Source organism: Hetaerina americana, unplaced genomic scaffold (genome assembly GCF_022747635.1).
Source record: "Hetaerina americana unplaced genomic scaffold, ioHetAmer1.1.p SCAF_7, whole genome shotgun sequence".
In the NCBI taxonomy this organism is placed as follows: Eukaryota; Metazoa; Arthropoda; class Insecta; order Odonata; family Calopterygidae; genus Hetaerina; species Hetaerina americana.
In genome coordinates this window covers 81,153,228-81,272,497 of record NW_027287316.1, presented here as the reverse complement: position 1 = coordinate 81,272,497, position 119,270 = coordinate 81,153,228, and the positions used below count along the sequence as shown (strand labels likewise).

General features: G+C 40.2%; 4 protein-coding genes and 1 non-coding gene across 5 annotated transcripts; 1 reads left to right on the top strand and 4 right to left on the bottom strand.

Moving 5' to 3' along the window:
• Positions 1 to 33,168: 33,168 nt before the first annotated feature.
• EMC8-9 (ER membrane protein complex subunit 8/9) lies at positions 33,169 to 36,662 on the bottom strand. The gene is made up of 5 exons (XM_071595054.1): positions 36,032 to 36,662; positions 35,835 to 35,911; positions 35,387 to 35,456; positions 35,215 to 35,309; positions 33,169 to 35,061 (listed from the first exon to the last, which is right to left on the bottom strand). The coding sequence occupies exons 1-5, from the start codon at positions 36,242 to 36,244 to the stop codon at positions 34,881 to 34,883; spliced, it is 636 nt and encodes a 211-aa protein (XP_071451155.1). The 5' UTR covers positions 36,245 to 36,662; the 3' UTR covers positions 33,169 to 34,880.
• A 48-nt stretch (positions 36,663 to 36,710) lies between these two features.
• Positions 36,711 to 44,709, top strand: Pop5 (POP5 ribonuclease P/MRP subunit). The gene is made up of 4 exons (XM_071595055.1): positions 36,711 to 36,833; positions 36,909 to 37,057; positions 37,187 to 37,356; positions 43,953 to 44,709. Exons 1-4 carry the CDS (start codon positions 36,814 to 36,816, stop codon positions 44,079 to 44,081), a joined length of 468 nt encoding a protein of 155 aa, XP_071451156.1. The 5' UTR covers positions 36,711 to 36,813; the 3' UTR covers positions 44,082 to 44,709.
• A 1,185-nt stretch (positions 44,710 to 45,894) lies between these two features.
• Positions 45,895 to 70,056, bottom strand: LOC139696894 (uncharacterized). The gene is made up of 7 exons (XM_071595775.1): positions 69,863 to 70,056; positions 63,904 to 64,051; positions 61,247 to 61,380; positions 58,286 to 58,463; positions 56,896 to 57,046; positions 52,346 to 52,509; positions 45,895 to 46,310 (listed from the first exon to the last, which is right to left on the bottom strand). Exons 1-7 carry the CDS (start codon positions 70,054 to 70,056, stop codon positions 46,029 to 46,031), a joined length of 1,251 nt encoding a protein of 416 aa, XP_071451876.1. The 3' UTR covers positions 45,895 to 46,028.
• On the bottom strand, positions 66,732 to 66,803 carry TRNAG-UCC (transfer RNA glycine (anticodon UCC)). Its single transcript has one exon. It is a non-coding gene; the product is annotated as a tRNA-Gly (tRNA).
• An 8,576-nt stretch (positions 70,057 to 78,632) lies between the features above and the next one.
• Burs (Cuticle-tanning hormone bursicon) lies at positions 78,633 to 103,702 on the bottom strand. Its single transcript, XM_071595774.1, has 3 exons — positions 103,424 to 103,702; positions 80,974 to 81,099; positions 78,633 to 78,767 (listed from the first exon to the last, which is right to left on the bottom strand). Exons 1-3 carry the CDS (start codon positions 103,700 to 103,702, stop codon positions 78,633 to 78,635), a joined length of 540 nt encoding a protein of 179 aa, XP_071451875.1.
• Between the last annotated feature and the right edge of the window lie 15,568 nt (positions 103,703 to 119,270).

Sequence of the window (119,270 nt, the reverse complement as noted above, 5' to 3'; positions counted from 1 at the left end):
GCAAAATTTAGTCTGCATCGATTTTGTCCCCTTCTTCAAAGTACTCTCCATTCGTAGGCTATGCACTTCTTATTCCATCTTCTTTTCCACTGTTTAGAGCACCCTTGGAAAGTCCTCGGCAATTAGGCTTTTTAATTATCTCTTCATTTCTTGCTTTATTGTGTCCACATCTTCCCTCTGATGTCCCAACATCATATTTTTGTATTTTGGGAATAGGAAAAAGTCTCAGGGGGCGAGATCTGGCGAATTAGGAGGATGTTCTACTGCATTTACTGTTTGCTAACAGCATTTAATGTTTGCCCTTCAGGAATAAATACATGATGAACAAAACCAGCGTCAAAGAAAACCAGGGCTAGGACTTTGATTTTCGATCGGCTTTTTCTTGATTTTTTTTGGTTTGATTTAATCCACTTAAAAATAGATGTTTTCTTCAGTGCAATATCACCATAAATAGCCGTCAACATTTCAGTAATTTCTTCGTAACTTTTACCGCACTTCATAACAAACTTAATGTTGATTCGTTGCTCCGTGATTTCGTCAATTTCCATTTTCCACAAACGGTGAAAACAAGAGCAACATAAATTAACACAACTGGCACCATACGCACACTCGACCATCCACCAAGTACAGACGGCTCATTGGATCTCGGGTAACTAGCACCGCTAGTGGGCGCTAGTTGCCCGTCAGTCCACATCATGGCCACCAGATTGCACCACTTCTCGTATTTATTGAATAGACCTCTTATTCCTTACTGTTAAAGTTCTATACAGAACGAAAGTAAGTTGCATCGCTTAAATGGCAGTGAAGGGGATGATGCAATAGTTGATATGAACCAAGCTCCTAGCCACCATTTGTTGGGAGTCGATTGCTTGGCCGCTGAGGGGACACAGATCCTTTGCAGGGGAGAGCGGAAGCAGGGTCTCATCAAGGAGGAAAAGACCAGATGGAGGGGTCACACAGAGGGAGATCTCGATGGAACTCTCATCCCCGGAAGAGGATGGACACTCATCTGAGGGCTCTAAATCCACTGATGATGAGGGACCCATGCACTTTTCCGCGAGGTTGATGGCCAAGGACATTTCTCAACGGGAAATTGGGAGTATGTCAAGGCATTCAAGGATGAAGGGGAAGGTTTTGTCTGCATCGTCAGAATATGCCAGGACAATAGCTAGTCTCAAGAACCGTCAGTCATTGCTGACTTTGGTAAGTTCCTCAGCAACCATTGCTGCCAAGTTCTTTTTATTCATAATTAATATTGTTTTTATCAGATCAGTCATTGCTTACACTGTTGTCACTGTTGTTAGCTTTGGCATAAAAGGGAGCCATGAAATTAAACTAGAGAACTATAATGTTCCTGTTTGAGGGCAATAAAATTCAGAATACAGTGTGATTACATACCAAGAAACTTAATGGCAAAGGAAATAATGTCCTCTCCATATTTCGAGGTCGTAAGTTTAATTTTTATTACTGAATATAAATGTTAAGGAGACAGTTTCAAAATCCTTCAACAAATAGAATATTGATTAAGGATATGAAATCAACAATTCCTGATTCCATATATTGAAACTCCAAAATGGGACATTTGTCCTTTCCAGCTTTCTTGCATTAAAACTTTGTTTTTGAATAATTTCCTTTTGCATTCATTCCAATACATTTTTATGTATTTTTTTGAGTTCTAAGCCATTATTAAGCTATATTGTATTGGTTTTTAGAAGAAAAACCTTGATTTTGCTGCAGATATCGTCCAGACTATTGATTTTACCTTCTTTTTATCTGGCATGAACTTTATTTTGCAAGCAATTTTTTAACTTTAAATGTAATTTCTAACTAAAAAATCGAATTTTTGAACTACTTTGGGCCACTTGGGAGTTCTTCCCCCTGTGCCATTGTTTCTTGATTCCATAAGGTGCACACGTTGTGATCCTCCCTTGTGGTGCTCTCTCTTGCAGAGCAAGGATGCGAAGGGGGGAGGAGGTCAGGCCGGCCCATCTTTGGCCACTGACAAAGCTCCCCACCTTGCAGAGGATGAAGTTCACGTGGATGACTGGTTGGAGGATGATTTGGGCACGTCCCGGCCACCCCTGAAGCGTGCAAAGAGATTGGTGAACCCTTTGGTGGTGCACACTCTGAGGAACACACCAGGGGGGCAAAGGGCGTCCTCCGAGAGCCCCCTTCGCGACACGCCCTCACCCCCCAGTGAGTCGTTTGAGGTGCAGCTGAATGGTGCTGGGAATCGGTTGGAGGGGTGGCAGGATAATCCATCGAACCAGGCACTCGCCCTGGAAACTGCGCAGCAAGCAAATGCCATCGGCTCTCCTGAAGCGTTGCAACAGATGCAGCCACCCTGTGCCGTGAGTACAGATTTTTGACAATGGTGTCTGATGATTGCATCAATTTCAATTTGTTTGTTCATATTTGTTTTTGCGAGTAGCTTATGAATATCTGGTGGTAACTTAGGCATAAACAGTCAGGATCAAGTCTTTCACTTTCATGATGATATTAAAAATAATAATTCAGCATGTTTATTTACAAGAATAACCCTTTTACACAAAGAAAGGCAAAAAACATATATCGGCTCCGCGATTATGAAAAACCATTTGCAAAGGAGCACAAACTACATGAAGTTACGTACTCATTATTGAGAATTAAAATATAATTTAAAATCAAAGTTTAATACAAGACGTCAGTTTTAAAGATTGAAAGTTTAAATGTCGTAAAAATGTTATACTATGGCATGTTTTACTCTGTAACTTCTAATGGAATTGTAATCTGGGTAATGTCATCCTCTTTAAATCAAGTATTTTTAGTTCAGGAAAAAATAGTAAGACCCATTTGTAATCAACCTTATCGTGCTCATGGTCGACCTCTTTTTAAATATTTGGGAATATTACCTGTACTTTGTGTATATATCTATCATGCAGTGACTCATTCTAAGACAAACAAAGAGTGACAATATAATGAATAACAGTTAACACTGTCATAATAACAAAAGATATACGCGTGAAGTCATCAAACTTGTCAATTTTAGCTAAATGACCAACATCAGTGTGCATGAAATTGTTTCACAATCTGCCTAAACATTAAAAAAATGAAGCAAAAATTGAACTATTCAAGAAAAATCAATTTGCATATCTGGTTGATGAGTGCTATTATGGTGTAAATGTACATTAATGTAAAATTTAAGTGTATATTAGGTCCCTGTCATAACTGCATTTGTATTTCTATTTGGGAATAATGTGAACTATATCCCATTGACGTGTCCCATACACCTGTCATGTATTCTCAGTTCTGTTCAATGTGTCTCTTGGACAAGTATTATTAATATTATAAGGCAGAACCACTGCGTAAAAATGACACGTAGGGGGTCAGGCAGCCATTTTAAACTTTGAAATTATTCATTATTGCATGTATACTTTTCTAGCAGCTGCTCCCACCCTATTTATATTAGTGGGCATTGCTACCTTTCATATTTACTGTAAAACAAGTTTCAATTAATTCAAAGCATGACAATTATCAAGATTTATGAAGATTAACTAATTAATTAAGACTAATATTCTAATAAGGTCTCACCTGCTGTGTCCGTGTACAGAAATTAGAATACATATTAATCTAATAAACTAATAATAATCTAACCAAGAGGGAGAGAATCTCATTATGCATTTCAAGTCACTTTATCTTCACGTAATATTTAAATGAAAGAGTTTCTATTTCCTGCAATCGAGAAACGTTAAACATGAATGATTGTTAATTGTATTTATCTGATTTTTTTTATTAACTCCTAGAGAATCTGATTTAATTGTTTGGCCTTTGCTTGTTCTGAAAAAGAAAAGGACAACAAAATTTCATGCTGTCGAAAGGATTTAAATAAATAAAGGAATTGAGGGAGAAATAAAACAAGATTTGCAAAAAGCATTGATTCAAATTTCATGACTTTGAAGAATAGTATCCAGAATACATTCAGCATTCAGCCTTATCTGTACAGATATAAAAAGTGCCCTATCATCATGTGAGACAGCTATTGAATCCTAAAATTAGGCGGGAGTTGCCTAAGGATGGTTATGGAGGATGATTTTCTGGTCACCATGGCTAGCAATATTATTTCAGGTTGGCCATATGTCTGTAAAGTCTGAAAGTGTCCTGGAAACAAAAATATGCTCTGTAATCCTTGTGTGCTTGTCACAGCAGTTTGATGTGGTTAATTTACCAGAAAATCAGCCGTATATTCAGTGCTGAGTCAAAGAGCATGCTTGCCTCCACTTTCTATGTTTGCTTGCAACATTTAAACCCTACTCTTATGTTTTTTACTGTACAAATCTTTCTTATAGTAGAAAGGAACTTCACGATTAAACAGGAGAACCATAATGTTATTTTTTTGATTGAATTGGTTCTCAGAATGTAGACTACATTGTATGAAAGGCAGTGCTTTTGTTCCAATTACATTCTATACTATACGAGAAATTCCAATTGAGGTATCTAATTGTTTGTCCATGATGACACGTATTGTGGCTTTACCATTTATTTATGAATAAGTATAGTTTATTATTACATGCTTATCTGTAAGATGACCAACACAAATAGAGGAGAAACGGGAAAATTGACCACCACTCGAACCTACCTTTAGGTGAAGAACCTATGTTTGACCAACTGATTCCTTACTGCTGACATGTATGTGTACAATGTATGTGTACTGTAAGAAAACAGATTGTTCCAGTTGTGCTCCATCTGGCAGGAAGACACGTTTTCAAGAGATTTAAAGTTTTAACAAAACTTTATTTGCTCATCAGATTGGTTTTAAAAGAATCCCTTTAGAGTTCATAATTGTTAAATGAAATTTTTATAGTTATTTTTAGCTGTAAGAGTTGAATCAAATGTGCATTTTGTCTTGAAAATTTTTCATGTATGAGTTTTCTATTTCTGGACTTAAAGTTTGAAGTTTGTAACTTATATTTACTGGGTCAGTTTTTGATATGATGCAGGAATCGAATGTGGAAAAGGATATTTTCTATCGCCAGTGATTTTGACACTAGATATGCTGTAAAACTCATCCGCTCGTTGATTTTGCCTTCATCAAAAGTTTGTCGGGATAGAAATAAACTTTTCTCAGTTTAGAAGTATTGTGTTTTTATGGAGAAATTGTTTCTCAATAGTGTCCAGACCATATTTTTTAAAAGACATCATTTTTATTATCATTTCATGTGCGCCTCCATCTCATAAGCTTTGGAAAAATAACAAATTTTGGTCTTGGGGAAAGGTGAGAGATGTCCTGCAGAGTCTTGTGGGCTCCATGGTTCCCCTATGTTCAGTTCATTTTCCCAGCAACATCTAGTGTATCCATAAAATCAACACTGCTGGATTACATAGGGATGTCCATTGACATCTCCTGGGATACAACCCAGGAGCCTTTATTTAGCAGTAGAACTCTACCCTCTTGGTCTTGTACACATTTACATACATTGTGGCTTAAACACATCAGCCTAGCAAACAAATAGTATGAAAAGGCAGTTTTTGTGAATTCCATTTCAATATGCATTATTTTATTTATTATTATTGAAATATAATTATTATATTACCTGAGAAAGGCCTCTGCTCTTTATACTTTGAAATCATACAATTCTTGTCAATGCTATCGCAGTTTTTTAACTGACTTCATATGATGAACATCCTTTTGTCTTCATAAAAAAATATTCCTGTGAACCATGTTTATTCTAAGATTGGATAACTTTATTTCCAAGTGTCCCTACTTAATAGTCTGCCATGGGATATGCCATGTAGGAAATTTTATTGCATTCAGTGGCATTGGGATAAAATTGTATGAGATGCTGATGCTCTTGAAAGATTATGTTGGATTACCCCTTTGCTTTTACGAGTCTTGTGTCCCATTTATTCGCAGCCAAGCATCCAGCTGGTGAAGGTGGACGTGGAGGGTACCCTGCTGTTGGTGCCCCTGGACCGGTCCATCACCTTTGAGGACCTCGCCAAGGAAGTTTCCCGGAGATACCAAGAGTGAGTTGTCTCCCCTCGATTTGTGTATTTGTGACTACAGAGGACTTGAAAATTAATAATTCAGTGATTATTTTTGCAGGCCTGGCTTGGCTTTACTATCAAATTGGCAATTCCTCTCATCTGTATCTATATGTGAGGAAATCACATCCGACATTTTGTAGTCACTTCCCATCACTACCTAGGGTGCCGTGTGGGGAGATCACTTCATGCAGAGAACGATGTGTGCCAGATAATAATAATAATAATACATTTATTTGTCCGGAGATTCGTTGCATATTCATACATACACAAATATAGGACACGTCAAATATAATTTTCACTATTTCACAATAGAAGAGATACAAAATATATATATATATATATATATATATATATATATATATATATATATATATATATATATACACACACACACACATACATACCAATACACTAGTATAATTACATATCAATTGTTTAAGCCGGAATTGACGCATAGCGACAATTCAAGGTATTCATTTTCAGAATAGAACATATTATTTTTTAAAAGGTTAAACAGCTTTTTCTTGAAAACAGGTACTTTTGTTTCATATTTGATTTCATGGGGAAGTTTATTGAATAACCTTAAGCCCATTGCTTTGGGCCCATGAGCAGTATTGTGTGTCCTGACAAATGGTTGGTGCAGGTCATTGCAGGTCCTTGTGTAGTGACTATGGTAATTGTGGTTGGACTTGTACTGGGAAATATTACCCTTTGCATGTAAGATGACATTAAATATATATATGCAAGGCACTGGTAATAAACCAAGTCTTTTGAAGAGAGGTTTCTGCAGTGCATCGCAAGGAGCATTGCTCATAATACGTATAATCCTCTTTTGGATTTTAAAGATTATGCCCACATGGGGAGAGGAACCCCAGAAGAGGATACTAAAAGTAACACTAGAATAAAATTCACCATAGTTAATCGATAGAAGGACCTCTAAATTTACAGAATACCTAATATTTCTAATAAGGAAGCATAGGGAGCTTAACTTGCTGCGTAATTTGAAAATATGTTCCTCCCAAGACATGTTTTTCTGCAGGATTACTCCCAGGAATTGGGTACTGGAATTTTGGGGAATGCTCACACCTTCTACATCTACTGAGATTGCAGATGAAACTTTCTTTTTATTAGTAAAATAAATCAGGCTGGACTTATTTATATTGGGTTTTAGAAAGTTATGAAGACACCATGCATTGAAAAACTGAGCTACTTCGGCTGCTCTTTCTGTCAAGCTGTCTACTGAGGAGGCTGACGCAATGATATTTGTATCATCAGCATACAGATGGCACGATAAATTGCGGACCGTCGGGCAACCGTCTTTAATTCATCAATAATAGACCATTCTCACTCAAAATCTTATCGCCTGCCTTGTGGTACTCCTTCCCCGTCTCATCCCCTTAAGTTAAGCATTATATTTCATGAGTTCTAAATTGTGGTCTTAATCTGTATCCACAAGTACTCCTGGGAAACTATATCAGTTGATCGCACTCTTCTTATGTTATGACTGCACAATATTGACATGCACTTGAGAAGTCAATTAACAGATGGATCATGATAAAATTTTGGTTCGACTCGGATCAAACGCTGGTGCAAGCAATGAACAGTTGTGGAAGTAGAACTTCTTCAAAGGACCTTGTACGTACATTTATTGGGAAAGAGATTATTTTCTATCCTTGTTTTAATAATTGGATTCTAGTTTTTTACTTCAGAGAAAGTTACAGTTTCTTCATTCATTCAATTGTATTTGGAACCACGTCTGTGAGTGTAACATTGTAGTAAGTAGTAGGTGGAGCGAGACATTGCTATCATTTGTCCACTCAACCTCTTGCCAATTTGTGTAACCGACTTCATTGTGTTTGTTGATGCCTGTCTTCAGGTTCAAGGGGGTGAGTGTGGAGCTGACCCTTCACACCCGTGAGGGCGCCATGCTGTCCAGGAATGACCCGGTGACCCTCCTCTTGTCCCTCAGTGGGGGAGGTGACCCCCAAGCGATGAGTCTCGTGGGCCACGTGACCTCCCTCACCCTCCCACCCATAACGGAGAGCTATGAGAAGGCGTGCCTGGCCAACCACATCGGTGAGTGCTCAAAAGCATATCCTTACTTGGCCAAGAGCCAGGATTGCATTTGCAAGGTTTCTTCCTTCACTGCCAGAGAGAATTTTCTACTTGTGTATGTACTGTGCAAAAAAAACACCTCGCCATGAAGACTTTAGTGGCAATGTTCATATTTGGCCATCATTTTGAAAAAATCATCATTGAAAAATAGTGTCAAAATTCTACAACCAATATATTTGATTTTGAAATATAACCAAACCTAAAACCACAGTTATCAATCCAAAGGTCGGTTTGATAGGTCAAAATACTGGCATGGTTCAATTCAGAAGATCCATTCCTAGGGTAGTAGATTAAAGGGAAAAGTGAAAACTAATGTAGCTTTATTAACGTATTAGTACGTTCCTAAAGATGCTACAGTGTAGCGAAACTAGTTGAAAATAAATCAATTATTTTATGTGGAAACTGCAAAGTTATTTAGTGAAACCCCTGTTCGCAATGGATTTCCACAAAGTCTCGGCCTCAACCATCAATCACAACTAATGTAGCTTTATTAACTGTTGATGAAGCTGTAATTTAGGAGTAATGTAAATGAATGGAACTTGGTCATCACACATGGCATCATCGAAAGCTGAAAAATGAACCGTTTCAGAGTAACCGGCAAGGTCTTTCATGGGGCTCAAGTATGCATTTCTTTTAACCTGCATTTAAGCCCATGGTCGACTCATGGCTCCCATCCTAATTCTTCCAATAGTGTCGTGACACTGCTGCCTTGTTCGTAAAAACTTTCCACAAACGTAGCTGCTCTACATTGCACTCAATCTAGTTCCAAAATCAAGCCTACGGCATGAGAATCCCATACACTTGCGGCATGCTCTAGGTGGGGCCTAACTAACGTGAAATAACAAAGCTCCTTGACCATCTCACTACAATTGCCAAGTATTAGTTTTATGAATCTAAACTTTTTATTTGCTATTCTGCAAATTTCACAAAGGTGTTTTACCCAGGTCATATCTGCAGTTATCATTAAACCCAAATATTTTACAGATTATTCGTTTTTTATGTTGGTTCCCTGTTTTTTCGGTTGAAATATTCTTCCTCCAAAAATTTATCAAAACACATTTATTCAAATTCAACGCTAGCTCACACATCTCACACCACTTTTGGATTGCATTTGGTCGTTGGCTAATGATCTTCATTAGTTTATATTTACCTATATATCACTGCATTGTCAGCAAATATATGAAGTATACTAGAAACCGGAGACCTGATGTCATTATTTGCCAACGTAATTTATTTGGAAGATCTTGCAGAAGAAGTGCAACTGACTTTGAAATCTGAAAAATATGCATAAAATTCACATTCAATTCATATGGTAGTTCCGCAGGACTCAGTATTGGGACCTCTTTTATTTTTGTTATTTATTAATGACCTATCAGTAATGCATACAAGTGACCCTAGTATTAATTCCGTGATATTTGCCACTCGATCAAACTTATTGATTTCTGATAAAAGTAATCAAAGGTTCTACATGAAATGTAACGTCACTGGACAATAAAGATATCAATATTATTAATCTCCTGCATGCCATTCCCTCTTGGCATCCCTTGCCTACCAGCTCGAGCTTTTCTTCATTTGTTATTCCTACTGTTCTCATTTATTCCTTCAAATCTTCTCCACATCTGCATTTTACGATATCATTTCTAGCTCTGGCAGAAAACTTTCTGCCTCCTTTCATTCCATCCAAAATGCCAATTCTTTTCCTCCCTTCACCTCACCCACCCACATTCTCCCCTCATTACAATGCTCGGCATCCCAGTGGCTCCCAATATCCCCTGCTTCCTCTTGTCCCGCCTTCTTTGGATCTCTCCTAATAATATTCTTTCCACTCCCACCATGCCAAGTTTCTGCCGGAGTCAAACCAAAGCCACACCAGCTCACAATGTACCAGTGTACTATTTTATTGAAACAGTACTTTGAGTGCTGTCAGTGACAGAAAAACATCAAAATAATTGCCATGAATGTTCTAAGGAGCCATAATTTGGTCATGGTGGTGATTCATTGCAAAAACCATGTATACAGTATTCAAACCAAAGGTCAGTTTGGTAGGTGGCGGTAGAGTTCACCCAGTACTAAGCCCGATGGTGTGTGAAATTCACACATCAGGGTAAGGGGGCCAGTTCCTTTCCCTGTGCTGGTTATGGTTACCCAGGAAGACCTGGTACCCGAAAAATCACATAGCTTGGGTGGAGCTGCAGGTGCCCAGTGCCTTTCCCAGGAATTAAACCCGGACCCCTCCGGTCAGCAGTCCAACGCTCTACCCCCTGGACTACAGTGACCCACAGTGATTCATTGTTTTAGTGGAAGTGAAACAGAAAAGTATTTCCACTCTTGGCAATAGCAGCGCTTGATATTCTAGCTATCCAAGCCACAAACTGTTCATCAGAGAGAGTAAACACTGTTGGGGTTATATACTAACTGACACATATTTTAATATTTCCAGACAAAATGCCAAAACCGTTATTCAGGCTCTTAAGTTGTACTGTGTACTGTATTAACAAATGAGTACCTAATTAGTTGACATTGTTGACTTAGGTAAAATGTGTAACTTCATTCCTTAAAATTCTTGTCATTGATTAAATTTATTTAGTATTAGTATGTTGTTTTAATAAAGATATCCACGGAGATCAAACAAAGGGTAATGGGAGGTAACAAGGCATATTTTGCAAATGTAACACTCGTCAAAACAAGGTTACTATCAAGGAATACAAAACTGAAGATCTATAAAAAGCTTATTAGACCCGTTGTACCTTATGGAGCTGAGACACATTAACAAGTCAGGATGAAGAAGCCCTTGGAAAATTCGAAAGAAAAATCATAAGGAGATTCTATGGCCCAATTAGAGAAGGAGAGAGATGGAGAATTAGAATGAACATGGAGATAAATGAACTACTAGAAGGGAAGGACATAGTTAAATTTGCCAAGTCACCGTGGCTGGCATGGTTGGGCCATGCAGAAAGGATGGAAAATGACAGAATGCCCAAACTGATGCCTAATAGCAGGATGGAAGGGGTCAGAAGAAGCGGTAGACCAAGGAAGAGATGGCTACAGGATGTGGAGGATGATTTGAAGGCATTGGGAGTTACAAGATGGAAGGAAAAAATAAGAACAAGAAGTGAATGGAGGCATATCATAGAGGAAGCCAAGGCCCACCTGCAAGGCTGTCAAGCTGCAGATAATGATGATGTTGTTTTAAAATTTAATTTTCAATTTGTTTCAAGTAGGAACCATAGTCTATGGATAGCTTTACTGAGGGTCAGTCGAGATAACTGAAGATATTTTTCCAATGAATGACAGTGATTAATGGTTTGTTTCAATCCTTATTGTAGATCCGAACGCGGAGGTGTGTCAGTCACTGGAGGTGTGCCAGGCCATCCACACCCTCTCCCTGGATGACATGGACCTCGGGCCGAGGGAGTTTGGTGCCGTGGCGCAGGTGGTGGGCCAGCACCGGAACCTCTCCATCCGAAGCCTATTACTAGCCTCCAACGATATAGGGGACACAGGGCTCAAGGTGAGCACTCCCCCTCTGCTCCTTCCCTTTCTGCAGGCCTGAGTGAGTGGCGCTGGCCAAGGAAACCCTTTCTGGTGACCACCTAGGTGCTGGCGACTCTCTTTCACGACATGGGCTCCGCTCTTTGTGTTTGTGCAACCTGGATTAAGGTGTGCACTTAGACGATGAATTAATTATCCCTGATTTTACCCAACATTTTTAAATTTTGTTCTGATTAATGAGTATCTTCGAAAAGACAACAGTAATGGGCACTCTATTGAAATATCTCATTTATGGAATCTGTTTTCATTATTAAGATATGTGAACTATTGATCAAGTTTTTTATCAAACCATAACTGTTGATCTAGTTATTATTTAAATAAAAGAGAGAGCCTAACTTTGGGAAAATTGTGCTGGTTTTCACAGAGTACCACAGTTCTCCATTACTCATAAATTTTTACCACTGACCATCAAAAATATTCACTCTCATTATTGGTTGTTTTTGCTAAAATATTTAAGAATATTAATGCTGATGTTGTTTGGCATTGCATTATGGTTAGGTCAACCAGCACCTGAATTCCATTTGATATTAATGAAGCTTCTATGAATGAATGTTGTAGACTACTGTAAAGCATATTCAGCAGCCAGTGCTTGCAAAAGTTCTGAAAATGGTTCAATGGCATAACTCAGCACTTGTGGTATACCTTTATTTGTAAATAGTATGCCACCTAGAATGCCGTAACCAACTGCTGCTGGCATCATTTAAGTTCTTACGCAAGTATGTATTTCGGCAAGTTTTTCATGATTTTCTTGTGTGTGTCAAGGCCTGTACATTCCTGCTCCCATGTAATCGTTCATGCACATGGCACCTGTCGTCAGCGTCTTGTATGTCTTTCATGCCCCAAGCAGAAACGTCCACGTTTAATTTCTCAAGAAACTTCACCTTGTTTAATGCTTCACCTTCTTTGGTGCTATTGTCAGCAGTTACATTGGTTTTTCTGCCACAAGATGCCATAATCATTAAATATGTGGGTGTATGGAGAGTTGCAAAACTGCATGGACGGAAGTGGCCACCTATTTCAAATGCATGCGTTGCCTCTGCAAAATGCGTGGTGTTTAGTTGTAGTACATCTTAATTTTGTTTTATGTAGTGATAGTTTTTGTTCATTTTTTCACTTTAGCCTCTTTTTCTCTCTCTCGAGGGTAGTAAGGAGTGGGAGGAGAGAGGGGGGGGATGGACCTGCAGTGGCTTTTCGTTGAAGTTTGAAGCCTGCCCCTCTTGTGTCACTCTGGCAATAAATAATAAATATTCATGCGTGTTCCCTCACCTGGAGAACTTCTTGGGGAAGCACATTTGAGAAAGAAAACTAAATGATACTGGGCATAATTTAAATATCTCATGCTCATTGCAGATCACTGTCTTGATGAAAGATGACTTTCTTCTTTGCCAAACCTGGCCTTTTTTCATGTATCTTTTGCTGTAGTTGGTCCAGCAGGTTAGTGTAATATTGTCCAATAATTGTTTGACCTGTGGGAAGATAATCTATCGGCAGAATCCCTTTAGTATCCCATAAAACTGAAGCCATCACCCTCCTGGCCGTCCATATTGCCTTTGCTTTCTTTGGTGGTGGTGAATCAATGTGTTCCCACTGCTTGGACTGCTGCTTTGGGGCTTTCTCTTGGGTGGAATAGTGGATCCAAGTTTCAACTGTGCAGAAAATCTTGTCAGTTGCTCTTAAAAAGGGATCAAACATTGTTTGGAAATTTCCATTCTTTATAATTATTATTAAAACTAACATGTGCAGATGGACAATTTAAGGTGGCAACCAAGTCCCAAGTATTAGAATCAAACTTGCCTCGGAAAAATAACATGGCATCTCAAATCCAATCGATATCACAAAAGATGATAAATGAAATCATTCAGAAAAAAATACACTCAAAGGAAACTTCCAAGCACCAATTTCTAACACAAAAAAGAAATACCATCTCATTAAAATCAGTTTCCCAAATCAATCAGATAAAATCAAAACTAAGCTGTTACATACAATTTCACACAGCACATCAATCAAATTGTTATATAAATTGTTTACATCTTTTCTTTAAATAGCTTACCCTGTTAGGTAAGGACTTAAATAGGTTTGCAGGTGAACTGTTTCAATCAACAATTGTTGTATTGAGAAATGAATTTTTTGTTATTTGTGCCCGGTATTTTACCTTGAATTTATGACCATTCCTCCTTATAAAATTTGGATTTCCCTCTTCTTTCCTAAGATCTGCCCAAGCTTTCTCTCCCTTTGGAATGCGGAACATTCCACAAAGTCTGCTTATTTTTCTTCTACTTCGTTAAGGTTCCCAGGCCAGCGTTTTTAACATTTCAGTCACACTCTCCATCCTACTATGCTTCCCCAGCACACATCTGGCAAGCCCTTCTTTATGCGTTGATTGTGTTATGTTAATACGTTTGTGATCCTACAAGAGTCCAATCAAGAGTCGAGGCACCCATCTAGCTGATAATTTTCTCATATCCAATTCCACAATTTGATATGCCCATTCACATGACATCTTCACAGCTTCAGCAATTCCTCATACTTTCAGTTGGCGATCCTTCGTGACCACTTAATGCACTTATGCAATAAAATCTGGGGTAGTGGCACATTCTGGCCAACCACAAAGCGGGTCATCATGTAGGCTGTCCCAACCAAACTTAATCTCAGATGTCCACTTGGCAACAGTTGAGTATAAAAGAGCAGTCTTCTGAAAGTCTGGTTGAATGATCTTTGCTTTCATACCTTTCTTTACGAAGTATTTCATCACTGCTCGAATCTCAATTTTGTCCATCTTCACAAATCACTACACGGGAAAGAACAACAGAGAGGCATTCGCACCTCAGATCTCTTCCCAGAGCACTGATGAGTTACGTGATTACTCATGAAGGATTACCTATTACTAGGTGGGAAAGCCATTGGGCTAGCACTGACATCTGGTGTTGATTCGAGAACCTTTCAAACTGCCCTCGTATGGAAGCACGATTTCAAAGCTGACTCGCTGTATGGTTCCCTTCCGTTGGTGATAATGAATGAGAATTATGTTTGAGCTAAAGAAGCAGAATCACCCAGTAATTTCACTTCAATGGAAGGGAACATGGCAGAGGGAATTGGCTGCTGACGTAAGACAACCTTTCAATATGTGCTCCAAAACCATTAGATTGCTTATTTTGTGAGGCTTTTGTTGGGCTAGTGGATGGAAGTGCACAGTTAGCTGATGCAGCCCTTTTCTGTTTTTGTATTTATTTCCCAAATACTCACAGCAGCGTTTCTTTCCTTAAAGAGTGTAAACATTACTTAATTATAATCTTACCTTGGCAATTTGCCTATTTTCTCTGTGTGATGAATGAGCTGGCAGTGTATCCACCAATTTTCCTATGATTTAAAATAGCACAAAAAACATCGCGATTTGACTCACCAAATATGCAACTGATAGACGTTTGTTTTGTTGGTTAGTTAATTTTGAACCCAGATATTTCGAAGTACAATTTGTTTGATCCCTTGAATTTCAAAATAATCAAGTTTATTTCGTAAACGAAAAGTAAATGAAATTTAAACTGACTGCTGATTCCTCTGACAAAAAAACTTTGAAATGGCAATGGTTTACTTTTTAAATGCTTAGATAACTATGAATTTGAAATTAATTTATCAAGTGGGGTCACCCTGTTGGTGTAGGTATCCTATCACGCTTTTTTCTTAATTTCACTCAACTGCATACCCTTAACCATCCAATCCTTCAAGATAGAGTATCAGAGGTATTTAATTAAATCTCTGAAATTTGCAAATAAATTTGTGTCAATTTCTACTTTTAAGCTAAATCCAGATTGGGCATTGCTAAATTAATTGAATGATACATATTTAAGCATTTTTCTATTATTGAATCTTTTGTCGCTTATTTTACTCCTGAGCATTGTGTCATATTTAAAGACAAGGATTAATTAGACACTCTTTGGGTTTCACGTACTTGGTTTGAGGCTTTCTTTGATAGTTTGACATATCAAAATATGATGACTGTAGTTGGCGATGAGAAAAATTAAAGAATAATAATGCCACGGTAGATATTTATCCATCCATGGGAATAATATTTGAAATGTGGTCGTTATCAGTTGCTTTGTCAGGGGCTGTCTGCGATGCAGGGCTTGGTGATGCTTGACCTATCATGCAATGGCATCACAGCTGTAGGTCTCTCGGACTTGGCCTCCGTGATCTCTCCAAAGACTTTGTACAACCATCCCCTCCAGGTAAGTGGTTCAAACTAATACTCATGCAACAGCCATCATCATTGGTTGAAAGCCCTTACGATTGAGAGGTGGAGTGGAGCAAGTACAGTTTGTTTAATTATTAGATTTATTACATTCTATAAATATACTATATGTTGTACTACCTTTTGAGGTAGCACAGTCAAAATAGCCTAATTTTTGGTCACACTTTGGGAATATTATTGTTTGACTACTCTTTCCAGACTGCCCTGTTTGCGCACATCCTTATAAGCTCTTTTTCATCATAGTGAAGTCTCTAATGCTAGTGATCCTACTAGTACTCGATACTACCTTTAGTGGATATTTATAGAAAAGAAATATATTTATGCATGGAAATTTAAATCTCAGACTATGGTATACTCCACCATGAGAATAGTTTTTATCAATGGTGCTTTAAAGCTTTCTATGATAATCCTGTATTTGTTTTGTTTATTGATGCAAATATAAGCTATAATCAAATAAGGCCATGGGGGTAGACACATTTCCTGCGCAACTACCCACTTAAAGGTTGTTTAGGAAAAGGTAGCAGCAAGAGTCTTAATGGACTAATTGGTAGCATTTATGAGAAAGGAATCTGGCCAGAAGACTTTGTGAGATCAGTGTTGTTAGTTCCTATTCTGGAAAATGTAAAGGCTACGCCATGTGAGGACTACAAAACCATAAGTTTGATTTTGCAACCAAGGGTATAGGTATGCATGATGCCATTGCAGTAATGAAATGACTAATAGAGTGGAGTATAGTAGAATACAATCAGGATGTATTTGCCTGTTTCGTAGATTTCAAAAAAGCGTTTGATAGAGTGAATTGGGAAAAACTAATGAGTATATTGCAGAAAATAGGAATAGATTGGAGGGATAGGAGGCTCATCTGCAACCTCTAATCGTCTCAGACTGCTTAGGTACGAGTGGGGAACGGGGAGTCCGGATGGTCAGTGTTAGGAAGAGGTGTAAGGCAGGGTTGCCCATTATCACTGTTGCTGTTCAATGTATATGTGGAGGAAATGATTAAAGAGGCCTGGGAAGAGCTGGTGGTGCGATTGAAGGTCAGTGGACAATTCGTAAAATCAGTTAGGTTTGCTGATGATCAAGCTCTAGTTTGTCAGTCGACCGAGAGGTTGCAAGCATTGCTGAGTGAATTGGAAAATCAGTGCAACAGGTATGGGATGAGAATAAATTTAAATAAAACAAAACCTATGCATTTTTCCAGGAAGAAAAAGTTAAATTTAAAGGTTAAAATTGAAGGGCAAAAACTAGAGCAGATGGAATAGTTGACAAATCTTGGAGGTGTTTTGGTTTAATCATGTACGGCATGGAAATAGGGTCATATAAGCAGGATGATAGATGTAGATTGTAGACTTTTTTAATGAAATGTGGGTTTGGAGTAGGATGAAGACGGTAAAGTGGACAGAAAGGAAACAAACGAGGAAGTATTGAAAAAGAAAACTTGGTTTTTCCACATAAAATATTTATTCACGACCTAGGTTTCGACGCTCAGCGTCATCTTCAGGTGAGCTGACGCTGAGCGTCGAAACCTAGGTCGTGAATAAATATTTTATGTGGAAAAACCAAGTTTTCTTTTTCAATATGTATCGTTTCCACAAAGTGACGCCTGAAGTTATCTCCTTTAAACGAGGAAGTGCTGGGTATGGTGGGGGAGGAGAGGGGATTGTTTGGAGAAATCATAAGGAGGCAAAAAATGGATGCAAAGTGGGATGGTAGTGGGATGTTAAAGACTGAGATGGAGGGGAGAATGTTAGGCAAACGAGGAAACGGCAGGATTAGGATAGGGATGTTGGATGGAATGAAGGGAGGAAGGAAGTATGTGGGGATGAATAGGGGCTTGTTGCTAGAGTGGGATTTTGGGTTGTTAGGAGAGACAAGATGTTTACTTGGTAGTTGTGTCCATCTAAAGCCTACTTACAGGGTCGCACCCAAAAGTGGTAGGACTGATTTTCTCTGGCGCGAACGAAGCGATGGAGGGTGGTCTGCCTGGCAGGGTAAGGTGGAGGGGGCTCTTAGCAACAGACCGACACCAACCTCAGTCGCCTGCGGGCTGTCGTTGAGTGAGGACACCGTTTTTAGTGAAGCAGGTTTATTGTCCGCGTCGAAAAACAAAATGAATCTGAGTTTAGAGCAACGTTATTCCGTGAAGTTTTGTGCGAAACTCGGGAAGACGGCAACTGAGAGCCTCGATATGATCAAGCAGGCTTATGGGGACACTGCCTTAAGCCGTTTCACAGTATTTGAGTGGCACAAGTTGTTTAAAGAGGGTAGGGAGCTCGATGAAGACGACCATCGCTCCGGACGGCCGTCGACGGCAAGAACCGACACGAATGTGGACAGAGTGAGGACACTGCTGAACACAGACTGATGCTTAACCAGTGAATAAATTGCAGACCAGTTGGGTCTGTCTGCATCCAACGTCCAACACATTATTTCACAGGATTTGGCCATGCGCAAGGCGTGCGCCAAGATGGTGCCGAAAATTCTGAGTGTCGACCAACAGGCAACGCGTGTGCGCATTTCCGAAGAAGTGTTAGCCAATTTGCACCGAGATGAAAATTGTTTGGACAGTGTGATAACTGGTGATGAAACATGGGTTTTTCAATATGACCCCGAAAAGAAAAGACATTCCGCGGAATGGCACACTTCCGCATCCCCACGTCCAAAAAAGGCTCGCATGAGCAAATCAAAAATCAAAACGATGTTGATTGTGTTTTTCGACCGTCATGGAGTGGGTCACAAGGAGTTTGTCCCACCAGGGGAGACTGTGAATGCAAACTTTTACGTGCAGGTGCTCACCCGCCTCCGAGAACGCGTGAAAAGAGTCCGACCGGCCATCGCAAACTGTTGGGTGCTTCATCATGACAACGCGCCGTGCCATGGCACGCTCGTCGTCGGACAGTTCCTGGCCAAATACGGCATTGCCACATTGCCGCACCCGCCCTATTCTTCCGATCTGGCACCACCGGACATCTTCTTCTTCCCCCTGATGAAAAGACAGCTCAAGGGACGACGTTTTGACTCGATAAAGGCCGTTCAAGAGGCTTCGACGAGGGTCATCAACGGCATCCCCAAAGAAAATTTCCAGCCGGCGTACGGGGGATGGGAGCAACGTTATACTAAGTGTGTAGCAGCTCAAGGAGCATACTTTGAAGATTATTAAGTCGATGTAAGTATATCGTCAATAAAATTCTTGTAAAAAAATCATTCCTACCACTTTTGGGTGCAACCCTGTACTTACTAACCACCTATGATAATAATATAAGCTGAGTACATCTGTGATAAACAAAATAAAATAATGATTATAATCATATAATAAAATAATGATTATAATAATGGTAATAATTTATCTTGATTAAGTTCCTTGTCATAAATTTTTCTTAATAGTTACCCATTGAAAATAAATTGGTGATAATACTGTCAACTATGAATTTTTATTTAAGAGTGGAGTGAAAGGAATAGACGAGTTTATTAGGGCTCCATTTTCCAAATATGTAAGTCTACGGATACCAAGTGAAATAAATTTTATTCTTAACTACTCGTTTACTAGATATTCCGTTTGAAAGTTACCCATTACAACTCAATGGGAACATCCATGAATGGCATCATCCAAATGATGGGTGGAGGAAGCTGCGCTCATCCCTTTGATCTCCCACAGAAAATGCATAAGGAGTGCTTTTTTAGTTTATTTCTTCGTAATTGTATTTATTTAGCTTGATGCCATATTCCCTGGCCTATAAGAAGTAAGATGTACTGTGGTTTTCCAGGTTATAATTTATGAAAAATACTTGGATGGAAAAGATCAAAGTATTTTGATGCCAACACTTAATCTGAGGAAAATTGAATTGTTGCTTAAAAAAATTAGGTGCTACACATTTAAGTAAAATTTATTCATCATAGGATCCCCGAAGTTCATCATCACTGGCTCAAAATACCTTTCAGCTGCTTTGTTTTGAAGTTCTGAAGTGTAATTCATGAATTCTAGTTTAAATTCAATGCAGTGCGACCATAGTTTTTGGGGCTTCTAGTGGACAATCCCACTTGTGCCCTTCCAATGGTCATCCTCTTCCAGGGCGAAGTCATTGCGCGTCCATCCTCTGCTAATGCCCATCCCACCCCACTACTCTCCTTAGATCCAGTGCCCTGCCTTCCTTCCCGCTCCTTCTAATTCTCCTGCAAATATTCCTCCCTCTCCTGCCAATGCTTCCTATGCATTGAAGATGCATCTTTCAAAATGTTGCCGTGAGGTGCCTTACTAGGAAGAAACTTGTCACAAATGTTTCAATATTTATTCCTCTATTTAAAAAACTGAGAATATTAACCTTACCATCCCTATACATGTACGAATTATTGCGGTATGTCAATAGTAATCTGGATATGTTCTACAGCAACCAAACCCATCATCACCACAACACGAGGAAAAAACACCTGCTAGACATCCATCCACTCATAGACTAAAAATTTTAGAAAACTCACCATATTATATGGGCATTAAGATTAATAATGAGTTCAGGGTAAGATTAAAACACTTTGATGGTATAATTACAAACAGTATTATGGAAAAAACAAAGAACATTTTAATTGAAAAGTGTTACTATTCAATACAGGAATTTTTTGAAGATAATTGATGTTAAAATACTGTATAATATGTATTTGTATGTATGTTTTTGTAATTTGTTGTTCTATTTTTAAACGTGTTGGACAAGGCACCTATTTGCGGGTAGCTGCCAGCTACCGAAACTTTGTAAATGTAATGTGCTAATAAATAAATGATTTGGTTGAATAAATAGTTTGGGAAAGGACCATGTTTGTCATTTCTTTTGAGTACACCATACACATGGGGTTTGGTTAGCATTTTTATCCTGGTATACTAGAATTTTGTTGTGATTTATGTAATATGTTGATGGTTATATGTGTGATAGAATTGCAATCATTGAATACAAATGCAAGTAATTAACTTAGGCACTGGGGGAGCTGAATCTGTCCCACAACCCAATCAAGGACACTGGATTCCCGTATCTGGTGGCCATTCTGAGTAGCCTGCTCTCGTTGACCTCCTTGTCTCTGAGAGACTGCAGCCTGTCTGCCTGTGACTTCGCGTGCAGCAACACTTCAACCCCCACCATGAGCCGTGAGTAAAAGTCCATGAATTTGGGGGATGAGCAAATTTCACCATTGCTCATTGGAGAAATTTTGTGATGCCGAGGGTATGTCTGGTATCTGCATTTAAAAAAAAAAACAGGCAATATCATGCAATGCTGGATGTGTATTTGTAGTTTTACAATGCAATTTGAAATTTTTCATTCTTCCAGTTGAGGTAAAAGTAATGCTTTTGAGTTCTTCTTGTGATCTGAACTTTTCTCATAATCAGTTGCTGCCATTAGCATTGATTAATCAATCATACTGTTTTAGAGTGTTGCATGATTCTTCCTTTGAGCTGGGTGGCCTAAGGTTAGGGAGGAGGGGTCTAGCAGGGTAGTATGAGGCTAATCATTGTCTGAAATATAATTATGGGACAACAGTTACATAAATTGCTTCAAATGCACCAGTCAAAATGAGGATTGCTAATGATATTCTACCAATGTATGTTTTTATCCTTGTATTTTTCTTGAAGACTCCATTCCCATTTTGGTATGTTCCATTGTCCAGGTTGCTTTGCTGAGAACTTACTTACATACTTTCATCGCCAACAAAGCAACCACCTTGATGGTAATTTCTTGAAAGCAGACAATGAAGCCTTCAGCAACTAGACACAGTGGAAACCTTCAAAATAAGTTTTTGTGGTTGTACATCCTTTTCTAAATGGACTAGAAGTGGTTCTCTGGGCCTCATTCATTTGAAGGGTGCTTCTTTATGGGAGCCCTAATCCCTGAAGCTGTGACTATCATTAATATAGCTCTAATCAGGAGGAAGTTCACAAGATCCATCGAGAACAAATGCTTAACGAAGCATCTTCAGTATGCCCTTCATAATCACAGCACTAATGGTACATTAGAACCCTGATTTGGCATCTGATTTTACGCAAAAGTGAGACTCCCCGGCTGACATCCAATTATTTCACAAATGTGAGACATTCAAGTCCAAAACTCATTTAGGTAAACTGAAATTTGAACCTGTATCTCTGGATATCTGACCGGTTGCTTTGGTCACGGAGAGGTGTGTTTCTTTTGTGTATTTCTAAGGGCTGCTTCTAAGAAAATAGGTGTTCTGGTGAAATATCATTCATATAATATATCAAAGTTATTACAGTTTTGAGCGTTACTCCAAAAGCAATAAGGTTAAAGCCAGTATTCGAACATCCATTGATATTTGCCTTTGACACGCACGTATTCAAAGATGCTGAGGGGAATGCCACAACAGTAGTTTCAGTGCATTCACCCACTTGTGTATGTGCGCACAGTAAAGCGATTGATTTCACAGTGTAAAAATATTTCTTGCAGTACAAGTCTCGTTTCATACAGTATGAGTTACTCGTATTAGTCATTACTTAGAGGCCACTCTTCTCTGCGGTTCATTTATGTGGCAATGTTGGTCATAGTTGAGATTTGCAGGACAACTATACGTTTCCAAAATATGCAATGGTTCTGTATTGAAGAACCTCGTCTTCCGTAATTAATGCCACAGTCAGTAAGTCAGTGTTTCCTCATCTGGAAGATACTGCCGAGACCATTAAGATCTCTGGGTTCATATCACCGCAGAAGCCTTCTGAAGTGATGAATGGTTCTTCATTGATGAGTATATATGGATCATATCAGATGATTTTTTTCTGTCAAAATTATTCTCAATTGGCTATTGATTGCCTTATCATAACTACTGCAAATGCAGTGAATAACGTCTAGGATGGTTTTTATTAATTTAATAGCTTGAGCTATAAAATTAGACAAAGCTATATTTATGTATTAAAACCATATATTGTCACAGCATAAAAATTTTAATTTCATACTTCGTAAGGGGTTCATCATTGGTGGCAATCAGACTACAGTTCACTTTCCATGTTTGTTTCAAGCTTGATGTAAAGTTCATGCTCATCTATTATGTCTGCTATTCTTCCCATTAACTACTGATCTATAGAAGGATTGTGCATGATAATAACTGATAAAGGAAGAATGAATGCATTGAGAGTGAAAACCACGGGGCCCATAGATATCCACGCAGTTTCGATGATTTTGAATTATCCTAGTGTGTGTGCCAGGATATTCACTCGATAGGAGTCTGGTGCCGGAAAATTGATGATTGCCCGTCATGGGCGTGACAGTATTTCTCATCAAGGGAACTATCTCTTTGTATGTTTCTGTTTACATGATCAACTTTTTAAAAGTCTTAAACCATAGGTGGTACAGGGAACGAACTCCCCCCCCTCTACCCTGGTGTGTGTGAATTTCAAATACTGCAGGGTTCCTTAGTATTGGTTGAGCTCTGCAATCACTTATCAAACTGACCTCTGGGTTGATGAATTTGGCTCTAAGTAATTCATTTTTCTTACTTCAGTGTTTCACTCGAGTTGGAGAGAAGGTAAAGCCCACAGCATTGTTTTTTTTACGCTCTATCATAATATTTCTTGCCTAATTATGTCAATTCTTTCATCTTGTGTGCAAATCTTAAATTGTGCAATCAATGATTAGCACTGTGTGTTGCACACTGTTCAGATATTTCTTGGACTAGGCCATACATCCAGTTAAAGGTGAAAGAAAATACTATAAGAAAAAAATATGGGATTCATTCAGTGGCCAATATTTTTTAGTGGAAAGTTCATTTACAAAATCAGCTGACATTATTTACAAAACATCAGTTCATTAACAAAAATGCAATGTAACAATGTAAGTAAGTATGCAATGTTGAATCTATTCTTATAATCTTCTCTTCCTTATTCTAAAAAGTTAAAGTTCTTACCATTCCATTTAAGGATATAAATAGCCATGTTTGTCTTCATCAAAAAATTACATCCATCTCTGTCACGAAAATAGTGATATTCACTCTTATTCAACTAGAAATCATCACAACATTCACATGAGTTACCATGAATGAACCATTTCATTTAAAAGCCCAATGGCATTGGTTGTAAGAATTTGCAACAGATTACCACACTCATTGAAAGTGAATGATGAGTTATGAAATTTCAAATTGAATCTCCATCTAATGAAGTGCTATTATTCATTGACTGACTTTTTAAATGACAAGCAGTCATAATGCATTGAATTTTTATTTCACAATTTACTGGAGTATATGCTCTCTGTTAAGCTAGTTCATAGTGTCAAAATGTACCTGTATTTTGTACTATTCTTTGTATTTGACGGCTCCTATACCTACATAATATCGGACGATTAGGGGACGATAAAATATCATTATTATTTTTGCTAATAGTCTACCAGATATGTTTTTGATGGGCCTACTTTACGTGGTATTTAACCACTTCTATGCTTTGCTTATCATGGTACTCATACCAAATGATGTGATACTACAAAAACCATTGTTCAACTCCGCATACTTTCTCCCTACATTCATTCTGTCTAACCTACCAATTCTCCATTCCTGCCCCATCTCACTCATCCAACATTCTCCTACACACCATGCCACTCTATATACCCCGTATCGTCTTTAGTTATCTTTTTCAAATTTCTTCCAAAAACATTGCCCCAATATGCCTACCACTTATTGAAATGTATTGTAAGCCTTTCAAAATTATGGACCAATATTAAATGTTGTCACCAAGTTATCTTCATGGGAAAGGTCTCCATGATCATTTTATATGGGCTTTTAAATTGGCTCACTGCTTTGATGAATGAACCATGATAACACATTATAATACTTTTCCAAGGAATATGAGGTCCATCCAGGAGGTATCCGGCCAAGCAACATTTTGAGAAAAATAGTTTTCCTAGAACAATTAGACCTTGTTCCCCTTCAAAGGTCTCCCCTTAGAAGCCAATCCACTCACTTATTCCAGCATCTCCTCCACTTTTCAAAACAATCGGCCAAGTCATTTTTTGGAATGGTCATCAGCTGCTTCCTTGCAATCTCTTTCATCTCACCACTGTTGAAAATTCAGTGCTGCAGTTGCAGGGTGACTTGCTCCAAGCTGCAAGCAACGACCCAGGTGTTCTAAAAAAGGTCAAGGCATGGGTCTAGGGCTATTAACATGAAACAAAAGCCCCGTCTTCTCAATAGTCGGTTGACAAGATAAAAGAGAACGGGACGAGGCAGCTGATGACTGTTCCAAAAAAGGATTTGCCAAACTTGGCGGATTGTATTGAAAAGTGGAAGAGAGACACTAGGGTAAGTGTGTGATGTCCCCAGGGGAGTACTAAGGCCTCATTGCTCCAGGTAGGCTATTTTTCTCAAAATATTACAGGACTGGACACTTTCTGTCCAGACTTCTTGTTTGCTAGAAAAGTTTATGGCCACTGCACATTTGATTTGGAAGGGGTTGTCATTTTCAAATTTTTAACTCGATTTCAAGTTGTCTTCATTTGTTTTGTTTTCTAACTTCTTTGACCCTCCCCTCCCCTTTTTCTCTGCTGCCGCGTGTGCATTGAAGTGAACTCCCTGGAGCAGTTGGACGTGGGTCTGAATGCATTGGGGGCGGAAGGTGTGGCTGGCTTCCTGGCTGCCCTGCAGCCAGCCAACCTCAAGGTCCTCAACGTGTCTCGCACGCTGGGGCGAGGCCCGAGCACCAGGAAGATTGCACGCGAGGTGGCGCTCCTGTTCACGCAAGGGGACGGCAACTTGCCCACGAATCTAGTTGAGCTGGACCTCTCTCATACTCAAGTCAACGATTCAGATCTCTATGAAGTGCTGAGGTAAGGTTATTGCGTGATCACAAACTGTATTCTTCAGACCACCCAGTAATATCATGATAATAACACTCTTCTCTCTAATTATTCCCTACTTGGGTAAGTGAGAATGATGTTTAGTTTCAGAAGCATGCATTATCGCAATGAAATGTTTCAAAATGAGAAATGTACTTATCCAGTTTGATGAAATTAGTTTTAGCAATCGTGGTCTCACTATGAAACAAATTTTCTCTAGCAATACGACTGAATTTTGGTTTGACGGCAGGTGCAACTTTAATAAAGTAAAACCCCCACTTGCTCTTATTTCTACGTATATTATCATGAATGTCTACAAAATAGTAGCCTACTCCCTGTGTTTTTGTAATTTTTGGAAATTCCTTTTAGGAAATGCCGTAAGACATTGTAGTTAAATGTTGAAATGCATATCGTAATAAATTTTGTACTCTCCCTTCGAAACAAATTTATGTTTGTAATAAATTTTTGCCAGGCTTCATTTGTAAATTTTAGTGGTGCTGATGCAGTTCCCAGTCAAATCTACTCATTTGCACACTGTAAGTATGCCATCCTCAAAGGAAACGCATTTACATGATTAACTTATCTTTCTGAAATATTTAGCAATATAATGGCTAATTGTTTTATATGTGACAGCATGATATGGTTAATGGCAATTGAATACCTCTACATTTTATTGAAGGGATTCTATGAACAAATGAAGTTTGAAAAATTAACTGCTGTTGACCAATGGCTAATGCTGTGAGAGCATTTGATTTTATTCTTGTGATGATTATGGAGGAAATTATAAGTGATTTCATGACCAAATGATATAAAATAATACATGCTGTAGCACTGAAATATCAGTAAGGTTATCCTAGATGTATTTTTAGTGCCCTGTGACTATGAAAATTAATAAGTTAGATACAGGAATTGATTCTACCTAGTCCGGAGTATGTTAAAAATTACAAAGATAATTAGATTCTATCTGTCCATGGATAGAGGGTAGAATGCTGGGCAAAAGAGGAAAGGGAAGGAACAGGATAGGGATGTTGGACGGGATGAAGGGAGGAAGAAAGTACTCAGAGCTGAAGAGGGACCTGATATAGAGTAGGATGATGGATTTTGTGTTTTGTTAGGAGTAATAAAATATTTGTTTGGTAGTTGTGTCCATCCAAAAACCTACCTTTACCGGTAGATTACCTTTAAAAAAAAAATTAGATTCTATGAAATTATCTAAAGAAATGGTGTAAAGGAAAATGAACAACCACCGCCAGATAAATGTAATAAATTTTTTCACCACACTTGAAAAAGATTCAATTAATGTAATATACATTCATAGAAATGTGCTGTGAGCATACCATCATTGGGATATGGCGTGCTATGCTGCTGAAATGTATAGGAAGCAGAGGGAAATGTTTTGGAAAAGCACATTTTATTAAGCTTGCTTTTTTGGAGTTGCTTATGAATTCCAACCTCCCATAGAATGCTGCATAAAAAAATGGGTTTCAACCATACAAATTAATTAAATTATATCGATAAAATAAAGTAGTGCTTTTTAGTCCTGAGATATCTTTGAAGAACCAATATTACCACTTTCACTTCTGTTTTTACTCAACAGTGATACTCAAGTAATGAGCAGTTCGTAATAGCCCCCATATGTCAGGATATGTATTCAGGACCCATTGAAACAAATATTTCATAATTTCTCCTCTAATTTATCTACATCCACATAATACCCTGCAAGCTGCCACCAGGGTGTATGGCAGGGGGTGTTAGGTCACCACCCGTAAAAGAGATCAAAATCACATGCAAAATCAACACATCCATGCAAACCTATACTCACAGTGGCATATACATTCATACAAAAACCCTTTAAACTTACACCCATGCAAATACATATACTATCAATTAACAAACAATTGCACCTTAGTGTATAGTAAAAATGTATCCAAAAAGTGCAAGCTAGAATTTGATAAGTAAGAAGGCGAAACCATGTTGACCGTACAACGGTCTCCTCCCCAAGGACACTCGTAGGGAATGTGACCCAACGCTGCAGGTTGCAGGAGGGTCCCCTACAGAGAGAGACGAGGGATAGAAGGGGAAACTTAAAAACAGAAAAGGCAGAGCAAACCATACTGTAAAGAGTACTGCATTATTTAATGGCATTCTAATGAGGTCATGCAGAAATAAAGGGTTTTGACAACAAAACACGCGAGATTAGTGAAAGTGCAAGCAATTGAGTTGAACTAATTATTATATCTAGACGCTGAGGGTGGCAAGTGGAATTTTTGGTATCTATAACCTTACAGTTGCTATCCCGTGTTGTACGTGGGAAGAAGGAGTCCTTGAGTCGGCTAGTTCTGGCATCTATTTCACGAATTTTATATGCATGATCCAAGCGACCAATGTATGTTGGAGTGCGAATAATTTTCGAGACCTCGGTGCTGAAACATGCGGATCTGAATTTATTCAGTTATTTCAATCTTGCATTGAATCGTCTTTCTTCTAATGATTCCCACCCCAACTTCAGAAGCATTTCAGTGATGCTTTTCATTTTATTGAGAGTTTTTAACTAAACAGGCTGCCTGGTGTTGAACCTTATCAATTTCCCGAGTGAGGCTTTTTTCACTCAGATCCCATGCACTCTGTGCATATTCTAAATGAGATCTTTCAAGAGCGTGTTAACAATGTTCCTTGACCTTGGAATCTCTCCTGCCAGCAATGCATCTAATAAATTCCAATTTTTTATATGCTTGCCGGCAGACGTTACGTATATTGGCTCCCCAAGTTAATTCTTTAGTGATTGTAACAGCTAGGTATTTTGCAGTATCAATTACTTCTATGTCAGCTCCAGCTAATTTGTAAACAAATCCTGTTGATCTGTTATAAAAATTTACCACCGAACATTAATTAAGGTTCAATGGCAATCCCCATTTTGAACACCATTTGGTAATGCAATTTAGATCCTGCACTAGGATTAAATGATCTTCATCCCTGGATATCTCCCGATTAAACACCATGTCATCCACAAATATCCTTATCTTACTTTTCACTTTGCGGTTCAAATCATTAACAAAAATCAAGGAATGCAATTGCCCGATTACACTTCCCTGACGTACCCCTGAGATCACTTGTATGATAACCGAATCGAGAATCATAATGGTTAGCGATGAAGTGACATTCCACAAAAACTTAGGTTGTGGGCATTACATTTCCTTAAACTTGAAGGAATGAAACGAATATTTAAAATGTAAATTTCTTTTTCTCACTGAGGGTAAGTTTGAGTGGTTCAATGGCAAGCCTTTCTTGTGGACGTTTTCCCTCAAGTTGGACTCTCTCCCTTCTCCTCCACCAGGGGTCTCGAGCACAGCAACCTTCTCGAGAAGATTGGCCTTGAGTGCAACGCGGACCTAACGACGCTTTCCCTGCGCCGCCTCCTGCAGAGGTCGTCATGGCCCAACCTTTGCATCTCGCTGAGCGGCTGCCCAAAGATCCTAGACTACATGCTGGGGGATGACATTGTTGGGGCAGTTGGTTGGATGCAGAGGCCGGCTAATTTGTCTCTACCGAGTGGGATCAATCTTTCTGTGGGTGGGGCGGTGGACGAGAGTGCCATGGCACGTCTGGTTGCCATGTGGGAAAGTGCAGTGGGGCCAGGCAATGCAGTCGTGGAGCGGGGCCTTTTTGGCCACCTCAAGTTAGGGACGAGAGGGAGCTCTCCGGCCCTCGTCTCTGTCCCATGACGGCGGAACTCTTGGGGGGGGAGTGGCAGAGGAGTGCCAGGTTTCATCCTCGTTCATTGAGAATTCTGGGCGTTTACTAACCAGGAACGCCTGGATTTATCTCACCGTCAAGTAAAACTTAGGGAAATGATAGAGTGTGTACACATTTTATACAAGGGATGACTTTCAATGTCATTTACAATGCATGAGAATTGACAGAGTATTTCTAGGATGATTTAGAAGGATTATGATGACTGGTATGTTTCACTTATGATTCACGTTCTCGCAGTTTTATATTTTACTCACTTTAATACGTATCTAAGCAATAGGTTTATTTCATTAAACATACCATAAACACAATAATCAACCCCAAGGTCGGTTTGGTAGGTGATGATATGAGTCCACCCAGTACTAAGCCCTATACGGCGTGTAAGATTCACTCATCAGGATAGGTGGGCCAGTTCCTTTCCCTATGGCGGTGGTTATGGTTTCCTTGGAAGATCTGGTACCCGAAAAATCACATAGCTTGGTGCAACTGCAGGTGCCACAGTTCCTTTCCCGGGAATCAAACCCGTGCCCAGTCCAACGCTCTACCCCCTGGACTACCACAACCCACTTTATTTCATTATTTAGAGGAAATACCAGATTTGTTGATTAGTATTCCCTAAAAATTAGCTTGTTATCTCTTCATGTTTTCCCTGGATTGATGATGGTGCTAAATTGTTAACGGCATTCTAATGGTGTGTCTCTCACCAATGTTGGCATTCTTGTTCTGGTTTGATTTCTGATGGCTGGATAATGGACACCTTTAATATCCACCATTGTGAGTCATTTGGCAGTTATGAATGAAAGAGCATGTCATGTTACATGTCGTCCGGGGTTTCAGCTGTAAATAAAAATTCATCAAGACCATAAGTGTGCTACTAGTCAGAGTACAGTACTTGCGCCATTTATATGTTTAAATGGGAGACACGCTGGAGTAAACAGAAAATATAATGCTCTTCATATAAACAAGCTGAATCAGGTGCTAAAGAATACGTGGAAGTTAATTAATATGTGCAAATGCGTGATCCCAGAGGTGGGTGTTAATCAAAATATTGAAAAGAACTTCTTCTGTATGCTTCCGAGTAAAAAAGACAATTATTCAACTTCAATAAAGGCTCTGTCAAAATGTGTTTGATTTCTAATCAATGTATTTTACAACATAGGACACAACCCTTATTTCTGCATTGTTTTTCATTATTGAACCTACCACCTACCTATAAATCTACTTGTAGCTAGTGAAAAGATGATTTTTGCTTAAGAGAACTTTCCAAATATGTATGGTTTGTAGAACTTCAAAAATAGATCGTTTTTTTCTTGGAAGAGCAAAATCAATGTAGCTATGTTGAAAAAGGATCATTTCATTTCAGATTAAACCAAAGTTAATTATTTCGGTGGTTCTGTTTTCTTTTAGCTATTTGTAGTTCTTGTCTTACTTGTGACCTTCTTGAACTTATCCTCATTTCAATTATTTATTATTATTATTAAAAATACACATGTGCTAATAGACATTGTCAGGTGGCACACAAGACCCAAATAATTGCAAAAGATAGTACATAAAACCAGACTTCAAAACAAAAATCTCTTTAACAAAACAAGTGAATCCCCATCCCATTTACAGCCATTAATCAGCAAGAAAAAAAAAAGATAAATTAAAAATAAAATTAAGCAATTACATATAATACATTACACCACACATCAATCAAATTATTTCATATATGCCTTACATCTATTCTTAAAAGTATACACTGTTAGGAAAGGGCTCGAATATTTTTGCAGGTAACGTGTTCCACTCAACAATTGTTCTATTTAGAAAAGAAAATTTTTTTTTATTTGTTCTCTGTGCCCGGCATTTTATCTTAAATTTGTGATCATTTCTGCCTATAAAATTTGGGTTCCCCGCCTCTTTCCTAAGATCTGCCAAAGCTTTCTCCCCCTTCAGAATTCGGAACATTCCACAAAGTCTGCTTACTTTCCTTCTAGTTTCTAGAGGTTCCCAGCCCAGCGTTTCTAGCATGTCAGACACACTCTCCATCCTCCTATGCTTCCCCAGAACATATCGGGCAGCCTTTCTTTGCACCTTTTCCAGTTTTTTAATATGACCTTCTTCATGAGGGTCCCATACAAGAGAAGCGCACTCTAAAATTGGTCTTACTAGGGTCTGATAAGCCTTCTCCTTGGTTGCTCTAACGCTCCCTTTGAGGTTTCTCATTACCCAATGAAGAGTTTTGAAAGCTTTCTTATAGATGTACTCCACATTTAGCCCCCACCCTAAGTCCTTAGTTAAATATACACCCAAGTATTTGACAGTATCACTTCTGGGAATGACATTTTCTGAGAATTTATATTCCCTATTGTTTCCATTTACCTTATTGCTAAAAGTGATGGATTTGCATTTGGTAACATTAATATCCATCCCATTTTTTGTCACCCAATCTGCCATTTTATTAATGTCCCTTTGAAGTTTGTCACGGTCTCTGTCATTTTCGACTTTCCTGTAGATAATACAGTCGTCTGCAAAAAGTCTAATCTGAGAATTAATATTTATTGGGAGATCATTTATATATATTAAAAACAAGAGCGGGCCAAGTACGCTTCCTTGTGGGACTCCCGATGTTACCCTTGCTTTTTCAGAATACACTTCTCCTAATTTGACCCTTTGTGTTCGACCTTCCATGAAATTTCTGACCCAAGAGATTACTCTTCCATCTGTGTGTAGTGGCAATTGGCCCATCTTAAGCATTAAGCGATCGTGGTCAACTTTGTCAAAGGCTTTTGACAGGTCGACTATTATAGCATCCACCTCTATTCCCGCATCCATAGAGTCGAATATTTCTTGGCAGAACCCTAATAGCTGAGTTTCGCAAGAGTGCCCTTTTCTAAAACCGTATTGGCGACTAAACAACCAATTCTCTCTCTCCCATATTATTGGCAAACAGGTTAGTTCATTCAATTAAAATTTAATCCTTGCTTCCATGTAAAGGCAGGGGACTTTGAAACTCTCTGGAGTAAATATTAAATCAATGTACTTTTAGGATGGCTGAAAATCTATTACCTTACGTGCCACAGGGATGTTTTGACAGAACCGTAGAGAGAAATTTTACCGTGGACCATGAAAGTGGGAGCCAATGGGAGGTAATTTTAGAGAAATTGTTTATCATCATTTTCTGTCATGTAGATATGCTCAGCATGGAAAGAAAGGACTCCTTATATCAAAGGTCATAATGCAATGTTAGGTAGCAAGTATGTTCTATTTAGCATTATCTGAGCTGCTGACTCCCTGTCTTGGTTTCCTGATGACTATGTTCTTGAATAGCATTTTTTTAATGACTAGTGGTTTCTCAGCCTACCTTATGTGGATAAATGGGGTTTCCCTCGAGAGCTGAGCAATTTTGTCTCTCTCACTCACCGGCCCAGTTGTTTGTCCCTCGTCTCTTCATGAACACAATTTCACCGGTGGGAATCTCCCATTGTTATAATCTACGATCATTTATGCCGTGTACAAGACATGCACAGCACTACAAAAACTTCTTGGCTAGCTTTATCCTCCAGCTTCCCCTGAGATACCATCGCTCAAAGGAGCTAATTGAGGAAGTGTCAGTCAGTGCTAGTTTGGGAGTTATAGTCAGTGATAACAAAAACATGGGTCAGGAACTCAATGAAAATGAGACTTTCATATCCATACACGTAAAATAACACATTCATCTTTTTTATTCTTCCACAAATATTCAATAACATACAGCTCAATGATAAATTTTTGGAATAGTAGTCAAAGTTTTTACAAAAATCTTCAGTAGACTCATAATTTGGAGTGAAATTGCACCAAGTTTTGGCCAAACATAATTTCTTGCAGTACAATGCTTTCTTAAAGATATGCAACCAATGTGGTGGGCCGCATGGGAACCCTCTTTATATGGCAGTTTAATCCAATGAACATGGATAACAAGAACCAAAGCGAGGCACACACAAAGAAGATTACCTATTACATAGTTGTGACAATCCGATATACCTTTATTTGAATTTGACATACACATCCTTCTTCCAAGGTTATCCGTACATTCAGTATTTATATATATTTAGTGGCTGACTTGTGGTTTTTCTGTCATTTTCCACCTTTTAAACTGGCCTCACAAATGTATTAACTTGGCCTGGGCGTTCATTTCAATGAGTTATTCATATGCCTGCGCCTGAAAGAGACATTTATTGCGCAGAGCAAGAGTTTAGAAGGGTGTCAAGGAGAGATGGCTGGATCAAACCATGGCAACTTGGAACTTGTGAGAAGGGCTGTGACCAGAATCAGGAACTTACCTCTCAGCGACAAGTGATCCTGTCACTAAGGAATATGACTCGGAAGGTTGTTTGGAGACTGACTCTCATTTAATAAATGCACAGTTGATGGACCTTGCCTCAGTAATTATTACTTCAACCTTCATGTATAGAATAAAGGAAGGCTCTAACCCATTATGCACTTCTTAAAATTCATATCGACATCAGATTTCAATCAGAACTCTGGAGTGAATCCATGCACCACATTTTGGGTTACCTTTTGCATAAATATATACGTATATACATGAGGCAAGTAAAATCCTGAGGGTTACTTTTTCAACCATGCAAGGACTGCTGCAGAATAACACATTGTTAGGATGCCAAGAATCATATGCAAATCCTTTTCCATTAACAACTAGGAATGAAAGATGCCATGACTATTAGATTCAACTTGTACAATGGGCAATTATTGGCGAGTTGAACTCGCTGAAGAACTAGGACACCTTATAGTGAATGCTGTACCATTTTGACAAAGGAATGTAAAAGATGAGCAGGTGATACATCACAAAAGAGTGCCTTCACTTATTCCTCTGCTGACACATTTAGTTTTTTTTAACATAAGTCTCACGAACCTTATGAACTATCTTATCCGTTCATTCTGGCCATTTATTTATTTAAGTATCACCAACGAAAAAAGAAATTGAAACACTATAAAGTTTTAAAACAACGTTTAGTGAGAATATATCTTGAAATAATTATACCATGATTTTGCACTGATGAATGTCTCTGACAGGATCATCCTTAGATGCTTTCCATTACCAGGCATGAATTGGCAATCGACTCACAAATACAAAATGTGTCTATCTTCAATCTTATGTACATAAGGCAAGCTAAATCCTTGTGGAATGCATCTTTTGTGTGGCATTAATAAATTGGGTACACTCACCACCACGCAATGTCCTGTGAAACCAACAATAAATGCCCATATTCAGTTACTAAAATGATAATTCTTAAAGAATGACATTTGACCTATAAATACATAACAAAATTGAGTAAGATCTAGAAACCAGATCCAGAAACCAATGGTAAGAAAAACAGTATTATCCACGGAAAAACTTATAAAACTAATCTTCAGGGATCTAAACACGCTTTAAAAGCTTCATCAATAATATCATTTGCCTCTGGATTCATCCAGTCTAATGATACGTCGTCCAAATGGTTATCAAAATCTACCAGAGTGCGTTGGCGGTTTTGTTGCAGAAGTGCGGCAGCAGCTTCCTGTACAACACCAGCGGGACCCTCTAGCAGCACACTAATCATGGAAAAAAATGACCAGCCTTGGTTACACTCCAGTATGTAAACGCATACGAAAATTGTAGACTAGAGAAATGGTAATTCGGTGTTCCAACAACGGCAAAAGGCTATTATATGTCAGAAGCACAGTACACATTAACAAATTACGTACCTGTTTCTGTCTTTCGTTTTCCATTTCCCATCGCCGTACTGCGAAACAATCAGCGCGGTGTTCTCCATTGTTAGCGACAATCTTCGATTGTCAACCTGTAATGCAAAAGTTGAACATTTTTTTAACAGGTTACTCGAGCGTGAGAAGAGCTCTGTTGGATCCACGGGCTTACCACGACTAAACATGCCGGGGAAAAATTTTCCGCTATTTTGTCAGCTATCCGGTGCCCTGGTTTATCTGTACTGCAACGAGTAATGGAATATTCTTAAGTTCAGATATGAAAAGTCACCCTAGTAACATGAGCTTACTTTAATGCCTAGAAAAGACAGTTTACAAGACCACAAAAGTAATTCATACAGCTAAGATTATATTTATTTGTAGTTCTTTCATAAAACCTACACGATACCAGCACATTGTTTCAAGATCAACATTATTAATTTTTACACCAATTATGATTGTTGTTATATTTATGATTAAAAAAAGATATGGTGGATTTTGGGAACATACTCGTGAGGGGAGTGATACCATTAAAAACACAGAAATTTGATGCAATCTCGACCTCACAATTAATGAAATGTAAACTGCCAAGCGATTAAAACAATGTACAAATGTATGTGTACCTGATGTCATTCAAATTTTCATTGGCTAGATAATATCCTGCTACAACTAGACTGGATGATGCTGCCACATGATCTATCTGCAATTCACAAAATCAATTCAATATTAAAAACAAGACATTATACGATAAAGATACAATGAAAAACTGGTAGCAGTAATAACTTTTAATACAGATATAATTTGAATAACCCACGTTTACCTGAGTGAGGGCAATTTCGGCCATTGGTGAAACATGTAAACACAAGTGAAAAAGGGGAATTGCGTCCACGATATTAAGGTCCTTAGATCTCGTGCCATCCTTGGGTTTTGGTTCCTCAGCAAGTAAAACTCCATTTACAGCAGCATGTGGATACTTAGCAACATGTAGAATTATTTTACAATAGGCACGGGCAGAAAACTTCACTTCTGCCATGATGACTAGCACGATTGAACTAATCAGGGCAACGAATTCTGTACCAATTGATGGCCTCGTTGACAAATGAACTTTACTTTTTTGTATATTTAGAAAACATTAAATCTTTTCAAATGGATAGTTAAATTTAACACATTCGCAAGACTTAAGTTGCCAAAACTCAGCAACTGTACAGGCAAAGAAACATTACTACATTCTCGTTGCACAACATCCCACTGCCGGTGCTCAAGGCTTACATTAACTTCATGACAGAGAAATTTCACGACTTAAAATAGCAATTTCTTCTGTTAATTTCCACCTAAAATGCTTCTAATGACTATGCACACACATGTGGATATATGATTGCTCTAATCATATTAATTGAAAGGCAAATTTTTTGGAAGTTACTGATTAAACGGCAATTACGATTGTCCTCTGTTTATTGGAAATATCCACCGTGGATTCTGGTTTGTTTCAAAACAAAATGAATCGAAATAAATATGTCATTTGTCTTCTGGGTTTGAATCGAAGTAATAGGAAGTACTATTGTTCACTTTGGAATTAATTGGTGAACTCTTAACTATCTAGCAATGGTCAGGTTCAAAAATAGGTTAGTTTCGGAATATTTAATTCCTCAACGTGGCCCTGAAGAGTGGAAACAAAATTTCTAATTACTTTATTATAGGTACATTGCTCTGAGGATTGACCCCAATAAACTACCCTCAAATTCTGTATATAAAATTAGTTCAAGCGCACTTTATCACTCAATACTCAACAAAGTTCAGCAGCTTCATGGTGATTTCGGAACTGCTTCCATTAAGGTTGGATTCAGTGGTAGGTAAATTCAAATATGTGTATTTTCCCGTTGATGAGCATAATAATAACCAAGGTTTACAATATTTGCATGTTGAAAATATGGTATCTACATTGTAACCGTCTTAAAAAAGAAAATCACCTTTTCAGCTAAGTATTGTAATGAACTTACGCGAATGGCCATAATACGAGTACGTCACGGACCGCATAAGTTTATTACAAGTACTTTACCCTTAGTGAAGGAAATCGACCAGGAGAAAGTCGTTATTCACACTCTGTACGTCGGGGCTACGCTACTGCATTGCAACAAGTTTTTACAGGTGAGGATATGTGCATTAAAATGTTGATGCCATTGGAAGATTATCCAGTGGCAATTCAACGTGGAAAAGTCAACTGTCTGTCGGTCGTTTGTTTGTCATTCGGCTCATGCAAAAATCCCTATTTCGTTAACTTCCATCACGCCCAAGTTGTTTATTGAGCATCGGTTACATTTTGCTGCAGTTTGCCGATTCCTTCAATCTTGTTTTAGTAGTGCAGAGCGAGAGACATTTTCAGGTCTCTCAGATTTATTATCATGTGGCACAGGTTTGTGGGTGGTGCCGTATTTAGTTTCCGTAGAGAAACTTAGCAGTTTAGTTATTCCACAGGTGTGGTGGGTTGGATTCAGCATGCAGTCTTTTCTGCAAAATATGTTCCTCGGAAGGAGCGAAAATTATTTATATTATATTTATTATAGTGATCAGACAGTAATAACAAAATATTCAAATTTGATTTGACTTGCTAGGTTCAGTGCTGCTTTTGCTCTGCCAATGGCAAATCCTCCCCACTTCCCATCGCCAAAGCCACCAAGCATCCACTTAAGAGCTGCAAGTTTATCCTTCGCTCACTTCTACTGCTGCCAGGAACTATCAGTCCTTAACCACACTTTGATGTTTATCTCCTTATCCGAAATTCACCAGATTTAGGACAGTACTTCCACTTACATCTTCAGCTCTTTGGGAGTATTGCCCAGGGTCAATGCTGGATGTGAATTAATGGTTTCTGCTGGCAGATATGATCACAGTACCGCAATATTTGGTACCGACTGAAGAAATGAATGCAACAGCATCATTTCCATTTATATTTTTAATGTGTATATTTGTTGGTACTCATAGGATACTTTTTTTTAGACTTACCTTTGTTCATAACATTCTGTTAGTTATTCATAATTAAAAATCTCTTATGAAATGGCTTTGTTCATTCTGATGGAGTAAGCCAGCGTAAAATTGATTTTGCATTAATCTTGGGGTGATTTTTCTTTGCTAAATTCGGAGTTAATTTTCTACGTGTCTTTTCGAAAAATGAATGACAAGTTTGGGTGATTTGTTTGTAACTATAGGCCATGTTGTAATGAGGAATAAACAACTTTCTGGAAAACTGCCTCATGACAACAAATGGTATCTTTATTACGCCTTGTTTTAGTTATGGCAATAATAATGTTGCAGTTTTCCATGTAAGTGTGCAGAAATGAAAAAAATAATATTGATATCATCTGATGAAGAGCTTGGAATTAAGGTTAAAAAAGTACTTTTGGTGGTCTTTAATTTCATGTGACACTTATTTTGCCATGATGCCATTTTACATATTGTGTGACACCACCTTGCCTTTAACAGTGAAGAAAATTTGATCTGACATGCTAGGTGCAGTGCAAATTTTGCCAAACCTGAGCTAAATCTTCTCCTGTCTCCCTTTGTTAAGGTCATTTTGCCCCCATCCATAGTTGAAGATTCATCCGTTGCTCACTTTAAATGCTGCCTGGAATCATTGCTCTTTCCAGCAGGAGGCATATTATCGTTAGGTACTCTACCGGTTAAGGTAGGTTTTGGATGGACATAACTGCCAAATAAATGTTTATTTTCACCTAACATAACAACCCTACATCTTACTCCACAGCAAGCTCCTCTTTATCTCTTTGTACTTCCTCCCTTTATCCCATTCAATATCCCTATCCTACATTCCTTCCCTTTCCTCGTTTCCCTAACATTCTCCCATCAATCACAGTCTTCAACATCCTACTACTGATCAATATGCCCTTCATTCATCTTTCCTGCCTCCTTAGGATTTCTCCCAACAATCCCTTCCCCTTGCCCACCATACCAAGTACTTCTTCGTTTGTTTTCTTCTCTGTCCATTTCACCATCTCCATTCTTCTCCACACCCACATTTCAATAGCCTCCAATCTACTTTTATCATCCTGCTTCAGTGACCATGTTTCCGTGCCGTACATAACTATGCTCCATATCAAAGTTTTGACGAGATGAGAGTTTTGCACATACCTATGCAAATCAGTTGGTTCTGCACTTGATCTCTCTAATCTTCTTTTCATGCTAAAGATAGTTAATTAATGTACGAGAATTAATATTCAATCAATGAATGATTCTCAACCTAGTTACTCTAATAATCTAGGTACGTAGTAAGTTTATTATGAAAACACTTGACAAATCTAGCTCCTCTATGCTGTACGAGATTAAATGCAGCAATCAGTCCAACTTCATGAGAATTTCATGAACTAGCAAATTATAAGAAATTAGGTGTAACTAGGTAATTGCATTTATCCTTCTCATCATATTTCCACAATATTCTTTTAATATATCTTAATATTTTGTTAGCTGGTCCTCAAATTCCCTGTAATGTTTCATCAGGTAGAGGGAGAGTTGGTAATGCCCAAGTATTTAATCAAGTATGCACTTTCTATATTAGTATCTTGATACAGTAGGCATTCAGGAGAGAACTAGACCTTTCCAAAAGTTCACCCCTACACTTTATCAGTTTAATTATGATTACCATTCAATTTACTTTATCTTCAGGACTATAGATGTGTCTAAATCACTGCATCTTTGGCAAATAATTATATTTTTACTATTAACCATGGTGTTAATGTTGTGGAAGTGAGGATGGTCTGATGACACTTCCCTGGGGAGCATCTGAAACAACTTCAACACAGAGCTAACGCTACCTCTCGTATGAAATCATTCAAAATGTTCCCTCCGGCCTAGAATTTCATCCATCTCTAGTTCATAGGCTGAGAGGTTGTGAACTGTTGGCTGTGAATCAGTAAGATGTCAGTCCTATGGCGAGTATCGGTTTTTAAGGACTCTATACCGATATTTCAGTCAGCTAGGCGAACATCAATGGGAGTGAGAGTTTGACAGCGGGGAAGACAGCAGTAGCAAAGTACTGCCCATGGTCAAGTCACAAGATGGGAATCAAGTTTGAAACAGAGTTCTGCCTTCAAAATCTCAATGTATATCGCATGATGGCCATCAATTAATTCACAGTCCTTCTATCCTCGGTGCTCTGCTTCACAAATCTTCCACTAGTGGATAACCATAATTTAAAAATTGACCCTTTTATGGATTCTCCAATTGAAGAATAATTGTTCCAAATTAAAATAAACCTCAACCTTTTTTGCATTCATAGATGCTTGCTTGCAAAGGTAGTTTAGTGTACCTTAAAAGCAATTTCACTCTTGACTAATCTATCTGTCTAATGAATTTAATCCCTTTAATTAAGCGTTGTAGATTCTGCCTCCCAGCATTGCCTGTAAGTGAAGAACTGTTGGCCAATTTTTTGATCGAAAACTTTGACATCAAATTTTGTTACCCAACCATACATTTTCCAGTTACTATGCAGGAGGAAATTTTATGATTCATTCAAGTTTTATGCAACTGATGGGCATAATGTCCCTGTATTAGCATCTAAACTTACATCAACTCATCCATCATTTGTCATTCTTCGATCACCTTATTGACTATGAAACAAACGCTGAGACACTGATTGGCATGCCACAAAAGTAATCATATCTGTTGGTAATAACATCAGAGTGGCAATTTAGGCATTGAATAGGGGGGAGAGGAATAAATTTAATTCTGATGATTAATTTTGTTTTCTTACTTTTGCCACACATTTTTAGGTAACCAGGTACTAAGTGTTAGTTAGATTCTAAAAATGTATGCTAATTGGTGTCTTTTGTATGATTCATTCAACTTGTGAATGAATAACCTGACATATAATAAGTTTCAAAATCCAGAAAAGAAAACCAGAAATACTTTATTAGACTTTGGTAAAAATTCTGACAAATACATTTTAAGCGTGTAAAACTTATGTGTTTTACTATTTTGGATCGATACTCAAATAATTCTTTTTATTCAGATTTTATTTTGCATTATTTTAATGTATCTAATAGCATGGTAAAAATTTTAAGTTTGAAAATGAATTGAGCTTGGGTATTGGACGTGAGACATTAGTGGTGAAATAAGATTTGGTTCTGAGAGAGTTTCTTGACATGACCCATATCTCTGCAATAAGACCTGAAATTGTACTCTGTTTGAGAATGGTAAAGTACATCATATTCCCTTTGGGAAGGGTCTACGCACAAAGTCTGTCCCAAAAGTATTAGGGCTGAGTTAATTAAAAAATATTTGTGGCCAGAATTGATACATTCACTCAAACGTCTTCGAACTAGCACCCTTGTGCATCGGGACACAGCTGCCAGCAGATTTTCAACCCCTTCTGGGGAAGGCGTCGCCCGGAATGCTGCTAAGCTCCCTCGTCACAGTCAGCTGTGACGCTTCCTCTGAGCCGTGGTGGCATCCTTTCAGCACGGCAGGCGAGGGAGGAGGAAGAAGTCTGATGGGGCATCGTCTAAAAAATTTGGATCCTTACTCATTGCCTGACCAAGAAGCTCTTCTTGGCAAATCTGCATCAGAGTTTCCTCTTGTTCGTCTGAGAGCACTCGGGGCACCAACTTCAAGCCCACAACTTTGTCATGCCCATGATTTCAGACACAAATCGATTCAAATCACTTTTAGGGATGCCAAGTTCATCAAAAAACATGCGAACACTTAATCTGTGATCCCTATTCTACAAAGCCTTGCATGATTTTCTTCACTTTTCGAGGTCAAAGGGCATCCTGAAAGTTGGGATCCTCAATATCTTCTCTAACCTCCTGAAACTACTCGTGCCGCCCAGAAACACTCGATCTCTCCATGGCGTTATCACCATAAGCTGCCTTGAGCATGCCATGAGTGTCTTACCAGGTTTTGCCCAGTTTCACATAATATTTGAAGGTGTAGTGTTGTTACAATCACCGGTTGATGATGGAGTGTAACAAGGTCATGCTATAGAGATGCAAACGAACGATCCGTACTCTGCAAAGGCTGGGAGCCAACTGCCACAAGCCTCCAGCCTTTCCTGTGACTCACCTCCCTCGAACCCAGCCAGAGAAACCACCGCCTGTCCGTCCGTCTATCTGGGAAAAAATAAGTCCCACTACTTCTGGGACAGACCTTGTATATTTCAAGACAATCATCCACGGAAGTAATTTTTTGTCTCATGTATAGTGTCTAGTTGTATCATGACTTAATTTGTATAGAGTAAAATCAGCATTCTCATTGAGCAAATAGTCGTTCAATTTCTGCTGTTGAGAGGGTTCACATGAGAAACGATGTTAGGTTATGGAATATTAGAGATTTCTTCTCAAAACTTTTCAAGATCAGTGGAGTGATGGAGAGTAGCCCTAAGGTTACATAAATACAATTTGTTCACACCTTAATCCTCATGTTTGGAACCCATTAATCCAAGACACCTGTGATCATCACATATGTGCATTGTATGGGTTTGTCAAGACATGCAATATCTTGGCTACACATGGTTGCTTTTTCTCAGATAAATGGGAAACGCTGCTCTATTTTTCATCTGGACTGGTTCTCTGTCTTGGTGAAAACCTGAGTCACAGTTGGTGCTGAGGTGCAAGTGTAATGCACCAACAGTTAGTTGTTCTTGCCCATGAGATTTGATTTACTGGTCACAGAGTATTTTTGAGTCTATTCTTCTTTTTTTGACTTCCAGGACTTGTTTTTGGAACTCTTTTCACGGAGGAAATTTATTTCAGGAAGAATCTTTCACACCAGAAAAATATCCGTGGAGGCTCCCATGGTACATAAATACTGTATGTACCAATATGCAATTATTTCACAAGAAGATTTTCAATACTGGTTCCAAAATATTTATATCCATAAAGCTGTTCAGGGAAAAGCTTGGTTTTAGTTGCAATGGGTGAGGTTTTCAGGTGACTTTGTTGACCAATATACCGACATCCTGGAAATAATTTAGAATAGGAGGAAAATTTCCATTGATTTGTGATTATTTTTGCTGAGAATTCTGAGCTCATGCAATGCTTTTGAACTGTGATGTTTTTTTTTGTATTTTAAAGAACCATCATCAGTTAGAACTGCTTTCCTTATGGAAATTGTTTTTTGGCTCTTGCGTACTTCTTAGCTAAGGGAAAGCATTTCTTGAAATATTTACAAAATATCATGGGAAGTAGACATTTTTGGGGATTAGAAGCTCATTACTAGCATATGTAACTACAAAATTATGAATTCTCTTCCAGATACCTATTGTGCTTTAAATGTGTGATGTTTTTTTATACATTACATCAAAGATAACATTGAATTTACTTTTAAATGTTAACGATTAATTTAAATTTATTAAAGCCAAGGTAAATTTTATTTTGAAATGAGAAATGAACAATAACCTACAAAAAAACTTAAAAATGCACACATATGTGCTTCATATAAGTAATTTTAATGGGAAATAGTGGTCCGCTTTTTGTCATTCCCCTCTTCATAACTTTTTGGAGTGTGTATCCTGGTAAAAAAGAGAGGAAATACAAATGGCTTGACATTGTTTTCATATGTATGCCAGTGAAACTCGGGTAAATCTGCAAGTGTCCTGCACTTTGAACTAATATGGGAAATAATGGAATGGGTATTGTCGTTTTCAAGTGGAATTGGAATTTAAAATTTTAGGTCTTACTCAAGCATAGATATTTTTGAATACGGTTGACATTTGTTTCTGATTTGTGCCCTTGCAGAAATACCAGAGGAGAAAATTGGAGGAGCTGTGGCTGCACATGAAGCCGAATGGCCGGGAGGAACTTGAAAAACTAGTCATGGATTTGGATGTGTCAAAACTCACAACCAAAATGCGCAAGAATCATTGAACAATATGCTAACTTGCAAAGGAGTTATGAAAGAGGTTCAAAGAATATGAAGTGATGTCGAAGAAAGTTTAAGTGAAGAAATGAGAATTTCCATCAGAAGTACAGCTTCCGTGAGATTGAAGAGCATTTTCAATGCCAGAAATAGAATCGATTAACGTACAAGAACTGTGTACATTCATCTGTTTCTTTCACCTACATTGTTTAACTCCCATCAAAATCCACTGTTAGTTGTGTGAGACTTGCAGTGGTGGATTGGATGTGAAAAATGTGAATTTGTGGTTTGCAGATGGTCAAACATTGTAATGTGACCAACAAAACCCAAGAAGCATTGTCCACAGGCCATCCGGTTTTCTCCCCTGGTGGGCCAAAGGGGTCCATTCAACAGAAGCATCATTGGTGGCCACGTAATCATGGCATTGATGTTTTTGTGCATCTAGAGGAAGGTTTCCCTGAGAAGTGACCAAAGTTTCAACATTCTGATGCATGTATTTTGTCAGAAAAAATTCAGGAGGCCATAGAACTAGCAGGAATGAATGAACCCTTTTAGGTGTGATATGCTGTGTGACAATGTTTGGAAATTGTCATTTTGGATCCAAAGCAAAAAATAAAATGAGCTCTTTGTTTTTTTCTATTATTTATTATTGAATTATATGAGGGAAGGAAGAACTCATGAAATATGTCTGCAGACAAATTACACCTTTTTTTCAACTCAATCAATCATTCAGGTATGTAATTTGTGACCAAGGATTTTATGATGTAATCAAATTTTTGAAATAGTAGGTTTAATCAAATGAAGTTTCAATTCAATTAGTCTCATGCTGGTATGAAGTTTTTTTGCATCGAGATGTAATTGTGTATGCCTTATTCTCTCTTTTTTAACACATTATGCGTGTAATATGTGCACATACATGTGTTTAGTCCAATCCACTGAAAATTAAACGATTGGCCATAGACAGCTGATGGGCGTGTATAAAAGTTTATTTTTTCTTTTGGGCCCAAGAATTCTATGTACCACTTGCAATGAATGGTAAAGGAATGGCAAATCTGCTTGGTAAATACATAGTTCACTTAAATTATCCAAGAGTTGGATGTTTGCTTTTTCTTGATTGTCAGTGGATGCCATGGGTCCTCTTCCATTCATGCATTCATCCTTCAGTATGTCTCTGCACTGCCACTGAGGAATATTTAGTGGTAGTTTTTAGGGGAGGAGGCTGACAGCTTTGGTCATTTCCACCATAAGGGATGGATGGCAAAGGAGAAAGGGTGGAGAGAAACCTGGTGTCAGCATTAGCCTACTCTTATCAAAAGGCACCAAGGGGTCCACAGTTTATCGTCCCACCCGATGGATGGCGTACTCACACAAAGGGCTCTCCATAAAACCCCTCAAGTAGGGATTGGGATGCCACTGAAACATATCTGTCGTCTCCAGGATTTGAACCCACACCCTCTCAGTGGGAAGCCAGTGTGATAGCCACCACACTATCTTGATCTCCTGAGGAATACATTTGTCATCACACTCGGACTTTGGTGAAAGTGCCATCGTCCGCCAAGGTGTACCTGTACCTCTTGAAGTGGGCCACGTCCATCAGCATGGCCTCTATTGAGTCAGTCACGACCTGCTCAATCACTGGTTGGAGGGGCTTCAAGTGGGCGGTGCTGGCGAGGTCCTTGAAGTAGGCCCACTGGTGGGGCCCAAGGTGGTGGGCCTTCCTCCCTCCTGCTCCCACCCTACTCTTATCAAAAGGCACCAAGGGGTCCACAGTTTATCGTCCCACCCGATGGATGGCGTACTCACACAAAGGGCTCTCCATAAAACCCCTCAAGTAGGGATTGGGATGCCACTGAAACATATCTGTCGTCTCCAGGATTTGAACCCACACCCTCTCAGTGGGAAGCCAGTGTGATAGCCACCACACTATCTTGATCTCCTGAGGAATACATTTGTCATCACACTCGGACTTTGGTGAAAGTGCCATCGTCCGCCAAGGTGTACCTGTACCTCTTGAAGTGGGCCACGTCCATCAGCATGGCCTCTATTGAGTCAGTCACGACCTGCTCAATCACTGGTTGGAGGGGCTTCAAGTGGGCGGTGCTGGCGAGGTCCTTGAAGTAGGCCCACTGGTGGGGCCCAAGGTGGTGGGCCTTCCTCCCTCCTGCTCCCTCTGCCCTCATCTCATCTGTTGATGGCAGGGCCACGCTCCCCTCCAGCACCTTGAGGAAGTACTGCACCTGTGGAGGCCAACTCCCTTTGAGGAGATGATGACGACCAAGGCACATCCCTCTCCCATCATATGTGGATACCATGGGAATTAACTTATCAGTGAAGCTGCGTGAATCCATCATGAATTTTGTTTTCAAAGGGCACTGCTGCAAAATAATTACTTTAGCTAATTTGTAAATTATTCCCATTTTTTGCTGCTAATTCTTATTAATGGTTATCTGGAATGCAATGTTTCAATAATAGGATTCATATTTCGAAAATAATGATGATGATGATTGAGTTTGTGCTTGATTGTGAAGAATTTTGGTTCTGCATGTACCAAGGATAATCGACAGGACAGATTCTGCAATGCAGCGGATGTTTTTTTTTAGCATTCTCAAAAATCATGACCAGTATCCAGCAAGAGTTTATTTTTCACATTGCAAGGACGATTATTTTGAGAAATGCAATACATTTATCGAAGAGCACAAGATACAAGAACTGAAATCAGACCCAACAACCAAGTTTCAACAAGAGTGCAAAAATTCGTTAAAATCATGTTCAATATTATTTAAGTGGCATGATGTAGGAAAAAGCTAACCCAAATGAATCCTTCAGCACCCAGGTTCTTTGGGTTACCCAAGATTCTTAAACATGGATTTCCGATTAGACCCGTGATTTCTAACGAAACAGGTAACGCTTTATTGAGCAACCACCTGTTAGCGAGAAGAGTAAACGATATATTTAGAGAGCATTCAAAATTTGAAGCAAAATACGGTGTCCGTAATTCCATTGACTTAATCAACCGTGTTTCTAAAGTGACTATCCCCAACAAGTGCTTCCTAGTGTCCTTCGATGTATCCAACCTCTTCACCAGTGTGCCGCCCAAAGAAGCTATAGACATTGCAGAAACCAAACTTATCCAGAATTCTGTACCTTACCCAGTTATCTGTGAACTAATCCAACTGCTACAGACATGTGCTTCGCAAAGTTATTTTAAATTTAACGGAAAGTATTTCAAACAGCCCAATGGCCTAGCTATGGGTTGCCCTCTGTCACCGATTCTAGTCGACATTTATATGAACCATTTCGAAAAGAACTTGTTCTCCTCGTGTAACGAACTAACAAATGATGTGTTGTGTTGGTATCGAAATGTGGACGATGTGTTTTGTGTGTGGAGAGGCTCCAAAAGGCAACTTCAGCTATTTCTTACACATTTAAATTCTTTGAACGAAAACCTAAAATTCACCTGTGAAGTAGAAGAAAATAATACACTGAATTTTCTTGATTAAAAAATTTCAAAATTAAACAACCGGCTTGATTTCTCTATCTTTCGGAAAAACTCATACACAGATCAAGTTATCCATTTCAAGTCAAGACATTGCTTCTCGCAAAAACTCTCCGCCTTCCATTCAATGATACACCGGTTGGTGAACGTCCCAATGTCGCAAAACAACGTCAAAAAAGAACTTACCACAATTAAATTGATTGCAAGAAACAACGGCTACGATGAGGAGCTAGTAGAGAAACTATACCGCAAAAAACTGAATAAAATGGCATTGAAAGATATTTACTGTACCGAACCGCCACAGGAACCCGCAGCCAAGTGGTGCAGAATCCTTTATTTAGACAATTTTTCACAAAAAGTATGTAAGAAACTTCCAAAATGTAGAATAAAGATAGCCCATTATAACAAATCAAGGCTCAGGAGCCTGCTCTCCCATACAAAGGACAGAATCCCATATAAGGAAAAGAGTGGAGTATATAAGCTAAAGTGCGATTGCGGAGCAATATACATCGAACAGACAGGGAGGAAATTCCAAGAACGAGTGAAGGAGCATCAAGCATGTGCAAGAAATAAAAAGGTGAACTCTCAATTCGCAAAGCATTTGATTGAAAATAACCATAAAAGTGATTTTGATTTCGAAATTTTACATGTTGAAAGCAAAGGCTATAGATATAGATAGAGGCCTTAGAACAGTTAGAAATTTGAAGTAGTGTTTGTTTAAATGAAAATATTGTTAACGAATTTCTGTATGCCTCCCACTCTCCCCTCCTTAAAGTTCCAATCCTCACGGTGGCCGATGACACACCCCCTCCCCTTCATCCAACCCTCTCTAATCCCCTGACTCACGAGAGCTCTACAATGTAGACTTCTCCCTCCCGCTCCACATTCCTTCAACCTTGCGGAGGTGACGCCAAACTGCCCTCCCCTCCGGCACGCAAACCCATCCTGACTTTACCCCTCCCAAACCTTCCTGATTATCTCCACCCCACCCTTGCCCTGGCTGTATGTATAAGAAGGGCTGCAAATGTAGAGAGCTCACCTGATGATGAAGTTTTACTTCGAAACCCGGGTCGTGTGAATAAATCGTTCCTGTGGAACTACAAAGTTAGTCCTTTCATGTATTTGTAATGAAAGTTCATAATTTAAAAGATAGAGGATTAATGTTTTTGAGGCACACAATTCATACTTGGGCTGAGATCATTTCTGATTGGCTCTTTCTCAGCCTCTCTCTTCTCCTCATAGCCATTTCAATTTTATGGAGTAGATGCTCTCACGATTGCCTGCATAACCCTCTTATGTTGGTTGAAGATTCTTTCTTAAAGATGAATTTATGGGCCTCCTTTGTCAGATCATCCTCCATATGTTTGTTTCTTTCTGACAATATGTTTAGCATCATTGATGAAATGTAATACAGACCATCAGAACTGATTAGAGCCTGTTTGGAGGATATTTAAGATGGCAAAAATGATGACCTGCTATCAATACCTTGAGGAAGATGGAAGGTTTGGAATCGTGGCTGTACTTAGTTTTATACATCTTTAAGGCTCTGATTCATGTGAAAGTCAATATAGAAACTTACCAATTAAGATCTCACATCCATGACTACACTACAAGAGGTAAAGTGAATCTAAATACTACTTATTGTAGATTGTCATCAACTTACAACTCATTTCATAATATGAGCATACTACTCAGTTGAAATCAGACTGTATCCAGAGTTTCAAGAAAAGGGTATACACCTGGTTACTTGCTCACCCACTTTACTCATTGAATGGATTCTTTTGTTAAAATCTTCATCGCATTTAAGAACTTATGTTTGTATATTGAGTAATATTGATATTGATGACCCTTAATATGGTTGTACCATTTTTCAAAATGAATATAGTATTATTATTATTGTCGTCTGCATAAATTCTGATCCAGTGTAAAACAAAACTTCTCCGGCATGATTGGAAAGCATTTGCCAACATCTTTGGCTTTCTCCCCATTCATAAATTCGATCTGTCCCTAAAATATGGTTTATATACCTACATTGTTCTAGCCTAACAGGCACTAAGTATGAATTTTGATTTAATTGGTAAAGTTGCCTCCACACTTAGTTAAGCAATTTCCAAGACAAAGGTTTCCTTCATCTATAGTCAGCAAGGGAAAGGACCATTGCAAGTTTATGGATGAAAAAGGAATAGTCAGTTTTTAATTCCAAAACCATGTGCAATGCAAGATCAATCTACTGATGTAATCAAAGCCATGCCAAATATTTTTATTTAAAGTAATAATTGACTTAGTTATCTTTTGATTGCCTTAAGTTGATGAAAATAAGTGGACTTTATCGGCCAATGTTTTGTGTGATTTCTGTAGAAAGCATTGGTAGAAAACTGACGTACTGAAATGAAATCACCATAAAATTATTATAAGTGAAACATTTGAAATAATCAATGTTTGAACTCTCTCTCTCTCTGTCACCCTCTCTTTGTGTCTGAAAAAATACCGTGATATAAATTGCCGGACTTCATTATACCTCACCTCAGTGATGCCCAAAAGGTTGATTTTGAATGGTGAGTATTGTACTTGCATGTAAAATTTCTACTCATGGCAATTTCTGATCCAGGAAATCACAGCTTGTGTTTAGATGAACCCCGGAAGAGGATCTAGATGTGCGTCCAAAGCAATCTGGTCAATAGCTGAATGAATATATACATATAAACATGGTTTGTATAAAAAGTATCAGAAATATAAGATGAGTTTAGGGCAAATCTTTCACATCACCAAATTTTCAGTGATATTGAAGTGCACTGTCATCTTATCAATGCCAATTCGATCTGTCATCATGCGCACACTTAACTGGTGGTCCGATTCCGGCACTTCACGCAAATGTCAGCATAATTTGTTTCTGATACGTTTTACACAAACCTTGTACACACATGTATGTGTATGTATTTCTTTAATAGCTTAATTGATAGAGCATCAGCCCATCAAGTTGAGGGTTGTGGTCCAACTCCAAGGAGGATTCTGCTCATCCAACATCCCTATCCTATTCCTACCTCATCCTCCCTTGCCCAAAGTTCTCCCACTTTCACAGTCTTCAACATCCCATTTCCAATCAATATGCTTTGCATCGATTTTATCTGTCTCCTTTAGATTTCTCCCAACAATCCCCTCTCCTCACCCACCGTACCTAGCCCCTCTTCATTTGTTTTCCGTTCTGTCCACTTCACCTTCTACATTCTTTTCCACATTTCAAAAGCCTCCAATCTACGCCTATCATCCTGCTTCAATGACCATGTTTCCGTACTCTGCAATACCATGTCCCATCTCAAAGTTTTAACGAGGCTTTTCTTAACATCTTTACTCAATGTCCCTGTCATCAACTCCCTCCTCCTTGTGAAAGGTTCTTTGCCCATTGTAATTTTTCTTATGTCAATACTACTGCAACCATTTTAGTCCAATAATATTCCAAGATAGAAACTTTTCCACATGGTCTAGTTTGTGAACTCCTCTTTTAATATTTAACTTAGATTTTCTCTTCCTTAAATTGCATCAACTTCGCTTTGTTTACATTTATTCTCACCCCATATCTTCTCACTGACTTTGCAATGGACTTTGTAATGTTTGCAACACTTGGCTGTTTGACAACATAGGTATGAGAAAAGGAATAGAGGCATGTGCAAAAGATGGAAGGGTGCGGATTCCAAGCAGAAAAAGGTTTCCCTGGCCGTCTTGTCATGGGTGATCCAAGGGAAGGAATAGTCATGTCTTAGCAGAAGGGTCACTTGCCCTTCTGCTAAGACATGACTATTGGCCACCACGTTGGGGCTCAGGGTGAGGCAATCTCTCCCCTTACTTGCTAAAACCAATCATCTGGTTGAATCTCCTCGCAGGATGGCCACTTTTTCTTGACTCCAATTGCTCTATCTCCTCTGATGAACGCACTTTCTTTCCTCAAGCCTTTGCATTTCCCATTTGAGTTTTTTTGTGAATCTTCTCTCATAGATGTATCTGCTACTGGCATCACCACATCTGGGCCCACTACCATTTGTTTATTGTTGTGCTTGTACTTACGTTTGTCTGTACCAAAAACTATCCAATGTAAGAAACATTAGACTCAACCAGAATCCTTGATCTGCATGTATCCCAGATATTATATTCCTATTCAAGATATTTGAAAAAAATTTGTTCTTTTTCTGAATTTTTAGGAACATGGCTTATATATTGTGAGTGGTGTCATGGCATGATACACTTCTGCAGAATAATAACTTCCCATCCCTCAGTTGCATCCATTAATGTCCATTCCTTGCATACTGTCAGATATTTCATGGATATTTTTGTCAAAAAATGGCTTCCTGCTGCTAATTTTATCTAAATTATTTGACCTGAACACATTGGTAGATAAAATGCTGATTCATTCTTTTGAATGCATAAATATTTTATTTATTCCCTGTGCATTCACTGGGCTACAAATAATTCTAAATTATTCAAAAAAGGCAACCAAAAACCTTAAGCTTCTTGGACTAAATTATATTTTTCCATCATGCCAGAAATTTTAATTTCCTGGAACAGTTATTTTATAGTGAAGATGTGTTTTGGGAAATGCATAAACTTTATGAGGAAAGGCATGAGCTGTCCATGTCTAAAAGTAGCAAATATTTTTCAAGCAAAAGAACTTACAATCAACTAATCATTTTACATGAATGAGCTTCCATTTTAACCCAGCAATTTTAAATATATTTACCCATACTCAAGTACTTATGATGCCAATGGCCACTGGAGTTCTCTCACCTGGAAGTGGAACATGATGAAGGGCACTGTCATTTGAGGAAGACCAACCAGACACATGCTCGGGTACTCTATGTTGATCAGGTGCTTGTAGAGTGGGGTCACGTGGTAATCATTCACCTCTATTTTGCACTCGGGGGATAGGAATGGAAAGCTGTACTCATATCCTGCAGCAAGAAGAGAAATTTATAAGAGAGAGTGCTACTATCAAATCGGAGACAATTTTTGGAGTCCTGCTAATCTAAGCAAAGTTTCAGTGGTGAAAAGGACATGCATATTTGTATATCTTTTACTGTCATTTTCTACCAGTGAATATCAAAGGGATAATATTATTTTAAATACATTTTTGCTATAGTTGGTAATTTGGGGAGAATAAATTGTGTGAGGAAGACCAGTAACAGGGTAGTGAGTGAAAGAAGAGAGTTAGCCAATCTTCAAAGTTTGTCCCCTTCCCATGCTGGGTATATAAGGCCACCGCTGCCCCCAGAGGATCCCTGAAATCCAGAAAAGCTGGGCCATTTAATATTTGAAAATGTTGCTTATTTCTTGCGTATGCGATTGTTTATAATTGGGGATCGGGAGGTTGCGGGGACTAGCGTACAGGCTTCCCACCGTGAGGGCCCGGGTTCGAATCCATGTGGCGGCAGATATTTTTCAGTGGTATCCCAATCCCTACTTGAGGTGATTTATGGAGAGCACTTTGAGTGAGTCCATCAGATGGTGCGTTAAACTGCAAACCCCTTGGTGCCTTCCGACAAGAGTAGGCTAATGCCGATGCCAGATTTCTCTCCACCCTTCCTCTTTTCCCATCCATCCCGAATGTCGAAAATGACCTCAGCTGTCTATCGCCTCCACTGAAAACTATTTACTGTTTACAGCTGGGTAAATAAGTTAAAATGTGGCCATACATCCACAAATGATGAACATTGTTTAAGACATCCAGTGGAAGTGACTTACTCCAAAACAATTGACAAAATCTACGATATGGTTTTGAGCGATGGATGAATCAAAGTTTGTGAAATAGTTGAGGCCACAGGCTTCTCATAGGGTGCAGTGTTTTCAATATTGCATGAAAAATTGGATGTGGAAAAAACCTTGGCAAGATGGGTGCCGCTGGTTTGCTCTCGGTGAAGAAAGAATATCACTGTTGGGTCGATTTGGAGACTGGTTTGGTGCTTTTCCAGTGCAATTACAAGTTTCTGAGCTGATACATAACTGTGGACAAAACATGGATACACCGCTAAGCGCCAAAGACAAAAGAATAGGGGGGAAAAAGGGTTTCTAGAGGCGATCCAGCTCTGAAGATGGTGAAATCGGCCAACAAGATGATGGCATGTGGAATCATCCACATCGATTACTTGCAAAAATGATAAATGGAGAGTATTATGGGTTGTTATTGCACTGGTTGAACAAAGAAATCAAGAAAAAAGTCTTCATTTGCCAAAGAAAAATTCTCTTCCATGAAAGCAATACGTGTATGCTCACTTGCACAGTTTTGATGGCAAAAATTATGGATTAAAATTCGAATCGTCACAACATCCTCCATAAATATTCTCCAGATTTGGCCCCCAGTGACTTTTAAATTTACAAATCTGAGGAAATGGATCAGCAAAAAACAATTCCTGTCGAACGAGGAAGTCATCGCATAACTTGAACTTGAAAATTTCATCTACCATGGAATTATCAAGTTAGCTGTTGTAAACATTAATTCTTTAATGTACTGCACAAACTCCAATTGGGAAATGTATCTAACAGGAATTTTTGCAGTCATTTCATGCAAGGAAAATAAAACTTTCTGCTGAATCTGAATATCCTACAATATTATTTCCTTTTTACCTAATGTAGTTGCAGACCTTGTGTTATTCATGAGGTATACTTGAGCAGGGTAACCAATTTTTCTTTAGATTTCGATGCTTTGACAGCCAAGTCTCTAGTCTTAATGTCTTCTACCCTGCGTATAACAGTAATTTTTCATAAATGTTGCTGCCCTTGGAAACTAATCATCTTTGTGCTTCATATGTAATGCACAAAAATTAAATGCTTTTGATGCTAGTATAAAGTGTAAGAATAAGCATAGAAATCTGATACAAAGAAGTCATTTATGGCTGTCAGGCTGTTTTTTGGGGGACTTGGGAGTATGAGCTCCCAAACAACATTAATACCAAAGCAAGGTTCAAGCATGGTGCATAGAACATTTAGCAGCATACATGAAATATTGAGTGATTAATACTTGAGATTCAGACCAGTGTAGGCATACTCGTACCTATGTATGTTCAATGGTCCATGTACACATTACTTCTCCAAGGAAGAGGATGGCATTTAAAATTAAGTGTCCACCTTCCCTCCAAAAGGATACGCTGAAGGCTGTGATGGGTGGTTTTGTCATCCTGCACCGTGAAAAGTGTGTCAGTGCCCGCTCTTCAGTGGTGAAAGGCAGAATCAAGCTGGAATTCTTTTTTTACTTCATGGTCCTTTTCTCAAAGTCACTTTGAAATCAAGGTCTACAAATAGCCAATAAATTCTAATACATACATTTCCGAAGCGCATACTATGGTGTGTAAGTGAGTGAAAATTATTGCAATCCAATTATTGTCATGAATGAGGCTTGTTTCAGCTAATTCTAGAGATTTGCAAATTGGCTCTGGGCTCCTTATCAAGTCATAAGAGGGCAATTTAATTAAGAGGGTAATTTGAAAAGTTCTCAGAATGGAATAGAAATAACTTACCTTAGTGAAACTTTTTTATTTTTCAATATAGTCTCCCTGTACACTAATGCACTTGATCCAGCAATGTTCAGCCGTTAGTTTTTCATTTGAAGAGAATCTCGGTCCACCAAGGAAAATTTTGAGCATGGAGAAGAAATGGAAATCTGACGGAGTGAAATCAGGTGAATAAGGCTGGTGTGGCAACAATTCATATCTTAGTTCATGTATTTTTGCCATGGCAAGGACACTTGTGTGCGGGAATAAGTTGTCTTGATGAAAGCTGGCTTTCATCCTTGCCAAACCTGGCCTTTTTTCGTGTATCTTTTACTGCAGTCAGTCCAGGAGGTAGCATAGTATTGTCCAGTAATTGTTTGGCCAGTAGGAAGGTAATCAATCAGCAGAATCCCAGAAAATTGAAGTCATCACATTTCTCGCCTCAAGAGCTGTATTACCTTTGCTTTCTTTGGTGGTGGTGAATAAAATGTTTTCACTGCTTTGGCTGCTGTTTTCTCTATGGGGTCTAGTAGTGCACCCAAGTTTCATCTGTGGTCCCAAACCGGTGGAGAAAATCTGGTTGGTTACTCTTCAAACGGGTCAAGCATTGTTTGGAAATTTCCATTCTGATGCCTTCATAATCTTGCCTCAAGAGCAGCAACACCCATCTAGCAGATTATTTCCTCATATCCAATTCCACCGTTAAAATTCAATATGCCCGTTCAAATGACATCTTGACAGCTTCAGCAATTCCTTGCACTTTCAGTCTGCGATCCTCTATGATAATAGTTGCTGGTATGGTGGCATATTTTGGCTGACCACTACACAGATCGTCATCTAAGCTATCCCAACCAAACATAACCTCCTTTTTCCACTTGGCCACAGTTGAATATGAAGGAGCAGAGTCCCCCAGAATTTTCTGAAAGTTTCCATGAATTTCCTTTGCTTTCATACCTTTCTATGCAAAGTATTTCGCTGCTCGAATCTCAATTTTTGCTATATTCACAAATCACTATATGGGAGCAATAACAGAGTGGCAATCGCACCACAGATGTCTTTCCAGAGCACTGATGCATTACATGTTTATTCATATAGGATTAACTATTACTATGTGGGAAACTCGTGCTAGCGCTGACATCTGGTGGTGATTCTGAGAACCTTTCAAACCATCCGCGTATTGTGTATTTAATAGACTACCATTTTAAGGCGGATTTTGGATGGGCTCAGACTGAACACTGCTACATTTCTAAGCATCATCTTCTAACAAGACTCAAACCTGACATCCTACACTACAATAAACTCTTTAAAATTCCGCATACTTCCTTCCTCCAGTCCATCTTACTTCCTTGTCCTATTCCTTCCCCTTCCTCATCTGTCCAACATTCTCCCCTCTACCACAGTCTTCAACATCCCATTGCCAATCAATATGCTTTGCATCCATCTTTCTCCTGCCTCCTTTGGATTTCTCCCAGCAATCCCCTCTCCTCCCTCATCACATGCCCTGAATTTCCTCATTTGTTTTCCTATCTGCCCCTCTTCCATTTACCTTTTCCACACTTCTTCACATCCACATTCAAAGGCTTTGAATTAATGCCTGTCCTCTTGCTAATGGCCACAATTCTGTGCTTTACAGAACTGAACTGGCTTTTGGGAGAAGGGTTAGCTTTGCTGCATCCGTGCATACCTATGACTCCTTCCATTCATTTGCTCCTCTAACTTAGGTTTTTTTTAGCCCACAGATGTTAATTTTCAGATACTATTATTCATTCCATTAGTATCGACTTTCTTTACAAAGGTCGGTTGTGATAAATATAACAATGGATTTGATGTCATTTATGTGTCTATATACTTCACCTGTGCAGTATATCAGTGTGTCTGCTTTGCAAGTTGTCCCATCTTCAAGAGTGAATCCTTCCTTGTAAGCAGATATTATGTTGGCAGAGACTTTGATGGATTGGGGGAAGCCAGATGGCAGCCATGGTGTGGGTCTGTGGCAGATTGTCACCTAGGAAGGGATAAACAATATGCTTATGATACTAATTTATAATAAAAAAAACTTTTGTTGGGCTTGTTATGCCCCTTTGTCCAAATATGGAAAGGTTTAAATCTAAAGAGAGCTACTTCTTCATAATGGTATACATAAAATCATCCATGAAGTAAATGATCGGCAAATTGTATGGGAAACAGTAATACTAGTTGTATTTGGTTTTTTCATTGCCTTTAACACATTTCCTTGTTGTCGATGATGGTGATATTTGAATAGACATGATTTGACCGAAAAGAAAAGCTATTTTCAAAGCCGCCCTTATTCTAGTATTCGTGATATTTTTATCAGCAGTTTGGTAGCTGACAGCAGGCAATATATTAGCAGGTACTAGTCAAAAGAGTTGAAATATGGTGAAGGTTGGGAATTAGGAAAAATTAATAACTGTGTTGGGGTGCATAATTTATCTAAGAACAACAGTGGAACCTGGCCTCATGACAGCATCACATTTGACATGCACCTTCCAAAGCAACCACCAATTATTGCTTTGTAAGATTGAACGTTAATGTAATATCCATTAGATGACCAACAGTCAATGTGAATGTGACCAGATCTAGTGCTCACCTCTTCATGTCAAATGCACCAGACAAAGTTGACCAGGTGAAATTTGAAAAAGCAAATGAAAGAGTAATAAATGTTGGAATTTAAAAAAAATTTAAAAGTTGGAAAATGAAAACAGCCGAGATCATAAACTTGATTGGCACTGGGTTTGTTTAAGGGGGCAGGTAAAAATAAGTTGACACTTCAGAGGAAAATAGAAAACACACACTCGGTCACTTGGGTGTGTTTGTGAAACAGTGACTCTCGTGTACCTCAATCATACACAAACAATGTTCTGGGTGGAATTAAGGGAGGTAATTAGAATGGGAGTCTTTGTTCCAATGTTATAGGGGGTTATGTTAATCAGCGTTCGGTAGTGTTAGGTGGGGCCTGGAAGTTTAGTGAATAGGAGACCAATGACAGTGACTCCAATATTTTTTGTGTGTCCTTCCATCAAAAATCCTCTTACAACTAGTGGGCCTCTGCTAATTATAATCCAATGAGTGACCATTTTTATTTTTTCATAATTCATTAAACATCTAATGATTTTCAATATCATCGACTAGATATTGAGGCAATATGTTTAATAATATTCCTTTTCATAGATACATATCTATCTGTTTTTGAGACATAGCTGCAGGGGGAGTAGGGACTGCTCACGCTGTGGGCAACGGCAGACACTTGGAGGGCGATGTCACAGGCAGAGGAAGAGGCTCCCCAGAGCACGACCCTCTGGCCAGCAAATGCTTCCGGCTCCCTGTACCTGCAGCTGTGCAGCACCTGGCCCACAAACTCCTCCATCCCGATCACCTCTGGCACCCACGGCTCATTGAAGTGCCTGGCGACGGATTGGCATGTAAGTACCTACATTTACTTGTGGTGAGGTATTGAGTGCAATTGTCACTAGGGAATGATGGTGTGAAATGCTGAGTAGTGCCTTCCCTTGGAAGAATATAAAAGATGAGAAACTTCAAGCTCACTGAAAAAAGCATTAGGGACATTTTCAAATGGCAAAAGAGATAGAAAGATTGATAGTCTCTCTCCCATTCTGGGTTTGTCCACTGGGTTGAGCTCTTGAGTTGGCAACTAAATGGCATAATTCCCTTTCCCTTGCATAGCAGAGAAATCTGATAGATAGATAGATAGTTTTATTCGCCATAGAACAATACATAATTGTATGGGCTTCGTCAAAAATTCAATTACATCAATTGTATACAGATTCTTAGGAATAATAATGTACATGACATATATGAGTATTAAGGATTTAAAAAAGTTGAATTTCCTACATTGGCTCTTTCTGTGTACTCTTGGACGCTATAAAAAACATTATTTAAAAAGAAATGTTTTAACATTTTTTTGAATTTATTTTCTTGGGGGAGTATTCGTTTTAACTCTTCAGGAAGCTGATTAAACAGTAGTCTTCCTGAAACTTCTGGGGTTTTTTTTAGTACTGCTACTCTGCAATGGCCATTATGAAGATTTTCCTTGCCCCTGGTGTCGTACTTGTGAACGTCCCTATTTCTGATCAGTGAAGGTGTTTTCGTGCAGGCATACAATATCACATTATACATATATATACTGGAAAACTACACTTGGGATGGACTAAAGTGGAAATAATTAGTTTGATGGGCTTGCGTAATTTATTGTGTAAATTATGAGGGCAAACGGAAATTATGGAGTAGGGATGATTGTGCAGGGTATTCTTCATCTTCTTTACAATCTCCATCTTGTAATTGTTTATGGGTCAACTTGTGATTGTTCTTATGGACATTGCCTAATGCTGTGCTACCTGGCCCTTCTGAGATTTTGTGGTGCTCACTATTTGACCCCATTTGAGGTATGTGCTCCACTCTGAATCCCCAACATTGCAATGCATTGGCTGGCTGCACCCAACTATATATTTTCATGTTATCTTTAAAAGTTTGTGGTAAATTGTAGCAGTTTCCATTTTTCCATCAAAATCAAGGTTGCTTCCTTTTATTTACTAAAAATAGTCTTTGAAATACTCCCAGTAGCACCCTATTCATACTTTGAGGGCTCACAGATGGTATATAAAAGCACAGCCATCATTGTTTGGCACTAGAAAGTAATAAGTGTATTTGTTTGTTTCAATCTGAATTTTCAGTGAGCGTGCTAAATTCATGGATGGTTTCCAACACAAATTATTGGCACAGTCTGGCGGCACTCGTATTTTCTGTATTTCCTCACCACATAGGATGCCTTTTGCCCTTTTTGCCATGTGCCTAGCAGCCATGATGTGCCTGGCTTTCTTTTAATGGCAACAAGTTACCCTTTAAAAGGTTGCATTGAGATATCAGGTGAGTCATTTTGATAAAATTTTCTGTATTTGTTGCCTTAAGTACATTCTATCAAGTGGTTTTAAGTAAATTATTACCTTCTCAGTTCGATTTCGTAGATTTTGACAAGAAAAATTCATGATTTTATATGTACATTTTCATGTGGCAGTGGAGGACTAACATCAGAAGAAATATGGACTAATGGAGAACTAATTGTTCTCTCAGAAAGCTGATATCATGAGTGCAATTATATAAACGTTGTAATAGTTTTAACTTGACAACACCTGACTACGTTATTTTAAATGATGTTTATCAACTTGTGGGAAGAAATAGTCGAAATTGCAGTTTAAAAAGTTGATCCCTCAGAACTAGTTCAATAAGTGCCCGAACAGGTTTTAAAAATTAGTAAGAAACTCTCAAGAGTGCTTAAAAACTATGTAATTGCATCAAACCTCTTGACTATCTATGCATGAATGGGTTTTGCATTACTTTCCATCACTCATAATTAATTAATGCATGAACTAAAGAAATTGAACTGTGCAGTAACGGTTAAACCTGATATTGCATAATACTGTCTTTCATTATGCTTCAGAAGGCATTACAGTCAAGAGGCAGTCATTTGGTGGGCAGAGGGGGTTAGGAAACCTTAGCAGTTTATCATTGAAATATTTCAGTCATGCTTTATGAACAATTAATTTGAATTATCCTTGATCACCAAAGAACATATTGTAGTGAACCCTATCCATGGCAATTTCATAACTTCCTTCAATTACATATAATCACATTGTATTTGAATGGATGATTATTGCATTGTAATTCCTTTAAAATCAAGATACAAGTTTTGTAGAGCAATTGTCATTCAGGACGGTATGTGAAAAGTAACGTCTATGAGAGAAAGACAAAATTTATCTGGGAAAAGTATCATCAAAGATTGCTGTTTTTTAATTCATACTATTGTACGTACAATGTATGTACATGTACGTTGTATGTACATGAGTTTGACGTCTATTGTATGTACACGTACAAGAAGTCAAAATTCTATTTAGTACCTGGTCACTTATAAATAAATAAAATAACCATGTCGACTCATAATTTTTGAACACAGTCACTTTTAGCTCAATGTTGTGCGCAATATTTTGGCTTCTCATATTTGCCTCACTTCATTTGTGTCCCTGGCCAATGGTATGCACATCTACCCGTGTTACTGACCAAGCCTTGTAATGTAAAGAATTCTTCCTACACTTCAATTCTTGCCTCAAGCCCTCCTCAATGGGCCCATCCCCTTGTTGGCCCTGAATGGGAGGCCTGCATGTGTGCCACTCACCCATTGCAGACCATGATGGCATCGAAGGTGACGTCTTCCTCCAGGTCACCAGATGCCATGTCGAGGATGGACACCTTCCACTTGGTGGCACCACCGGTCTCTACTGGAGCGACATTCTGCACTTCCTTGTGGAACTGGCGAGAAGAGAAATATGGCACGAGAGAGTGTGCCTCACCTTTTACGGTTTCGGGATTTTCACAATGGGAGGGTCATCTCTGAGGTGTTATTCCCATAAAATACATGTTCAATTACAATTTTGCAAAATTTGTTCCTGCATGTAACATTCTTTCATCAATTTTCACTTATTTCATTTATTATCCTTAATTTTGTAGGAGAGCATTCTGAAAGATTTATTCTAAGAGAGAAGGAATGGGCTGAAAAGTGAATGGTTGTCAGCATCACAAGGAGTTGTTGGAAACTATTATTTTGTCTACATATTTAAAATATATTTATTTATTTATAGGGAATTTTGAATACATATTTTCTCTATTCAAAATTTATATTAATACTTCCCTTGCTGTGGGTACTATCAACATCTCTTTTTGCCCATTTGCACATTTACATACTGGGTTGGGATATTGAAGAATGGCAATGCAAAACACATTAGAAGAGGAGTAGCACGGAACCACAGAATACAAACCTATCACTTTTTCAGTCAATGCTAATGGCTCAACTTAAAAATGACAAATGTTTGATTCAAAATGTCCTAAGGGCTTTCGAGAAGTAAAAATTGCCACGTACGATGATTTAGGTATCTAGGATTTTAAGTTTTCAATTTGTCTTCTTCATTGGCTGAATTTTAAGGTTGATGTAAGTGATTCATTTTTAGTAGCTATGAGTAAAAATACCTTTGTCCATGAAAAGGTATTTTTATCCGTAGTATGCATGAAATCCATTTTCTGGGAAATTAGAGGTCACAGGAAAATTTGTGAGATTTCCTTTTCTCTGGGAAATAAGAGAACTTTCAGTGATTAAAAATTCATTCATATGCTACCATACAATATGGGGAACAAATGCAAAAAGTGTGTCAATAAAATGGTATGGTGATTGGTGTATTATGGCATGGCAGGTGGAGTAGTTTTTGACCACCAACCAGAGCACCCAGATTCGATTCTTGGTGACACCTCTGCGCACTTTCAGACTCACCTTAGCTATGTGACATCTTCCTGGAAAACATCATGCAATACAGAATGGGAAGTTGGCTCCCCTATTAAATCCATTTATTAATATTTGAATGTCATGCATGCATACATTACTCATGCATGAAAATCCTCTGATGGAAGAAACATACTCTCAACAAGTTTTACGAGGTTGGTCTGAAAAGTTTCTGACCTCAGAAAATATGTTTTATATCTTTGTTAGGTTCAAAACTTTTCAGACCACCCTCGTATAAGAATAGGTAACGTATATAAAGATGAATTCAAGGCTATTGAGGAATGTGGAAGGATGAGTTGGAAGCAAGTTTCCCCAACTAGGAATTGAACTATGGGCTTTTCTTTCCCTGGACAGATGCCCTGACTACTAGAAATGCCCATTTCTTCTATTCTACAAGGTGCGTTGGAGATCTTAGGTCACTCAATTTTTTTATTGAAGACTGGAAATACAAAGATATGGTTGAGTTTGAAATATGTGGGCATTCTTAATAAATGCAGGACATAGATGGCTCAACCAGGCTGCTCAGAGTTAGTATAGCTACTGCTACAGCGAAAGTTTTTTCAATGCCTAACTTAGTGTTGTTTATGCTAGAGTTCAAATTTCTTAGTACTGGGCTTCCCATATTTTTGTGGTGGTCCAAGTACGTATTGCCTTATGGGGAAGAAGGAGTCCTTATGGTAGTGGGCACCTCCAGTAAAGGTCGCTGCATCTACTCCCCAGAGAGAGAGGACAAGGGAGTAAAAGGCATAGAATCTCTTTCCTGTCATGGTTGAGCATAGGAATAAGGTGATGTTGTAGGAGAAGTATGGAGTACAATTAATTTAAACAAAAAGTAAACTTATTACGACTTTTGGAGTTTCCATTTTATTTTATTTAGTACGGAGTATGCAAAAAGGCAGCAAAAGCCTTATACGAAACAGCACACAGGAGCGCCCGAATTGACACGACTGAAGGAAAGTTACATTTTCCGAGGCTATGCTCCTCCCACTCACCTCTCATTTCTCACTCTCCAGTCACATTGCTGCAGAGAGTTTCATCTTCTCTTTTCCAATAAGTCACAATGATTTTAATTGTACTTTACACTAACCCAAGAAGCCTTGGTCATGAGCAAGGTCGTTTTTTCAGTGGGATCACTACAGAAGTGATATCAGCCGCCATGAAATCATGACAATGTTGTTCATAAATATATGTTTATCTTTGTTGAAGTTATGTTTAGAAGAGACAGAAGTTTTAACTTTGTAGTGAAAGTGTTCGCCGGGAAAAATTAGTAGGCCTTTGAACTTTAACACACCTTATATGAAACTATCAACACACACACGTGTGCATGTATTCACATGCATTTTTTTTCTTTAGCCAAAGGTCATGAAGGGTCCTTGCCCTCCAACCCTGTGTCCTGTCTCTGTGTCTGCATGTTGTCTTTGATTTGACTCTGCAAACCATGAGAGTATTTTTGCCGCTAAGTGGATTATGGAAGGGGTGTTTTGAAGGAAATTTCAAGAGACCTCAATGTGTTCCAGAAGGTTATTCTCCTTGGCATATCGCTCCAGGTACGCCTTGACCCTGGAGTGGTGGATGTAGGAAGGCTCGTGTTCCAGAGGGCGCTCCATGGGGAAGTCTGGAAATTCCATGGTCTCACATGGAATATCTGTTCTGAAAAATACATGTGGCTCTCATTTTGATCCAATTAACATGTGACCGGATTTCCAATGTGGACACCCAAAGATGGGACCATTGGTCAGATTGGCTCACCTCCAGTCAGTCACGGATTAAAAGAAGGCTGCTTGTGGGTGGGGGGGGGGGGAGAGAGAGAGGGGGGGATTTCATCACCGTTGGAACGGACAGTATTTGCTCTTGAGACAAAGGTGACCAGGAGACAAATTTAAATTGACCAAATTTCTCAATTGAAATTCAGCTGTATTCAGAAAATGTCACCAGATTCACTTTATGAAGTTTGTTGACGTAAATTCTTCGGAAAACTTTTTAAAAAAAGAGAAGGTAAGAGTTTGGAACAAGCTGTTATCTCATTCAGTTTTTCCTCCAAAAGTGAAGAAAGTGTGGTAAATAAAGTCTTGAAGCCTCTTAATATGAATGAATTTGATATGTATTTCAAAACTGAATTCCAGTTTGGGTTTTAATTTTTCCAAATAATTTTTTTTTAATATTTCCAAAAAATTGGTTTTAATTTTTATAGTTATAAAGGTCTGGTAATTCTTGGTGGTGGGGTTTCTACTTTACTCCCAAGTTGCATTCATAGTAATAATAATAATAATACTTTATTCATTTTGAAAAATGGTACAACCATATTAAATGTCGTCAATATAAATATTATTTAACATATAAAAATAAGTTCTTGAATGCGATGAAGATTGTCACAAAAGAATTCATCCAATGAGTGAACTGGGTGAGCAAGTAACCAGGTATATACCCTATTCTTGAAACTCTGGATACAGTCCAATTTCAACTCAGTTGGCAGATAGTTATACAGTCGTATGTTCATATTATGAAATGTGTTGTAAGTTGATGACAATTTACAATAAGTAGTATTTAGATTTGATTTACCTCTTGTGGAGTAGTTATGGGTGTTAGATCTTAATTGGTAAGTTGCTATATTGACTTTCACATGAATAAGAGCCTTAAAGATAGATAAACTAAATCCAGTCATGATTCCATACCTAATTAGAAAAGGTTTGCAGGAATCATGTGGTGGTATATTATTAAGATAGCGAATAGCTCTCTTTTGCAGTAGCAAAATTTATTTAACATGTTGGGAATGACCCCATAACTCAACACCATAATTCAAATGACATTGAAAGAAGGCATGGTAAAGTGTTAAACGATACTCATTGGAAATGAGAAAGTTGAGCTTTCTCAACATATAAACAGCTTTACTCAGTTAATTACAGGTCTGACTGATGTGAGTCTCCCAGTTTAGTTTTGTATCAATATAAATTCCTAATCTTTTAACTGTTTCAACATCAGTTATTTTTGAGTTAAGACTGCATACAATATGCTGAGTTTTGTTAGCATTTAAATGTAAATGATTCAGTTCAAACCATTCTTTAGCCTGTCTTTGTGTAGCACTAGGGCCTACCTTTGCATCTTGTAGATGTTGACATTTTTGCACAAAAGTAGTGTCATCAGCATATAAAACAGATTTAGGTTTAATGTAACAGGGCAAATCATTAATCGTGATGATGAAAAGTATTGGGCCAAGCACAGAGCCCTGTGGTACACCACCTTTTACTTTCAGAGCTGTAGATCGACAGCCATCAAGTTCAACCAACTGGTGGCGATCATCCAAATATGACTTCATTAGTTTCAGTGCAATTCCACTTAATACCATAATATTCTAGCTTTCTTAGTAATATTGAATGATTAACACATTCGAAAGCCTAACTAAGATCACATAGTGTCACAGAGACTGATTCCTTCTGTTCAAATGCATTAATGACATAATTGACTATGGTATCTACTACCAAAATTGTAGATTTCCCAGACCAAAAGCCATACTGTGATTTGGAAAGAGATTATTTGACTCAAAAAAATTACATATTTGATTTTTCATAATAGCTTCAAAATTTTTACCAAAAATTGGGACTATGGAAATGGGGCAATAGTTAGCTAAATCATCTTTATCACCTTTCTAATAGACAGGTACTGTTTTGGAATATTTTAGAGCTGTTGAAAAATCTTCTTTCATCGAAACATAAGTGGACTAACATAGGTAATGGTTCTGCAATGAACACAATAATGTCCTTTATTAGGGAATTAGAAAGACCATTAATATCCTTACAGTTAAATTTTTCAACAGTTGATATAATATAAAATGGCGTAACAAAATTCCATTTAAATTTTTCGGAGGAAGATTTTGCAGCAAACTACCAATATTGGTAGCATCAGCATGAACTACCCGTGCATGCATAGACAAAGTTTGATGTAATTTGGCAAATTTTTCTAGCACTTTCCCTGTGCAAGGGTTTTGTTTTTTATATGATATTTGCCATATATTTAATCAAAACAGATGAGAATACATGTGTTAGCGCATTGAAATTCTAGTAATTGTCAACCAAATGCAATTAAGAATGTGCATCACAAAGTTTTCTCGGGTCATCCACCGGGTCAGGGGTTCCGTATTGGCCGACGTTTCGATGCTCTAAGGCCCTAAAATCAGCTCCGCTCCGCCCGAAACATTGTTTCCTCTTTGAAGACGACACCTTTTGTGATTTGGCCACATGGGAAGGATGTACTTAATGAATTCCACCAATTAATGCGCAAGACATTTGTATTTCCGAGTAGCACATAATGCGTGACATTTAAAATTAAAAAATTATGCGTCGGCCGGGAATCGAACCCGGATCAACTGCTTGGAAGGCAACTATGCTGACCATTACACCACCGACGCTGGATTACATTGTTCACACATGATAAAAAAAATTAAGATTCTGCGTTTTCGCAGATCAAATTCTTTTATTACAGTTTACAGAGTAGACAAAGATCCCTCTATGCTTGTATTTGGGACAAGTCATTTGGCGAAAAACGTGTTTGCGAACAGTTTCATCCTGGGTCTATTTTTGAAGACTGTTATTATCCGCGAGAGTAAGCTAAAGTCAGTTTCACAGAGCGTCTATTTCCTCCATATTAATCGAATCTCCCATTCGGTGAGGCGTCAAAAGATGACTGCAAGTACTTAGTAATTAATTTGCACACCACGCTTCAAATTCTAGGGATCATACATTTACCGAAAATTGCATACCGTTGTCCCGTGAAACAACATTGATGAAAAATGTCGAATTTAAAAATAGAAAACATTTTTAAACTTCATATCACTATATTGGGGCGACGAAACGCATCGCATTTTACATATTTTTCTGCTGCGTAGACGACACCTTTGTGATTTGGCTACATGGGAAGGATGCACTTAATGAATTCCTGGGGAACATGAATTGCCAGCATCCGAATATATCCTTCACAATGGAATTGGAAATCGACGGCAAACTCCCTTTCCTCGATATTCCAGTTTAACGGAAGAGTAATGGCACACTCGGGCATGGGGTGTATCGGAAGCTGACGCACACTGGGCTGTACCTAAATGGAAACAGCCACCACCACCCATCCCAAAGGCGAGCAGTGCTGAACACACTCTTCCAACGAGCCAGGGTCATCGCCGACGAAAATAGCTTGCCGGAGGAGATAAACCATCGCAGTACTACCTTCCTCCAAAATCGGTATAGTGGACGAGAAATCTCCTTGTCCCTAAAAAGGTCATTCGACCCGCAAGCACGCACGATGAAGGAGGAAAAAAAACAATAGCCAGGGCCTGCTTGCCGTACGTCACCTCGATCTCTGGGAAAATATCCAGGATACTGACAAGGCACAAAATCGAGGCAATCCACAAACCACCGGGAAAAATTAGAAATTTGCTTGTCAGAGCCAAGGACCCAATCGGCCTAAAGACCCCCGGCATATACCAAGTCCCGAGTGCCTGCCGAGACGTCTACATTGGAGAGATAGGGCGGACCAACGAGACCAGGTTGAAGGAACACAAAAGACAATTACGACTAGGGCAGTTGGAGAAATCAGCCATCGCCAAACACAGTATCGGGATGGATCACTCCATTAATTTCAACGGGACGAAGTTACTTGCCCGCGACTGTGGTTACTGGGACCGAATAATCAAGGAATCAATTGAAATTAGAATGGCAGGACGGAATTTCAGCAGGGATTCCGGCTATTCCTTCTGCAATGCATTGGAAAATAATGCTAAAGGTAAGAAAAGGAAGGAACAGGCCACAACAGGCCCGGCGACCAATCAGGAGGCTCCTCCTCTGCGGACTAATCAGAAGTCACCTGACCCGAGGGCACAAGTATATAAGACGCCCAAATACTCCGCAACCTACACTCTTTCGTAGCCTTTACAAAATACTTTTTTCCACCCGGAAGAGGAGTTAATCCTAAAACGGGGTTTCCGTATTGTTTTATTATGTTTCTAATATATTTTAAGTACATCTCTTGTATCGCTATTACTTTACGGAAATAAAAACCTTTAAAACTGAACTGAAACTGAGAGTGGCAATCATCTACCCTGAGGACGATGCACGAGTCGGACATCGAAAGGTCGGCCAATATGGAACCCCTGACGCGGTGGGAGAACCGAGAAAACTTCATGAAGTAAATACGCCAGGAAAGCACCAGATCTTGTACATATTTTTACAACTTGTATTGGGATATTAGATACATTTCTCACACAGTCCTCGATCAGTTATACTACCAAGCATGAAATGCACACTCTCTATACCATTTCAATGATCTAGGTTCCTGTTGATATTTCTTTATCATTCCATACTATTAAACATGGTCTGATATGCATTTAAAGAATATTTGTTTGGGACTTGGATTAATTAGTACACTACCATTTATGGTTACACCAGAAAAAGTTTAATATCTTTTTTAAATATTTTTATCTTCTGAATTCGTTTTATAAATTGTATCACAAGCACTACACATAGTCCCAAAATATTTGGATTTCGCGACTTTCCTCCTCAATTTTGCGAGGCACACTGATTAAATTCATACCATTCTTATTTTACTTGATTTCACCCACCTATATTTCAGCACGATGCATAGAAATAACATCGAATGATGAACCCATGTCAAAAGTTTGACATTCCCATGGATTATTTTTTATGGCTATGATTTATTTTTGTTCTTTTAGCAATTTATCAATTAAATTCGTGTGTTTGAGTCTTTTTTGGTCTCAACATGGAAGTGCATACATACAAAACTGTTTGTCTTACTTTGTCATGGCTTGAATAATTTCAATTTTCACTTCCTCCATAACTGACTTAGCCACAAAAATTCTGCCGATGCTCGTGCTTTGAACTCAACTTCAATAGATGATCTAAACACTAATATCTAGCTGACTCCATGAAAAGTGTGCCACTCAAACTTTTGCCGACCCCGGTGGCGGCGGGGGTAACGTCCTCGTCTGCCATTCCAAGGGTCGCGGGTTCGATTCCCGCCTGGGTGAGTTTTCCTCCATCTTGAGCTTGGGTGTTTGTAAATGTGACCATTGTTATCATTGTTAATAGTTCGATGTAAAGGCCAAAATGTGCTGTTTTCAGACTAATGCTGAATAAATAAATAAAAATAAATAAATAAATAATATGTATCCAGTTCTTATCAATCAATGTAATTCGCAAAACTGGCATCAAGGAATCAAAGAATCTGATAGTTTCCCAAGTAGTCATAACTATATCAGCGCTAGTCCGATAGCAACCGCTCCATCTCGATCCCCCCGCTCGTTATCACCATTTCTGTTTACGTGCAGTAATTTCATCCGTGACACACTCGCTGACCGCCGATCAGCCGCCGCGAGTGTTGTCTACACGCACTCTCCCCTCATGCACCTGTCTCTCTCACGTGACACTGGCCTGAGGTCATACCGAGAGGACACGGCCTTACCTCAAGTCCCGGTACACTGCTGAGGAGGTGGCCACCCTTTGGGCGCCACCCGCTTCCCCCTCGGAGTAGTTCCACGTCCCGCCGGCCAACTCGCTCCTCTCGAACACTCGGAACCGGAAGGGGGAGCGGAGTAGATGCCTGGCGGCGCAGAGGCCGGAGGCGCCGGCGCCAATCACCGCCACGGAGACACCCATGTCGTCCTCTCGGTCGTACGTACACCTCTGCTCTCTACGCCGAGGAGAGGCCTCTTCGCCGCCTGCGGGTGTATTTTCGACAACCCCCGCTTCTCCCGGCCCCCCTCCCTCCCCTCCGCAGAGATTAGACAGTGGAAAAAGGGCTAGGGAAACTGCTGGACCGACCGAAACGGCTTCATAAGAAGGCAGACGGAGATAGAGTAGGCTGCTGGCGTAATCTAATTTTCCGTAAATCGAAAAAAACTTCTTTCTTACTGGCAAGAGTTTGAGACTAACGGATGAGATTAAGGAATTGGCGCCAATGATGGTAACCAAGCAACCTTGGTTATCAGCTGACGGTTGGTTTTTTACACTATGGATCTTGGTAGAGCTTGGCACATACGAAGCTCTTCGTGGAGTGTATTTTGAAAGAGGCATGGGATGAAGTGGAGATAGGAATGAAAGTCGGTGGAGAATTCATGAAACCAGTTTGGTTTGCTGAAGCTTAGTTTGTCAGTCAGCCAAGAGATTATAAGATTTGCTGAGCGCAGGGGAAAATCAGTTTCATGAGATGAGAATATTTCTAAACAAAGCAAAGTTTGTGAGGTTTTCGGAGAATAGAAAGGCTAAGATAAACGTGAAAATAAGAGGACGAACATTAAAGTAATTGGAACGGTTTACTCATCTAGGTAGGGTTTTGGATCAAAATGGTCAAAGTAGTAGGGACATATGAAAAAGCACTGCGTTAGGCAAAGAAGCTTTCTCAAGGAGGAGAGAATTGGTGAAAGGGACTTCGAGTAAGGACGTTAAGAAACGGCGGAAACGGTGCGGAAACTTGGTCATTGTAGCAAGATGATAGGCGATCATTGGAGGCCAGTGAAATGTGGGTGTGGAGAAGAGTGGAGAAGGTGAAAATGACTCATAGGAAAGCAAGAGTGAGTCATACCTATGAGAAATTCGGTCACCGCGGGAACCTGGACCCTCGGGGTGGGAAGCCAGTACGCTAGGCAGCGCACCAATCTGTTCCTCACTTTTCCATTCCAGGCGCTCAACATATGTCAACTCATGTTCTCAACACATGGATGTTACATGGGAGGGCCCATAAGTACCCGGCCTGAACTAAAGATGGCGGGATTTGTTTAAAAAATATCACTGTTTTAGAAATTACAGGGTCGCACCCAAAAGTGGTAGGACTGATTTTTTTACAACAATTTTATTGACGATATACTTACATCGACTTAATAATATTCAAAGTATGCTCCTTGAGCTACTACACACTTAGTATAACGTTGCTCCCATTCCCCGTACGCCCGCTGGAAATTTTCTTTAGGGATGCCGTTGATGACCCTCGTCGAAGCCTCTTGAACGGCCTTTATCGAGTCAAAACGTCGTCCCTTGAGCTGTCTTTTCATCAGGGGGAAGAAGAAGAAGTCCGGTGGTGCAAGATCGGGAGGATAGGGCGGGTGCGGTAACGTGGCAACGCCATATTTGGCCAGGAGCTGTCGGTCGACACTCAGAATTTTCGGCACCATCTTTGCGCACACCTTGCGCATGGCCAAATCCTGTGAAATAATGCGTTGGACGTTGGATGCAGACAGACCCAACTGGTCTGCAATTTCTTCACTGGTTAAGCGTCGGTCTGTGTTCAGCAGTGTCCTCACTCTGTCCACATTCGTGTCGGTTCTTGCCGCCGACGGCCGTCCGGAGCGATGGTCGTCTTCAACGAGCTCCCTACCCTCTTTAAACAACTTGTGCCACTCAAGTACTATGGAACGGCTTAAGGCAGTGTCCCCATAAGCCTGCTTGATCATATCGAGGGTCTCAGTTGCCGTCATCCCGAGTTTCGCAAAAAACTTCACGGAATAACGTTGCTCTAAACTCAGATTCATTTTGTTTTTCGACGCGGACAAAAAACTTGCTTCACTAAAAACGGTGTCCTCACTCAACGACAGCCCACAGGCGACTGAGGTGTCGGTCTGTTGCTAAGAGCCCCCTCCACCTTAACCTGCCAGGCAGACCCCCCTCCACCGCTCCGTTCGCGCCAGAGAAAATCAGTCCTACCACATTTGGGTGCGACCCTGTATGCAATCCACAAAGCATATATTTAAATTGTGAAGACGCCACGCTGTTTAGTATTTGTTTGGAAGCCCTCGATAGTAAACAATTTCAGTGAATGTGTGAAATTGGAGAAAATTGGTCATTGTTATGTGATACCATACTTTTATTTGAAAGGGCTCAGCCCAACCAATATAAAAGCTAAACTGGATTCTACTCTGGGCGAGTCGGCTCCTTCGTTTATAACAGTGAAATATTGGGTAACAGGGTTAAAACGAGGCCGTACGAGCTGTCAAGACGAGCATCGCATTGGTCGACCAAATGAGGTGACGATTCCAGAAACGGCGAAGAAAATCCTCAAAGTGATAATCGATGACCGTCAGCTGAAAGTGCGCGAGCTGGCAGACATGCTAGGAATTTCAAAAAGTGCGGTACATCACATGTTAACTGAAAATTTGGACATGAGAAAGCTGTGTGCAAGATGGGTGCCGCGTTTGCTCACACTCGAGCAAACCAGTTTCGTGAAGACGTTTCAATTGAATGTTTAACAAAGTTTTACAGCAACTATTAAGAATTTAAAAACCATGGATGAAACATGGGTCCATTACTTCACATCCGAGACAAAAGAACAATCAAAACAATGAATTCCGAAGAGAAAACCGTCTCCAAAGAAGGCGAAGACCGTTTCATCTGCAGGCAAGGTCATGGCGTCGGCTTTTTGGGATAATTTTCACTGACTATCTTGAAAAAGGAAGAACTATCAACGGCGAGTATTACACGAACTTATTGCGACGTTTGAGCGAAGAAATCAAGGAAAAGCGGCCGCATTTGGCTAAGAAGAAAGTGCCGTTTCATCAAGACAATGCACCAGCTCACAAATCGGTTATTGCAATGGCCTTAATTCATGAATTAAACTTCGAATTGCTACCTCATGCACCCTATTCGCCAGATTTAGCCCCCTCGGATTGCTATTTTCAGTTTGTTAACTCGACAAAATTGCTGCAAAATTGGTGGCCACAACCGTGAAGAAGTGATGTCGGCAATTAATGGCTATTTTGAGGAGCAAGAGAGCTCTTATTATAAAGAAAGGGTATCGAACTTGTTGAACATCGCTGGGAAAAGTGCTTAGAGCTGAAAGGAGATTATGTTGAAAAATAAATACATTTTTTCCAAAATATTTGTGTCTTCTTTGTTGGGTCGGGGACTTCTGGGATTACCTATGTTTCCTTGAAACATGTAGCATTATCAAAATTTCTTGTCGGAGTTCACGATTCAACATTAATGTAGCTGCCACATGACACGAAAAATCGTGCAACAATATCTTCCTTCGCGATTTAGGGCTGCAAATGACTCCATTTTATCGATAAACCAAACTTGTGCTTAATTAAAGCTGCGCCCAATTTTACTTGGATATTGGAAATCCGACTGTCACTCAGTAAGTCGCTCCTTGAGTCCATCCTCTGTGTCTCCATCACCATTGTGCACCTCTATTCACCGGGCGATGGCGGGGGGAGGGCAATGAGCAATCGTTCGAGGGGATCCATGCAACATGCAGTGTTCGCGCCCCCCCCCCCGGGTCCTCCTCAAAAATTCCTCCCCCATTGCAGCAGCACTCTGGTGAGTCCACCTCTGTTTCGTTAGTTCCCAGCTCGACCACCGCCGCGAGTGGACTTTTCAAGTGGGCTAACCAAGTGAACCGGATGCCGCAATGTTCATGGATTGCCCGAACGGGCAAGTACAAACCGTCCCGGTGAGTGATATCTCACCTTTTCCCGTCATTGTACATAACAAACGCATCGGAAGAAGTAAACATTGCTGAAGTGGAAGTGTGGTTGGCGGGAAGGACAAACTTAAAACAAAGGAATAAAATATGAAATCTAGAAGAAAGGAAAGCCGACAGGGAACGGCTTTTGATAAACTATATAAAATAAAACTAAATTTAAAAAATAAAACTAATTTCAAAAATAAATAAAAATAACAAGTACAATTAAGATCGTCAGTATCAGTACTAAATAGCATAGAATTTGATAAAGGACAGCTAAATTCTTCCCTCTTTCGGCCAGGAGTTTAAACTAGGTTAACCTAAACTATAGCTAAGCAAGAGGTTGAGAAAGAAATGGGAAACAATTGCTCTCCGGCGCACCCTGAGCATAGATCGTACAAAAAGGAAACGAGGGCGAGAAGCGCCCATTTCCCACAGCGGGAAATTACACTTGGGCAAGAGGAAGAGGGTGGTAGCAAGACCGTGAAGCAGATAAAACGATACCAAAATAACTTGAGGACGGAGGAAGAGATCCGTCCGGCCGTTAAGCGGCTTATTGCTATGAAGAACATTTAAAATTAAAAGACATAGAAAAGACTCATAGGCGAGTAATATCTTTAGGCAGTGTATAAGTGTGTTTCATTCCGGGATCATAGTCCCGGATGGTTTGTAGCAGCGGATTTCCAGAAGGTGCGAGGCGGGATTGAAATGACGCGACTTGCGAGCGAATAAACTCCGCGACGGACGGGAGTTTATGCGCTGAACGTACGTCAGCCATCCGGGTGAATCTACTCACTTGGAGTAGCGCCCGAACAGCCTTATTTTGGATGGTCTCAAGGTGACGCCAAAGCGTTTTCCGGATGGCAAACACGGGGCAAGCGCACAGAAACTGCGGGCGAATGATCGACCTGTAAAGTGGTATCCTGTCGGCGCGACCCAGAGGAGAAATCACGGAGGAAAGGACGGCTCCTTGCGACCATTGCCTTCTGACGGCAATAGTCGAGGAGCGGCTGAAAAGTGAGCTGGTTGTCTAGAATGACACCAAGAAATCGGTGCGAAGAAGCCCTCGGTATAATGTGTTGGTGGAAGAAAAGAGGAAGGTGGGGTGTGCGTTTTCGTCTGCGGGAAAAATGAATATGTGTGCTCTTGTCAGGATTGATTCGTATTTTCCAGGTCCGGGTCCACCGGTGCAGTTTTTCAAGGTGTGCAGTAAGTCGTTTTATGTTCGTAGAGCGAGTCTTGAGATGTGGCGGCGATGGCAGTGTCATCGGCATAAATGTAAAGGGAAGTGTTAGGTGTAGAAGGCAGATCGTTGACGTACAAGTTGAATAACAGAGGACTGATAAGAGAGCCCTGCGGCACGCCCGCCTCGGCCCTCGCTAGAATAAAGGGAATCGCCTAACGACGCGCGGAACGTACGATCGGACAGATAATTTCGGACGAGGAGGAGGGGGAAAGTCGAGGATATGCATTCTGTATACGAGACCCTTGTGCCACCCGCGGTCGAAAGCACGGGCGACATCGAGGAAGACGGCGAAGATTGAAGCCATACGAAATACGTTCGCGGAGGCGAAGGACCTGGTGATACGCGAGAACGAAAGCCAAGCTGTTCGGGACGGAAAATACCGCGGTCGCGGGCGTGGTGCTCAAGGAATTTCAGAGGGACCCGCTTGAAAATTTTCGAGATGCTTGAAAAAAAGAGTAATCGGACGACTATTTCCCGGGATGGAGGCGTCTTTCCATGGCTTCGGGAGGAGGATTACTTTCCCTGACTTCCAAGGAAAGGGAAATGGGAGGAGAGGAGATTAATTAAATCTGAAAGGATGAGAGGAAAAGCGATAACAGAAGCGGCGAGCTTGAGCTCGTGATTTGAAACATTATCAAATCCTGGCGCCTCTCCTAGTGCCCAGAAATTAAGGCTATCCTCTCCTAGTTCCCAAACTATAGTTTGGGAACTAGGAGAGGATAGCCTTAATTTCGGCAGCAGACGTAATCAAGGGAAGGGAAAAGAGGATTAGGGGGAATTTTGGCAAGGAATTTACGAATTAAAAGGTCAGCAGGGGAGGGATGGGGATCAGGTGAGCCGCTTGAATCTCAGCTTTGCGGCTGGGATCGAATATTAATACATTATTAAATAGGAATAGGTACGCTCGGGATAGATGCGAAGGGATTTGGAAGTGCGCCGGAGAGAGTTATCCTCGAACGACTGGGAAGCAACGTGGCGCATCCATTCCTGCGATGAAAAAGCCGTAATAGATATCTAACTTCGGTCGCCAAGCGATTGTATCTGGACTTGTCCCGCGGCAAACGGTCTCTTCGGTCGTCAAAATAGTGACAGTGGTGAAAATTCAAGAACTGGATCACCGGCTACGAAACGTCTTTTATCTATTCCTTGCGTCCTAACTCCTGGTATATTAAAAACTAAAAGTAATCATCACAATGATTTCGTGAAAATCATGCCACTGAACTTCGTAAGGATGCACGTGTAATGTAATAGGTATTCATTGATATTTAGTGAAATTGACCTAGGAATTTACGCAATGAATACAAGGTCTATATGGCCACCAACACACACATGGTTGATTGATTTGTTTAATTGACAACGTTCACCTTTCAAAAATATAACTTTCTTGTCGCTTTGTTTGATGTTCCCACATTTCATTTCCTCACATGTGTTCTCTGTGCCCTCTCTTGAATCCAGCGTACTCTTCGTTAGTACTAAATTCTGATTTGAATGAAATGAGACGACGCCCCTGCAATCGCCTCAATGAGGAACAGACGCTGCGCTGACTGACTTGGGCCTGGCTCTAACACTTCGACCTATCTAGCATGGGTGACCCTACCAAGAGTATTGATATTTGCTCCTGGTAGGGGTCATCAGAACGCACATCCCCTTCCACCAAGTCTAAGATTGTACGCAATTGGGAGAGTATCTTTGAATGCACGCACTTTCCACAAAACTGTGTAAAGCCAAAAGGGAGTAATGTTCCAGTGAAGGCGGTTTTTATAGATTTTTAAAAAAGTTTTCAAAAGATAACCTGGTCATTGTATATTACTCACAAAGCTAGAAGCCTGTAGCATAGATAAAAATATTCAGGGCTGGATTAAAGATTTTTTGAATGGTCGCGAATAGAGCGTAATCATAGACGGCGTTAGTTCTAAGTAGGTCACTCCGTGAGTTCCCTAAGAAAATATTATCGGACCAAAGCGTATCCAAATGATTATGAGGAGATAGACTAGGGATCTTTCACGGAGCTAAGGTTCAATTACAGTTTTAAATTCTAGCATAATTTGGAAGGAGGGGGTATCGGGATGGTGCGGTGGCTTACCACAATGAGGGACAGGGTTCGAAACCCGGAGACGGCAGATTTTTTTCAGTGGCATCCCGAGCCTTACTTAAGGTGCTTAGTGGAGAGTACTTTGAGTAGGTACGACGTCCGTCGGATGGGACGTTAAACTGCGGACCCCTTGGCGCCTTTCGTTATTAGAGCAGGCTAATGCCGACGCCGGATTTCTCTCCGCCCTTCCTTTCCCTAATGGCGCAAATAACCTCAGCCGCCGGTCGCCTCCCTTAAAATTTCTACTTGGAAGGAGATCTCTTTATAAAAGATGCTGAACATGTATTATAAGCCCCATCGTACTACGGTAGGAGAGATCATGCCACTAAATTTGGAGAAATTAGCGTAGAACTGATGGATTTAAAGTGCCATTTTTTCCACGAAAGGGATCAGAATAACGTTGTCCGACTGCGGAGGGGTAAAAATATTTGGGTGGAAATTAGTCTGTTGTATATTCATCCCCTGCCACATACCCTAGCGGTGGCTGGCAGGGTGATAGAAAACATTAAAATATAGTTATATATGTGGTGTGAACAACACAAGTGTCTGTCCGTAATGGGTACCCGTAGGTCCAAATTCATCAGTGTGTCTCCCTCGTTGTATTGCCTGCTCAATGCCGGAGCAATACACCTTTCTCCTCCCGTGTTCAACACTAATTCTGCATCACGCTGGCTCTCGTTCCTTTCTCCCTCTATTTATCTGTAACTGGTGCTCTAAATAATCCCTGACATATTTCCCTTTCATCGTGCCCATGTCTATAGTTTCTCTGTCCAAATACTACATGTTTTCTGACTTTCAGATGATTATACATCGTTCCAAAGTTGAAAATCCCTATTCAATTGGCCGACGGTTTTCATCTATCTTTTATTTTGTTTGTCAACTCGGTTGTGCAAGAAATTCTTGAGCTAATTGCGTCTCCAGCGGAATAATCTCTTAAAATGGCTGTCATACCAAGTGCATTTGCCGCCACATCAATTGGGAATGGACCACTGTTCACAACCATTCGCCTGGGTCCTACCAATCAATCAATCTATCTTGGGTGACGTTACTAGGGGAAATTATGATTGTTCCTGTTGGTATACGTAGTAGTTCTAGGGTTCTAGGAAATTACTCCGTGTGCAGGGGTAATAAAGCTGACCCCTTCTGCATATCCCCGCTGGTGCCTATGAGGCAATCGCATGTAAATTTCTCAACCAAAAATAAACATACAAAGACACACACCCAGTTGATTTTGAAAAAGTTTTTAATGAGGATGACACAGTGTCGTTACAAAAAATGTTTCGTCTCAGTTTTATATAAACGGTAATGAACAGGAGGAGACAAGTGCGGCACTTTTATTTCTTTTTTTTTCAAAAATTCCCACGTACACGCTCGGAAAGGATACATTGTTTGTTGGAGAGATCCGCGATGGTTTCCATGCATTTTCGAATGTCCCGCTCACATCACTGCGTCCGCCGGAAGTGGCTGCTGAGTGTTCCCTCGTCCGCGTACGCCGCTATCTCCTGGGGCACGACTGCACTCTCCTCGACCCCGGTGCAGGGCCGGCACATGCATTCCAGGGGCGCCTTGGTCGTCACCTGCACAAGGGAAGACGAGGAGGAAATAGAATAAGAGGAATCAAGGGAGCGGCAGGAAGTGTTCACGGAAGTCAGTGGAATTCATTTGACAGCACACACGTGTGGTTGGGCCAGTGTTTTTATAAAAACTTCGGGTGAATTGCAATGTTAAACAAATTAACGATGATTTAAAAAGATGAGGGTCGCGGTAGTCCAGTTGGTAGAGCGTTGGACTGCTGACCGGAGGGTCCCGGTTTTAAAATGTCTCATTGAGGCTCTGCCTGTATTCAAAGTTACTTGCAGATCCCTGGTTGATTGATTGTTTGTGGGAAATACTAGGTACGCCGGTCAAACCTATCCATTGATGGATAAGGGATACTTGTTATGTGGGGGCGAGTGCCTGTGAGAAGTGAATGGTAACCTGGTGCAGCTAGTTGCGACCCCCTCATATCGGTATCCCTGCATGCCTCACTTGACCTTACCTTCTTCGATTCCCCTCTCGCAGTCCCATTTTCCCGTACCCCCCCCCCCCCCACGTGCATCTCAGCATCACAAGATTTTAATTCATCAGCAACAATGAAACGAAAGAAGCGTCAGAATACAAGAGAATGGAACGACAAAGGTCAAGTCAGAGAAGGGCAGCAATGCACCGCTAAACCGTGCTTCTTCGCGAAAAATCATCTCCATGGCACTCACCAGAGAGGACGTTCCCTTCTGGTCCCTCCAGGGTTGAAAAACTCGAAAATTGGAAGGGCGGAGGAGGTCAAAACTTTCTTCGTGGCCAAAATCTTCTTAGTGCGGAAAATTTGTCTTTGCCGGCCCCGGTGGCGGCGGGGTAACGTCCTCGTCTGCCAAACCAGAGGTTACGAGTTCGATTCTCGCCTGGGTGGTTTTTCCTCCACCTAGGGCTTGGATGTATGTAATTGTCAAAGTGTATCAATGTTCAAAGTCCGATGTAAAGGTCGAAGTGCTGTTTTCGGACAGATGCAAAATAAATAGATAAAAACTTAGGAATATTCTCTACGTCTTCTGATTGGAATGGATTTAGAGTCCTGGGTCGAACCTCTTTGAGAAAACAGACAACTTGAACAGGCTCTCATAAATAGAAATAGAACAATAAATCTTGAATATATGATTTTGACACCAAAAGCAGTTTTTTACGAAGTAATATGTGGCATTAGGTTCCACGCGATAGAATAAATACGGCAAAAGAAATTTACAGGCGATGATGATGCAGATTCATAGGATTTTTCATGAACTGCATAGAAAACAATCAAAATTTGAGATGGAATTTGCAAAAAAATATTTCCCAGCTCTGATTCAACGTGATATTTAGGAGGACATGACATGAAATGTGTAGACTCAATTAAATGCTTTGGCGTTACTCTCTCTCTCTCACGACCTCTGCTGGGTGAAACACATACGGGGAATACATGCGGACAAGATAACAAAAAATTAGGATTTATTAGAAGAGTACTGGGTAAATGTGATGGAAAGGTCAAAGAGAACTGTTATCTGTTATCGCTGGTTAGGTCTCATTTAGGACGTGCTGCAAGTGTATGGGATCTTCACGAAGTTGGATTGATTGCCGAATTGGATCGCGTGCAGAATAGAGGAGCTAGATTTGTAAAACATGATTATGATAAACTTAGTATCTTACCCAAAATATTAGAGCAGCTGGGCTGGGAATTACTCTCGGAGCGAAGGTTAAATTACGAGCATACCTCTAGCATAAATGGGAGGGACGTATCTATAGCAATGATGTTGAAAATGTATTATTACTCCCGTCGTACTACGGTAGGAAAGATCAGGATAATAAAATTAAAGAGATCAAGTTTAGAACAGTTAGATTTAAGATGCCATTTTTTTCACGAGCGATAGGGGATCGTAATAACGTTGTTCGACAGCGGTAGGGTCATGTTCGGGTAACATTATTCTGGTGCGTATTCACCCCCTGCCACACACCTTGGCGGTGACTTGAAGGGTATATATAGATACATAAATAAATAAACGTGGTACGAACGGGCATTGTAACTACCACACCAAATGATATTTGGAAACATACAAGTATTTACTTTACAAGGATCTTTGGACACGATTTAATCGCGCAGGTGGGTTAATTTGCAAAATCTACGAAGCTCTTAAAATCTCGTAACCTTATCCAGGGTATGGAGGGACACATGCGGAGAGGTTTGAAGGTTAGGGGTTTGGGAATGAGTGACCTCACCTTTCTGAATTTCCTCTCGCCGGGCTTTGCTTTGGGGCAGAAGAGGGAAACGCTGGCTTCTCGCTCGCCGCTCTCCTGACAGCACATGCAAGACCGCTCCATCTGCCATATCTTTGATCCGGAAACCTTAGAGATAGAAATAGGTGGGTAGGCATTACATCAAGTCAAGCAGTTATCTCGGATGAAATAAACCGGAGCGGGTGGAGATCCTCACTTGTTTAAACAGTGATTTTAAAAGAAAATGGGTGTAGAAACAAGAGCATTCTTTTAAAGGAATAGTGTTGGCTTAAAGAAACTCTTCCGAGAAAAAAGGAATTAAAAAACGGTGAGCTAAGTAATTGAAATGAAATTATTGACTTTGTAATTCCACACACTTTATTTAAAAAACACCACCCAGGTTTAGACGTTGAACGTCATCATCAGGTTATAATGATGACGTTGTTGTTACGATGATAGTACCAGTTGATGACGTTCAACGTCTAAACCCGGGTCGTTTTTCAAATAAAGTGTGTAGGATTACAAAGTCAATAATTTCATTTCAATGTGTTATGCAAATTCCATAAAGTTATGCCGGAGAAAACAAAAGCCAAGTAATGATGGAAGGAGACGATTCAAAGAACTCCATTACGTGGCGCAGCAGATGTTAGGATCAGAAACGTGGTCTACGAGGCAAGAGGATGAGCGAGGATTGGATACTTTTGTGATTTGGGCGTCGAGAAGAATAGAGAAAATAAGTCGGACGGAGAGGGAGAGGCTAAAGGTAGAATTAAAAAAATGTGGCGCGGAAAGAAACGGTTGCAGCTGCGCTAAATCCGAATAAGGTAGACAAAGTGGGTGGAGGAGAAAAAAAGGAGAAAGAGGTGAAAGGTAGAGAGAGTTTGAATAATTCGTGATGGATGGAAGATTGAATAAACTAGTTAAGGCATAGAGATAAAATGATTAGCTTCTAAGGTATTCCACAGGCCGGTAGAAACGACGGTAAATTTGCAGAATCAAATAATGTAGGTCGAACGAGAATGGTCTCGTGAAATGTATAAAATAATAGTCGCTAGGATATGACTGGAATGCCTTGCATGAATAGGGCGTAAATAAGAAATCCCTTCACCGAAGTAAGAACCTCTTCTCCGGCGGAGAGACATAAGGGAGGGACTAGAAGAAAAATAAAGGAATGATAAATGAGAAAAAGACGTCTTTACAGTCCAAGTGAATAGTGTTTTCGACTGCTGGCCTAAGGGACCGGGTTCAAACCCCGATGGCACCTCTGAGTTCTCGCAGTTCCTCCCATGCTCCGTGTGACTTCGAGTACCAGATCTTCCTGGGAAATGGTTGCCCACACACACGCACAACGTGGCGATGATCGAAGCAGGATCAGGCGAAATATATGCAACATAAGATGTGAACCCTCTTTAAGTGGGAGTTGCACGACTCGAGGTGAGCAAGAAGTGAATTTAGTTTGAGTGACTATGTTAAATAATCTGTCCTGAAGCTTTTTTTACACCACTGTTAAAGTGAAAAGGGAGGTAAAAATTGAGATTGGGGTGGTGATTTCGGGGGATAAATTATTCACTCAACAGTAATCAGATTCACATTCAAAATATTAGAACGATCCCATTTAAACGGGGGGGGGGAGGGTGTTTCCCAAACAGGTTTAAAAGGGAATTCCTAGTTCCATGGACCGTATTCGTGAAATTACAAATACACACACACACAAACAGTCACATAGGTTATCCCAAAGTGGCTTCCGGGGACGAGTTCCTCTCGACAAGGACTGGCCGTGGGCTAGCTTAACCATTTGCATATGTGTTCACTATTTTTATTAAAGGTTAATTAGGTCTTAAGCACCTATCACCCCATGCCACGCGCCCCTTGGATGTATTTCAGGGTATTACGTGCATGTAGACGTGGGAGCAGTAGGCATTACCTCGATTCTCGGGCGTTGATTATTCTTTTTACTAATTATTGGAGTGCGTTTTACTTTTCGCACGTCGCCCAACGGGTTGGCGTGACTCTGTTCCATGCTTATATTATTAGTGTCGCAAATCATTTCGTATTGGAAAGGAAATACTCAGTTCTTCCGCATTTATTCACCCACCTGATGATAACTTTGTAAGTCGAAACCTAGGTCGTGTTCCATAAAATATGTGTGGAATTACTAAGTATTTCCTTTCCGATATGAATCGCTTCCACAAAGTGACGCCTCAAACCATTCCATTAATCATTACGTATTTAGGTTTGCTTCATCACATGCCGTGCTTAATACAATTACCACTTAAATAATATTTAAAAAAAAGCAATGTGGGTCGCGGTAGTCCAGGGATAGAGCGTTGGACTACTGACCACCCAAGCTATGTGATTTTTCGTGTACAAGAACTTCCTGGGAAACCAGGAAGGGAAACCGGCACAGGGAAAGGATCTGGCCCCCTTATTACCCTGCTAATGTGTGAATTTCACACTCCATATTGGGTGGACTCAACTGGACAACTACTAAACTGACTTTTGGGTCGATTACTGTCTATATTGTTCTATGTTTAATAAAAGCAATAACTATTCGGAATTCTATGGAATCGCGTACAACGTTTACCATAGTGTGAATCTCGGTCTATGGCTTTAAAAAGGACGGCGACCTTCTTCCGCTCCTAAAACACATTATCCGAAGCGGGTGGCCATATTCTCTGATGAATCCAGATGACTGTTTTGAAGTCTAATGCAATGTTTCAGATTGATTATAACTCTCCTCGTCTATGGTGTGGTCTTTTTATGAGATGCAAAGGTCCCATAAAGTTATCGAGACGCCCACAAGTTGTAAAGTCTAATTAACACATTCTTTTGGTCATTTTCCTCTCTTTCTCAGTCAAAATCATTCCTTAAATGGCTAAGTGTGGTAATTAGAGTATCAGTCTACAGTAATTATATCCCCAGATCAGTGGAAAAGTGCGAATTTTGTTTTTCTCATAATGACCAACTTCCACTACATCTCGCCTGAATCTGTGGAATAATATTCCTCCACTCCGTAGACTCAAGGGAAACTTTTCTAGAAATTTTAGAATTGGTATCATGACTGTACGGAGAAAGAGGACTCACATTAATAAGTATGGATTCATGTAAAATTAATTATCTTTGAGACTCTGTGTCACCCCAACCTCGGAATTTTTATCTCATTCCTCGTCTTTGGAAAAAGTTACGTCCTTAAGTTGCTGATGGCACCAATTCAAGTCCTCAACCGCGTTTCCAGTGTCATTTGTCGGTCCCTCTCCATGCACGAATATTTCTTAATGCTCAGGCCAGGCACTGGGCCATGGGAAATTTGCAGAAGTGACCCATCCAGATAACAGATGAGAACTATGTTTATATTGAGGTTTATGGTGAAAAAAAAAGAAAAATCGGAGAACATTGGCCGATGCATTTCGGTGGGCATTTCCCCAGACGGAAGTTGTGCCTGGAAGGAAACTTTTTACCCACTGAAGAATTTATTAAGACTCTCACTTCTTCCGTCCTTTAATCTAGCAAAACCAATAGTCAATAGGGAAGGTTAGACTAAGCAAGACTGATAAACCAAACGGAAAGGCAATGTAAATCATTGAGATTCGGAGGGTATCAACCGGAGCTGACAAAACAGTTCGTTTATATATATATATATATATATATATATATATATATATATATATATATATATATATATATATTATATATATATATTTATATATATATATATATATATATATATATATATATATATATATATATATTTACGATAATGGTCAAAATAGTTCGGGCAATAAAAGAATTAATGCGTTAGCCAAAGAAGTTTTCGCAAAGAGGAGAAAGTTGATTACTGCAAGGAACTTAAGAAAAGATATAAAGAAAAGAAGGCTGGAACGTTTGACATTGAGCGTAGTTTTTTGCACATGTCCCGTGATACACCTCTCCGCTGAGTCAAGAGGAGTGACGTAGTTGAATGGAGGCTTTTGCGATTCGGGTAAGGAGAAGGGGGAGGAAACAATTGAGTCGACGCCGGAGGGAAGCAAACAAAGAAACGCTGGTCATGGCAGGTGAAGCGATAAGGGTGTCGGGATGAATTGGAAGAGGGCAGGAAAAGAGTGGTTCTAGAGTGTGCTACGTTAAAGGCGGAATTTAAAAAAAAATGTGGCGCGGAAAGAAACGGTTGCAGCTGCGCTAAATCCGAATAAGGTAGACAAAGTGGGTGGAGGAGAAAAAAAAGAAGGAGAAAGAGGCGAAAGGTAGAGAGAGTTTGATTAATTCGTGATGGATGGAAGATTGAATGAACTAGTTGAGGCATAGAGATAAAAGAATAAGCTTCTAAGGTATTCCACAAGCCGGTAGAAACGACGGGAAATTTGCAGAATCAAATAATGTAGGGCGAACGAGACGAGTCTCGTGAAATGTATAAAATAATAGTCGTTTGGATATGACTGAAATAGGGCGTAAATAAGAAATCCCTTCACCGAAGTAAGAACCTCTTCGCCGGCGGAGAGACATAAGGGAGGGACTAGAAGAAAAGTAAAGGAATTATAAATGAGAAAAAGACGGCTTTACAGTCCAAGTGAATAGTGCTTTAGACTGCTGGCCTAAGGGACCGGGTTCCAGGAAAGTGGGTCAAGGGTGTGGTGCGTTAGTAAGAGACGGGATGTGGGATAAGCGAGACATGTGGAGCAGAAGAGGACAGGCATGACGGATGGGATGAATGGCGGTAGAAGAGTATGCTAAGTAGAAGAATGGTATTTCGTAGTTGGTAGTTTATGGTAGCGTCTTGTTAGCTGGGACTTCAATTTGTGGCAGTACTTAGTTACTGGGGATATCAATATCCTAACTTTATACGGTAGAATTCTGCTAATACATTAATAAACCATAGTTAATATCCTCGGGCGATGGATTCCAGGTCGACGCGATCATTTTCCCCAGAAGTTGTCCAGTGAACAGAGTCCCAAGGGATTTTGGTCCTGGTGGATTCCCTTTCTCTGGAATCAGCAACATGAAGAAGTGAATTGGGTAATGTGGTGATGAACTTCACTTAGAGCTCAATTATTGGTGAAAAATTGTGTCCAGGTGAGGACAGGAATGGCATTTCTACTGGGAACAACAAGAAGTGTCATCAGACTTTTACCTTCTATTTACTTCCTGTACTTGATCTGCATTTGTCGTTTCTCTGTGTTAAAGAAATCTTTAATGCTATATTTTATGCCTCGGTAAGGTTAATGCCATCTTCTAAAGTTTCTTCAAAATGTTCTACATATCCACGTTTTAAAAAATTAATATATTCCAAACTTTTGTTGCTTTAAATCAATTCGCAATTTTATGATCCGCTGTGAGCAATTACTTGCATATTGTGCGAAAAAACTTCCCTCGTTGAAAGTAGAGACAAGTTACATCCAGAGGTCACCACTTATATGATCTAGTGCTTTAATCCTAATGCCGTGGCGATGGATGACTTGAATTTCCTACCTCTGTTCGGGTTATAGCGAATATACCAAATTGTAAAAGTGTGCTGACCAAATTTCAAAGTAACGTACCGAGAGTAAAGTGTGATCTGGGAATTTGACATATTATTTGCAGTCCGTGCCTTTTACATTCTTTCCTAAATGAATCCCTCGGGTATTTCGTGGTGATCTTTTTTTTATTAGCAAGTGAGCCTCCATCTATTCTGCATATATTTTCATTGTCATTGTTTGCTTTGGCAGGAGCCCAGATAGTACCACTTTTGTAATTTTTAACTATGGGATTTTATGTTTATCATTATATTGTATTATATAAAAAACTAGTTTTCCGCCGAGAGGATTATTACTTTCTGTTAGATTACAGATATAACAAGTTTTTATCAGCTTAAACACGAAAGGAATGTGCTGGGTCAACAAATTGCGTCAGATATCAGGTTATCACAATCAGTTGAACCGGGTAATCTTGTACAATTGGCTCAGTTATTTTTTTGTGCGCTCCAATTTGCTTCAATGTTTATTTCTGAATTGAGCTGCATGTATCTGCGACCTCCGCAAGTGTGACGTTTTCCCTGAGCCATACTACCTTGAACAAAAAGTTCCCGGAATAACCACCGTGTGGCGCTCCCATCGTTCCGATTTGAGTTCTGTTTTTTTTGTTAAATTGGTACATCTGTTGTTGATATTCCCTTTAAATCTTAGCGTCATAACTTGACATTTGCAAAAGTTACGTAGCCAAGAGTACATCTATCTCTGTGTGTGTTGGCGAATTTTTTACAATTGCAGAAATGGATTTAAATTTGCAACAACGAACTTGTATTAAATTTTGCGTAAAAAACGGATTTAGTGGCGCACGGACGTTGGAAATGTTGGAAAAGTGTTTCGGCAACGATTCTCTAAAAAAAACGGTCGTTTACCAGTGGCACGAGCGGTTCAGAAGTGGTCGTGAGTCAATCGAAGATGATGAACGCAGTGGCAGACCATCGACATGGAAAGTCGGTGAAAAAATTGATAAAGTAAAAGAAATGTTGGTCAATAACCGCAAATTAACCATCAGAGAAATAGCGGAGGACTTGAACATTGCCTATGGATCCGCCCAAGACATTGTGGTTAATGATTTGGGTTTCCGTCGTGTAGCAGCAAAGTTGGTGCCAAAAGACCTCAATTTCATGCAAAAAAGAGACCGTGTTGACGTCGCAAAAGACATGATTTGCGAGGCTGAATCCGATCCCACATTCATCAAAAGGATCATTACTGGAGACGAGACGTGGGTTTATGAGTACGACACGCAATCCAGACATCAGGCAAGTGAATGGCGTTCACCAAATGAGCCGAGACCAAAAAAACCACGTCGTTTTCAGTCAAAAAAGAAGGCAATGCTGACGGTTTTCATGGATTACAACGGTGTAGTGCATCATGAATTTTTGCCAGAAGGCCAGACAGTAAACAAAGAGTATTATTTGGGCGTTATGAGACGTTTGCGTGAAGCAATTCGCCGAAAGAGACCAGAAATGTGGGCAGAAAACTCGTGGATTTTGCACCATGATAACGCACCGTCGCACAGTGCTATCATTATTCGTAATTTTTTGACGAAAAATGCAACAAATACCATCCAACAGCCACCGAATTCACCTGATTTGGCTCCCTGTGACTTCTTTCTGTTCAATCGAGTTAAAAAACCATTACGGGGAACGCGTTTTAGCAGCCGAGAGGAAGTAATGGAAAAATCGCAGGAAGCACTGATGGACATACCGAAAACCGACCGTAACTTTTGCAAATGTCAAGTTATGACACTAAGATTTAAAGGGAATATCAACAACAGATGTACCAATTTAACAAAAAAAAACAGAACTCAAATCGGAACGATGGGAGCGCCACACGGTGGTTATTCCGGGAACTTTTTGATCAAGGTAGTATTTTGACTCTGCTATGATGTCATATGTCCAGAAAATGTATATAGCATTGCAAACTTAATGCAACCAGAAGTCTCTTACTATAAATCGTTATGCCATGTAAAACGTTTTGCAACGTAAAACGTAATGCAACCAGAAGTCTAACAAAATATTAGGATTAACAAAAAATTAGGATTTATTGGAAGAGTACTGGGTAAATGTGATGAAAAGGTCAAAGAGAAATGTTATCTCTCGCTGGTTAGGCCTAATTTAGAATATGCTGCTAGTATGAGGTATCCTAACGAAGTTGGATCAATTGCCGCATTGGGTCGCGTGCAGTGTAGAAGAGCTAGATTTGTAAAACGTTGTAATTATAAACTGAATATCGCATCCAAAATATCAGAGGAGCTAGGCTGGAAAATCACTCACGGAGCGAAGGTTAAATTACAAATTGAAACTCTTGCATAATTTGGAAGAACGTCTCTTTAGCAGTGATGTTGAAAATGCACTATTACCCCCATCGTACTACGGTAGAAGAGATCATGAATATAAAACTAGAGAGATTAAGGGTAGAACAGATGCATTTAAGATGTCAATTTTTCCACGAACGATAGGGGATCAGAATAACATTGTCCGACCGCAGTAGGAGTAAAAATATTTGGGTCGAAAATAGCTTGTTGTGTATTCACCCCCTGCCACACTCCCTAGCAGTGGCTTGCAGGGTCTAAATATACATTAATATAATAAACTAAAATATCCTTAATGGATGTATCTCTTAATTTTTTCCAATAAATAGTAAATCGCTGACTAAAGATCAAATCAAGCGCTACAAGCTATTAAATGAAAGGTATTCAAGCATTAAGGAATTAGTCCACGGCTCTGTTTGCGAATGCAATGCCTTTGCATAAAGAAGTCTCAGGGTAACCGATAACCATCGCAGCTAAATTAACTAGTTTATGCCATTTCAAGAAGCCTTCTATTATTTTTTTCCTTTTGAGGTATATTCTCAAAGCCAGGCTAGGATATGAAAAAATAGATCATGTACGGCTATACTGGATATTACATTTCCATTTTGGTCGAATAATTTCCTCCTTACCTTTTGCTTTCCCTGTTTCTCACCGTCCAGATGAGCGCGGTCCCTTCTCCCATCGTTTGAAACGCACTTCATTCCATGCGTAGTCACGGACACGGAGAGCGCGCTATTCCCGACGGGTGTCCTCGAGCGCTGCCGTAGCAATGCCCCCCGCGCCTCTTGCCACGCTATACGCGGGGCTCCGTGCGGTCATCATTTCATTCCTTCAAATGCCCGACGAGGCTCGCATTTTGTTTTCCCAGTCACTTTCCACGACTTGGCAGTCTCCACTGCGCCTTATATGCTTTGATCTATGTACATCGGGCGAAACATTTATTTTCTAATGGAACTGCTGGAAGTATTTCATGACATCGACATGGTCTATAGTATAAACTCATTAGGCGTCCATACCAACGTAGCGGGTCTTAATGTATATGACCCCCTCCCCCCTTGCGTCACTTTGACAGCATTGAAATCGAATGAAGGGGGGTCGGAATGGTGCGATGGTTAACGTACAGGCAGGTACACCACGAGGGCCCGGGTTCAAATCCTGGCAAACATTTTTCAGATGACAAATATTTTTCAGTAGCATCCTAATCCCTACTTGAGGTGCTTTGTGGAGGGCACTTTGAGTGAGTACGCCGTCCGTCGGATGGGACGTTAAGCTGCGGACCCCTTGGCGCCTTTCGACAAGAGTAGTCTACTGCCGACGCGGGGTTCCTCTTCATTTCCCATCCATCCCTAACGTCGCAAATGACCTAAGCTGTCGGTCGCCTCCCCTAAATACTGCTACTACTCGAATGGAGGCGTCAGTTGGATTCATTCGGATTCAAGCGCGCGATCTTTATTTCTCAGCGAGCATTTAATATTAGGTCTTCATCTGCAATGAGTGCCTCCAACCCCTGACGATAAAACATATCCTGACAGAATGTAGAACATACCAAAGGACCAGAGACATGTTTAATATAAGGGGAGACTTAAGTTATATTTTAGGGGATGACTCTGGGTTCATAAATCGAGTCTTAAATTTTTTAAGGGCAACTGGTTTAATGAGGCAGCTATAGTTTTGGATCTCATAATTTTAATGCCTCTTGATTTTAACAATTATTTATTTATTTATATATTTAATCGTATTTATTTATTCCTAATTAAAAAGGAATTTTAGTTCTAATTTTAATGAGTGGTGCAAAATGACCTTAGCTGTCGACGCACCCTAAAACTCTCAAAACTCTCTCTCTCGGATTTCTTTTGATTCCGCTACATCTTCTAGTGAAGTAGACTTACATTTTTACGATCCTCCTAACTGTGAGGATTAAGTGCCGGGGGCTGGGTGGGGTGGAGTGGGCGTGGGGTGCCGAGTGTCACAGACTAAGATCCCCCCCATCCGCGACCTCCGCACCACTTTCCTCATTGTACAAGGTTTAAAAAGCATCGTTTACAACTTTTGTCCTGACGTGCATTGCGTGACGTGCGTGACGTGCAGACCGTCGGTTGTTAAGTGCGCGCATGATCGCAGATATCGTACATTGACATTGAAACAAGATGACATTGAACAACGTTATCACTGAAAATTTGGTCATCCGAAAGATCTGCGCTAAACTCTTCCTCCCGAATGTGATTGGACGGATGACCAAGAGAGCAGAGTCAAACCCTCGAGTCGTGAAAAAGCCGCTGGAAAAAGTGTGTCGACAATCAAGGGATGTTCTCGTACGAAGGAAAATGTCGAGGGATTGTATTAATATCTATACTAAAACTATTTTCCCGAAACTTTTTATACAAACCATTTACGAGGCTTTTTCAAATTTAAATGGACACCTGAAGATTTTGCGACATACCGCGGGTCGTAAATAATAAAATTCCGACGTAAAACAAAGTTGACTTGTTCAAACATTAATGAACTCGGCCCTAACATTATTTATGTTACCACCTTACTCTTCTTTTGTTGATGTTTCCTTTGTGTGTTTATATTACGAGTATGCCTTACAACATATTATGGGCGAGGGTAGAACAGAGGTAGCGTCTGCCTGTGGAACCGAAGGTCGATTCCCACAACCGGCGAAAATTTTTTAGCTTAGAAAAAATTTGTAAATGGTTTTTCGGAGCAGACAACCACATATTAACAGAAAAAAAACAGAATAATGGGTTTTCGGAACGAGACAACGAGAAAAATAGACTCCTGCTAAAAAAAAAGGTATCCTGAACCGGCTATCCATGGTGAATGGGAGCAGTATTACCATTAGGCACTGGTGACGAAGAACAAGTGGGTCGCTGTCACTGCTGCGGCCCGAGTGAAGCTCACGGTATCCGCAGTACTGCAATGTGAAATGTACCACATCATATTATCCCTAGAATATGCAGCCTTGCCTTGCATTCTAATAAAAGTAGAATGCAGCAGCCGCAATAAACCAATCCTAGGATTGAAATACCGATAATATATTAACATTTGAAAGTCAATGCGTTATCCAATGATTACTCATTCGATAATATTGAATTCAATATTCATTTACCTCCGTTGACAAGCCCACCTTGAACAGCAATATTGGTGTGATTCTGGTGTAGGCGAGAAAGGAGCGACCAGCGAGGATGCAGCTAGCGATTTCTTCCGGCGCGCCATACCGTGGACACAGACGCTATAATGTGGAAGTGTCCACTGCGTTGCCACGCCGCAGGCAATAGGGGTGCAGCTATGCATGAAGTTCGACCAATGCAAAGCGTATCGCACTATAGAGGATGGTTGGAGGGTTACTCATGGCCAACGTATTTGTCTAAACGAGCAGTCCTTCTTCAACGTTGGGGAAATTTGCTGACCCGCTGCCATGACAACCGTCCGACTTACGTCGTCGCCAAGATGGATGGGCGTGGCTTTTGAGGAGAATCAGTCATCATCGTATTTAATGGTTTCATCCCTGTATTTGAAGGCAGCACCACTGCTTAAACAACGTGCATCCACCACATCCTTAAACAACCCGCCCCAACCAATGGTATTCATTGGATGAACGGATTTCGTATAATATGAATCCAATAAATGTACGAGTATATCCAGTGTCCTCTTGATATCCAAACATAGATATAGTTGCGCATGTAGATGTATTGTGTACATAGAATATTATGCCTCCTGCAATAACCGTATGGTAAACAGTATACAAATACTCCTACGTGCATTTTATGTCCTTTGGGCGAATGAGTAGCTAAGCTTAAAATTAAAACGTGAATATCCTCACCTTAAAGAAGCTACAAATTCTAGACTTAAATCGAGATTTTGAAATATTTAAAAACTAATTAAAAATTGTAAAAATTACGCTCAGAGTAATTTTAAATCGCTAAACTCGAAAGTTGCGTCAAGTGGATTTTATCAACCATCCAACAAATGAGGTCTTTGATTATGTCTCTCAGACACCACATAGCGTTCGATATGTGTGTGTATGGATATCCAAATATTGATACGCATTTATCCCTTCTATGCTAATGGATTGGTGATGTCTTGAATATTGTGGTGATTGTCCATTGTGATTACATGAACTTTATATTTTTCGCTGTATGTTTTATCCCATAAGGATCCCCATTCTTGTAATCATCGTATGTAATCTAATTGAAACATGTTACATTTTCGTCCGTTCGTCTCTTCGCGATCACGCTAAAATATCACCCTTGAGTTAACTAAAAAAATCAATCTTGTGCTTTCAAAAATCTTCACGACCAATTCTGCATTCTTAGATGAAGTGAGTCACAGGGAATTTTGCAATTTTTTAAGGGCTCCCGATGCATGCGTCAGAGTCAACCGGAGTCAACATCTCAATGCTCTCAGTTTATGGGCGCACCGCCGTGATCTGTCCTCCCGCTCTCTCCTGGATGAACATTTTCATACTTACTATCGTCTGCGCTTTGCCTTTTCCCTGTGACTGTGGCATTGGTTCTCCCTTCTTCTAAGAAATATGCCTCCAGGTAATTAGTTTATTTAAATCAACCACAACAATATTTAAGCGGACGCGGTTTTCATAGACTTTAAAAAAGCCTTCGACAAAGTACCTCAAGGTACTTTACTCACAAAACTGGAAGCAATGGCACAGATAAAAATATCCGAGGTTGAATTAAAAACTTTTTGAATGGTCGGGTACAATGAGTAGTGATAGATGGAGTCAGCTCAAGCGCAGTAGAAGTTACTTCAGGTGTTCCCCAGAGAAGTGTCATCGGACTTCTGTCATTCATACTTTACGTTAACGACATTGAAGCCATAGTCACTTGTAAGATACGTTTATTTGCTGACGATGTTGTGGTTTACCGTGATATCTGTGAACCTGAGGACATAGCAGCTTTATCAGATGACCTTACTGCTGTACAACGCTGGGGCGACACTTGGCAATTAGAATTAAACTTTAAAAAGTCCGTAGTGATGAATTTTTGAAAAAAGAGCAATTCCCTCGCGAACGCCTACTGCATCAGGAACACCAAAATAGAATGTGCAGACTCCATTAAATACCTAGGCGTTACGTTGTCCTTTGGCTTGATTGACCTCTCCAGGGGGAAACAAATACGGGAAATATGTGGATAAGCTAACAACAAATTAGGATCTATTAGAAGATTGCTATGATGAAAAGGTCAAAGAGAAATGTTATCTTTCGCTGGTTAGGCCTCATTTAGAATCTGCTGCGAGTACATGGCATTCTCACGAAGTTGGCTTAGTTGTCGAATTGGATCACGGGCAGCGTAGAGGAGCTAGGATTGTAAAACGCTGTTGTGGTAAACTTATTAGCGTATCCAAAATATTAGAGCAGCTAGGCTGGGAATCACTCAAGGAGTGAAGGTTAAACTACAGATTGAAGCTCTTGCATTAATTGGAAGTATGTCTTTTAAGCGATGTAGTTGAAAATGTATTATTAGTCCCATCGCACTACGGTAGATCATGCGAATAAAATTGGAGCGATTAAGTGTACAACTGATAAACTCAAGATATCATTTTTTCCACGGACGATAATGGATCAGAATAACATTTTCCGACCGCGGTAGGAGCCATATTCGGGTAAAAATTAGTCTGCTGAATATTCATCTCCTGCCACACACCCTGGCGGTGTCTTGCACGGTACTAATATATCTACAAATATTTAAATACCGATGTCAAAATAATCGAGCGAGACCACTTAAGACGTCCGTTCAGAAACTGAGCACTTTGCAATCGAATTCCCACATTTTGATGTACCTGGAGAGGTAAAGTCTGAAGCCTCGCTCTTGATGGGTGAAAAACGTGCTATTTCAAAGTTAACTGAAATATTGCAGCGGTGAAAAAACTCGACGGGGGACCGGAAATGCTGGGATAGAAGTCCTTGGCGTCGTAAGGGAATAGCCCGTATGACGACACAAGGACTTCAAACCGCCGAGCTTCAGCCTCTCACTCTGGTAAAGCAATCCAAATATTTCGACGCAAGACTTCTAAGGTAAACTCACCCTTGAAATTTGGTACACCGGCAACAGCTCACAGGAATCTATTCTTAGCAGATTCAACTCATCTTTTTTGTTTAATTAATGTAGTGCCTTTTGGCGAAATAGAGTCTGACCCGAAGCCTGTTATTCCATCCAAAATAAGGTTTACTAACTCTGAGTCTTTCATGATGACATGATGGTGTCTGTGTGTGCCTGTCAATGCTTTCCTCCATTCTTTTATCTGTTACAAAGAGTACGCGTTGATTGTACAAGATTACCAGACCAAGTAGAACCCGTCGTGCCACGTGCAGCCTTCCCAGCTAAAGGTCCCCAATACCGGTCGGTCATGGTACATATTCTCCAGTGTTCAACATGCGATACCAATGTCTCCTGCATTACTGTAGGCCCGCTTTCACCCACCAATATCATCAACAGCACATTTGGCGAGGTAAAAACGCGTGTTGGCGGGTGGGGTAAAAGAAACAAGGTTGGGCGAACACAAGCAATAAGTATACAAGGTTTGCGTAAAAAGTATCGATAACAATTTTTTTCTGACGCGTGCGTGAAGTGCTGAATCCAGACCGTCGTTTAAGTGTGCGCTTGTTCGCAGATATCGTAATGACATTGACAAGATGGCAGTTTACACCGGTATCACTGAAAATTTGGGGATGCGAAAGATCTGCACGAAACTCATCCCGAAGGTGTTCGAAAGGACGACCAAAAGAGCAGTGTCGAGTGTCTCTGCTTGAGAAGACCTTCTGCAACGTCATCGCGACGATTCCCCAACCCCATAACAGTCACAATGTGGAATCAGCAGACTCTTTCCTTTTACCAAAAGTGAAATCCTCCCTAAAAAGGACACCACCATGGGACCCTAAGACAAACCGTCACAGATGCTTGCACGCGTACCCTTAAGGATCTCCTTCCGCAATCCGCCTACCACGGAACCTTCGAGTTATGGAAGAGCCGCTAGGGCAAAAGTGTGTCGACGCTCTCAAGGGATTTACTTTGAAGAATTTTGAGGCATTGTAGCAATATCTGAAAAAAAATATATTTTCTCAATACTATTTATACAAGCCCTATATTTACATGAAAATAATATGCTACTTCCGGGATCCGAACCCGGGATATCCTGTTTTTAACTGAGAAAATGTGTATCGTGGACGCTTTCGTGAAAATTCTTGAAGTGTACGTATTCGGCAGTGCCGTTGTTGATGGCAGACTCGAATATGTCTCTCGGAAAACCTTTCACAAGAGGGTTTGGAAGAGCGCATTATCATAATTGCACGCACGAGGAGCAGGCGGATCTCCATTGGCGGAGAATATTCACCTAATCAAGGGACGAAACTGGCAATTGAAAATCATATTAGGTACAAGGTAAAGGAAAGCAGGTTAGGAAAATATATATCGATGAACAGAAATGATCTGTAATTTTTAAACAAGGACAAATAAATTCGCAAAATAAAATACCAAGGCTCCCGATAAACATTTTTTGTCCGTTCTTTGATTTCTTATGGATTCTAATTGCTTTGATGGCACTTGGAATGACACATTACAAACGAGTTTCTCCTGGGAATTTAAATGGTGTCAACAAGTCAACAAGCCGATTGTCATTCTTGAGGAAGTACTGTTTCACAGACCAAAAGTGTTTATTATTTTCTAGCTGTAGAGCGTTTCGATATCTTCCGTGGAGAAACTCTCTGTGACGCTTCACATAGCACCCGTATACGGTATGTAAACATTTCTTCCAAATGGGCTCCAGAGCTTGAGGAACTGTCTAATTTTCGGTAGCAATGCCATAAAAGAATGCGAAATTTGGTGGCTTACCATTACGGTTGAAAGTTAATTTCATTGAAGTTCCTCAGTTGACAGTACATTTTGACAAAATTAAAATGATAGAGGCAGCATGAACAGGGAATTAAGAGGCGTATTAATAGTTGAATTCAAGGAATAACGCCAAGGTCGGAAAATGGGGTAATACGAGACACACACATAACTTTTTGAAAAAGTATTTCTGGCTAAGGGCCCTGATGCTGATGGGAAAACATCAATTTGATATCCAAAATCTAATAATTAATATTGGATTTATTGCGGTGTTATGCTGTGAAAGGATAGATGAGAATATTCAAATGAAGAAAAACGATATTTTTCCCCAAAATGACCAAAATTTGCACGTTTTTGTTGATTGTCGTGTCTCTTGACGGAGAATAAATTGCTGCGTGGGTGGTCTTATCTGAAAATTTGTTAAAACCACTCTGACGAATGACAGGAGAATAAATTGTTACGCCAATATATTGTGTCGTAATTTAGCAAAGAATACTTATGCTGTCTCTGTATGTAAAGGGTAATTCCATTGCTTGAAATTTCCCGTCCTCTATCAACGAGTTTATGGTTGATTTAATTTCGCCTGGATTTTCCAACAATTACAAATTTCCAAGTGCAAAGTAACAGGGCTAAATGTCAACAGATTTCGTCAATACGAGTATTTTGCGCGAACTACGTTGAATTTAATCGGCAACTTTCCCTCATAGGGCTAATTAGTGACCAAAAAATCGATTTCTCAGCCCATCCTAATGGGTAGGTACGTAGTCTTTAAAGTATTGGAGTAATTTGGTCTTAAAACTCTAAGGATTTCGAAAGGAGATGATTATATCCAGCTGCATTTCCACAAGCTGTTTGCAATCAAAATAAAACAAGGATTTGAAACATCAAATCCGAAATTGGATTTTTAGCAATTTTAAGCCTCGTATCCGGAACACTGGTAAATGACAAGTTGATTGATATTACAAATAATATTGTACCCTTTATAGAGATTTATCACAGGGTCTCATAAACTCTTGATATTTCAGTCAAATCAACCCCATGTTTTTTCCTGATAAATTATGCCCTATATATTTTTTATTGTCATCGCTACATATCCTCCAAGGTAGCTTGGTATTGATTGATGAGCGCGACTACATAAATACGCCATCTGCCAGCAACTGGAAGTAACGGCGCAGAATGCTTCGCAGTCTGTGACATTGCGTTGAATGAAGGGCAGCATGCGATATGCGACGTGGTCCTTGATGCGAGAGCCCTAAGGAGACGATATCGCAGTCATATTTAACATCAGACCACTGTGAGTCATAAACTTCCCCGTCCCATTGTCGCAATTAATGTCCCTCCGCCGAATGAATTGCACCGAATGATTGCGCTTGCTCGCTCGCCCCGGGCGATGCTCACGGCGCTCCTGCCAATCCGAAGATTCCGCATCTATTGCGTCTCTCAACCGACGCTTGGTCATCACATTCCATCCGGCCCACAGTCACGGAATCCACATCGGCTATATTTGATGAGCCCGAATTACGAGGTCTATCCGATAAATACGCGAACTGGTGCAATCTGGCGGCCATGACGCGGACTATAGCCCCGCCCACTAGCGGCGCTAGTTGTCCGAGGCCCAATGAGCCGTCTGTGCTTGGCGGATCGTCGAGCTGTGCGTATGGTGGCAGTTATGTTAGTTTCTGTTTTCCTTACTGTTTGTCGTAAATGGAAATTGACGAAATCACGGAGCAACGAATCAACATCAAGTTATTTGATGAAGTGCGGTAAAAGTTATCAGAAATAACTGAAATGTTGACAGCTATTTACGGTGATAATGCTCTAAAGAAAAAATCCGTTTTCAAGGGGATTAAATCAAACCAAAAAATCAAGAAAAAGCCGATCGAAAGTCAAAGTTATGCTCCTGGTTTTCTTTCTTACTTTCTTCTTTATCGCAGGTGTTGTTCAACATGAATTTATTCCTGAAGGACTAACAGTAAATGCCGAGTGATGAGGGGACATCAGTAGGAAGGAATGGACACAATAAAGGAAGAAACGACGAGAAAACTAAAAAGCCTAACTGCCGAGGACTTCCAAGGGTTCTTTAAACAGCGGAGAAGATGGAATAAGTACATAGCAACAAATGGAGAGTACTTTGAAGGAGAAAAATCGATGCAGACTAAATTTTGCAAAATAAAGTTTTTATGGCTTCAGTTCGCGTATTTATTGGACAGACCTCGTACAATGAACCAGATCGAGGTGTTCGAGTCCCGGTCAAGGAAATATTTTTACTCTTGTGATCCGTTCGACCCCGCCTTCCCCACCTCTATTGTGTTCGTCCTTTATGTGTGTTCCTATTTCTTTTCCTTATATCTGTTTCTATATATATATATATATATATATATATATATATATATATATATATACATATATAGTGTGTGTGTATATATATACATATATATAGTGTGTGTGTATATATATATATATATATATATATATATATATATATATATATATATATATATATATATACACACACACTGAGGAGAAGGTTTCAACAGGAAATTACAGAAGGATGAGGACGCTGGATGGAAGGGAAGGTGAGTAGTAGTAGTATTTAGAGGGGCGACCGGCAGCTGAGGTCATTTGCGCCATTAGGGATGGACAGGAAAGGATGAAGGGTGGAGAGAAACCCGGCGTTGGCATTAGCCTACTCTTTACGAAAGGCGCCAAGGGGTTTGCAGCTTAACGTCCCATCCGACGGACGGCGTACTCGCTCAAAGTGCCCTCCACATAGCACCTCAAGCAGGGATCGAGATATCGCTGAATAATATTCAACACCGCCGAGGTTTGGACCCGGGCCCTCTGGGTGGGAAGCCAGTACGATCCCCGACCGCACCATCTCGATCCCAGGCGAATGCTAGTAAAGGTTTGGAGCCCTAGGATAGATATGAAAGGTGAAGAGAGAATGAAAATATCTAGAGGTTGGTGTGATTAATGCTCGATATTAATTCCTGGCTCATTCTAGGAGTGTAGGAGCCAGATATACGCCTGTTGTATTGTTTTGATTTTCAGTGGAGGGTGGGAGGGACACTAGAATGGAGACACTATAGCAATTATCAAAGGGAGTGTTATGTTGTGAGGCGTGTTTTGGGATTAGGAGCATCCCAGACAGGGAAGAATTCTTGTATGAATCATGGTAGTTAATTATCCTAATATTTGTGGATGTGGTACACTGTCTAATACAGAAGGCTGGGCATATTTGGCGCTTCACGAGATAAATGACATTGCTGGAGGTTCGCGAAGAGTAGGGAATTTGCGGGAGAGAGTTAAAAACTCTTATGGAAAACGGGGGTACTGTTGAAGGGGGGCGAGTGGCGCGAGCACCAGTCAGTCTCGCTGCAGATATCTGGCTGTTACGTACTTTACATAACACCCTGCAAGCCGACACGAGTAATTATTTCTTGGCGATTAATGACATTCGCAAATTAAATTTTTAGTAAGTTATGATTCTTACTGTGTTGCAGTCCCTGATTATGGCAGAGAGAAATCATCCCTTATATCTAACGGTTCTGCTGTCATTTTCAATGAATTCATCACTTGTTTCACTCACCAATAATATTTAGCGCCAGGAGTAATCCAAATCTTGATCTACTCGTATGATCATTGCATACTTATCTACTCGTAATTAGATGAAGTTTTACAAGTAATTTTAGACCTTCCGGTGTCCCTAAGGTAATAATTTGATGCTGAGTGTTTGTTCATAACAATTCTTGACGAAACAGATAGCTTTACTACGTTCCCCACGTTTACTTCCGCAGTCCACAGTCCTTCTGTGGAGAGTTCCCAAACATTCTGCGGTGTACCCAAATCGAGGTTTGATCAACGAAAAATAACACTGCTCTCGATAAGTTTTTCATTCTAATATTTTCCCACTAGTTATTCCTTTGATGCCTTCCCCTTTCGGACCACTAGTGACAAATTCCCGACCCTTTCTTCAGGAATTTCAACTTTTCCGCGGTAGCGAAAAAGTTGGTAAATTAGCGATCACGCCGAGATGACGTCATTTACAAACTAAGGTGAAACGAAGCGTTATGAAAGGGCTGGATAAAACGAGGAGGATAATATTTCTGTGAGCATGAATGGTTGTGGTGAAGCCATTTGTTCACCGAACGTACTTTATCGCCGTCCCAAGGGCGCTTCATTGCAACCTGTAATGCAAAATGGCGGCGAATGAGCGCTATGAACATGAAAAATGAAAATGATGCAAATCACACACAACAATTACACTCATGCAGTCATACCATCTTCACCCACCACTTACATCAATGAATGAATATAATGTCATGATGGGAAAAATGAGGCATTTCATGAGGGAGCGGACGGAGTCTTGGACAAATGAAAGCGTATTTGAATGATTCGATGAAAGAATGAATGAATTAATGAATGAATGGTGAGGCATGAAATGAAGAAACATCGAAAGAATGCGAAATAGGAGGCCAAAAGGCTCCATCGCTAAAACTTGCCTCTCTCGCTCTCTCTCTCTCTCAGCACACAAATCACGGCTGATTTCATCTCTTCAACTGTGTGTGTGGGAATATTTTTAGCATTAATCATATATATGTTAAATTACAGAAACAATCAAAGACACAAAAATCTGTGGGAGAAGTTCGCTCCATTACAGATCCATCAAACATTTGATGCTCTGGAAAAGAAGATATGATTAGTTCAATGTGGTCCAGACAAAATGAAATTCGGAAGACCCCTTTACACTTCTTCATTGAGTCTTGCCCGTTTTATCACTGGCAAAAGGTCAGCGGGGTGAACTCTGCGTGTTGATCTTTTCGCACATCTACATAATATTAGGGATCAGTTTCTACGTAGGTAAATATCAAAGAAAGGAATTTCAGCGAGGGAAATGTCTCTAGAAAGAATGAAACCGACACTTAAATTGCGGTGAATTGACTATTAATGTGCTGTATGATTTAAATTTAAAGGTTCCACGGAAATTAAAATTGACTATCCTGTATAAGTCGACGTTATTCATGAGAGGATTGGAACTGCTCGATTTTGAAGATTTTTGACGGAAGAGCCCTCTCATTTGGCTATCTTTCCATTTTTCGGAATAGAAACATCATCATAAATGCTACGAATCAGTCCATATAGACTCTACCTCCTACGTTTTCCTAAATCTTTAAGTAATTCCGCAGGAATTTTGTCTACCCCTACAGCCTTATTTGATTTAATTTCCCTTAATGCCTCTTCTATCTCATCGTCGAGTATACCTGGACCTAAGATATCCTCATCTACGTCAAATTCTCTTACTATGCCTGCTGGCCTAATGTCTTTACCGTTCAGTTCTTCTATATATTCCCTCAATTTCTTCTGAATTTTCTCTGGTTCAAATAATATTTTTCCTGGCTTATTTTTGCTAGTCACCGCAGATGTTCCATTCTTTCTTTCTGACAGTGTTTTAAACTTCCTGTGTGGTGCGCAAATTAAATCTTTGCTTTGCAAACTGTAAATGGAGTACATGTGAGTATTTTCCTCCATTTCTGAGATAAAGTTCACTTGAATGATTTCCAATTTCTTGACTGCAAAATAAATTTCACCCCTTGTAATGAATATAGAAATTTGCTGGCGTTGAAATCCAAAAAAGACATTAAAAATAGTCGGAGGAAATACTGACACGTAAATTGGAATTCTCAAACGATGGTGGTAGAAGGGAGAAAGTCCAAAAGAGAAAAAGTTCTCCCAATACGATAGATAGAACGTGATACTCGTTAGGGACGGCCCAAAAATCCTAAATGTGCAAAGTATTGAAATGTTTTTCTTTTATTTATTAATGGTTGTTCAGCAGACGAGACAGGGTTCTCATAAACATGGATGCCTAAGCACGTTCCATGCCTCTTGCACTCCACCAAACAAGACATGAGACACACTCCATAATCATTAACGACAACAAATATGATGTATGAAGTGAGGAAGGAAGTGTACGCAGTTGAACAGTATAAACCATTATTCAACTATATTTATATCAACTTCATGCCACATGTTCCTGATCCGATTTCATCCCCCCCTCATCTCGCTTCCAATTAGCATCTTCGACATTCCTCAATTGTTCCTGAATATGTCGCGCATTCACTTTCCTGCTTTCTTCTTCAATTTCTCCCAGAGGACTCCACTGTCCACCTATCAATCCTTCGTTTGAATTCATTTCCGTTCACTTCATTCCTTCAGTTTTCATTCACAATCACGTATTAAGAGCCTCCAATCTACGCTTATTCTCTTTCCTGAACGACCAGGTTTCAGAGTCCCGCAAAGCTATTCTCCCAATAGCGGTTTTCACTGGTCTTCTCCTTACACATCCACTTCAAAAACCTTAACCTCCCTTCTTCATGATCGATTCTCATTCTCATAATAATGTAAATAAAATAGCGAAGTGCTTAGGTTGAGTGTATCTTTTGAAACTTTGTGTTAATAGGTTATGTTCAAATGAAAATCGTAATTATTTTCCCATATGGCATTAATGTTACACGAACTGCTTTTAGCAGAAGATCAAAAGCATCTTGTTCTTTCACGCAACCTGGGTCGTTTTTGATGTTTTGATGATCTTCAGTGAAAATGAATTCGTGAAAAATGAATGAGATGTGGGAGAAATATTACCCAATTATTCAATTGGAAATGTTTTCCATTCACAGCCCCGGATGACGTCATTCCCGAGTTGTGGCGCTCTGCCGCCGTCCTACTCAAAGTGCTCTGGGGAGAGGGGGGTGGCGGGGGAGAGGGGGGGATTGTGGTGCCTCTGAGGTCGCCCTTACCTGGAGGTACGACGTGCACCGCCCCGTGCAGGCGAACGATGGGATGGGCTTGGGCACGCACCCCGGATACTGCAGCACGTGGATGACCGGGGTCACCTGGCACTGGTCACTGAGGGCCCTGACCCCACCGGGCAGCCACAGGGCAGCCAGAAGCAGCAGCAGCAGCAACGGGAAAGGATGGGGCACCGCCCCTTTGCGGCAGGGGGCCCCGGCATGCGGGCCCTCGCGGCCTGAGGGCCCCGACACGCCGACGCGCCCCATTGGTAGACCGCTCTCCATCCCGGTGATGATCCGCCTGTGGTGTGGCAACCGAAGAGGGGAAGAAAGGCGATCCGTCGGTCATTTAAGGCGAATATTATCCCGGAAGGGCACATTTGCATCTAGCGTATGAAGGCGTACGAGGCGTGGAAAACCCGCTGGCAGCGGTGCGTGGACTCAGAGGGGCGCTGCTTTGAAGACTTTTGGGTGAATGAATCAATTCTAGCCCTGCATTTTTTTAGCCTAATCATTCCTCATACCTTTGGGACAGACCTCATAAACGCAGAAAATCAACACATAAATTAGAAAATAATTGGAAGAGAATTAGGGAATTCATGACAGGTGAAATACTTTGGTGTTATACTGAAATTACCTGTCCATGTAGAACTTACTTGTAGAAGAATATGCGGGTCAGCCGTAAAGAAGCTAGGTTTCAATAGACTGGTCGTAGGACAATGTAATGGAGAAGTATGAGAGAGGTGTTATTACGCGCTCTATATTTATTTGCCCAGTTCTTGGATACGCGGCGAGTATTTGGAATCCAAGGTAGAACACGTCAATCAACAACTAGATAAGGTTCAGAGAAAATTCGCTGGTTTTGTTAAATTAATTAATTTATCAATTAAAGAAAGTGCGTAAGCATGTGGTGGGTACAGTGGAGGAATTAGATTTGGTCCTCGAAGTTAGAAGCAAACATTAAAGACTCATAGAAAGGCACAGATCACCTGAGTTTTCTTATGACACAGTGGAAGTTATTATGTCACCATATTTTGCTGATAGATGAAACCACTGGGATGAAATAGGAGAGATCGACACTATCACCGACAGATTCAAAAACTCGTTCTGACCTCGCATGGTACACAAGTATAATAACAATAACAGGAATATATAATATTTGTATTTCCTCCTTTTTCGCACACAAAATGAACTTTAACATTGAGTAAAATTAGCGCTTGTTTGAAAAAAATGCTCTCAGCTTTGACATACACACACACACACATATATATATATATATATATATATATATATATATATATATATATATATATATATATATCTACGTGTCTTTTTTTGGGTTTCCTTATGAATGTTTTTCCCTTTTCCTAACCCTTTAACCACCCTTTCTCTCTCTTATGCCTGACCCAACCTATTTGGAGCTTGCACCAACTGCCACACACCTTTGCGGTAGATCGCGGGGTATTTATCAGGATGTAGAATAAAATCAGAACAAAACGCTTGAACAAATTCAAATAAAGACGACCATTTAATGAGTTAATCAATTATTACATGATGTACACGCGTGTGTATGTTGGTGTGCCCGATTTGTTTTGAAAGTGAGCTAATTTATATTCAAATATATGCATGTGATAATAGTTGTGGGCGAATAATTGGTGCCCTACCAACCCCTGCCACACTCCCTTGCGAGTATTGTGTAAATGGATATGTACATATACAGAAAGACAGAGAAGTGCGGAGTAAAGTAGTATAAGGGAGAAATATTCCAATAAATAACGAAGGACGAGTTTTTCTTACCTTGAACCAACGCCCTTGAACCAACGATAACCATGGATACAAAGAACTGCCCTCTGATGGGTGAATTCTTCTCGGGTCTTCCACCGGGTCAATGTCTCCATAGCTGCCGACGTTTCGATTCCTGAAGGGATTCATTAGAAGCCCTGACGACGATGATCGAGTCGGGAATCGAAACGTCGGCAGCTATGGAGAAATTGACCCGGTGGAAGACCCGAGAAGAATTCACCCAACTCATACGCCGGGAAAGCACCAGATCTTTCACAACTGCCCTCTGAATTTCACTAGTGCGGATCGCCGTCACGCAGTCACTACTGTCGTCATCTCCACCCCTATTGACCACTTATATAAAAATTGAGTATATGTATGAAAAGGCGGGCGTAGCCCTCATAGTTAATTATACTACCCTTAAATGTAAGAAAATACTATCGCATGTTTAAGTTGATGCTTAATGATAGCAGAGCAATAACCACCCCGGAAATTCTTAGCCGTTACTAACCCCACAAACTCTACGGTTTATCTCCTCATCTACGTGGAATATATTTCATCCTCTCTCGCTACCCTCCCAACAAACAATTCTCACCCGACCTAATTATAAGTTAAATCTTTTTGCCATTATCTCGCGCCGTATTATGAATGAATTAGATGCCGTACCTTTTAAATTAATATTAGTTGCATTCAGTGATATCATGCAAGCACGACTATCGCGTTGTTAACTACTGTAACAAGATAAATTATTACTGTTTTACCTCCACATCTACAATATGCCTCGCATACTGCATACCTCAAGGATATGTGGCAGCGGGTGTTAAGTCACCAACTATATATGAAAAATCATTCGTGTACCCAAAAACTTGAATAAATGTTAGGTCATGTAGAAAATCTCTAGCGAGTCAATGCACCACGTAAAATAGCTCCTGCCTTAGACCATAGCAGCGGATACGAGTAATCAAGCAAATTTAATTTTGTCGATCTCATGTGCTCGATTCGATTCGTGCATATGCGTGGGACTATTTGAATGTGTCCTCGGCCTCTCTCCACATCTACATCTACATAATACCCCGCAAGCCGTCGCAAGGGCGTGTGGCGGGGGGTGTTAGGGCGCCACACTCTAATGTGTTCCCAATGGCTGAATCTAACAAAATCTAATTTGGTATATAACAAATCCCAAGACTGCTCAACCAAAATCCTCCATTTATTCCCGTCACACGCTAACTCACGTCTTCTTTGTGTAATTTTTGACTAATTCAGCGCATTTTATTTTTACCTTAATGACCATGGGTTTTCTTTTCACAGTAATTTTAATAATTTAATTTGCGCGATGAAATCTATTATATACTAAACTCATTAATAAGATGGGGATCGGGATGGTGCGATGGCCAACGTACATGCTTCCTACCGAGAGGGCCCGGGTTCAAATCCTGGCGACAAATATTTTCAAGAGTTATCCCGATCCATACTTGAAGTGATTTATGGAGAGCACTAGTGACCACGACGTCCGTCGGATGGGACGCTAAGCTGCGGACCCCTTGGCGCTTTTCGACAAGAGTAGGCTAATGCCGACGCCGGGTTTCGCTCCTTCCCTTCTCATTCATCCCTAATGACGCAAATGACCTCAGCTGTCGGTCGCCTCCCATAAATACTACCACTAGCAATTAACTAAAGGTTACAATGAAAAGAAACACGCATGCAATTAACCACTCGATGTTTTCAATACAATTGGTGTCGATGAGTTTCATAATTTTGCTGATGCAATGCGCCTAAACTATTCCTTAAAAAAAAACCAGTTATTGAGAGCAAAACTGAAAACCTACTTCCCTTCCTCGTGGAGGAGTTCTTTGCGAATCAGGATGACAGCGTAAAATCAAAGATATCATATTGCACTGAAAAGATTAAGATCCAGATTTATAACGCATCATTGAGCGAAGAAGGCAAGAAAAGACGAAACTTTAAGCCCTCCGTTCGGAGCTAAATGTTTGTTTCATAATCACCAGTTCAGTTCAAAGCTGCCATTTAGCCGCACGAAAACTTAAAGATGGAAGGGCCACTCTTATCATTTCTACTAAATTAAAAGAGACGTTTCGGGCCTGAGATATGGTGGAATATCATGATTAATTAAAATTGGCAATTTTCCACAAAATAGTATTTAATGTGACCGGTTTCCATGCAACCACATCATCATTAGGTGTTGTCCTGATGATGATGTAGTTACATTACAACCGGTCGTATTAAATTTTATTTTGTGGAAAATTGCCAATTTTTAATTTATCATTTCTACGTTCACCAAAGAGCGGTCTGAATTAGTTATAAAAATCGGACATGTGATTCACTCTGACCAACTCATTGACTCAACGAGACGTGATGAATGCTGGACCTTAAAAAATAATGCCGAGTGCAAGGAACGTTCGGCCGTACATATCGAAGAGAGAAAAAGAGGGCTTGAGAGCTCCCTTTTTTCGCAGCGATAGACCATCTCCCATTCACCAACCTCCTTGGAAAGATGTCCTCCGGTGGATTCCGCTCCCCTGGGATGATGATGCCCCTCGTGCACTGAGATTGCGGCCGACCCCCGACTGCCGAAGAGAGAACCTTGTTTAGCCGGCTTCGCACCCTGACTGCCTCTCCAAGGAATCGGGCAAGGAGTTATGGACCGCCGTGAAGGCGATTCGGGCACTTATATATCCGGCCACCCCCTTCTCTCCCCCTCCCACCCTCCCGTCCACTCTCCCCCCTACCCCTGCACACACACACACGCGAAACCTGCCAAAACAAAACAAGAACCCCCCGACTATACATTCCCCTTCGACTGCTAACTCTGTCCTCATTCTGTTCTCCTTTCTGCTTGCCTCTTCTCGTGTGTTCGCCTTTTCACGCCCCTTTTCCCGCCCAGACTAGATGTCCCCACTCCCGCAACACACGCGGGGGAAGAACCCTCTTCTTTCCCCATTCCCCCCTGCTGGGAGGCGCCTTGTAGTCCCCGCCTCACAGGGGGCTTCCCCTTTAACCCCTTGATTTTTCGCTAATGGCATTGTTCAGTATGCCGGCGTGACACCTCTGGGGGCGGAGGCCTGAGTCCTCACCCCCACCCCGTTCGCGCCCCCCTTGGGGGATTGGGAAGAGAGGCGATGATAGTGTTAAGTTGGAGTGGGGTAAAACTAGAGCGGTCGGGAGGTGGAGGGCCGGGGGTTTTTTCTCCTTGTTATCATGCGAGAGTTCTGGTTGCGGGGACCGCAGGGCTCACAAAAAGAGCCGTTTGAGAGGAGACGACGGAAGAGGAAAAAATATTTGTGCTGAAACATCGAGCGGCAAAGTGGTCTGTGGCTCAAAAATGGAATATCTGTACGGGTATCTAGGATAAGAAACCAGGCACGGATACCACGACACTATTGCGATTCTGACAATATTCCTTATTATTCCTTAATATGAAGCCCTGGTACCACATTCATACATATATATATATATATATATATACACATTCAAACACGAAATCCTGCCAAACGGCGAATAAATACTCATATATACAGAAACAGATATAAGGAAAAGGGATAGGAACACATATAAAGGACGAACACAATAGAGGTGGTGAAGGCGGAATCGAGCGGATCACAAGAGTAAAAATATTTCCTTGACCGGGACTCGAACCTCGGATCTTTCCACTTGCCGGGCGAGATAAGGCGGGTAAGGTAAGGAGGAAGGAAGGAAGGAAAGTTGACACAGGAAAGATCCAAAAGAGATGGAAGGAGTATAAAGAAGAACTGTATAGTGAAGAACTTCGACCAACAAATTTAGACATTGAAAAAGAATATGACGTAGAGGGAGATAGCTTAGGTCCAGATATACTAGACGATTAGATAGAAAGGGCATTAAGGAAGATGAAACTAAATAAGGCCATGAGGGTGGATAACATTCCCGCGGAACTATTGAAATTTTTTGGAAAATGTGGGAGGAAGAGGCTATATGGGCTGATTCGAAGTATTTATGAGGAAAGAATCTGGCCGGAAGACTTTGTGAGATCAGTTTTAGTTCCTATCCCGAAAAAGGTAAAGACTACATCATGTGAGGAATATCCCACGCAGCTAAAGTTGTTATCAGGATCATCAACAAAAGGGTAGAGAGTAGGGCAAGTGATTACTTAGGGGATGATCAGTTTGGGGTTAGGAAGGGGAAAGGTACGCGTGATGCCATTGCAGTAATGAGATAATTAATCGAGAGGAATATAGAATACAACCAGGAGGCAATTGCTTGTTTCATAGATTTCCAAATAGCGTTTGATAGAGTGCATTGGGAAAAACTAATGAGTATATTGCAGAAAATAGGAATAGATTGGAGGGAAAGGAGGCTAATCCACAACCTTTACATGTCTCAGACAGCTCAGGGGCGGGTGGGGAACGGGGAGTCCGGTGGGGCAGTGTTAGGAAGAGGTGTAAGGCAGGGTTGCCCATTATCACCGTTCAACTGTATGCAGAGGAAATGATCAAAGAGGCATGGGAAGAACTCGAGGTAGGAATGAAAGTGGGCGGGGAATTCGTTAAATCAGTTAGGTTCGCGGATGACCAATCTTTAGTTTGTCAGTCAGTCAAGGGGTTGCAAGCATTTCTTAGTGCATTAGTAATTCAGTGCTACAGGTATGGGATGATAATCAACATTGATAAAACAAAGGTTATGCGATTTTCTAGAAGGAAAAAGGCCAAGGTTAACATTAAAATAGGAGGGCAAAAACCAGAGCAGGTAGAACAGTTTACGTATCTCGGTAGTGTTTTGGACCAACACGGTCAAAGTAGTAAGGACGTAAGGAGAAGAATTGCGCTAGGCAAAGAGGCTTTCACAAGGAGGAGGGAGTTGATGACAGGGACGTTGAGTAAGGATATTAAGAAAAGTCTCGTAAAAACTTTGATATGGAGCGTGGGCCCGGTACGGCCCGGGAACGTAGTCATTAAAGCAGGAGGATAGACGTAGACTGGAGGCTTTTGAAATGTGGGTGTGGAGAAGAATGGAGAAGGTGAAATGGACAGAGAAGAAAACAAATAGGGAAGTACTTGGTATGGTGGGCGAAGAGAGGGGTTTGTTGGGAGAAATCCTATGGAGGCAGGAAAAATGGATGACGGAGGCATTGATCGGCAGTGGGATGTTGAAGACTGTAATTGAGGGGAGGATGTTAGACAAACGAGGAAAGGGACACACATATACATACATGCATAAATATAAATACACATATAAATTAAGGATACACCTGCACATACATCCATACTCAAAGTAAATGACAGTGAAGATGCAGAACAATAAAATAAGGAAAGTCTAAGCAAAGGATGAGGTTTGTGGGAAAAGCTAAGCAGAGCAAGAGATGAGGCGATAAATTAAGGTACTGGTATCTAATGGAAAAACCCTGAGTGATTCTCGGTGCCTATAAGCCAGCAACAACCAATTCCAAAAATATATAAATCATTGGGAATATTTAGAACGTTTGTAACACTGTGTGTGCACCTGCGAGTGTCCCATGAGATAATCCCGTGCAAATTTTGAAAGGGCTCCAGTCAGGTTTCTAGCAACATTAAACGCCTGGAAAATTCTCTCCTTCTTCTAAAAGCTTCATTGCCCAACGCCATACTTCTACCTATGTCCCTACTACTTATATCATTATTATTATTATCGGTAATCTACCGGTTACGGTAGGTGTTTGATGAACACAAGCCACCACATGAAACAGCGACAATCCCCTTACCTCTCCTAACACCACACAACATCCTATTCTATCGTACAATTAGCCTCTCTTCAACTTCGTATACAGGGTTCGTCCGGAAAATGAGTGTACTGACTCCTGGGCTGGGCGCGCCGCTCCAGGCGCGCCCAGCACCGCTCTGACGGGCTGCGATTGGAGGGGGGTATGTTGGCAAGCGACGCTGAAAAAGGCAGTCGGCTCTGAGCTGTGGTGTAGTGAGGAGCTCTGTTAACGCGAACCTTCACGCTCGACCCACGTCACGGAGCGCGATGCCGAAGCAGCGTTATTCCATCAAATTTGCGGTAAAGCTTGGGAAATCGTCTACCGAAACTGTCGGTATGATTAACCAGGCTTACGGGGAGTCAGCCATGTCCAGAAACATGATCTTTCGGTGGCACAAGATGTTCGTGGAGGGCAGAGAAGAGGTCGACGACGAGTCTTCGAGAGGTTCCCGATGATGCCTTCGCGGGAGCGTTCCAGGAATGGGAACGCCGCTGGAACAAGTGTATCGACTCGCAAGGGTCCTATTTTGAGGAATAATAGCTTAAGATATGAAAAAGTGTAATAAATTTTTTTTCCTGAGCTCAGTACACTTATTTTCCGGACGAACCCTGTACTTCCTTCCCCCCTTCATGCCATCCAACATCCCTATCCTATTCTTGTCCGCATAATCTTTGTTTTATATATACTGATTATCATCCCATACCTATTGCACTTAACTTTCCCATGCACTCAGCAAGCCTTCAAATCCCAGGCTGACTGGCAGATTCAATTTGATCATCCGTTAGTTTAATGGCATCCCCACCGACTTTAATTCCTATCTCCACTTCTTCCCGTTTTTCTTTAACCATTTCCTCTACCTATGCGTTGAAAAGCAAAGATGATAATGGAACTCCCGGCTTACCCCTCTTCCTAATACTGCTCAAGCCGACTTTCCATCCGCCAATCACATCTATGCAGTCCGACACATTTATAGGTTACGGATAAATTACCTATTCTTCAAATCTACTCCTGTGTCCTGTGGTACATTCATTAATTCAAACCTAGAAATTCCACCGTGCGCCTTCTCGAAATCTACGATTTTATGTTCCACTATATTAGTGCCCTCAATACGGCTATGGCATCACGCGTGCCTCTCTCCTACCTTATCCAAGCTCATCATTCCCTGTGTACCCATTTTCAATTCTCTCCATCCTTCTGTAGGTGATCCCGAGAACCAGTTCAGCTGCAAGGGAAATCAAACTTGTTGACCTGTAGCTCTGATTTTCCATCTTTTGGAATAGGCACTAAAAAATGATCCGACAAATCTAGATCACGAGAACTGCAAGTGTATTCACTTCGGTGGCTAGATTATTTCGACATAAATACACCGCGATCAACCAAAAAGGTGTGTGGCAGGGGGTATGGGAAGGATAAATGATAAGGCAGGATATGGGAGAGGAGGGGAAAAGGGAAAAATTTTCAGTGAAGAAACTATCAAACAGCGTTCAAATTTATATGCAAGGTTTGTCCTGAAAGTAATGTCAGTAAGTCTGCCACAAATAATTTATTAAATTTCTCGTTATAAATGTTTATAAATCTTCAAAATAGGCTCCTTTTGCGTCGTTGCATCGGCTACAGTGGGGCTTCAAGCTCTCGAATGCGTGGCGGTAGACGTTCTTCGGAATGTCCTTTGTTGCCGCGGTGCAACCTGCTTTGATCCCGTTCATTGTCCCGAAGTGCTTGCCTTTCAGGAGTGCTTTGAAGCGTGGAAACAGACACAAGTCGGAGGGAGCCACGTCCGGCCTGTGCGGGGGCTGGGGGATCTCGTTTGCAAATGTCCACGTTTCAACGTGGCGTGACTTTTGGTCGTCAGTGGACACTTTTCGAACCATTTCTGCGCACACATTCCGCATGCCGATATGTTTCGTAACGATCTCATGAACTTTGAGTTTTAGCAATGTTTAACATGTCGGCCATTAAACAAACAATTCGTCGTCTGCCTGAGTTCAACAGTTCACTCACTCCCGTCACACTCTCGTCGGCCGTGGTGGTCGTGGATGGCCGTCCGGCGCACTCCTTGTCGTCCAAGTCTTCTGGGCCTTCCCAAAAAGGCCGTGTGCCACTTGCCGATCTGACCGGGCATCTTCTACACAAGCAGTCTTGATCATAGAAACAGTTTCCGTCGCAGTCTTGCCAAGTTTCACGCTGAGCTTGATCGCAAATCTTTGTTATAACGAGCGCTGCATTTTCACTTGCACAAGATCAAAGAAAAACTCTCGCGGACAGTGTGCCCGTCCCCTCTCTGTACATTTGAGCGACGGAGCGCCGCTTATTCGAGTCGAGTCGCCGCTCTATCAGTTTCAACCTGTCCGACGTATAGTCGCGTCACAATAAAATCACCGACATTACTTCTAAAGACATATCTTGTACATGCTGGAGGAAGACTTAATTCAATATAAGGGTTAATTTACCTGATAAATTAGTTATTTGATATACGAAAAGAGGGATTAAAAAGGAACCAAAACCATTTATACGACAGGCCTCCATTATAATGAGCTAGGTAATACAGAATTGAAAAGTAAGAAGGGAAAATTCTTCTATTTCATGGACCCGCAACTCATAGTGTCCACCTCTAAAGACACAGGTGTGGTATCGCAGCAGGCACCGCAGCAGGCAGCGAACGATGAGAGGCGTGCCTTCCCCTTCTCTCCCCCCCCCCCCCCCACCGACCAGAGAGAGAGATGCCACACGTTTGGGGAAATAGTTCTCTCCAATGAAAACTACCTCCGAAGGAATACAATTAAATGATTTCCATAAAAACAAAAAAAAATTCCGTTCAACGGATCCGAAAGAAAAACACAATGGCATATTTTTCTGGTATATTGAAAAAGTTTGGAAAGCAATAGTTAAAAGTGCTCGATACATGCACAAGTTTGGGTCAACGTTTGGAAAAAAGAGCAATTAATTTGATGAAAAAAAGCGGTTAAAGCGGTAAAAAAAGACGTTGTTAATTGAGGAGCAGAGATGAAACATTAAAAAAAATTGAATAAGAATAATTAGCGACAGATCTCTCCAGGAGCTTCAACGGAGACAAAAATTTGGGGATATACTTTTAAAGAGATAGGGGAGCTATTAATACGGGCAAGAAGGGCAATACACTTAAGTTACATAATATGACAACATTCTATGCTACTTAGAATAAAAAAAGGAAAATAATTTATTTTCATAGCATAGACTCATGTATCCCTTACCCTTTGTGGGAAAAATGACATCTGAAATCTATCAAATCTACACTCCATCTCCGTAATTCTGTTATCCTTTTGTCTCCTACCATAGGACCTCCATAGGGATGAGTCCTTTCAGCCACACTTTATCCAAGGCTTTTGAGACATCTGTAACGCCGTATTTGGCTAATTTAAAAACCATTAGTAATTGCTTCTGCCAGTCCGTAGATTTGATATTTTGTGGAGTAGCCTTTAAGTTAGAACTAGTGGATAATTCTGTGCAGTGCACTTGCCCAGTGCAAGTTAGTGCTAATCTCTTTAGAGCTTTGCCAAGAGTGAGTAGCCGAAAAATTGGTGTTCTACTTTTGGGTAAGTTCACCCTTCCCCCCCGAGCTTGGCTATGCATACTAATATGTGTTTTAAACGAGGATCTGGTTACATTTTGAAGATAACTTCCCAAATGCCAAAATTTTCCCAAGCACTTTATTTTAGAACGATTCCCAAGCAATTCATTACATAGCCGTCGGATTCAACTGCCTCCCCCGATGGGAGGTTTTTTTCAGTAAGTCATGGAGCAGATTTGCAAAAACACTTAAAATTCTTAAAATTACTGTCCTTACGGCTCTGCACATTTCTATCAGCGACTCTACCATGACCGGTACGCGCCCTGGAAGGCGTCTTCGGAGACCTCTCGCAAGGTCTTCATCACGGCTGATTGAATCTCTTCTATTGACGAAAAACGAGTTCCTTTCAGGGCTTGCTTAATCCGAGGGAACAAAAAGAAGTCTATTGGAGTGGATTTCCCATAGGAGAAACTCTATGCCCTGGTCAACATAAGTGCGACGAATCGATCACGACGGAACCTATCGACGTTTGCCATTCTTAGATTGAAACTCGCCAAATTCTTCGAGGTTTCTCAGAGTCCCTTGAATAATGTATAGTATGAAAAATTACAGCAGCAGCAGCCGGAGTCAATTAATCATCAAACGATTAGCCAGGTTTCAAACCATCAACACCTGCTTGTGCCTTAATATGTATATATATATAATCTTAATATAATAATCTTGTATAATATAATCTTAATGTAATAAATAAGTTGTTGTTACTTGAGGTAATATTTAAATTGACTTTCATCCAGAGTTAAAAAGGGCAGCAGTCATCTAATACCATTGATTCCACCTCCCAATGGTAACTGAAGAGGACCTTCCTCGACTCGGGCAATTGAAATACTGGTGTGCATAAATTGTTGATCAGTACCAATTCTCAGGTATGACGATTTCAAATGTAACAATTCCAGAGCGTAAAAATAATTCGCCATGACCGGGATTCGAGTCGTGATCCCACTATCTCCGGGTTCAAATCCCGGTCGAATGTGATTTTACACTTTGAACTGGTTGCATTATAATGCGAATTCAGCGGATGACTCCGTTATTAGTTACTGTCTTCTCATCTCTCACAATTCCTTAAAATATGACTATTTCTGTCCATATATTTATTAAATATGGAACTGTATGTCCTGTCTTGTATTTTATCATTCAAAAGTGAAATTAATGATACCAGTGACAAATCTGTAAAAATTGATACGGAGGCATTTACCCTGAGAAATTGGCATACTATTTTTTGTTATCCCCAGGGAGCATACTATATCAATGAAATAATAGCATATTAATAGTATGGGAGTGAATATTTATCGTATGTCTCCGTGGGCGTGGCGGGCGGATTGTCAAGATTTTGGGTGACGACGATATTCTTCCGCTACTAGTTAAAGGCATAAATGGGCTTTTTATTAAGCTATTTACTTTATATGCCTCCTTCGCGAATATTCTTTTTCCAAACACAGCTATTTCAATAATATACTTTTGGCCCTATTCGAAAGCGTAATTAGAGTTACGACTTCGAAAATACTTTTATATTCAACATTTATGGAGTAATATATCCACAAGAACCGTTAATATATAATCCTGAAGGTTTATTTATGCATTTTTAATGGCAGAAGTATAAGTTAGGATCATTACATCGCTGTTGTACTGAAGACATTTATTTAAAGCATTTAACATAATATGCATGTTTATGTAGACCATGCAATGAACTGCAAAGGAGAAAAATGAGACGGCGTATGCAGTGTATTTCATATGTTTCAGGTCATTTTTTCATCGGTTGCAGGAAACTCACCAAAATACGAGGGTAGGCTCAAGAGTAATGCACACATGTTTGTACACCACAAACAAAATGGCCTTTAGAAGCACTCCTGGTGGCATGTGGAAGTAACATGTCCCCTTAACATGCAATTCGCAGGTTTGAGGTCGTTTCATTCATCCAGTGTATTTTGGGAAGCAGAAGTATGGAGACGTTTTCTAGTGCTCTGTCAACGCGAGTTAAACAGCGTGACGTTATCGAATTTTTAACTGCTCAAAAAGTGACTCCTACTTAGATCCATCGTCGTATAAAGGCTGTTTATGGTGAGAATGCTGTTGATAGGTCTACTGCGAATCGATGGGTAGAAAAATTTCGTGGTTGCGAACCTGGAAAAGGCATAATTGTTGATGAAACACGCAGAGGACGTCCGATCACCGCCACAGACGATAAACATCGCATACTCGTCGAAGATTTGATTCAAAATGACCGGCGAATCACTCAAAAGCGTATCGCAAACCAACTCGAGTTTGTCGTGTTAAAGGCAGCCTGGCGATTGCCTTGCCTTGCGGTTTTCATTGTCTCCTCAACTCTAGAGACACCTCAAGGGTAATCATTACACCTCGGACGATCGGGTGAAGACAGATGTCAAGTCCTGGATTCGAGAAAAGTCGGAAGAGTTTTTCAGTGACAGAATGAAAAACCTTGTGACCCGTTGGGAGAAATGTGTTAGCTTTAACGGTGACTATGTTGAAATAAAATAAATATATGATTTTGCAACTTAAGAATTGTAATTCAATGTATATTCTGTCTGGACTTGCTATTTGTATTGTTCGCGCTCTACAAGCATGTGTGCATTACGTTTCAGCCTACCCTCGTAAATCGTTTTCTTCGAAGTCAAGGCGGTAAAAATGTTCTCATTAAACCCAAGCCGCCAAACTGTGCGCCGTAAGCAAATAAATATTGATATTTATAATGGAGACAGTCTATCCCAAATCAGAATTTGGCAGTTGGCTTCCCACCTTTTTGGAGTACGGATCGTTCGTTTGAGAAACCTCTACAACGTGACCTCGTTACTCCGTCATGAACTGATTATTGGGAAATCTCTACGCCATCAAATTTTTCGTGAAACTGGGTAAAACTGGAAAAGAGACTCATGAAATGCTTAATGCAGCTTATAGTGATAACGCCTCGGGTAGATCAGGTGTTTTTGAGTGGCACAAAATGTTTCGGGTGGGTAGAGAAGATGTTGAAGACGTCGAACGTTCACGGACGCCCCTCGAATTCAAAAAGTGACGAAAATCTTGCAAAAGTGAAGAATTTGTCTGACAGGGATTGCAGATTAATTGTTCGCATGGTTTCTGATGGACTTGGCATCCCTAATAGCAATGTGCATCGACCTGTGACCGAAAACATGAGTATGAGAAAGGTATGTGCGAAGTTGGTGCCGCGAGTGCTCTGGGACAAAGAAAAGGAAACTCGCGCGCGGATCTGCCAAGAGCTTCTCGACCCTGCCTCCTACAGCCCTGACGTTGCCCCACCAGGCTCTGCCTCTTCCCCCGTCTCAAATCTGTGCTGAAAAGACGTCACCACGGCTCGGTGGAAGCGTTACAACATACCGTGACGAGGGAGCTAAGTAGCATTCCGGGCGCCGCCTACCAGAAGGCGTACGAGGCGGCGTGGAAACCCCGCTGACAGCGGTGTGTTGACGCTAATGGGTACTACTTCGAATACTTGAGTGAATGTACGAATTCTGGCATTAAGTTTTCCTTAACAGACTCAGTCCTTCTACTTATGGTATAGATCTCGTATATTTTCCGAGATTTATTGAATCAATTTCAGGTGTTGGTGCGCTTAGGTGCCCTAGATTGACTGACCATTGTCCGGTATGTGTTGCGATCTGTATTGCTCGGAGGAAGACGATATGTCTCCCATATCTTCTTCCCTCCGAAATAAAGTTTTACGTTAGTTCAGGCTGGCTTTTTGCTGTCTTTTCAACAGTGCTCTCTGCCTTTATGGACTCCACATATACTAATACTTCCTTCCCACACATTTACTCTCGGTACTTACAATCTAATGTGCTCTATATTTGAATCTCCCTTCTCCCTGCATCTATTTTATGGCCTACGTACTTTTACATAGTTTTATCTGACTGCGATATCTCCTCCCGCTCTGCGTCTGGCAATATCGAGTAATTTTTATCCTTGTGAACCATTGTACAAATGCAAAATACAAAAACATTGCACATTGCTTAGACTTTCCTCATTTTATTGTACTCTATCTTCACTGTCATTTAATTTGAGTATATGTAGGTGTATTCTTAATTTATATATGTATATGTATGTATGTATGGGTGTACATGTGCGTAATTATGTATGTATTTATGTATGTGTATGAATGCATGTATGTATGTTTATGTGTGTATATGTATGTGTGTGTGGATATGTATGTATATGTGTAGGTATGTGTATGAATATAGGTATGTATGTGTGTGTATGTGTGTGTCTATATATATATATGTATATACTTATACTCGATGTGCAAATCTGTGTTAATGAATTGATGTCTGTCTCTATGTATTTATGTATACATATTAATGTAACTGTAAGTTTGATGGCTAATATAATATGTATACGACGATGGGTTAAATGGAAGAAGGGACCATTTGGTCTCAATTTCGCCCAAATAAAGACCACTATCTATCTACAAACATAGAATCCGGGTGCTATTTTACAAAATCCATCCGTTCCCATCTTTATCATTCTTTGAGCATCATTGTGGAGTGTCATATTGGTACGGAATAATTGATGGACCTTACACCCTCATTGGTTTTGGTATATCATATCTACCGCATATGCCGAATGCATCAAATGTTGCTATTCACTTAGAGTTAGGAATTGGTTTAGAAATATTATAATATTACATCATTGATACCGTTGATCAAAATATTTATATTATTAAAGTCATTAGAGCTTGAAATGAAATATTATCAATAAAATGTAAC

Excerpts from the sequence above, each read along its gene's own strand:
- EMC8-9 (XM_071595054.1), bottom strand. The coding sequence starts at position 36,244 with ATGGCAGAAGTGAAGTTTTCTGCCCGTGCCTATTGTAAAATAATTCTA. Across the intron at positions 35,912-36,031 it reads CCGAAATTGCCCTCACTCAG|ATAGATCATGTGGCAGCATC; the intron begins GTAAACGTGGGT and ends TGTGAATTGCAG. Across the intron at positions 35,457-35,834 it reads GAAAATTTGAATGACATCAG|TACAGATAAACCAGGGCACC; the intron begins GTACACATACAT and ends TACTCGTTGCAG.
- Pop5 (XM_071595055.1), top strand. The coding sequence starts at position 36,814 with ATGGTCAGGTTCAAAAATAG. Across the intron at positions 36,834-36,908 it reads ATGGTCAGGTTCAAAAATAG|GTACATTGCTCTGAGGATTG; the intron begins GTTAGTTTCGGA and ends ACTTTATTATAG. Across the intron at positions 37,058-37,186 it reads CATTAAGGTTGGATTCAGTG|CTAAGTATTGTAATGAACTT; the intron begins GTAGGTAAATTC and ends TCACCTTTTCAG.
- LOC139696894 (XM_071595775.1), bottom strand. The coding sequence starts at position 70,056 with ATGGGTGTCTCCGTGGCGGTGATTGGCGCCGGCGCCTCCGGCCTCTGC. Across the intron at positions 61,381-63,903 it reads ACCTTCTGGAACACATTGAG|TTCCACAAGGAAGTGCAGAA; the intron begins GTCTCTTGAAAT and ends TCTTCTCGCCAG. Across the intron at positions 52,510-56,895 it reads CACACTGATATACTGCACAG|GATATGAGTACAGCTTTCCA; the intron begins GTGAAGTATATA and ends TTCTTGCTGCAG.
- Burs (XM_071595774.1), bottom strand. The coding sequence starts at position 103,702 with ATGGAGAGCGGTCTACCAATGGGGCGCGTCGGCGTGTCGGGGCCCTCA. Across the intron at positions 81,100-103,423 it reads GGTGCACGTCGTACCTCCAG|GTTTCCGGATCAAAGATATG; the intron begins GTAAGGGCGACC and ends TCTATCTCTAAG. Across the intron at positions 78,768-80,973 it reads GCGAGAGGAAATTCAGAAAG|GTGACGACCAAGGCGCCCCT; the intron begins GTGAGGTCACTC and ends TCCCTTGTGCAG.